This window comes from Lucilia cuprina, chromosome 5 (assembly GCF_022045245.1).
Source record: "Lucilia cuprina isolate Lc7/37 chromosome 5, ASM2204524v1, whole genome shotgun sequence".
In the NCBI taxonomy this organism is placed as follows: domain Eukaryota; kingdom Metazoa; phylum Arthropoda; class Insecta; order Diptera; family Calliphoridae; genus Lucilia; species Lucilia cuprina.
Genome location: NC_060953.1, coordinates 37,215,464 through 37,329,377, shown reverse-complemented (window position 1 = coordinate 37,329,377; position 113,914 = coordinate 37,215,464). Strand labels below are relative to the sequence as shown.

At 28.6% G+C, this 113,914-nt stretch overlaps 1 protein-coding gene across 1 annotated transcript; it reads left to right on the top strand.

The window, feature by feature from the left end:
- The first annotated feature begins 22,501 nt into the window (after positions 1 to 22,501).
- LOC111685496 lies at positions 22,502 to 96,177 on the top strand. The gene is made up of 7 exons (XM_046950993.1): positions 22,502 to 22,793; positions 38,342 to 40,514; positions 90,891 to 91,009; positions 91,083 to 91,220; positions 92,487 to 92,949; positions 93,021 to 93,916; positions 95,576 to 96,177. The coding sequence occupies exons 2-7, from the start codon at positions 38,711 to 38,713 to the stop codon at positions 96,158 to 96,160; spliced, it is 4,005 nt and encodes a 1,334-aa protein (XP_046806949.1). The 5' UTR covers positions 22,502 to 22,793; positions 38,342 to 38,710; the 3' UTR covers positions 96,161 to 96,177.
- The last annotated feature ends 17,737 nt before the right edge of the window (positions 96,178 to 113,914 follow it).

Sequence of the window (113,914 nt, the reverse complement as noted above, 5' to 3'; positions counted from 1 at the left end):
ATTCTAGCCTCGATGTTAGTAAAGCAATAACAACAAAAACAAATAAGAAGTTATAGTCGGGCGAGGCTGACCATATAATACCCTACACCTGTATATGAATAAAATGTAATTTCGTTTTCATAATAAAGCATTTAAGTTGGATTGTACCTTGCCTCAGATGAACTAAAGCCATTTACTGTTTAATAAAACTAAATTTCATCAGGGTCATCAAGACTAGTATAGAACTTGGTTTTGCAGCTTTTTAATTATGAACTTATTTGTTGGGTTCGGTTCTATGGGGCCTAGGTGAAATAATGAACCGATGATAATTATTTTCAATAGGCTTCATCCACAGTACCATAAAAGATCATGTGCTAAATTTTATTAAATTATCTCCAAAAATGCGAGCTGTAGGTCGATTACAATGTTTACAAGTCCTATTCGGGGGTACAGTTGTATGGGGGCTAGGTGAAATAATGGACCGATCTTAAGGCTTCATCCACAGTACCATAAAATATCATGTGCTAAATTTCATTAAATTATCTCCAAAAATGCGAGCTGTAGGTCGATTACAATGTTTACAAGTCCTATTCGGGGGTACAGTTGTATGGGGGCTAGGTGAAATAATGGACTGATCTTAACCATTTTCAACAAGGTTCGCCCCTGGGACAGTAGAAGATCATGCACCAAATTTCATCGAATTCTTTTCAAAATTCCGACCTGCAGTTTGATTACAAGATTTACATGGACGGACTGACGAACGGACAGACGGACGGACATAGCTAAACCGACTTTGAAAATGATTTTGAGCCAGTTGGTATACTTTAAGGTGGATATAGGAACAATATTATTGTGCGTTACAAACATCAGCACAAACCCAATATACCCTCTCCACTAAAGTGGTGTTGGGTATAAATAGATGGTCGAACACTAGCTTTATTTACATTAGATTAATCACTATGGAAGTTAGTTTTCCGTACGACTTAATGGATCTTTCATAAAAATATCAGCAATTTGATCTCAAAATGAATATCAAATGGATTTAGCGCAAAACTCAAATCTCTTATACCTTATAATGAAATTGCGGATGAACTTGCTAAAAACATGTTATAGCTTCGGTAATAGGGACACAAGTAAACTAGAAGACCAAATATTCCCAATAATGCCTTGTGTATACGTTTAAACAATGAAGACGAAGAGAAAACATTTGAACACATTCTTTGCCTTATATTAGATTGGTCACAATGGTCATTTTATTCCTGTATTATCTCAAAATGAATACCGAAAATCATTTTGGGAAATGGCGCAAAATTCGAATATAAATAACGGGTATCTGGTTCTAACAACCGGTTCTTGATAATAGGGATAGACTCAACTAAGGGACCAACTATTTCCTGTAAAGACTTGTGTACACAGAGGGAAAAATAAATAAACACTTCTGTTACCAAATTAATACCAAATTTTTCAATAACATCCATTGCCAATTATATACATACATACATACATACATACATACATACATACATACATACATACATACATACATACATACATACATACATACATACATACATACATACATACAGAAACAACATGTAATGTAGACCACGCAACGTTGTCAACATTGCAACAATTCGTTGTCACAATCTAAACTTTATGTACATCCTTTGTCTAGAAGTTAATAAACGCGGTAGTCTCAAAATGCGTTGCCAATAGTGAGCTAACCAAGTTTGTTAACATTTTGAGAACGGATGTGCATAAAGCTTAGATTGCGGCAACGAATCGTTGCAATGTTGACAACGTTGTGTGGTCTACATTACATGTTGTTGTTGTATGTATATAATTGACAATGGATGTAGATGTTAAAAACAATGAAGACGAAGATTAGAAGATTAAAAACATTCTTTGTCGTATATTTAATTGGTTAAAATGTGCGTTTGGTTCCTATATGACTTAACGCATTTCTTCCGAATTTATAATCGTCAGATTGATTTATTTATATGTGACATAATAACTGTGTTAGATGTGATCTGCTTCGGGTATCACAACTGCTTCAATGATGAACTCAAGTGAGATGGGTTTATTTTTATACATTCTAACTTAAAGTATAGTGTAAATTAATCTGAAAGATGATGATTTGAACTTATTCGCAAAAGTGAATTACTGGTTTTAAATATTTTTTAATGTTGGAACAATCTGAAATTTGGGTCTAATGATAGTCCCATGCAAGTGGGCTTTCTTTCTGACTGATAACGTAAATAACTTTATGGTAGAAATATTTTGAATCCAATTACATATTTTGAACGATGGTGTTAACGTTTCGTTCTATAAGATTTCTAGTAGATCGTATCCAATTTATTCATTATTTATTGAAAGCTGACATGAGACTCCTTTCTTTGTCCTAACCTTAAGTGTTCTAGGCATGAGGAATACATGATCAAACACATTTTCAATTGTCAATGAAGCTCTGATTATATTTGATTATGTAACTAAATATTTACTGCCTTATTCATAACAGTTCATCAAAGGTTTATTGAAAAAATTTTGTATAAAAATTGTCTTATAAACCTGTGATAAATTGTTATGAATAAGTCCCTTAAGCTCATATATGAAGGGCTGTTCTATTTTAGAGCTTTCTGAATCATAATAAAAGTTATGTTTAAGTAATTTTCTATTAACAAACTAACAACTAATTAAAACACAAAAAACTTGATCTCATGATTAAAACCACAATTACACCAAAAACCCAACTAAAACCGAAAACAAAACGATAAAAAAATAGAAATATTCATAAAATTGAAAGTAAATCCCCAAAATGAAAAAAATTTACAACGAACTACATTTATTTAGAAATAAAAAAAATGAAATAATTTCTGCTTTTCCCAACAAAAAACTTGAAATAAAACACTGCTAAATAAAAAACAAAAATAAAATTTAAATAAAAAAATAGACCACCTAAATAGAATGAAAAGAAAAATAAAAAAAAAAAACTTAAAACAATAGAGTCTGTCAATGTTTGAGCTTTGGTTGTTAATAAAAAAAATCACAAAAATTACATATAAAAAAATGATAAATATTAACAACAATTATTTAAAACTAATAAAACAACTTATGTTTTACAATTACAAGCAATTGTAGTAAAATATCAATATTTTTAAGAAAAAAAATATTTAAAAAAACAACAATAAATAAAACCAAACATTATAGAAATGTATAATATTTATAGTATTTATAGTTAATTGTTATTAGTGTTTACAACAACAAAAATAAAGAACTAAGTAAAAGTAGAATTTAAAAAAAATAATAAAATTTAGTTTTAATTTAATTTTGAATTTTAACGTTTTTCTTTCGGTTTTTGTTATAACGACTTTTTGTTTTCTTTTTATAGCAATTTTATGTTAAGTTTAAGAAACTGTTGCATATTTTTAGGCTGTCGAAAATATTGTTCATTATTGTTTTGTTAGTTACATATTTGCTGCGTTCAGCAGACAAACATTTAAGTTTTATTTAATCTCTACAAAAATTTACTATACAATTTTGCAGCCTGAGCAAGTTTTGCTGCTTTCAACACACAAACACATACATTTCTTACGGGAGAGTTTTGCTCACGAAAGAAAAAAAGTAAATTTTTGCTCAAGAAAAACTTGTTGAAATGGCAGAGATTTTTTGAAAGATGGTATTAATAACCAAAATACCCTACCCTACAATAATGCAAAGGGTATTATGCATTTGTGCTGATGTTTGTAACATACAAAAATATTGGTCCTACATAACCTTAAAGTATACAAACCGGCTCAGAATCACATTCTCAGTCGAGTTTTGTGCGATCAAGATGATGATTTTCAAAGAATAAATAAATTTTCAAAGAACTCTATTGAAAATGGCTAAAATCGGTCCATTATTAAAGATTAAATGACACTGCTGAACTTTTTAATGATTGGTCCAACCAACGATTCTAAACTCAAATCTTTGACAAAATAATATAGGTTTAGGTGTCGAGTAATAAAAGGAATAAAATTGTTTTATTGCCCTTCAAAACCTCCAGGCTCAAATCTCTTAGAGAAGCTCTTAGGCGTATTGAAGAGTAGGAACACAACTCTCATTAATAAAACATAGCAGGTGGTGAATGTTTAAAAATCCGAATGGGAATCATTACCCACTATAAAGAGTGTTTAGAGCGCTCTAGTCAGATATAGTCAAATATATGGACAGTTCGATATCAAGTGACCCAACTTAAAAAATCGATTTTGATGAAATTTGCATCAAGTTAAGTACTATTAAATAGAAGGCCAGAAACAAACATTCAAGATTTATCGGTCAAGAACTGCTGGACTTAGAGAGGTTGAAAGATAGGCAAATTGGTCATACAGGGTTTTATTTAAATGAGTGTAACCTTTCACCTATCGATCCTTGTACAAAGGAGTTCAGATAGCTATTTTTTCATTATAATATAAGTATTAATGTTTATATGAAAGTTACAGTCAAGTCAAATATGAGCCGATCCTTAGTAATGCTAAATTTCATTGCGATACTAATGGCTATAAGTCCATTTTGGACGTTCAAGGCGTTTTTTAAAAGGAGGTTTCTATGGGTACATAAAGGGAGGTCCACTTCCCAAATTTCCAATTTTTATATATTTTAAGATTTTATGTGGCATCACTGGATTCCTTAAACTTATAAAGATATTTAAAAATACTCTCCTCTCTTCTTTCTAAAAGATGTCCCAGCAGTTCGACAAAGAGTCAATGTATACGAAAAAGACAGTAATTTCCACTAATAATTTACCACCTGGATGATCGTAATTCGTATGTTTTGGGTCATTCGTCACGAATGTACCCTTTGTAATAGAGAATGAAGACAGTCGTCACTTTAGTGTCCTCTTTGTAAGCGGGAGCGAAGACAGTCGTCTTTTTACTGTCCTCAAGTAACCTAGAGATTATACTCTTAAAAGTTGTTTTTTTTTTTGTACTTCCGAAAGACAGTCGAACTGCTGGGTTGTTGTTTACTTTTAATGTTTTGCTTTGTTGTTTGTTATTTAGTTGAACGTACGTGTGACTTTTTTCTATGTATTAGTAATAAATTTTAATGCTTATAGCTCCAAAACTTCTGAACCGATCTCAATAATATATATATTGTGAACATCTGCGAACAAATACCTTTAAAATGCTATACCTTTGGCAAATATCGGATGTATACTTTAAGAGTAAAAAGGGTCACAAAAAATCGCCTTGCCTATTAATTATATATAGATATAAAATGTAGATGTGCCGATTATTAGAGAAATAATAGTATATTTGGGGCATTTATGACGTAATAAGCTTCGTCCCTGTGCTGGACATGGACAGCCAGCCGGACAGACGAACATGTCTTAATCGACTCTGAAAATTAATTATGAGTCGATCGGTATACTTATGGTAGGACTAATATATTTGTCGTTATAAACATCAGCATTAACACATAATACCCTCCGTACTATAGAGGTATGATATTAAAAACTAACGGCTAATGGTAGTTTAAATTGATTTTTAATAAAATGTATAGTATTTTAAAGAAATATTCTGAAAGATTTTTAAATTTTGACAGTTTAAAAGAAAAGTTGTAAGTTTAAAGATTAACAATTTTCATACAAAATATGTTCTACAAACCCTCGACAAATTGCTACAAATAAATATGAAATTTAATTTTTCTAAAATTTTTTTGTAAATCATTAGTCAGCTTTTGCGTGAAGATATAGAAGTTTTATAAGCATTTTTCATACGATTTGCATTCACTGATTTTCTAATTACTTGTAAGCGATTGTGGTAAGGACTTACCTCTAATGACGTCAAAATGTTAAAATAGTGACTTAGGGTCTTTTTTAACTTTTATAAGTAATTTTTTCGTACAAATTTTGTTCTATAAACCTTTAATAAATGTTTATGATTAAGGCAGTTAAAATATTATTTTGCAAGTAAATTATAACACTTTACCTGGCAGTGTAAGTTTTTGCTGGGTATATAGTAAATTATGAAAACGTTTCTTATTTTTTTTAATTTAATATTAGTTTATCTGAAATTAATTTCCTAATTAAAAAGAATGTTTTGTTATTTGTTAAAATGCATTCTTTTAATTCAAATACTTTTGTTTAATACGTTAACAATCGAAGAGATTTAAAATAAAAATAAAATGTTCCATAAAATAGACTATAGCATTAAATAAAAATGTATTAAACAACAAATTAATATTAAACAAAACAATTTAAATTAAATTATACTAAGCAAAAAAAAAACAAGAAAACACCTAAAAAATTACTACATAAACAAACAAATACATAATTTTAAAACACAAAAACCTATAAAATATAAATAAAAAACTCAATAAAAATTGCATGCATTAATTTTTAGTTAAATAAAAATATTTGAAAAACCAACAACAACAAAAAATACTTTCATTATTAAAAAAATGTAGTTAATGGAAATTAAAAATTGTAGTTGTTTTTTTTTTTTTCTTAGTTTCTTTTAATTTCAATTATTTTAAATCAATACCACAAAACAAATTACATATTGTAGATGATGGCAAAAAAAACACAACAAATTTAAAGAAAACTTAAAATTAGTATTTAAATTAAAGCAGGTATGAAACCAAACATAAAAAGTCTTTAAAGTTTAAATTAAAAAAATAAAATAAATAATATTTTTAGTAAGCAAACAAATATTGTAGTTGTTGAATATTTAAATTTAAATATAACTCAATTAAAAGAAAATACTAAATCATATTAAAATTGTAGAAAAATCAGTCAGTCCTGCACTACTCGACTTAGTTATTCGGTTTTGTCAGAAACTCTTATAAATATTTAACCAATTTTCATATTGGACCAATTTAGCAACATTTTTACTACAATAAAAGCAAACAGGTATGATGGCTCATTCAAACTTCACACGAACAGTTAAATTACTTAATTCAACCTCAGCATTACAATGCCGAATTAAGACATTGATTTCCAATCTTTGGCTCTAATTCGTCTTTTGTTACTAATGTACTCCTTATAAACGAGGGTGAAGATAATCGTCACTTTAATGTCCCCTTTGTAATCGAGAGAGTAGACACACGCAGAGAAAAAAACATAGTTGTGCGAACCACATTCTTTTGAAGTTCATCGCCATGTTGTTTTTTGATTATTATTTATTTATTTTTTCGAATGCATGTGTATGTATGTCTAATACTAAAATCCCTACAGTTCGACAAAGAGTCAATGCATCCATAAAGGCAGTGATTTCCAATAACGTCTCTGTGGCTCTAATTCGTCTTTCGTTACTAATGTACTCATTATAAACAAAGGCAAAGATAACCGTAGCCACACGCAAAGAAAAAACATAATTGTGTAAACCACATTCTAAGAGCAAACATATTATGGTTAAAATTATTATTGTAGTTTAAACATATTATGGTTATTGATTAATTTTTCCTCACGGATTACGGGGTGCATACAATCGTCACTTTAGTATCTCCTTTGTAAACCGTACATTGGATACTTAAAAAAAAACAAACTAAAGCTTTTTTTCTGTCTATTCCTAATTTATGGGGTGACGATTGACTTCCTTAAAGGACAAGCACATGGTAAAATAGCTAGTCTCCGAGACATTTGGTGGTGGTTCGACCGAACTACGGGAATACGCATAAAACAGGTCCGATAGATGTATTACCTCGGATTTAATGTTGTATACATCCTCCTATCAACCTAACCTAATCCTATTTTCACAGTGCCTAGTTATTTTTGACCTTTAAGATATATTGACAGTTCTCATGTCAAAAATTGTCTTAACGGGAAGAATACCTACCAGTTAAACGACAACTGGAACTGATGAAAATGGGTATTAGTAAAATATTTATATAGTTTTCGTTATTTTATATTACTCTACACCACTATAATGTGCTGACGTTTGGAACAACCAAAAATATTGCTCACACTCCCACCTTAAAGTATACCAATAAGCTTACAGTAACTTTCTGTGCTATATCCGTCCGTCTGGGTATCAATAGCACAGGCTAAAGGTAGCATTTTTCCAGATAATTTGACAAAATACCTGAACATGATCTTCTTCTCAACACAAGTACAAAGCTTCGGTCCATTGTTTCGTATAGCTCCCATACCACTATTCCCCCAAGTAGGGCTTTGAGCATATAAATATGTTAAATGCTCTTGAATCTCTCCAAAAAGCAGCTAAACTTAGTTTTATATAAGTCTTAATGAAACTTTTTTCACGATTGGACTTCTTTGACTCTATTCCTAATACAAAGTCCTCTTCATATCCATTAAACAATTTATCCATGCGTCCGAATTAGTCTAATTATGGCTTTTGAATTTGATTTTGGTTTGATTTATATGTTTTTCGGTCTCTAACTTTATATGTCGACTCTATTGTGATCTATTGATGTCCTATTAAGACTAAGAAGCCATTATATAGAGCGTTAAAATCCCACCTTGAGGAATACTTTGGTAGCCATGGCCTAATGTAATTGTAGCAGTGTAATAAGATGAATTGCTATAGTATTTATGGCGATTTAAATGGTTCAAATCGTTACCAACGTCATCTAAATTGTTATTTTATTATTACCCACCTAATGATATTTCCGATTATCTTAAAATGTTTATAGATATACTTTGCTCTCCACCTATTAAGTCCAGAAGTCTGCCAAAAGTGTACAAATTTATTTTTTTTTGTTTGTTTATTATCAACGTTCTTTTTAAAATTTTAAAAATACTTATGTATGTATTTATTTAATTCTAAAATGATCTGATTTTATCTTCTTAAAAAATTCTTTAATTTTAAACTTTCAGTCATTCATTCATAAGATCTTTCAAATGTTACATTAAAAAACATATTTAACATCTATATCTGTCTTTACTAAACTTGTCACATAAAAATTTCAATAATTTTCAATGCAAAAACTACTTTATTACAACTCGTGTCAGTATTGAGCCATAGATAAGAAAACCTTGATAATTACCTTAAATATGAGGTTAAGTTAGGTGCGGATCCACGGGAGAAAAGGGAAATTTCTCCCCCCAGAACCAAAAAATTTTCATAAAAAAACATGAAAATGGGAAAAAAGAAATAATTAATAAAAAACAAATTTGAACAACGTCCCCCCCCCCAAACTCTTGATCGGGATCCGCGGCTGGATTAAGTGATGCCCAAGAAATTTAGTGTCCTGAAAGTCATAATAATTGGAGAAAATTTAATTTAATCAGTAGATACTTTTTCATTCGGAAGTACAGCCATAAAGTAAACGTCAGTTTTGAAACTTAATATCAGTTAGATTTAAAAATGGGTCTCAAAACTTTTATACATTTTGTACTGAGATAAATATTCTTAATCGCTTATAGGAAGTGATATAACATGTCAAATTAGAAGCAATACACCTATGCCACTATAGTACACAGTTTCCTGGATGTAATTTATATGAATTTCCCAATCAATGTTACTGAGGCATGTTATCTCCGGACTCTCACTCCCAAGATACTTGACCTAATTCTGTATTTCCACTCAGAATACGTACCATCATACCACCTCGGACTTACTAATTTTAGGAGATTTCTCATATTGCTATCATCACGGATACTCCATAGGATCTCAGTAGTTCTACCCACCGTTTCATTACTCCAAGAGATCTTATGGCATTCTATCACCCATATTTTAAATACAGCTTAAGTTGCGTTCGTAAGGTTAACTACCTCGAGCTATATTTCCTGTCTAAGACAGAGATCGTTTTTAAATAATATGTGTAAAAAGCGTAAAGCTACGTATACACGGTATACACAAATCTTACAACATTGACAGTTCTGGCTATGTGTTGGTAATGCACTAAAGAATTGGTAAGAACAGATAGATCGTCAGTTCAGACGATTGTATGAAAACTTACCAATTTCATTGCCAGACAATAGGGTATCTGCTAACAAATATTGTCAGTTCACACTGTTTGTATGATATAAGTTGTCAGATCTTATTTTAGGTGCATATGTTCTTTTAACGCACCGTATTGCAAAGAGAAAACAAAATTCGCATTTCTGACAATAAAAATTGTCAGACAATTAAATGGCAATGACAACGTAATATGTTTACTTGGTTGATAGATGTTGACAGTTGACTGACAACACTTTTTCTAGCAACGTTACAAGACAAAAATTGTAAGTTCACACGGTTGTTAGACATTTTCTGAACATGCGTAGCTTAAGTTTACATATCGAATACGATAAGTATTCGATGGTTCATTGTACAATTTTTGAATGGAAAATGTGCGAATTAAACCTAAAATTAGATATTAATATCTTTATGAATACGTGGGAATATGGGTAGAAAATTTGAGTTAACTTCAGTTTTGATTCGTCAATGTAAAATAAAATTTTGTGAGTACCGGATTAAATGTTAATTCACTTCAATACAGAAATTTTGACCGTTTGAGTCCTTTTAGAATCAATAGATTTAATAGTTGTGTCTAATATTTCTATAGACTGTCCAATCTAATAGGCTAAAAACCAAAATTGGATCGAATAGATCTTTTTAGATCTGATCATCAGATGCCATCATAACCTCAATAAATTGTTGTCTCTCATTTATTTCTCCTTTAGGGAAACTTACACTTAAACAAATAGTAGTTGAGTAGTGTTCGAATCTAATGAAAAGGCACTTAAAAACTGCATAAATATATAAGTAAAATAAAAGTAAATGACAAAAAAAATCATAAATATTTTGGAGTTTTTATTTTTAAAGAATTTTGAACAAAAGCGTAAACAATTTATTTTAATTTGTTTTGCTAAAAATAAATAAAATAAAAAAATTGATAATAAAAATTATACGAAATAAATTATACAATAAAAATTAAAAAAAAAAAATAAAATACAACCCTGAAATGCATGCCTAATACAGCTGAAAATATATAGTACGAAAATAAATTTATATGATTTATTACAAAATAAAAACAAACTCAATATTATACAAAATGCAAATGAGCAAGAACGAGACGTTGTCTATACATTTTGTTTAAATGGCTTAAACAAAAAATTTAAAATAAAAATGTGTTAATAAAAGACAAGTTTAATTATACAACAAAAAACAAAAACAACAAAATAAAAATAAAGTATGTACCTAGAAAACAAAGACCGAGTTGTCATAAATTATTAAATTTATTAATAAAGTTTAAAAAACAAAAACTGAAAAGACAGAGATGTAAAGACGATTTGAAAAATATTTGATGCGTAATATATTGTGTGTAAAAAAAAGTAAAATAAAAACAAAAAAATGCTGCTACAAATTGCTGCGAAAAATTCAATAATTTTTGATATGAATAAATGAACAAAAATGATAATATTATTTATAAAAGAAATATAACAATAAGAAATTTAGCCTAATAATATTTTATAATTTCTTTATTTAAAACAAAAAAATGCCCCTTTTGGCTTGTTCCTGTTTCTGTTAAAAAAAAAAAAAAACAAAATCCAAATTATGGCATTCATCTATTATTTTTCAATAAATTTTTAATAATTTTTGTAAAATTTAAATAAAAATGATTTTAAATCATTTGATTTATACTTGTTCAAAAGTATTTTAAGTATATATTGTTTAAATCATTAACAATTATGTTTAATATTAAATTATTATTATAAAATACTGTGTCATCAAATTTAATTTAATTTATTATTAAATCCATAATAAGAAACAATAAAAAAATAAAATAATAATAAATAGTATATTCTATTGTAAATTATGCATAATTATTGTATTAAACAAAAAGAAATGGTAAAATAAAAACAGAATTAAGAACACAATAATAAACAATAAATAATGAAAAATTATTAAATAAACTAACAAACAAAATTATTGAATTAAATAATAATAAAGGTTTAGATACAAATTTTAAAAATGAAAGTTAAAATAAGTGGATATATGTGTTTCATTTCGTATAATTAGTATATTGATCCTTTTGTAATACTACGAGAATCAAGCAATAATTCTAATAATTGGGCTAGATTTCGAGTCATCCTATATAATAAAAATTGTGTTCTCTTGTGGAATAGGACAATTACATAAAACATCTTATAATCAGGGTCTGTAACGCATTTAATCATACAATATTTGGTAAGTATGTTCTTAAAAAATATTTATATATTTATACCAAAGGCCAAGAGTTTCAAGGTTACGTTTGGGGTGGTAATAAGAGAAGACAATTATTCTACTCTAACTGTACTCTTACTCACTCTAACTCTACTCTTATTCTACTCTATCTCTACTCTAACTCTACTCTACTCTACTCTAACTCTACTCTAACTCTACCCTAACTCTACTCTAACTCTACTCTAACTCTACTCTAACTCTACTCTACTTCTACTCTAGTCCAACTCTACTCTAACTCTACTCTAACTCCACTCTAACTCTACTCTACTTCTACTCTAGTCCAACTCTACTCTAACTCTACTCTAACTCTACTCTAACTCTACTCTAACTCTACTCTAACTCTACTCTAACTCTACTCTAACTATAAGCTAACTCTACTCTAACTCTATTCTAACTCTACTCTAACTTTACTCTAACTCTACTCTAACTCTACTCTAACTCTACTCTAACTTAACTCTAATTCTACTCTAATCTAATCTAACTCCAACACTACTTTAACTCTACGCTTATTGTTATCCTACCCCAACTAATATTTACCTAAATTAAAGAAGAAATAAAGACACAGTCAAAGTGTGAGTTCATCTTCAGTGCAAATACATAATAGACTCATAAGTAAACTGGGCTATAGACTCATCTACAGACTGAAGTAGAGACTTACACATATTCTAAACTAAAGACTCTGTTATATTTTGGACAATTTAATTGTATGGCTTATAAATGCATCAATAATCTGTATTATAGACCACAATAGTCTGTATATGTAATACACAAATATGTAGCCAAGACTATAGACTCATCCAAAGTCTGAACTAAAAACTCATCTATCTGGACTATAGATTCGTTTATGTGGATTTTAAACTAATGTATCTGTAGTCAGGAATATAAGAAATCCGAATTATAGACTAATCTATAGTCCAGACTAGAGTCTATATTTTGGCCTATAGACTCATCTATAGTCTAGACTTTAGACTCATCTATAGTCTGGACTGTAGACTCATACACTACAGATTTATCTATAGTGTGGACAATAGACTCATCTATAGTCTGGACTATAGACTTATCTATAGTCTGGACTATAGACTTATCTATAGTCTGGACTATAGACTTATCTATAGTCTGGACTATAGACTTATCTATAGTCTGGACTATAGACTTATCTATAGTCTGGACTATAGACTCATATATAGTCTGGACTACAGACTCATCTATAGTCTGGACTACAGACTCATCTATAGTCTGGACTACAGACTCATCTATAGTCTGGACTACAGACTCATCTATAGTCTGGACTACAGACTCATCTATAGTCTGGACTATAGACTACTCTATAGTCTGGACTATAGACTCATCTATAGTCTGGACTATAGACTCATCTATAGTCTGGACTATAGACTCATCTATAGTCTGAACTATAGACTCATATATTGTGTCGACTATATACTTATCTCTATCTCATCTATAGTCCAAACTATGCATTCTCATCGGTATTGTTAAATTTTATGTTGCTATGAGCAATATTTGATGAGCAAAATTTACCAAACATTTCCTTCTTATAAATTAGTTGGTCAACCAGATCCATGCAGATTAAATGTTGTTTCTACATTAATTTTATTAAAATTCAAAAATAAATTTTATCAAAAATAATTGGAATGATTAATGAATGAAATATAACCCAAATGATTCAAATCTACGTTCATTTGTTTCTTAAAAAAGTACCAAACAATTTACACGAATTTAATCCTATAGCGGCCTTAGTACCGTAAGTCCAATTCAAAATACCAATTGCTTATTTTGTGTAAGTAAATAAACTATTTTTTTAAATTTAAAAAAAAATTGAATGATGTGTCCAAAATATTTACAAATCTTCTATTATGCATATAAGTTAAAATGTTGAAAGGAACAAAAATCATTAGAACTTTAAAATTTAAAAGTACTTCAGCATTTAGAAGGAAGAAATCTTTAAAAATACATTCATCATATTTGAAATTTTTATAAAAAAAGTATGACGATTTTGGAATTATGTTAAAGGATTTTGGTCAAATAATATTTTCTTCATAATTCTTATTTCTAAAAGGGGAATGTAATACCGAAATCGATGTTAAGCATTGTCTTTTAAAATATGTATGTTGCGTATATTTTATGTTGACCCAATTTTTACACATAAAAACTGTAAAATATGTACAATAATATGACAAGCAATTAAGTTATGACATAATTTTACTCAGACACTGCTATGAAAATACATACAAATATATATACATGTATATGTATTTAAGTGTGGGTTAAGTACCCTGCAGTTTAAATGCCGAGTTACCTCTAACCTTTATTTAAACCATATATATATATTATAAAATTAGTCAGATATAAACTATATAAATAGTAAAACATATTATTGACTTTTACTTATTCGAATTTTTAATACCAACTGCTAAACGTAGGTGGTCAACGATCTATGTACTTACATTACTTCCTACTTGTAAGCAATTGGGTAAGTACATGACTTCTATAATTTCATAAAAGTAGAGCTGAAGAGAATCGAGTGCTCATCTTAATTTAAGTTTTCTGTTCAAAGGATATACATTGATTTCTAATAAAACTGCTGGGTGCGTATGTGTATTATTTATTTACATAGTAAATATGCAAATTTAAAAACAAAAATTAACCTCTTATTTTACACACGATAAACATAACTGAACTTTTACCAACAGTTTTAGATGTAAATATGTCAGACAAACTGAATAAGTTTATACGAGTGCGTTTGTATTGTCTTTAGTGTCACACTTTGAGATACGCATTAATTCTCTAACATTTCATTTACATACTCGTTCGTATCTGATTTCCGGATATTATTCCATTTCTTACTCTTGCTTTATAGAAAATGCAAAAAAAAAAAAAAATACAAAAAGCACTTTAAGATGCTCTTTTAGTATTCACAAGATACATTTCAAAAACATAACAACAATAGCAACAACAAAGCCAAATAAACACAACAATAATAACAACAAAAGTATACTACGTAAAAAAAAAGCTATAAAAAACATGTAAACATTGTTGTTATATCAGTGGTAATGAGTTCGTTGTTAGTTTTTTTTTCTAGCTTTTTTGTAGTTGTTAACTCTTACGTATGTAACTTGACATGAGTGTGTATGTAACAACAACTTGAGAAAGAAAGCATGAAAGCTTTTCTCTTTTACGTTTTTCAATTGTACACAAACATAAATAATAAATGCGTATGTATGTAAATATGTTCATTTGTATATGTGTACTTGCACCATTTTTTCCTGTCTGTCTCTGGGTCTACTCGTTTTTATATTTGAATGTTAATGTTTATTCGTAGAGTAGTTTTAAAAGATGTGTGCGAGTATTTCTTGTTTTTTTTTTCATAGTTACGAGTCTACCTCAAGTAATTTCCCGTTAAGTTTCAAGCTCAAGTTCAACATATCCAGTTTGACAGCAAGAAATCAACAACCATGATGATCATCATCATGATGATGATGATTTTGATTCATAAATTCATTATTTATAATGATGATGTTTGGTTTTGATTTTCGTTTGTTATGTGAGTCTGATGTGTGTGCCTGCAATGTTTATGTGTAAGATTGTATCTATGACTATTTACATTTTTATGTAAGAGTTTACTTTTTTTATTTTATTGTTGTAAAAATTTTTATACATTTTCTTATGTACATACAAGGAGAGAGTAAACATCATTTATGTACAATTTGAAAATTGTTAGTTACTCGCTTAAAATAAAGTTGTTAAAATTTTTAAGTGAAATAATTGCATCAGGTTAATGTTATCTAAGGAGACATGGAAATATATAACATGAAATAATAAGAAAACACATATTTTAAAATTAAATCGGCGCCCGAATATAACTGCGTATTTCCTGATGGAAATTATGTTGAAACTTTTTGGACCTAAGAGATCTAGATGATATGTTACGCCTTCGAAGCGGAAAACCTTTTCCGCTTGTTATTGTACTATAAATTAAATCCAGCGAACTTAACTGAATCCAATATCATCTGTTAATGAATCGAAATTAGTAAATAGATCATTTATCGATAGCAACCGAATATAAGTAATAATTTACTCATTTCCCGAATTATGTTACTGTAATGCAACTTTTTAGTTAATTAGCTAGTTAGTTACTTAGTTAGTTAGTTAGTTAGTTAGTTAGTTAGTTAGTTAGTTAGTTAGTTAGTTAGTTAGTTAGTTAGTTAGTTAGTTAAATACTAACTAACTAACTTTGCCATTTAAGGATTAGTTAGTTAGTTAGTTAGTTAGTTAGTTAGTTAGTTAGTTAGGTAGTTACTTAGTTAGTTAGTTAGTGTGTTAGTTAGTCAGTTAGTTAGTTAGTTAGTTAGTTAGTTAGTTAGTTAGTTAGTTAGTTAGCTAGTTAGCTAGTTAGCTAGTAAGTTAGTTAGCTAGTTAGTTAGTTATTTGTCACTTAGTGACTCAGGTGGGAACCTACAAATGTTAAGTTAAAATCACCTACAAACTAGGGTTCATTTAAAACGATCTTTGTGTGATCGATCGTCTCCAATTTCACATAAATATAACATTTATTAAAAACCTAATTCTAAAACATTTCACTTCATCTGATCAAATCCGATTTTTATGTGAGATAATGATAACGCTTTGTGCTTTAGTCGTTCTAGTTTGTCAGAGGGATAAATGTGCAGATTTACTTCTACGGTGAGTTATCTTTGATTGTCAGCAAACCTATATTAAATCAATTCTAAGCAATGCTTAAATATGTATTTGTATTGTGTCTCTTTTAAATGGCTTTCATTCATATCTACATAGGTAAATAGCTATTACCAATAGATACTTGTGCTTACAACATTTTTATCCTACAAATAAAATTTCCAAATGTTTTATAACTTGATTTACCACTTACATACATACATATAAACATACTCCTGCTCTTGTAACTATTTACCATGATTGTACGCATCATATACAACTTGAATTGATGTGACTCGCATGGGTTTTACTAAATAAATATGTACACATACATACATCCATACATATGTATGTACAATGAACATTTATCCAAAGTATTAAAAAGTAAAATCTTTATTACATTTTCTTTATAAACGAGAGTATTATATTATTTCATGATGTTCATAATGATTATATTGTTGATGACGATGTGATATTACGATACTACTGATTGTGATGATGATGGGATTGTTAACATTTTGTACTGTTTGCAACTGTCAGACGGGCAACAACAAATTGACGCAATTATTTTACTTGAAGATGTAAGACAAGTATTAAGTATTTGAATGTTTTATTCATCTAATGTTTGTTACTTACATCCGATTTATTTGAGTATTTATTTGCCATTTAAGAGTTTTGTAAATATTAATATATACATATAAATATTTTATTTCATTTTCTGTTAATTTTACATTGATAAGATTTATGTTTGTTTTATTAATTAATTGCTATTTGGATTTGAATGATTAATGTTTTATACTTGATTTGTAATGTAATATTAGTATTTTTTTCTTTCAAACAATAGACTTTTCCACTTCCTTTTGATTATGAGAACAGAATATTGATTATAGATATTAAGAATGAAACACGTAAGTGGGTCATTAAAGTTTTAATACTCAAAGTCTAAATACCTTAGAGGAGTAAGCTCCTTCACTATCCTGATTACAGTGCAAAGAAATATGTTTAAAATTTGTTTAATTCAGTTCTATTAGAGTTTAAGATTAGTTCTAGTTCAGTACTAGTTTAATAATAGTTTAGTTCTAGTTCAGTACTAGTTTAATAATAGTTTAGTTCTAGTTAAGTTTATGTTCAGTTCTAGTTTAGTTCCTGCTCAGTTCTAGTTCAGTTCTAGTTCAGTTCTAGTTCAGTTCTAGTTCAGTTCTAGTTCAGTTCTAGTTCAGTTCTAGTTCAGTTCTAGTTCAGTTCTAGTTCAGTTCTAGTTCAGTTCTAGTTCAGTTCTAGTTCAGTTCTAGTTCAGTTCTAGTTCAGTTCTAGTTCAGTTCTAGTTCAGGTCTAATTCATTTTTGATTCAAAATTTAATACCTCTGAAGTCAAAGTACAGGCGTTATTATGTTTAACTCGGGAACAAAAAATTAAAAGTTATATTTTTAGATTAAACATATCTTAATATTATTCTTACTATCTACTTATTTCAATTATATATTTACAAAAGTATTAAAGTATTTTTAATAATGCATCGAAATGACAATTTAATCTAGTTATTAATTACGACACAATTGAGTGACTCTTATGTATGAATTGCAAATTTAAATTTTAAATTTAAAATATTTAACAAGTTTATGCATGGGTGGGTGGTACAACGGAATATCTATGTATGTATGTATGTATGTATGTATGTATGTATGTATGTATGTATGTATGTATGTATCTCTATTCGTATTTGATCAATCATTTTTCAAAACAAACAGAAAATGCAAGACAAAGACACCAAGTGGGTGATGAGTAAAAGTAAATTAAAATAAATAAAACGATGACTATGACAAGCAATTGCCGATAATTCTTAAAGATTTGCAAACTCACTAATTTTGTCATTGGGACCACAGAAAACGTGTCGACATGATAATCTCCCACTGACACCATCATTTTCCTCACCCAAATGGTACAAAAATGAACTGTAAGATTTCTTCCCACCACGTTATAATCATCATAATCAAACTCAAAGTTTGTTTGCTTGGTTAAAATGAACAAAAAAATTTCAAATAAATTGAATAAACTACAACAGAAATGTCTCACCCAAACAAATTCGTTTATTTTTTTTATAAGTATTTTTTGTTTATAAAGCCGACCGAAAATTTAGCCGGTAATTTAACAAACAGTTAATGGGAAGCTAAATAAGTGAAAGAGCTAAAATGTTAAGTAAACACTAAATGTATCTAACAGATTTACAGAGAGCCCATAGACGGAATATTTCAAAGAGAATTTCGTTAACACAGATTTTTGTTATGGAACTGCTTTGAATTAGAGTACTTTCATAGTTGAACGAAATTAATACGATTTTTGTTGTGGCTGTGAGTGTATGTTTTCTTTGAATTTCACAATACTCTTTACACAACAAATATTAAAATTTAAATACAGCAACAACATTGTACAATAACAACAGCAACAACATCGAAAAAACATCAAGCGGTTTATGTGTGACGTAACATACAACCAACAAATAAAACACAACTTAAATAGAGAGAGTGATGCCATATGGTGGCAATTTTAAAGCTTTTATTGGTCGATGGCTCGAATAGAGGCTATGAGTCCCCAGAAGAGATCTTCTATTCAATTACTTCTTCTAAGCCACCGAGAAAAAGATAAAAAAATAAATTGAAAAAAAAAAAATATTTTTGATCTTGTCATTCTGATGAGATGGGCAAATGAATGACTCCTTTTGTATATCCTAAAACTGCAATTTTATGAACAAACTTTTTTGGGAGACTATAAATTTAATTTAATCTGGTCAAAACATTAGAATAGTCGAAGATCAGAAAGAATAACATTTAACTGCAATTATTTCCTACAGATCTGGACAGTGATATATTATTTGATTTGTTTCTTCACCTATATATAATTTTTAAAATGTTGTTATTTAAAATAAAGTCTCATTCATATCATGATTTGATTGCAAATCGGGAGAAAAGTGGTGCTAATATTGCCTCCAGTCTGTGGGCCAATTTTAGGGTAGTCTTTTTCAATCGCTGAGTGAGCTTCTTTGACGCAGGTGGCAATTTTTGTACATGGCTGTACCGATCCATGTACCAACACTTTGCTTAGGTAATCATGCTATCTAATCTCTGACCATAAAATATAACTTCCATTTACAACCACGCAGATGGGATGAACTCTGTTGAATCGGCAACATCAACTAGAAACGTTATTCGGTAGACCGAAACACGAATCCATCATATAAGCCGAGAGCTTTGTTCTTGCCACACACTCTAGTAAGTTTTATATGAACAGAGTTTTCCCTGAGCATTCACCATATACCTACTCATTTCCAACGTCTAGTCCCACAGTTACTTCTTTTTGGGATATCTGATATTTCGGCAACTGCACCGAACTATCCCGAATTATAGACACCACAGTGCATCGGTTCTATGACTGACAATTTATTTTCCAGCTACTTTGTGGATCACGAAGGAACCTCAACCAAATGACCACTTAGAACAAAGTCCTGCGGACAATTAGCCACCTGTTGTTCCAGATTATGCGATTCTATAGTTCGACCCCAAATCATTCCAATGGAAAAGCGGTATTATTGTGCTACATGCAATTATGACTAAAACCAAATTTCGGACACTTCAGACTGTTTTATTTATGAAATAAAATAAATCCAGGAATTTATTTTATTTAAGACAATGTTTCATTTATCCCCAAAATTTCATTCAATGGAAAGCTCTGTTAATTACAGAGCTATGTTATGTTGACAGGAAGATCTATACTATATCAAATCCGATGAAATACAGCCTGTCTACTATCGGGCCTTTTGTGAGCTCCTTTTCATGAAAGAAAAATATTTCCCTTTAAATAAAATGTTCACTAAATGTTCGATCATTCAATGTTGCAAAACTTTGTTTCCCGGACGTAATTCCTAGGAATTTTCCAATTAATGTTCTTTAGAAATATTATTTACTGAATAAATAATTTTTCGATCTAACTTCGACGAAGGCATGACAGCGGCAAAGAAAGCGCTACAGAATTTAATTATCCTTGCCACATTCTCTACATTCGTCTGAATCCGCATGTCCTATTTTGCATTGCTATTCCCGTGATACAGTGTGTCCACTTAGAATAGCTTCATACAAACTTCAGACATGCTCATTTGAGAAGATTTCTCTCTCGTTATGCCATCATTAGGATCTTTGTGGTTCTTTTATATCAGCTTTCGTTGCGTCGAATAGTTTACCGTTCGTCAAATTTACTACATCGAGCTCTATTCCCTTTAAAGCTAAATATATTAGCCATGTCGTTGCCGACTACTGCCGAGTGACCTGGCATCCATATGGACCTCACGTCTGCTATTCAGCTAATGATTTTATAAAGCTAGTTCACATGAAATGATCAAAAATTGTAATTTCGAATGCTGAAATGACCTTCAAGGAAAAGGACAGTTTTAGGAAATTGGAAAGCTCTGTATCTTTTCGAGTCAACCAGAGCTCCCTTCCTTTTAAAGCTAAATATATTCGCCATGTCGTTACCCACTACTGCCAAGTGACAGTAGCGTCTGGCAGAGTATTCAGATAAAGTTTTTTCAATATCAGAGTACACTTCTTCGTTAAAGGTATTCACACATTAACAAAAAATGCATGCATTGTACGATTTAGGTGAAGATTTTTTTAATAACACAAAAGATAAATATGGCGTATGTTTATCAATAAGTTTGTCTGAGAATTGAGCTGAGTTCATCATTTTGACGATAACACTGTTCTTAAAATAACATTTGGAGAGTTTAATCATTGTAGGAGCATTGACCTCTTATCTATTGCATTTCAATTAGCAAATTTATAGATAATTCAAAAACTAGTTGAATTTCGAATATTACTGTGAATTTTTTGGACTAAAGTTTCCTAATGACTCTGGCAAATGTAAGCTATGGTAATTTACAACATATATTAAAAACTTAGTTACGTCAAACCCGATATCTTCTGGCAACACTTTCCTTGTCTCAAACGATACAAAAAGCCAAGAAAGCAACAAAATAAGTAAAAATGTGTTATAAGCAGCACTCTCTACTGTTTAACACACACTGAGCTGTTTCGAAACTCAATTTGTGTTGTAGTGACATAATCGGCAATCAACAGTCACTGTACAAATGTAAACACACAACAAACGACTCTGGGTGAGCAGAGATAGACATACACATATACTCACTTACACATACATTAAATCGGTAGCAAATAAGAGACAATTTATTGTTGGGAACCAAACAAAAAAACAAAATAAAAAGAGAATTGGAGCAACCACGCTATCCAAGCGAATACATTGTATAAATTTATACTCAGACAATTTTCAAATTGAACGTTCAAATTCATTCGCTTTTTAACAGCGGCGGTGACTTGAAGCTAAAAACTTATTGTATATTTCGCTTCGCGCGCTAAACTTTTGAACACATTGAAAATAAAAGAAAAAAAATTTAAAAAGAAAAACACGTCTGTCTCGCCGTTGATTTTATAATAATTGTGGAGATACAAGAAAAAAAATCTCGTACGCGTTGTGTTTTAGTGCTAAAAAAGAAGAAAAGAAATAAAATCTGAGAAAAAAAAAACACAAAATCTATTGTATTTTGTACGTTAAATATAAAAAAGCAAATAAATAATATTGCAAAAAATCCATGTTTTTGTAAATTTTCTAATAAATTAAAATATTTCCTTGAAATAAAAGTGCAAAAAAAATAAAACGTCAACAATCTGCAATGAATTGTTAAATAAATGTCGCAAAAATTTTAAACAACAAGAAAAAATTTCAAAGTAGTTACGTAAAAAAGTATCTTACAAAACAAGTTACGCCCAAAAGTGTTTCAATTAGAATCGCTACAATATAAGGCCTGTTTATATAAAAAAGTCATCATTTGCAAATAACAAAATCATAAAAACAAAATTGTAGCTAAAAACAGATATTTTAACCAGCGAAAATCAAACGAAATACAAGGTAATTTCCCATCAAGAAAAATAGTTTGTTTTATTTAACTCATCAGTAGAAATATCTTTAAACTGAAAGAAACACGAAACAAAAAAATTATGCAAGTGTTTTGGTGGTACAAAAAAAATTCTGATTGGATTGCGTGAAACAAAAAAAACAGTTACAAAATCACTACGCGCTCACACAACACATAACACACAGATACAAACACGCTCATACACACTCATATTTGTACTCACTCACACTTATGCATAGACAGTGTAAACTGTTGATTTTTTAGGTAAGAGGTGAAGTGACATGGAATGAAAAGAGTTCATACCAGTGTTGCCAGTAAACAGAATTACGGAAAACATACAAGATAATGAGAGAGGAAGTTAGGTTTATTCTAGTGAACTCATTTATAGATTATAAGCTAATAGGAAATTGAGGCCAAAATAATGTATGTTTATAGGAGTATATATACTACATCAAATCCGAAGAAATACACCTAGATCACAATGGGCCTGTTATACGTTCCTTTTCATAGAATGTTTTATGGACTGATGTTCAGAAACTCAATTTCCTGGAATTTTCCAATCATTTTTGGGGAAGGATAATATCACTAATTAGATATTTCGATGTAATATCTAAAAAAGCTTAACAATCGCAAATAATGTGCTTCAGAGTTCACTTTACATTCTCTTTATTCATCTGAATACTCAAGTCCAATTTTGTATATCTGTGCCCCTTATTCTGTGCAACATCTTACTTACATCAGTCTTTCTCATTTTGTGCTCGAAAAGGTCATTTCATGAGATTCATTTCCCCATAATTTAATTTGTTGCGTCCAGCTAGGGTTAACTACTTCGAGCTCCCTTCGGTCTTTCGTTGGAGGCTACTCTCGAGATGCCTGGCGCGTATATTTCAGTCTTGAACCGTATGGCAAACATATTACAACGGGTGTGCGATTCACTATCTGATTTCTGAGATTTCAATGTATGTAGATCCCCATATCTGTTCACATTTCAGTTAAAAGCAGTCCATGTGGCAACATATTCAGACGGGTGTTAGATGTAATGTTTCTTTTGAAAGCGATTTACTATCTGATTTATGAGATTTCAATATATGTAGAATCCCATATCTGTTCATATTTCAGTTTAAAGCCGTCCAAGTGGCAACATATTCCAATGGGTGTTAGATGTAATATTTCATTTGAAAGTGATTCATTATCTGCGATCAATGTATCAAATATTTCCGATAATTTATACCTCTGTTATTTGATCGAGGATATTCTGATCTGCCATTTATTTGTCGAATAATCATTTTTAAATCCTCATGACTGATCTATTTCCCAGCTAAATAGCCATGCATATGACAATAATTCCGAAAAAGTATATACTTTTCATTGAAATTGTTGGTGGTAATACCAATGTAGCGAACTTTATCCAATGTTTAGAAACATCTTCAGGGAAATTCCATCTTCAGAACGTATGCAGATCATCAGAAGTGTCTAATGAAAGTTCCCAAAGCATGTAATATCTAGAATAACATCGCTTTCAAAACATTTGAATTTAACTTCGTTCAAATCCTAGAAATGACGGATAACTCATTTTTTAAATGATATATGGATATCGAAAGAATGTCAGTACATCAGATTCGAAAAACTACAGTTTTCCTATTGAATATAAAATCTAAAATAACATCAATTTCAAAAGATTTGAATCTAATTTCGTCAAAATCATCTCTGCAGGCTACACATTCCTTTTTTCCAGCTTTGAACGTAAACCTGTGTGTCCACTAAGAATATCCTGGCATCATACTTCTACATATTCTTTCTTATTAGGATTATCGTCCTATTATCGTAGGGATCACTTTTTTGATTTAAGTTTTTTAGTTGATATTATCCCATTTGCCATCTGGCAATAGGAAAATCAATTTTACACATTCCTTGATAGCGTAGACTTTCATCTGAAAAATAGTGTTGTAATAAGTAAGTGAAATAGTGTAATCACCTCTGTCGCAGTATTCCATTCAGATCGAATGTGGAATTATCTTTCATAATTTTTTTCTTCAAAAAAGAAAAGTAACAACTTTTTCAGAATGAAATCTCTTCACATTTTCAAAGTGAAATTGGCAATAGTTTAAAGATATTATTTCTACAAGTCTATAAATTATTTATCGGAATAGAATTCTGTAGCTGGCCTGAATATGTCCGCAAGATTCCCGCTTTTCGATTTGCTCTAATGCCCGAATTCAGAATGAAGAAATGGCAACAATTTTTAAAATTTTGTATGAAAACTACTCAGTTTTTGTTGGTGTTTTTAATACAAAATTTTAAATATCGTTTAACATTCTTCTTTTTGAATACGGGCCTAATACACCACTTGATCGCGATCTATTATCTCGATCTAATTTCTCTCTCTTCTTGCCAATCCCTGCACAAATTAATAATAATTTAATAATTTTAAGATTTTGCTTATAATACTTTATGTATGACCTAAAATATTAAGACTTGGCAGCCCTAAAGACTACATAACATTGTCGTTTTATTGTAGTGTTTTTTCTGTTTCTCAAAACGTTACCAAATCAAATACAAACGACTACAAAAAGAAAAGAGTACATTTTCAAAAAAAAAGAGTACTATCACAATTACAATAGTATTAGTGATTATGAAACAAATAAGAGAATTTAATTTAGCATTGCGCAAAAAACAAAAACCAAAGAGAAACAGACAAAATCGAAAAAAAAAAACCTTCCAACATCGTGGGAGCTGTAAATTTCATTATTGTGCAGTTCAAATGTAATATCTATAAGATACGAGTACGTTATTTACAAAAGAAAACATTAAACAATTATTCATATTTAGTTGTGATTGTTGTTATTGCTGTTGCTGTTGTATTATTGGTTGTATTGTGTTATTTTTTACGTTTTCATTCAGAAATTCCCAAAAGTGTTGATTACGATGATTAACATGATTATGACGATGTTGATAATGATTGTGTGAAAAAATAAATAAATAAATAAGAAAACAAATCAGACCCCAAAAACAACCCACCACTAGACAGCCAATGAAAATAGTCTCCTCTCCCTTCCTCAATCATTCTTAGACTTACGTGTTGCTGTATTTTTAAACATATTACTAACAACAATCGCAATAGCAGCAACAATTGCAGCAAACAACAACAATAACAGTTTAGTGTCATGTAAATTTTCGTATATATTATAGTTTGTTGTTATTTGTGCATTTATTGGTTGTATAAGTTTTTTTTTGCAAAATAGTATTTACAATGAAAATTTAAGAATTCTTAGAAAATACTTGACGTTCTAATAGAAATAAGAGCATTCTTGAATTTATTTATTAAATAAAATAAATTATGACTGTATGAGAATTATTTGGAAATGATTTTAATTAGTGAGGTGAATAATAAGTATTTTGATTTCTCAAATATTTTTGTTATAAATATTTCAAAGAACCAAGTTAAAGTCCAATTACCTTGAAGGGGATGTTATTCCAGATATTTGACCTATATACATAGGCCACTATCAGATTAATTGTGCACTCATTTACCAGAGTCTCTGCAGTTTAACAAATCCTCTATCGAAAACAATACCTATCATAACTTACATTGATATCGGGTCTTTTTGTTGGTGCGGTGATCAGAAACTATCTATCGATAGATCATAGTTAAAATAATGACTAATCTCTTACTCAACTAAGAGCCATCTATGTGGTAATAGTAATGGAAAAATTACACCTTAACTGATCCTTTTCATGGAAATTGTAGATGTTAATACCAATATGGCGTTCAATGTTAAGAAACTCGGGTTATAGAACTAGATTTTCTGAAAATTCTAATCAGAGTTCTTTAAAGAAATAATATCTAGAATAATATCTTAACATCTGGTTCTAACTAAAATTATTTTTTTTAATTTTTCTTAATATAAACCTTCCCAGCAAAAACTTTCATTACCATGAGTTTAAATTCCCAATTTTGCTTACCTATAGCATTTTAAGTCATTATTACATTAAAAGAATCACTTACAAGTAATTGGAGAATTCAGTGAATGTAAATCATGAGGAAAAACGTATACAGCTTCTATATATTCACAGAGAAGTTGACTAATGCATTAGAAAGTATATATATAGCACATTATTAATAAGACGTTACTAGACTACTATGTACTCATCGCGATATGTAAAAATCATTGTAAAGTACATATGTATGTACAATTTTAAGTTACTACCAAGTTTTTGCAGGGTTGATCCTTTGTAAAAACAAAAACCTTATACAGTATTCACTGAAAGTATTATCGTCCGATATTTAGAAACTAACTTTCCTGGACTTAATTGCTAAGAATTTTCCAATCAATGTTTGTGAGGGATGTTAAATTCAGAATACAATCAAAACTGACAATGATAATTAAAGTGCTCCAGAGTTTCACTATACTCTCTACATTCATCTGAATCTGATCGTTCAGATTTGTATAAATGTACCCATAATCTTGTGCGTCCACTCAGAATACGTAAAATCATCAGACATGCTCATTTTACCCCATACGATCTTTTTGGTTATAACAAACCAAGATCTCTTATAGGATTCTCTCAATCATATTCTTCATGCAGAACTTGTTGCACCGATGCTACCTTCTCTTTAAAACTAGTATATTCTTTGTACTAGTTTTAAAGAGAACTTAGTGCTTTTTGTTGCGGACATCTCTGGGAGAGTTTTCCTTTATAGCATTCTGACAATCCATTACACCCGTAGCTTTAACTTTATCATCTGATATCTTCTAATCTAATTGTCTTCTGTCTATCGATAAATATGTTGGTGCCATGTTTATTCTAATCCAATCCCGATTTGTTTAAATTCTATATAAAAAATATATATTTGGAGAAGAGATCTGGCCCCTTTAAAGCTGTACTTGAAGATCAGATTTCATATATATTATTTTTTGAAATTGCAAAATGAATGAAATATAATGGTTTTAAACATTGTTCATAACAGACGTCTCCAACTTTGACGAGCTCTGTCTGCGCCCTCGGTGGAACTATAAGTTTCAAATTCAAAACTTATTCGCGAACCGGACTAACCATTTAGAATGTGCATCATTATTTCCTTTTTATTTTAATCCATACTCCTGGGACTAATATCAGCACATTGGACGATACTATTTTCTATAATTTTCAAGAAATAACAAACCAATAATGCATAACTTAAGGGGATTTAAAAATATAAATAATAAGCTTCTACTTTCAATTTCCTTTCTCACTCAACATGCGTAACATGCACGACTTTACCCAAGCAAATAAATATGTACATATCAGGAATCAACAATATAATTTTAAATATTGTCTATATTTTCCTATATACTAAATAAATATTAACATACATAAGTAGATTGAAATCTAACTATAAAAGTACAAATATAAAAATAATAATCATAATATGCATCTATAGTATGTAAAGAAATAAATGTATAATAATATCTGTGAATAAAGAATAGATAGCTATTTGTCTGAATTACAATTTTGCATTGACATAACTTAAAGATACTGCGAAAATATCTTAGAGATTGAGAAGAAGAAAAACAATCTACATAAAATAAGTGTGTATGTATGCATGTAATATGTGTTATTGTTATTTGAAAATTACGTATATATTTGTATATAAGAGTGTGTGTTTTATGAACATATCCAATATCTATTATTTCTACTTGTAACAAGGTTATTTTTGTAATATAGAACATTATACAACAAATGCCAACTATAATATTATCATTGCTATTATAACAACAATAACAACAACAACTGCAATAACAATATCTAGAATAAATAAATAAATAAAAACAACAACAACAATAATAATGACAAGATGTAATAGTACTTATAAATGCCTGTGTCAAAATGTGTAAATTTTGTATTTAAATTAAATTAAAAAAATATATTTTAAACAGTTTTTTAAAGTATTAATTGTATTTACAAAGAAATTGTATTAATCTTAAATAAAATAACTTGCAGCGAATTACCATTAAGGCGACTATTCTTTACATAAATAAGCAAATTTAATCATAATAATTGATTATCTTTTTGCATTACTTCTCTTTAAGATTGCATTCCTTAATAACGCTGTAAGCCCCAAGTCTCAACATGTTTTAGGTATTTATTTCATAGACATCTAAATTGTTTTTATATAAATAGTGTTTATTAATTTATTTTTATTTTTTGCATTGAAAAGTGTTGATTTTCTATTTCAATTCTAATGCACATAAGATTGCACAAGCATTATCTAGTAAAGTAGTCCACAGTTAATTAAAATGCAATAAGCAACATCATTAATTTAAGTTCTTAAAGGATAATTTTTCATCTTATGTTACAACTGAAGTAGAACTAGAACTGAACTAGAACTGAACTAGAACTGAACTAGAACTGAACTAGAACTGAACTAGAACTGAACTAGAACTGAACTAGAACTGAACTAGAACTGAACTAGAACTGAACTAGAACTGAACTAGAGCTGAACTAGAACTGAACTAGATCTGAACTAGATCTGAACTAGAACTGAACTAGAACTGAACTAGAACTGAACTAGAACTGAACTAGAACTGAACTAGAACTGAACTAGAACTGAACTAGAACTGAACTAGAACTGAACTAGAACTGAACTAGAACTTAACTAGAACTGAACTAGAACTTAACTAGAACTGAACTAGAACTGAACTAGAACTGAACTAGAACTGAACTAGAACTGAACTAGAACTGAACTAGAACTGAACTAGAACTGAACTAGAACTGAACTAGAACTGAACTAGAACTGAACTAGAACTGAACTAGAACTGAACTAGAACTGAACTAGAACTGAACTAGAACTGAACTAGAACTGAACTAGAACTGAACTAGAACTGAACTAGAACTGAACTAGAACTGAACTAGAACTGAACTAGAACTGAACTAGAACTGAACTAGAACTGAACTAGAACTGAACTAGAACTGAACTAGAACTGAACTAGAACTGAACTAGAACTGAACTAGAACTGAACTAGAACTGAACTAGAACTGAACTAGAACTGAACTAGAACTGAACTAGAACTGAACTAGAACTGAACTAGAACTTAAGTAGAACTGAACTAGAACTGAACTAGAACTGAACTAGAACTGAACTAGAACTGAACTAGAACTGAACTAGAACTGAACTAGAACTGAACTAGAACTGAACTAGAATTGAACTGGAACTGAACTAGAACTTAACTAGAACTGAACTATAAGTGAACTAGAACTGAACTAGAACTGAACTAGAACTGAACTAGAACTGAACTAGAACTGAACTAGAACTGAACTAGAACTGAACTAGAACTGAACTAGAACTGAACTAGATCTGAACTAGAACTGAACTAGATCTGAACTAGAACTGAACTAGAACTGAACTAGAACTGAACTAGAACTGAACTAGAACTGAACTAGAACTGAACTAGAACTGAAGTAGAACTGAACTAGAACTGAACTAGAACTGAACTAGAACTGAACTAGAACTGAACTAGAACTGAACTAGAACTGAACTAGAACTGAACTAGAACTGAACTAGAACTGAACTAGAACTGAACTAGAACTGAACTAGAACTGAACTAGAACTGAACTAGAACTGAACTAGAACTGAACTAGAACTGAACTAGAACTGAACTAGAACTGAACTAGAACTGAACTAGAACTGAACTAGAACTGAACTAGAACTGAACTAGAACTGAACTAGAACTAAACTAGAGCTGAAATAGAACTGAACTAGAATTGAACTAGAACTGAACTAGAACAGAACTGAACTAGAACTACAACTAAACTAAACTAGAACTACAACTGAGCTAGAACTAATCTGAACTACAACTGAACCATATCAAAAATAGAACTGAACTATAACGGAGCTAGAAATAAGATAAAATTAAATTAGAGCAAAAATCAAAGCTCATTTTCTAAATATTTGAAAAAATAAGCACAATTTCCTATCTATTGATATAAAACACGACCATACAACAAAAAACCGCAAATTTGTTACAGTGTTTCGCCTGCTTGCTGTAACCATAATAATAATGCTCATAATCACACACACACAGCAAATACGAATCAAATCAAATTGAAATTAAAAAAATGTTTGTATTTTATAAAGTATTTTTTGTTTGTGTTTTTTTTCAGTTTCTATTTTGCATTAGAAGAAACAGAACAGAAAAAAATCCAACACATAATCATTATGGCATTCATTAGGTTGAGTTGAGAAATTGATTTGAATTTTATTGAGAATTTTTATAATTTTGTTGCTTGTCGCAGCACAACACATACGTAATTGGAAGTGTTATGAAATCATAATCAAAAAACTGTATATGATTATAATAAAAAGTAAAAACAAAAACCAAACACTTAAATATTATTTAATTAAATTAAATCTATAAAAAATAAAATAAACTGTTACTTTCCAAAAGTTTTTTTATCAGCAAAAATCTAATGTATTACTAAATTGTTACTTTTTGTGTTTTTAATAAAATAAATTATGCAATAATTATTTGTTGTTTGACTGCATGATATAATCAAATTTAAGTTTTTTTTTAAATTTATTATTCTTGGTTTTTTATTCCAACACACTAACTACTACATTTAAATAGAGGTTCTATCTACACGTCTGTTAGTAATTTACCGGAAAAATCTTTATATATTTGTTTGCCATTGCTGTAGTTGTTGCAAAAAAATCTATTTCTCCGTCATCTATTATACAAGATATAACAAAAACAACAGAAAACAAAAAAAATATACAGAATTGAATAATGCACTTATAAAAACTCATACGTACACACACTTCAAGAAATTCTCGTAAGTTTTTATTATTATTTAATTGTTGTGTTATCGTTAAATTTCTAACAAACTGGGGATACAGTGGGAGGTACAAGTGGTGAAACATTTTAAGAGAACTAGAACAGAACTAGAAAAGAATAAGAACAGAGCTAGAAAAGTACTAGAACAGAACTAGAACAGAACTAGAACAGAAAAAGAACAGAGTTAGAACAGAACTAGAACAGAACTAGAACAGAACTATAACAGAACTAGAACAGTACTAGAACAGAACTAGAATAGAACTAGAACAGAACTAGAACAAGAACAGAACTAGAACAGAACTTGAACAGAACTAGAGCAGAACTAGAGCAGAACTAGAACAGAACTAGAACAGAACTAGAACAGAACTAGAACAGAACTAGAACAGAACTAGAACAGAACTAGAACAGAACTAGAACAGAACTAGAACAGAACTAGAACAGAACTAGAACAGAACTAGAACAGAACTATAACAGAACTAGAACAGAACTAGAACAGAACTAGAACAGAACTAGAACAGAACTAGAACAGAACTAGAACAGAACTAGAACAGAACTAGAACAGAACTAGAACAGAACTAGAACAGAACTAGAACAGAACTAGAACAGAACTAGAACAGAACTAGAACAGAACTAGAACAGAACTAGAACAGAACTAGAACAGAACTAGAACAGAACTAGAACAGAACTAGAACAGAACTAGAACAGAACTAGAACAGAACTAGAACAGAACTAGAACAGAACTAGAATAGAACTAGAGCAGAACTAGAATAGAACTAAAACAGAACTAGAATAGAACTAGAATAGATCTAGAACAGAACTAGAACAGAACTAGAATAGAACTAGAACAGAACTAGAATAGAACTAGAACAGAACTAGAACAGAACTAGAGCAGAACTAGAACAGAACTAGAACAATAACAGAAAAAAACTTGAAAGAATTTCTTTCTTGAGTTATATACATACATATGTATGCGTGTGCATGTATTTATATGAAACTAACATTTTTACTTATAGGTTCCACTGTTTGCATTTGCACATACCTCAACTCACTTAAAATTTGTTTTCTCAACCACCATCTAAGTAATTTAACAATTAAAATAAGTGAATAATTTGTTGCAGGTTTGTTGGCGGGTCAACATTTCCAAGAAAATTAAATACATAAACTTTATATTTAAAAGAACAAAAGTAATGTAAATTTGTTAAAGACCTTAATCAGTATCTGCATGTCGTTTAGGATTACGTTATGTCCACAAAATCATTTAATGCGATTTGTTTACACATGTTCTTTATATGTACATGCATATGTATGGATGTATGTCTCCGAGACTGCCTTGTCTCCCTGAACTAATTTGGCAAAATTTTGTTGTAAACAAATATTTGGGTCAATGCTAAATTGTCAAACGTACTTGAACATACAAGCAATATAAACAACACAAACAATTTTCAATATGACGCAAATTTGTAAATCTATTGGTAATTTGGAATAGAATTCGCAAATACTAAATGTTATATTGGCAAAAACAAATAAACTTTATTGAGTTTTGTTGTCGGTTGATTAATTTTCTAAGAATATCGGTTTTCCTATTGTATGAGTGTAAATTATATTCTTAATTCTTAAGATATGAACAAAAAATATTTGTTTTTGTTCTAAATATTTGAATTTAAATGAAAAAGAATCAAATGTTTACATAACAAACATTGGCAAAATGCTTAAAGAAAAAAAAAATCGCCTGTTCAAGAGTTGGTGGCATGGGCATGGTTGTTGATGTGGTTGATGGCCTGCTTGCCATCATAATTATACACGTATTTTTATCTGTTTCTAATGCCGGCAAAATAATACACAATAAATTTTTTTGCTGTTTTCAGTTTTTCTTTTATCTTTTTTAGCAAAAAAACGTGCGCATTGTGTCAAAACAATAATTTGTTTTTATTTGTATTTTCCACTATTTCTTCTTCTATTATTCAGTTTACACAAACAGAGAGCGTTCTTTTGAAATGAAATTGAAAATTCCCCCTCCTTGAGATAAATATCTCGTATAGAGCGTATTATTTAAGAGTAACGGATTGTTATTTGTTTGTATTTTGCAGATACGCAATTGAAAAAGTTGAAATTTTCTTAGAAAGAGCATTTTGTATCTAATCAGAATGTTAAAGAAAATAACAAATCCTCTCACACACAAACATGTTTTCTGGCACGTACACAATATCTCTATGATTTTAACAGTCAAACAAATAATATTCATTGACTAGCAATGTGGGACAGGTCAGTAACTTAAAGGTATTTAGACTTTTTCGCCTTTTAATGATTTTAAACGACATATGTTATTGGAGTATCGATGTGTGCAGGACAATATCAATGTTTTTTGGAATTGAGCACCATCATATCATATGCAAATACACGACGACCTTCTTTAATCTTAATGTTTGACTTATAAAGATCTAAGTTTCGAATTCATTTCGGTTTGGTATGCCATCAGTTGAAAAAATAATCATGATCTTTTTTGTGCAAGATATTTGGATATTCCACTTTATATTGCAGGATGTAGGACATGTCCCTTGAGATTTCTACCTTAAGAAATGGTAAAGGTTGATGCAAGATTTAAAATCTTTACTATGGAAATATGGTGCCCCTTAGTTTCATGAAGGGTAGAAATCTTGTCGCGATGTGAAGGCTTAAGTGCAATGAATCCTATGGGCCATGCTGACGGAGTCAGCTCTGCCTACGACGGGTGACCTATGACGGGTCATAGGACGAGCACGATACTAAGAACTACCCCTCCCATATTTTGTTTTCCATATTTTGCGGTCTGTCAGTACTCTCTATCGATTGATACTCTTATTACTGAGTTAGGGCAATCGATAGAGCAGTCCCACTAAATCCCTAGTGGATTCCAGTACTTAAATGTACATGACCGAAACCCATCAAGCATCTATTCCAATATAGGGCGGCTTGATGGTCTGTTTGATCCCAGAGGGACGGCAGCTTTGTGTCCTGGCAGTAGGCGAAAAATACGCAAAACAACCCCCAATGATGTCACAAGAAGAAGAATGCCCTTCGTATCCGGATCGGGGCTTAACAAACTCCGGAGATTATATTTCCACGGCTGCGACACCGGGCTGTGGTGAATCGAATGTTACCGGAACCCGAGTTAGTAAGGTGGTAGCACCGGGCATGTCTAATTCGCAAGCTTCTGGAGCAACAACAAAACCCGTCCCAAACTGGCTGCTTGTAAACCAATTTCCCTCACTAAACCTTCAGTTGTGAGTAGGGACCTTACAGCGGCGACGTATCTCTGTCTGTCGTGGCAACTACCTACGCAGCTGCGAGAGTAGCCCTAGCTGATCAAAAGTCAGCCAACGGCACAAAACTCCTTCACGTAGGGCATTTCCACACCGGCGTGCCGCCGAGCGCAGTGTTTAGCGTCATGGCGCCAACAATGCATTGCCCAAGGACGAGAAATCGTCTCTTGAACAATTATGGCGAGATAAAAGGATCTGAGTCCTTTCCAGCCAACGCAGAAGTGACTAAGTCTGCTGCGGAGGCGCCTAAACGGCAGAGATCCGAGGAAGGCGACTAAACGTCCCACAAAGGCGAAAACTGCCTTCGTTAATAGGCCTTCCAGTGAGGTTGCAAAAACACAGCCTATTATCGACAGAAGCTTTTATTTTCCGCTTCACCATGACATTCTATGTATTTGGGATCGGTGTTTAAAAGTTTCTTTTATATTCTGTGTCTGTTCAGGTTCAGTTTTGTCCAAAGAAGTCCGAAAGGTTATTGACGCATGAGTAAGCCCTATTCTAGTACGACTTAAGCCCTATTTCATGCTTGTGATGTTCATACACAGTTTTAGCACAGATGGTCCTTGTTGTGGCAGACAAGGTAAACATTTTAAACTCAATATTCATCCATTCTTTTAATTACTCTTCTTTAATTAGTGTACTCCTTTACATTCTGTTATTCTTAGTTCATGTACTCTCTCTTTCAGTTTATTTTATTTCACAATTTAATTGAGATTTGTTTTTGTTTGATATTAAACCAAACACAATCAAACTTAAGGCAGCCCAACCTCAAACAACGGCCACAAAAGCAAATGTGTTCGAGATAGTAGAACCAACAGCAATGAATAAAGTATCTGTTGGTTTTCTTGATTTCATTTTATTCAATACACTTTTGATGTGATATTTTTGTTGTTGTTAGAATTTGATTTAAATTGTATTTGCTTTTTCATTTTTTTTGCGTTTATTGTCTCGTCTACGTGATTCAGTGTTAATTTTCATATTAATATTATGCAATACTATATGGGAACGATGGTTGTTAGATAGATGTGATTATATGAAATATTTATATGACAGGTCCGCCGCATAGTTTGCTGTCTGTGAATCTCTACTGTGAACAGTTCTCTGTCATTAAGAGAATATTTAATGACCAGATTCCAGATTTATATGATTTTGTTTTTGTTTGTTAGTTTTAGTTGGGGTATTCTAGGGGTTGTTAATGTTAACTTTGTTGATGATATGAGTTCTTTTTTAAATACTTTTGCTGGAATATATTACGAAACATTTGAATGAAATACTTTTTTGCCAACATTGTTTAAATATTTTACGTAACGTTTTTTTTTTTTTTTTTTATTTAAATTTATTTTGGTAGAGACAGCAATTATTAACTTTTGTGTTTTTATTTTTAATGAGTTGCTGTCTAATATTTTATGATTGTAGTTGTATTTTTTTAAGCTTAAATAGAACTAAGTTTAAGTTTTGTTAAATTAACACTTTAAATGCTCAATAAAAAAATTTAATGGAAAATAATGTTTCGTTTTCCAAAAGTAAGTTCAGCAAAGTTCGCAAACTCGAGATGTCGATCAATTTATCAGTTCCATTCACCACACTACACATAATTTCTGGATCAAAAAGGAAACCCAGGACATTTTACATAAAACCATAATAAACAGAATTTTTGACAATATAGAATTCCTTAATCACCAATACCCACCTGGCCACCCCATTTATACCATAATATTTTTTATTACCTACTTTATTAGTCATTGAAAAAAAAAATTAAATTAATAATAAAAAAAGAACAACAAAAATATTATAATAAAAAAATAAATATAAACAGTAACAAATTTCTAATAAAGTGTTAAATAACCCCGACCGATAATCAAAGTTTTTTGGCGCACGCATCCGATATTTTTATCATTTATTTACTCTAGCAAACAACTACAATTTTTTTAACAATTTAACAGCATCGCGTCAATCTAAAAATGTGCGAGTATCTAATAGAACGCGCCAAAATACCAACAACAATATAATACATATTAACGCAAAAACTACAGAAAACTCATGTCAGAAACATGTCAAAAAAAAAATCAGATATAAACACTATAATACATATAACAGCAGGAACAAGAAAAAATAGGAACTACCAAAGAAAAAACCCCGACTAAAAAATAAAAACAACAAAAAGTGTGTTTGTTTACATAAAAATATTTCTCAGTAATTATAGAAGAGAAAAAATTTGAACAAAAGAGAGATATTGTGAAAAAGTAAACAAAAAGTTTTTTAAGAGAATTTGCTGGCATTGAGAATTATTCTCGATGAAAAGAGTATAAGTATCACCAGAAGGGGCTTATTTAACGCTAATTAGTGTTGCCATAATGTGTATGAAATTGGTAAAAAAAATCAGCTGAGGGTGATAACCGAATCGGTGCTTTAACTAATCGGAACAAAAATAGAAATGAACTGGAACAGAACGAGAACTGGAACTGAACTGGAACTTAACTGGAACTGAACTGGAACTGAACTGGAACTGAACTGGAACTGAACTAGAACTGAACTGGAACTGAACTAGATCTGAACTAGAACTGAACTAGAACTGAACTAGAACTGAACTAGAACTGAACTAGAACTGAACTAGAACTGAACTAGAACTGAACTAGAACTGAACTAGAACTAGAACTGAACTAGAACTAGAACTGAACTAGAACTGAACTAGAACTGAACTAGAACTAGAAATGAACTAGAACTGATCTATAACTGAACTAGAACTGATCTAGAACTGAACTATGACTGAACCAAAATTGAACTGAAACTTAACAAAAACTAGACTTGAAATGAACCTGAACTGGAATTGAACCAAAACTGTAGTAGAACAGAACTTAAATCGAACTAGTACTGAACTGAACTAGAATATTGTTTACTACTGGCAACTCTTCATTTTCACCAAATAGAATCTCAATAAGGTTGTAATTGTTAAACAAATTATCAAATATAACATGATGTAACTTAGAATTGTAATGTTGTTGATGTAATCAGACTCTTACATGTTAATGTTATGATTTTTTGTTCAGAATAAATCAGAAAACGACTCCAAAATGTTACTCGTAATAAAATCACTTACACAAGCAAATGCAAGCTCCACTCTTAAAACTCTATTTTGGGGAACAAATATTACTCTTGTTTTTTTAGTTTATTGATAAATAAATACACATATAGACGTATATATTTGTATTTATGAATGTATGTTTGTGTGCATGAATTTCCGTACGAACTCTCATATAATTTTATTCAATCTAATGTTACGTAAAGTGTGTTTTGTATATATTTGTTGTTGATATAAAATTTTTGTTTTTGTGTTTTTTCCAAACAAAAAATACATTGTTTTTCTGTGTTTTATTTTTCGAATTTATTCTTTATTTTTTTCTCATTATTTTGTTGTGTTTTATTTTTCAGATAATCAACAACATATAACACCTAAACGGAACAAAGACGGTTTCAAAGTGAATGCAGTCTGTCGTGAATGTACAACGGATATAAAGCGTAAGGGAGCAAACAAGTTTTAGTATTTTTTCAAATTAAACGGATCAAAAATTTAATCTAAAAATACAAGTGATAAACAAAATAATTTAAAATCAAAAGTGCATCAACAGAAAAATCATTCTATCAATAAAAAGGTTATATAATTATTGTAACAAAAAAGAAAAAAATGTGTTTGTAAAAAAGAAAATAATTGCAATTAATTTAAAAATTTTATTTTTTAAATTATTGGTGGAAAAAATTGTAAGAAAAAATAATTAAAAATTTCTTGGAAATTTGTGTATAATGTCTAAAAGTGCTACTGAGCAATTTCAAATAAAAAAGAAAAGAAAACATCCGTTAAGTGTTACTACCAGCTCTGTCACTGGTACACTCCTAAATAAGTCCAACAAACGTTACGTACTCTCAGTGTCACCGACGTCGGACTTGTTAATTAAAGAAAATTATTCGGAATTTCAAATTGATGATAAAGAATCAAAATTCAATTCTTCTCTGCTACAAATCAAATCTATAGCCGGAACAGCAGCAGCAACGGTAAACGCAGCTGCTGGCTACAATTATACAGATTCAAGAAACAACAGCAACAACTTAACAACAACGGCAGTTGTACTAACGCCAGCAGCAACATTAGGCGCAACAAGAACCAACAACTGCTTACGTGATCAAACACAGGTATTGGGCCACGACACTATGCCACTTTCTCACGGATTCTATGTTAAGGGGGCTTTGGCCAGCAAACGAGGCCTCAAATCTTTAAAAACGAATGCAGCCTCGGGTTCCTCTGCATCAACAGCACCTACCCATGAAGAGGCGAAAAGACCACGACGCAGTAATGAAAATATAAAATTGAGAACGCCCTCTTTAATGGCCGGTCAAACGGCTAATAACTTACAACTTTCCTATTTATTGGGAGAGTCTTTGGCGCGACATGGTCGTTTGCAGGAGGCCTTCGATATTTATGCTCTCATTGCCAGTGAGCAACCTGAGGGTTTTATACCCCTGGAAAAGTTGAATATATTAGCCACTGCTCTCTTAGAGCACATACGCATTTTGAGCTCAAATTCCAAAAATAAAACAGATTTAGTGGATGCTGAAATGGATGCCATAAAGGCTACCACCATAACCTCCAAGTCAGGGAATAGTGAACAACATAAACTAATAACGCCGCTTAGAAATAAATACGCTTCCTCGTCAGCCTCTAATGTTTTTAACTGGCAATTGGCGGCGTCCGGTTTAAGCAAACATTCATCAAAATTAAAGGATTTAGGTACAGATTTTCTAGCTGCAGCTGTGGGTGGTAATTTGGATTTACACTCACCCTCACGAGAACTAGCTGCAGCCAATAATAATCAAATGCCTGAGGAATTTGACCCTTTACTGTGTCCCCTGTGTCGTGATGTATTGCGTTGTCCAGTGACCGCCAATTGTGGTCACACGTTTTGTCGTCAGTGTTGTGAAACCATAACCATGTGCAACATTTGTCATGTTAAATTTCCACGCTGGCAAAAGGATGACTTTGGCGGCAGCATCAATGACAATGGCAACTTTAACAGTAGTGGCTTTCAAAGTCAAAACAAACAAGCCTTACAATTTACTACATCCCTTGCAACTCTGTCAACAGCCACTACCACTACTACCAGTATGGATATAAATATCAATAGCTTGGTTAACAATAACCACAATCAACAACCGTTATATGCTTCAACAATTTCTTCCTATACTACCTCATTGTCTGCCACCAGCTCTTCTTCATCCTCCTCTACCACTCTCCATGATTTGCCACGCCTACAAATCATTGCCACACCTTTGGCCTCACCCACCACCGTTACTACCACTACTATAGCCTGTACCACAGATACGGCCACTACTACCATGGCTTCTACCGCCTCTACCAGTGGTGTGGCCTTACGTTCTAACAGTTCCAATGATAATATGAAATTTATGCCCGATGTTTTGGTACGACGTTTAGTGGAGAAATGGTGGGGTGCCGATTTGCAGGCGAAAAAAATCAATGAGACTGCTACCAGTTATATGCATTTAAATCTACTCGATGATGCTTTGAAATTTTGTAATGCCAGTTTGGAAAAATGTAAGTAGAAATCTAGTATTTATTTGAAATTAAAAAAAAAAACAACCAAAGAAATTTCTAAATGCAAAAACCTTGACATTTTTCTGTTCATATAGTTGCAACACACACACACATTTTTTTATATTACCACGGTCAAACGCTATACTTGTGTTTTAAATATTGAATATCCTTGATAACAGCAAAACATTTAAATAATATAGATTTCCATCATCATCAGCCTCTTGTTTTAGATTAAAATATATTTTGTTTAATTGTTGTCTGGGTTCGTGTGGTAACAAGAATTTGTCGTCTATGCGTTGTAATTACTCATGTTCAGCTTTTTATCATATAAGATTAATTAGAGTCAATTAAATGTTTAAGGATTTCGTTGGGTTGGGTTTCGTAAAAGTTTTGAGAAAAGTAAAAAAATAAAAAAAACTTGTCTAGACATGTTTTGACATTAATTAAAAGAATATTGAATGTAATGTTTTTTTTTTTTTTGAAATCTACAAATGATACAGTTTATATAGGCAAAAATTTTGTTCAAACTTAAAACATAGTCAGTATATAGACTAAACACACTACAGATCAGACTATAGGCTTAACTTTATTGCAGACTGGACTATAATCTAGCGTATACTAAGATCTATGTATGGTCTCAATGAAGTCTAGCCCATAATTTAATAATTGTCTGAACTATAGTCGAAATCTAAAGTCTGAATAATAATATAGTCTACAGTCTGGATCAGACTTTATTTCAAACTATTTTTTGGACTATATGCAAGGCTATAAGCAAGACTATTGTCTAGATTCAAATTATTGGCAAGACTTTAGTCCATGCTATAGGTTGGCTTATAGCTCAGTTTGGAATATTGTTTTGAAAAATGCAGACAAGTTTTATATTATTATTATTTTATATGTGCTTAAAAGAACTTTAATTTAAATTTCTCTTAATTTTGTATTTATAAAAATTTACCATTTTAAAGTCCCCTCTGGACATTTAGTGCAAAATAGGTATATTTTTATTTTAAGCCCTAAGCTTATTACAAATTCTATAAACATACTCCTTCACACAACTACAAGTCTTTTTCTTGATATATTTTCTTTTTAAACATTATTCCTTTTTTTTGATTATAAAACACGAACAAATTTATTTAAATATTCTCTGAAAAAAAAGCACAATAAACTTTTCCACAGACATTCAATGGAAATTTTAAGAATTTTTTCCTGCCTCGCAGCAAACTCTGTTAAATACATTTTACTTTTACTGCTTTTCAATAAATCAATAAACAAGAACTTATAAATTGTTAGGAAGTAGAATTAAAGGCAAATAATATTTGCATGAAATTATCTCCTCTATATCATACTAAAATGACAAAAACTCCCCATGAACCCCCTGCCGTAGAGGCGCAACAATTTACACAGGAACACGTATAAATACTTTTTCATGTCATAGTGTTATACAAGGATTTTTGTTTTATTTTTCATTCGTTTTCTTCTTTTAAATATTTGTAATAGGATATCTAATATTATTATTATTATTATTAATATGTAACAGCAGCAACACTATCGTTGACATACATACATATACATATAAATACAATTATATACATTTGTCTGAAAATCTAATAAGGATATGAAATGTTGTAATGGTTGTCGTCTTAAATCCTTATTACAAAAACTATTTATAAAGTTGTTACTCGTAAGCGTTGTTGTTGTTAGAGGCAACATCAACCACAACATTATTATATGTATATGTACATATATACATATGTATGAATGTTTATATGTTTGTATGTATGTAAGTATTATGTTCATGTGTACATGCAACAAGTTAAAATAAGAAATAAATCTAAATAAAAAACTATATACTTGTTTGAGATATTTATAAATATCCTTTAACTACACCACAGCATACCCAACAGTTTTGCACGGTATCAATGTATCACTTTTCCCTAAACATACGTATGCATGCTTGTGTTTAGGATTATTACAGTCCAGACTATAGATTAGTCTATAGTTCAAACTATAGACTTGATTTTAGTCCAAACTATAGACTAGACTATAAACTAGACGAAAGACTAGACAATATACTAGACTGTAGAATAAACTATATAATAGACTGTAGACGTGACTATAGACTATTCTTTAGTTTAGTCTATAGCCTAGTATATAGTCTTGGCTATAGTCTAGATAATACTATAGACTAGACTATCGACTAGTGTTGGTGTCAGCTACTCCAAACTGCTGGGACTTCATTACAGACATACATGACATGTATGTTTCTTATAAGTTGTTATTTATTTAGTTAACATACAGTCTAGAATATAAACTACACTATAGACTCCACTATGGACTAGGCTATAGACTTACCTATAGATTAGACTATAGAATTGAATGTAGACTGGAATAAAGGCTAGACTATAGATCACTATAGATTAGACTATAGACTAGACTATAGAATAGACTATATACTAGACTGGACTATAATCAAGACTTAAAAATAGACTATAGGTCTGGGAACCTTGGATGAAGACACTTTAACCTTTGTTGAATACTAAAAATAAAACAAATGTGTTAGTGACATCTATTCCAAACTGCTGGAACTCCATTGCAGACATACATGACATGTATGTTTCGTATAGTTGTTATTTATTTAGTTTACATATATACATATATACATGTATAAATGTATGTAAGTATGTATCTTGTATCTGGGCAAATACAACGCCTTTTGACATTCTTCAATGTCCTTTCATCTAGTTTTATGTGTTCGCTTTCATATACATGAAACAACTTTTTTTTGGTATGTATGTCGATAAATTTTCTTGGATCTGCTGTTGCTGTTGTTCGAATTCTGTATCTGGTTACTAAGGGCAACTTACAAGAAAAGAAAAATAAAGTATGAATTTTAACGAACTTCCCTCTCTCTCTCACTCTGCATTAATATAAAATTATACAGCATAATAAAAGCAAGTATTAAAAGTACTAAATATAAAAGTAAAAGGAGAAAAAAATATTGTGTAAAATCCCAAATGGAAAATTTCAGAAAGAAATATATTTCAACATTCAAAGCATATATTTGGTGTTCTTTAAAAGTGTCCTAAAAAAATTAAAAAGGTGAAATACAAATACTTTAATCTACAAATTTGTAAAGAGTTATTCAAGAGCTTTCATATCAAAATGGAAACAAAAATATGAAATTTTTTATATAATCACTATCCAAATCTTTCATAGACAGTGGTTAACAATTAGACAAATATCGAGTTTGTTGAAAGTTTTCTATAACACGTATATCCGAAAAGACTAACATGTTGTCGAAAGCTTTCTGTAGAAAGCGTAATTTATAAAAAGCTTTCAATAAATAGAAATGCTGAGAAACAACTGATTTTTTAAAGCTTTAAAGTTTTTCATAAGTCTTCACTAAGCAATAAGCTAAAAGTTCTAAAAATTCTAAAGAGTTATTGGTTCTATTAAAAATATTAAATTCCATGAATCGTTCATGGATTATCTTCTTATATCGTTTTATATATCTTAACATTCTTTCTATCAAAGACCACATACATAATGAAATTTTTGCAGCAATATAAATAAATTGAAATGAGTATGAACTTTGAATATAGATACCCAACAAGCAATAATCTTTAGATTTAAAAAATAAAAAATATAAACCAATCTCTGGCAGGAAACGCGCATAAGACCCTCAGATGACAGAACTAGAAACATTTTATTGCATTTAAGTAAATCTAAAATGCTTGTTGGGTTAATTTGGTGATGGTCGTTTAGCCTTTTTAGTGTTTATTTGAATTTTATACGCATAGTTTCATTTATAACTTTGTAAAATTCAAACAAATCTTTATACGCTCTCTTCATTTTTCATGCGCTATTATGGTTGCTGTGCTCATAGTTCAAGGATAAATATTTACATAAGTTTCCTTCTACGTAGAATAAATGTGATTTATCTTATTTGAAATTAAGCAAGCAGCAAAAACAGAGAGGATGTTCAAGAAAATGTAAAATTGCAAATTAGTTGGAAGTAGGAAAATCAAAGAGTTTAAATAAACTAGACTTTAGACTAAACTATACATTAGAATTTATTCTGGATTATAGATTATACCACAGAATAGACTATAGACTACACTATAGAATACACTATAGACTAGACTATAGATTACACTATAGAATACACTATAGACTAGACTATAGACTAGACTATAGACTATACTATAGGCTATACTATAGACTATACTATAGACTAGACTATAGACTATACTATATACTAGACTATAGACTAGACTATAGACTAGACTATAGACTAGACTATAGACTGGACTATAGACTAGACTATAGACTAGACTATAGACTAGACTATAGACTAGACTATAGACTAGACTATAGACTAGACTATAGACTAGACTATAGACTAGACTATAGACTAGACTATAGACTAGACTATAGACTAGACTATAGACTAGACTATAGACTAGACTATAGACTAGACTATAGACTAGACTATAGACTAGACTATAGACTAGACTATAGACTAGACTATAGACTAGACTATAGACTAGACTATAGACTAGACTATAGACTAGACTATAGACTAGACTATAGACTAGACTATAGACTAGACTATAGACTAGACTATAGACTAGACTATAGACTAGACATAGACTATAGACTAGACTATAGACTAGACTATAGACTAGACTATAGACTAGACTATAGACTAGACTATAGACTAGACTATAGACTAGACTATAGACTAGACTATAGACTAGACTATAGACTAGACTATAGACTAGACTATAGACTAGACTATAGACTAGACTATAGACTAGACTATAGACTATAGACTAGACTATACTATAGACTAGACTATAGACTAGACTAGACTATAGACTAGACTATAGACTAGACTATAGACTAGACTATAGACTAGACTATAGACTAGACTATAGACTAGACTATAGACTAGACTATAGACTAGACTATAGACTAGACTATAGACTAGACTATAGACTAGACTATAGACTAGACTATAGACTAGACTATAGACTAGACTATAGACTAGACTATAGACTAGACTATAGACTAGACTATAGACTAGACTATAGACTAGACTATAGACTAGACTATAGACTAGACTATAGACTAGACTATAGACTAGACTATAGACTAGACTATAGACTAGACTATAGACTAGACTATAGACTAGACTATAGACTAGACTATAGACTATAGACTAGACTATAGACTAGACTATAGAATAGACTATAGACTAGACTGTAGACTAGACTATAGACTAGACTATAGACTGCACTATAGACTATACTATAGACTAGACTATAGACTAGACTATAGACTAGACTATAGACTAGACTATAAACTAGACTATAGACTAGACTATAGACTATAGACTAGACTATACTATAGACTAGAGTATAGACTAGACTACAGACTAGACTACAGACTAGACTAGAGTGTAGACTAGACTATAGACTAGACCAAAGAATAGACTGGACTAGACTATAGACTAGTCCAGTCTATATATAGAATAGACTATAGACTAGACTATAGACTAGACTTCAGACTATACTATAGACTAGACTACAGACTAGACTATAGACTAGACTACAGACTAGACTATAGACTAGACTACAAACTAAACTATAGACTAGACTACAGACTAGACTATAGACTAGACTACAGACTAGATTATAGACTAGACTAGGCTACAGACTGGACTAGACTAGAATATACACTAGACTATAGACTAGACTATAGACCAGACTATAGACTAGACTATATACTAGACTATTGACTAGACTATATACTAGACTATTGACTAGACTATATACTAGACTATGGACTAGACTATAGACTAGACTATAGAATACACTATAAACTAGACTATAGACTAGACTATAGACTACACTATAGACTATAGACTAGACTATAGACTATACTATAGACTAGAATATACACTAGACTATACTATAGACTAGAATATACACTAGACTATAGACTATACTATAGACTAGAATATACATTAGACTATAGACTAGACTACAGATTAGATTATAGACTAGACTATAGACTGGACTGTAGACTAGACTACAGATTATACTAGACTATAGACTAGAATATACACTAGACTATATACTAGACTACAGACTAGACTATAAATTAGACTACACTATAGACTAGACTACAGACTAGACCAGACTACAGACTAGACTATAGACTAGACTTTAGACGAGACTATAGAATATAATATACTACATACTAGACTAGAGTAGAGTATTGTTTACATAAGTTCATTATATAACATTCAGAAAAAGTAATCTTCTAATTTTAATTAATGTCATGAAAACTTTTATGCCACTTTTATTTAAAAGCCTTAAAATTATTGCCCTACAAATTGTTTTAATTTGTCTAATTTTAAACTGATTAGTTAATAATTTGTGACAGACATAAATATATGTACATATGAAAAAAAAACAAATACGCCTTAATCTTTTCATACTGATTATAATGGCTCATATTTTTGTCATCTGGTTGTCATAAATTTTGACAGTTTTAAACATTTCAGATTTTCTTTCTTTTTTGATGCTATAGTTTAAAATTTTATGCTACGTTTAAAAACATTATTTATTAAACATTTTAAAATGTTAAAAATATCAAGAATTTTATGATTTCTTGACTAAAAACATAAAAAGGAAAATTAGAAATTAAAGATAATAAATGAAAAACATAGAAATAGATAATAAAACAAATTGTTTAAAAAAAATGAGAAATCTAAAAGATTTTTAATTAGAGTAAATTATTTGACCAGCCCTGTCATGTTACAATTAGATAAATAATAATTTTTTGTAGATTACAAGACATTGTAAAATGTTGTAAATAAAACAATTGTCTAGTTTACTTTAGACAACCTTAATTTGACAGATTGTTGTGGAAACATTTCAAAATGTTTCTTTTTAAATAAATGCCTATTCTAAATTTTCCATTCCCCAGCTGATGTTTTTAAAACATCTGCTTGCTGTAGCTACAGGTTGATTGACTTCATTTTGTTGAATATATATATTTAACCACATGTTCTTCCTACCCTCCCTATTTTATTTATATATTTAAAATGAAAATTGTTCCCTTTTGTCTTATGTTCAGCTCCAAAATAAACATACTTTTTTTCCTAAATTGCCGTTAATGTTCTTAATACCCGTGATTGTGTAATTAAGTTATTTTTACTCACTTAAAAAAAGATTTTCTTAAATCACACAAGTACTTTTGTACAAAAACAATTTTGTGTCTAAAAACATCTTAATGGTAGCACCGAAGCTTTTTATGAAATGACTTACATAATCATCAATCAATTTATCAAAAGTTTGTAGGAAATGCTAAAAGAAAGATATGGAATGAAAAGGGATTAACTGACATTTTTGTGGGAAGTGAAAATGATCGTTATAAAAACGTAATATTTGAGTACCTAGAGTACATTTGCAAACCAATAAAAAAGTTTGTAAAATAATGTCATTTAAGTACAAAGGAAGAAAAGGGTATTAAAATTTAATAATTAAATAGATAAGACTATTAAATAAATTTTGGTACTTTTTTTTAAAAAAAGTACTATATACTGAAAATGAAAGAATTTTGTAGAAAATTCCAAAAATAATATTACTAAACTTAACAAACATATTTATACAAATGTATATGGTAGCCACAAAAAAGTACTATTTAGAAACATAAGGTACTTTTGAAAAAAAGTACCTAAATATTGAAAAGAATGAAATATGTTAAAACGTTTATAAATTACAAAAAACTACATATTTCTACATTGAGAAGTATTAGAAAAATATATCAAAAATCTAGAAAAAATTATATTGAAAAATTCAAAAACATTACAAAACTCAAAATTTTTTCACAAATGGAATGGCTAGCAATGAAAAAGTACTACTTAGAAACTTAATGTACTTTTGAAAGTCATAAAAATATAACAAAAATCAACATGTTACCAAAAATTAAATTGATTACCATGAAAAGTACAGTTTAGAAACTTAAAGGTACTTTTTGAAAAAAAGTACAAAATTACTTATATTTTGATAAACTCACAAGACACCTTATAACCCAAAGTAGGCAAACATGCAAGTATGCTTGGGCTCTTCTTCAATGAGTACTATCACAGTTGCAAAGATAAGGGAAAACAATAAAGGGTCTTTCATCTTCTTTATGAAAAATATCCGCTTTTATTTACTCCTTTACTAGTATTGACATTGGAGGCAAGTACCATGCTCGCTTAAAAATCACTACTTAAATAAGTACTTGAAAATAACGAGAAAATAAGCACAGAATACAAACCTTTGCTTCTTGTTCGTTAGTTCGCTGTCCAATAAGAGTTTTTACACAGAAAATTAAATTTATTATTGTGTGTGTAAACACACCACATTTACATTACTTATGTATCTCATTATATGTAAGTCATTATAAGAGTGCTTAAAAGTAATGCACATGGTAAATAGTAGTCCTTGAAAACTAAGTGGTTAAGTACAAGCCATTACCGAGTTTTTGCTGGGTTGTTTAGAGAATTTACTTGAACAAATTTTACTAATTAAATTTTATACTTTAAGAACTTTAATCTGCCCCCTTTCTTAACAATAATATATTTCATATGAATATGTATGTATGTGACTACAAACATTAACGCATAATTAAATTTAAAATGGTTAGGGAACCATACAAATGTATATAGACACAACATATAACTTGATCTCCCAGTCAATACCCCATACATAACTGAAAACAAATAAAAAGAAAGGAACCACACGCGTGCTATTTGGTAAACATACAGATGTGGTTTTTTACTTATACTTGTTCATCTTTTATGCGGGCTAAATCTTTTTAAATGGAGCCTAAATGTATGTATATTTAGGTGTATGTGTGTATGTGTTTGTTCATATTTGCCTACGTGTGTAGATATTGAATAAGGGTGTTTAAACATGTGTAGGATTTTATTCATAAAGCACTTCTAATTACCGAAACAATTTGTATGTTTTTTTTTATTACTCAGTAACATATGGCACGTTTTTATTTGCCATTATTATTCTTTAGTTAAATAAAAGAGGCTTTACATAACCTTAAACAATATGTAGAACCAAAATCTTATGACTTAATTTAAAACTGGGTCATTATAAAACGGCTTTTATTTAAAGAAAACTGTTTAATTAATAAATTTCTTATAATGTTTTTTTTCCTTGCTTAATATCTGCAATCTTGTAAAATTTTATTATTGAAAAAAAGAAAAAAGAAATCATTATTGCTACTTTATCTTTGTCATTATTAGAAATGACTGTTGACCATAAGTAATTTAGATTAAATAGTTTGTTTAGCACAATTTATATACAAATAACAAATTCACAGATAAACTATGGTATTAAATGAGATTCTATGGTATTTGAACTTCAAAGCCAAAATAATTTATCTAAATATCCCAAAGATGCTTTACGTTTAGGGTTTCTCTTTTCTTCGCACTTGTTTTAAGGGATTTTGATTTTTTGAGAAATTTTTTTTTCGAGAACACATACAAATTCTACTAAAAATTCTTTTTCTGAAATAGATGTAAGAGTACTTTATTCTATCTGTTTAGAATCTTATATACCCTTCACCATAAGGTTTTTAATAAATACTAAATTTAAAAAAATATATATTTTTTTCGACTATACCCAGCAAAAAAAAGAACTTCCAAAGAATCGAAAAATAAGTAGAATTTACTGCATAGAAGTACTGAAAAAGACCTGAAGAAGTGATAATTTTAACGCAGACTTGTCATTGGAGGGGTGTTCTTTTTATTTGACTTCAAATTCATTACATCTGAAGTCACTCTCACTTTTGAAGTGGTGAAAATGTAATTCTTTTGGAAGTACTTCGTTTTATTTTTACTAGGTATCATTATTAGATCAATAGTAAAACAAAAGACACAACAACAATGCTAAACGAAATAAGGCACACAAAAGAAATACACAACGCAATGAAACGAGTAGACATTCAAACATACGAACAAAATACACAAAAATGAAAACAAAATACAGAACACAATGAAACCATCATGCATCCAAATATACGAACAGAATCCACAAAAAAAAAAACAAAATGCACGACGCAACGAATCCAACAGACACCCAAACATATGAAACATAGTACACAGCGCAATGCAACCAAATGCATACAATAAATTGTCTCTTTTGGATGACAATTTTCAGAAGTTTTCTCGGAATTTTGCTCATATATCCATCATTTATGGACCGATTTTTCTGATTTCGATCTTCTCGAAAGCATGTCTAACAGAGTTATTAAATAATCGAATCACGCAGATGTCTGGAGTCTTCTACCCCTACCTATAAGGATCCAAAAAATTATATTGTAGAAATTACGAACGTAATGACAAACTTAAGCATACCCTTCTCACCTAGGTGAAATGTTTAAAAGAAAAATTTGTTAAAATTTTTAATTTCCATAAATAAACTTCTACACAAAGCGAAAAAGTAGCGAAATTTATATAATCAATGGTTGATCATCCAACGTTTTTTTTTTAACATTTATACAACGGATGTGCATAAAATTTAGAATTCGACAACGAATTGTTGACAACGTTAACAACAGAGTATTGTCATTCTCTGATAAGGTATATTGTTGAAAAATTATGTACACTTTGGTGTCAATTTAGTACCAGGCGTGTATAATAAATACTTCAATGTTATTTTGCATAATTTAATGATGTTATTAGTGTTTATAAGTGAATTTTAACCTTAAGTAATTTTCTGAAGGGGATTTTGTATGGGGCTAGAATTAAATTAGGCGTCATTTAAATTTCTTTAAAACTATCTTCAGATGCTACAGGGTCCTTGGGTCAAAAGAAGATTATGTACCTAATATCATCATATTATGCTAACAAGCTTTATATGGACATACAGACAGGCAGATATACAAAGAAAATATTTTCCAAAAAAATTCCTTTTCAGTAAATTTTATCCCAAAAAGTCTTCCAAAATAAAAACCCTATTTCCTAATTCCCTTTCATATAAAAATTATTCTGCTTTTATTTCACGTAGTAAATATGTAAGTAAATCTTCCTTCCAATTGACTTAATAAATATCCTGGTATTATTAAGAAAACATTTTATGTCCTTTTCCGTTTTTCTCATTCATTTAACCACAACACTATTCTTTTAGATTAGATCTTTTTTTAGTTTTCCCTTAAACAAACTGCTAGTTGATGATGAAAATGTCAAATAAAGTTCTTTTTAATATTATTCTACTGTGTGTGCGTGTGTATGTGTGTGTGTTGTATATATTTTTCATGTTATTTTACTCTGCTAAACACTTCCGTTTCCGTTTTCCGTTTTCTTATGGTTGCAGTAACTAAATAACAAATAAACACATTTATATTCACTCCTTGGAAATAAATATTTTTAGTTTTACTTGTTTTATTTTAACTAACTGTCGTCGTCATTCGTATTATTTTGTGGAACAATTGAGAAGACAACAGTAAATAATAACAAAAGTTACGACTATAGTTTTACAAAACTCAACAGAAGGAAGGAACAACTGCGGGCCACATTAAGTGTGTGTGTGTGTTTGTGTATACAAGTCTATCATTACACCCCAAACAATGACAGCAGTAAATGCCACAGCCCCAAACCCTGCTATAATAGCAGCAAGCAACACAACGACTAAATTACTAGTGGCATAAAGATTCATAATGTTTTTACTACTGCTGCTGCTGTTGATGATGTTGATATTTTGTTCTACTAAAGTTGCTGTTGAGTTGGGGTTTTCAAAAAAAAAAAAAAAAAACAAAAGAATATGAACAGGAGAACAAGTAACATTAAAATGCCATTGGCTTTTATATGCATAAATTTTTTTAACCACAAAGATACTAAAAGACAGATAGACAGAGAGACACACTCAACAACATATTTAGTGCTGCATATTAAAAATATTTTCTTTTTTTTTGTTTAAAATAGCAAAAAATATGAAAATAATTTATGCCAAAAAGGAGAGAAAAAAAGGACAATTTATATTTTTCATTCAACATCCAAAAGGCAAAAGTGTAAATTGTAGCACTTATGATTGAAAAAGTTTTACAAACTATTGGGGCGAAAAAGAAATATATTGCCAGCATATGGCCAATATAAGAGAGATATATGAAAAAAATATATGTGTATTTGTGATATGAGATTATGACCCAATAGGAAATTGAGTTATGTACAAAGTCTCATACTTGTTCAAGTTCAGTTCTATTTCAGTTCTAGTTCAGTTCTATTTCAGTTCTAGTTCAGTTCTAGTTCAGTTCTAGTTCAGTTCTAGTTCAGTTCTAGTTCAGTTCTAGTTCAGTTCTAGTTCAGTTCTAGTTCAGTTCTAGTTCAGTTCTAGTTCAGTTCTAGTTCAGTTCTAGTTCAGTTCTAGTTCAGTTCTAGTTCAGTTCTAGTTCAGTACTAGTTCAGTTCTAGTTCAGTTCTAGTTCTGTTCTAGGTTAGTTCTAGTTCTGTTCTAGGTTAGTCCTAGATTAGTTCAAGTTGTTCTCTCTTTTCGGTGACATTGGTTAATTAATATTAGTTGGAGATATTAATTTCCTATTGTGGTATTACGACAGATACTTAAATAACATTTATCCATTTAATTTCTTGCTGTACCTTAATATTGCAGTTATTTCGTTTATTCTATAGATTTATGATAATCTAGAGATTTACTTATACATGTGTTGGCTAAAGTTCAATTTGCTCTAAGTGATGGTACGATAATTTTCTTAATTTTATATTTATTTATTTACTTATTTTTGTTGTGTATAAAAGCACTTTAAATAAAATGTTGATCAAATTATGTGAACATAATCTGTTTAAATGCCTGACAATGAAATTCAATATTTTTTCTTGTCTTTGCTAATACACTCATTGTTAAAAGTCAATAATAATATGTATAGGGAATAAAGAAAATAAAATTTTTTGATTGATGCGAATAAATGTTATAAGTAGAAATTGATATTTTGTGGGATTTATATATTGGTTTAACATAGTTTTGAAAAAAAATCTCTATTATTAATCTGGATTATTATTAAATCCAATATCCTTATGAAAGTTCATATTCTGTTTGAGATATTTTTTCATTGTACGTATTGATGATCTTTATTCGAATAAGACTCGATTTGTTCTGTAGCGTATATTGAATGTTTGTGATGATCTGTAGTTTGTTCTTTTGATTTTTTCATTAATAATACGAACAAAATAAATTAACAATTAATTTATTGCTATGAGTGTCCATTGTTTTATTTAAAAAAGCGTTTTCTGTTTGGAAACCATCATCTCTTCAAACAAAACATTAATAATCCATTAAAAACAGAAAAAAACACTTGAAATTTTATTGCTGTTTAAACTTTTCAAAATGTTCTCGTTAAAGCTTCATTAATTTTTATTTTATTTGCAGTAAATAAAATTCTGAAAAAAAAACATTATGCTCTTTGCTTTTTTTAATTTTGCGGACAAAAACCTCTTGACACAATTTGAGTGAAATTAAATATTTGTTGCTTTAAGGGGGGTTTTTTTCTTTAATATCAGACATTTAGTCTTAATTTACTTTCATTTTAAATCACAAAATTCTCCAAAGAAATTTTTTGCCTTATCATCGAATATGAAATTTTGGTCATAAAAATAGAAACAATTAAAAATAAAATATTAAATTGTTTACGTGACTCAAAAGATAATAAATAATAAACAAAGAAAAAAATGAAAACAAATCATAAATTTTTGAAATATTTATACTAAGTAGATTTTGGGGGAAATAAAAGAAAATACATACATTTGATAGTTAAATAAAATTAGGAATTTGTAGATATTAAAAAAACTTCTATATGATTTAATTTAGAATTAAGCAATTAACTTGAAGACCAGTTCATCAAAATCAATGACAATTCCGCCAATAATTCAAAATTCTAAATTTGTAAATTTATTTTTTTTAAATATTCTTTTTTTGTTCCTCACTGTTTCCCAAGTATTATGCATTCAAGATTATCTGTAAAAAAGTTTCTTTGTATTATAAAATGATAATGGAAATTAAATGCAATGAACTTTTTCAATATCAAACATTTCTAATTAATGTTCATTTCCAGCTATTAACATTTATTGCCACAAAATGTTGCTGCTATTGCTGCTGCAGCAGTTCAATGACAAGAAAAAACACAATCTAGTAAAATGCTAAAAGAAGAAATTTTAAACGAGATAATAAAAGTTTATCTTGTAGTTAGTTGAACAAGAACAAGTATGAAATAATTAATTCTCAAAAGAGATGGAACATTTTTTAAAACAACAAAAAGTACCAAAACTAATGTTTGTACTATTTAAGGTACTTTTTAATATATTATGGATAATTTAGTTTCTATTACATTTTTCTAGAAATCACTGAAAAAGTACTTTAGTACAAATGGTACTTTTCTTAAATATAAATAATCTGGTAATAAAGATCCTTTTAATTAAACTTCTTTTTTGAGAAAAATTAAACAATATTAAACCAATAAAAAAGAGCAAGCTTTTTACAAAGTGCAAAGAGGAGGAAAAATTATACACTCCTGGTACCAAATTGACACCAGAGTTTTTACAAATTTTCAATAACTTCCGTTGTCAAAGTATAAACATACCTATGATAACACTTTGTAATGTTTACAATGCAACGTTGTCAACGTTGCAACAATTCTTTACCGAAATCTATATTTTATACACATCCTTTGTTTAAATGTTAACAAACGTAGTAAGCTTATGCATTGTTGTTGTATTGTCGTACGTATTAAAAGCCTACACGGATTGTTGTCAACTTTGTAACGTTGCGTTGTCAACACTACAAAGTGTTGTCGTACGTATTAAAAGCCTGCACAAGACAACAATAATGCGACAATTAGCCAAACACATTTTGTGTACTTATGATGTAGCAAACTGTAGCGTTATTGTTGTTTTGTCCGATCATTAGTACGTATGTATATACTTTGACAACGGATTTTGTTGATTTGTATCTATTTCCCTCTGTGTACAAAACTAACAACATTTTTTTTTGTATGAAATATGTTTGTAGGGAGATCTTGGTAAACTCTTATCGATGAAAATAATTATAGGATATTTGAATCATATTTCCATGCTATAGGAGGCCACGTACCATCAAACTAACTTTAGTCTTATTCGTACCGAGGGGAAATTTTTCTGTGGTTATACCATAAGATTTCAGTATTAATCCTCAGACCTCAAAGTTTTAGACAATTTCTTGTTTTTGTATGCTTTTTGCCGGGATCATCGGGGTCATACTATAGGATTGAGTGGTCCTTCTGAAAACCGTTTAGTCTCACAGTTTAGAGCCATCGCTGTTGTAGGGTTTTGTTTTATATCCCAAAGTTTTCAACAACTTATTTCTTCGGTATGCGATCGGGTATTTCATTCTATAGGTTACTAGTTTGATTGACGCAGGACTCTTCTAGTTTTGTCAAGCCATATTTAGCACTTTCGCAAAATTTCTCTTTGCACAAAATGTTACGACATTACACGTAGAGTTTTATTTTTGGAAATAATTCTGTATATCGGGTACTATTGGAATCTTTGATATAGTGTTCCTAAGGTATATATTATATAAAATAACTTTGTAGCCAAGATATTTGGATTAAATTCGACGTTCAAGTAATCCTATATGTGGTAAGGTGCCATCCAATTAAACTCTGACTTATTCGTGCTGAAGGTACTCTTTGTCGGTATAATAAATACTCTAGTCTTTTAGTGGTTCTACTAAGAGCCATTTAGTCTTACAGTCCAGAGCTATCCAATATCATAAAGTTCTGACAATTTATTTTTTTTTGGCTTCCGGCGATTGGCTTTAATGCCAGACGTATTTAATGCCATATCCACCATATTTAATTTGGATCTTTGCCAGACGTTTAACGATATCGCTCAATGGTCTAGAAACGTTTATTTTTGAAAATAATTTGGTATTTCCGAAATTATTAAAGATATTGTAATGAAATTTTATGTGGTTGGAGCTAAGGCGCTTTCAAGTTGTTAAATAGTCGTAGGTGCTGGTAGATGGAATGCAGACAGTGGGTAGCCTCTTAAAGATGGACAACTCGTAGTACCTGAGTTGGTTAATTTTAAAGTTTTACAACAAAAACAAAACTTTTATAACATACAACTGTGAATATGAACTGGACTATTTATTTTCTAATAAATTTTAAAATTAAACTTATAAAATGCAACAATTTTTTTAATTTAATAATTATTTTTTAATTTTTAATTTTTTAATAAAACAATTTAATATAAAATCTTCAAAAACTGTTCCAAATTTATGTGCATATATTTATGCAAATATTTACATGTAAAAATTCGTTTAATTTAACATACCATTTTATGATTTACAAATACACATATACACGCCGACATGCATGCTTCTTTTTTTAACATATTCAAACAAATTGAATTGAAAACAATAAAATGCAAATTTAAAATATGTAATAAAAAAAGTTTTTCTTTTTGTAAATATTTATCTTCTACCCAACAAGATAAATTTGCATTTTACTATTTGCTCTCGTAACGAGTAATTTACACGACCAACTTGCAAATACATGGTCTCTCGATTGGTATTTCAAATATTTTAGGTATTTTTACAGTAAAAAGTAGAAGAAAATAAATTTCAAGAAAATATATATATTGCTTGTAAGAAAACCGCCAGCCAGCCCAACAAGAAAGCTGCTAAGAAATTGACATGCAAATAGATATTTAACGAAGTTGAATAAAGAAAAAATTTACACCGACCATGAAGACAAAAGTAGAAGAATAAAAAAAGTAATGAAAATTCTATATATTCTATATTTATATGAATGTCTTTTAAACCCAGCTAAGTTTTTATTAAATACTTAAAATTTCTAAAAATACTGTATTTCATTAACATCTAATTAAATCGAATTTATTATTTGTTAATTTATCACATGCACTGTCCCCAAGTAATCTAGCTAATGTCACTAAAACTTCAATAAAATAAAAACCATTTTATTACAAATTTATTTCTTTGTAAATGTGTAAAATTTATTTCAACATTTCCAATTAAATTCATGTTAAAATGTTATTTAATCTAAATGTGGCTTAATCATCATTAATTGGTCTGTTTATTTAAACGCCTACCAAGAAAACATGAAAAAAATTTTTTGAATTTAAATGGAAAAAATTTTAACGAACAATATTAAGAGTCCTTGTTGTTAACCCGGCAACTTCTCCTTTATATGTGTTTATTTTTTTTATTATTCATATTTATAAGTATTTGGTTTAAATGTTTTTTCCTTACTTTGGTAAATTTGGTTTCGTAAATAATAATGAAGGCTTTATATTTTTTTGCTATACCGCCTGATGCTTTTGTAGGTTTTTTCTTACATACTTAATGGCCTGAATAATAGACTTTTATACGCCTGCAGAAGTTTTCTGTGCTAAAGTATATAATAAATATTAATTTTTTAGCAAAGTTAGTTTTTGCAAAAATTAAAGCTAAAATGTACGGTGGGCAAGAGACTTATCGAGCTTGTCTGGATTATTGAATAGTAGATTGACTAGGCAAAAGGCTAGCCTATGGACCAGTACACAAGCTGGTCTATTGATTAGTCCATAGACTAAAATAGGAAAATCCTTTGAGTAATCAAAAGACTTGATCACTGCTTAATTATTAACAATTCAAAAGTCTGAATGACAGACTAATCTCTATAAATCAGTCAAAAACTAGTTTATAGACTACTATAACGACTAGCAGTAAGTTTAGCAGTCTATAGACATATAGTAGACCATTTAGTCGTTTATAGACTTGTCAATGGATCAGCCTGTACACTATTCAGTGGAATAGTTCATAGACCAGTGGGTATTTCAAAGACTAGTCAAGTGGACTTATTCACAAACTAGTCAGATGGAATAGGTAATAGTCTAGTTATTGCAATAACACGTAGTCTGTATACTGCTCCATAGACTAGTCTATAGATTAGTAAGTTAGCTAGTTAGTTAGTTAGATAGATAGATAGATAGATAGATAGATAGATAGATAGATAGATAGATAGATAGATAGATAGATAGGTAGATATATAGGTAGATAGATAAATAGATAGATAGATAGATAGATAGATAGATAGATAGATAGATAGATAGATAGATAGATTGATAGATAGATAGATAGATAGATAGATAGATAGATAGATAGATAGATAGATAGATAGATAGATAGATAGATAGATAGATAGATAGATGGATAGATAGATAGATAGATATTTGGTTAGTTATTTAGTTAGTTGGTTAGTTAGTTAGTTAGTTATTTAGTTAGTTAGTTAGTTAGTTAGTTAGTTAGTTAGTTAGTTAGTTAGTTATTTAGTTAGTTAGTTAGTTAGGTAGGTAGTTAGTTAGTCAGTTAGTTAGTTAGTTAGTTAGTTAGATAGTTAGATAGTTAGATAGTTAGATAGTTAGATAGTTAGATAGTTAGATAGTTAGATAGTTAGATAGTTAGATAGTTAGATAGTTAGATAGTTAGATAGTTAGATAGTTAGATAGTTAGTTAGTTAGTTAGTTAGTTAGTTAGTTAGTTAGTTAAATATTCGATAAATTTCCCTTACTTTGAGATTCCCCAACACTTTCACCCCACTGTTTTGAAACATTACTCTTGTTTACAGGATTCTGGTAATTTTTCTTTTCTTTTATTAGTTTTTTTATTCGCTCTTCTACTCGTTCGCCTTTTAGGTCTACTTTTTATGATGTTTCTTCTTTTGTTGTACATTTTTTTGTACTTGTTTGGTTCGGTGTGGTAGACATTTTGAATATTTCATGGGAAATTTTTATGTTGTTGAAAATTAAGAAGGGCCAATTCAATTCAACAACAACAACTGAACAAAAAGGGAACATATTTAAAGGAATAAATTACAAATATAAAAACAACAAATAAAGCAACAATAAAATGTGCATTTAATATGAAGTACTATGAAGAGTAACTGAAGAGAGGTAGAAAATAACCGTTAATCATAAAAATTGCGCTTAAAAAGGAAACCTCTATCAACTATAAATAATTTGTAGATTTAGTAGGGTTCTAAAAGAGGGATAATGTATAGTCTTAAGATAAACCTGTAGTTAGTTTAGACAGTAAGGAAGATAGACTACTTTACGCATTACCAGTAATCTAGAGTAAAGTGAATCACTACCGTACCGTTACTTAATAGGAGAAATATTATTTTTTTATATATGTATAATTGAAATGTTTCACATATCTACGGAAAACTTAACCATATCTTCAGTATGTTAACCTCTCTGTTTTGTTGTTTTATTCTTGTGATTTTAATTATATTTTTATTATTGTAGTGAAATATCACAACAACATAATAATGAAGGACCATAAATAAAAACACATAATTATTCTTATAACTATATTTTCTTTAGTGTTTTCCATTTATAATTAAGTGTTGTATAACAGTTTGCGACTTTTAAAGACAAAATTATAATAATTAAATGATATGACACATGATTATAGGGAATTTAAGACAATATTTTAGGAAAATTTATTAATAGCAAAGGAAATTAACAATTATCAACACTCTTTAATGGTATAAACGTGTCTTTTTAAAAATTTTCATTTATCTTTTTTAAAGAATATGTTTCAATGCATTTTATTTCTAATTAAAACTCAAAGTTATGTGTGTCAATGCTATATAGCAAAAGTTTGAAATTTTTTTTACAATTATCTCTTTTTTTAAATGTTGTAGTTTTTTCCTTTTCATGGCACAAAGAAACCCTTTTTTATGTTGAGTTTTCAGCTTCTTGTGTTTTTTCTTTTTCTAAAAGCCAAAAGGGTTTGTACGAATAAAACGGCAAATAAAAAGAGTTCTTTGACTTTGATGTAATAACCTAACAGTTTTGTAATTCGTTAGTATATACACTATATAAAAGTATATAACCAAAAATAAAGGACCACTCCTACCAGACCATATTTTAATCGGCTCAACACATCTTCTAAATCGACTTAACGATGTATTCTATAGTAAAGCAAACATAACTGACTTTCAGATCATATACAATATATGAATAAAGTTGTCTTCGAGCAGTTTAAACATCTCATATTTAGTAAAAGTCTGTAATCATTTTTTAACATTTTAACACTTTAAATACATCTATTCCTCAAATAAACTTTAAATTTCAAAGTATTTTCTTCGTTTTTTATGATAAACAAATGACCCAATATTTGTTTGCAAATAAGCAAAACAAGAAAATTATTTTTACCTCATTTGCCAAGCAATTGCAAAATTTGTATTTTGCAACAGTTGCTGCAATAGCTTTGTAACTTAAAAAAAAAAAGCTCAGCTAAGCTTAGCTTTGTAACAGCCAACGCTTTAGTTGTTTCTGTAGCTGGCCCACTTTTATTCAATATTTTTATTTTTCTGTGTGTGAATAAAACTTAGCTGTAAACTTTTGTCCTCATTTTGTTTTTATTTTTTTTACGTTTTTGCCTCATTATGAATGAGTATAACTGTAATAAAGATAAAATAACTGTAAATGCAACTGTAATAAAAGCTGATTTTTTTTTAATAAAAATAAATAAGTATTGCAACAGCATGCTACTGCATGTGGCTTAAATTTAGAAATCAGAAATTTAGCAATATTTAAATGCAAAATTTGTGTAACTTTTTTACAGATTTTAAAATTTATTTCATTTCAACAGCATTTAATTTATTCATAAATTATGTTGCAATAAGAAATTGTATAATGAAATTAGAAAGCAATTTGTAATTAAAACTTAGATCCATGATTAATTTATAAGATTTCTAGTAGCGACCTAAATATTATATTTATTAGTTTTTGGGTTTTGACTCATATTGATTGCATGTTAAATTGTGTCACTTTGATTCGTAAAAGTATTATTACTATTATTTCTGTATCAAACAACTCAAAACTTTTTGGATAATAATTTTAATAAAATTGTATTTCTTTTTTTTTTAGGTAAGTGTGCGTTTTTAGATAAATTCTTATAAAGTAAGTAAGAAATGTAAATATCATAGTCTCTATATTTTAAAAAGAAATTTTTAGGAAAATAATAAAAAATTATTAAACAAAAAAAAAAATTATTAAACATTTTGTACTAAAAATTGTTTTTCTACAAAAAAATTCATCTGTTTTCTTGAAAAAGAAAATTTATCAGTTTAACAGCTTTAGTCAACTTCTAGTTCAGCTCTTGTTTAGTTCTAGTTCAGTTCCAGTTCAGCTCTAGTTCAGTTCCAGTTCAGCTTTAGTTCAGTTCTAGTTCAGTTCTAGTTCAGTTCTAGTTCAGTTCTAGTTCAGTTCTAGTTCAGTTCTAGTTCAGTTCTAGTTCAGTTCTAGTTCAGTTCTAGTTCTAGTTCAGTTCTAGTTCAGTTCTAGTTCAGTTCTAGTTCAGTTCTAGTTCAGTTCTATTTCAGTTCTAGTTCAGTTCTAGTTCAGCTCTAGTTCAGTACTAGTTCAGTTCTAGTTCATTTCTAGTTCAGTTCTAGTTCAGTTCTAGTTCAGTTCTAATTCAGTTCTAGTTCAGTTCTAGTTCAATTCGAGTACAGTTTTAGTTTTTAATAAAAACAAATTTACAAAAATAAATTTTTTTTAGTAAATTTGTTATAATTCGAAATCTGTTAAAAATTTTCTTAAAATTTATCAATTTGAATTTATCCTATAAATTATATATTTATAGACATATTCGTATAAACAAAGAATTATCGCACAGTTTTTAAATCGATTTCCCCTTTAACAATTGAATGTGTTTTTGTTACTCAAAGTTTAAAAAAAAAATTATTATGAAATATTAGATGTACGATTAAACTAACACTTATAAACATGATATTGCAATTTAATATTTATTACATTTTTTTCACAAATAAATAAATTTTGTAATAAATATGCAAGTAGTAGTTGTTATAAGTATTTACTACGGCACACCTTTAGCAAGTTAAGTTAGTTGCATTTTAACTTAAGCCGGCACTTGCACTCAAATTAACAGATAGACTTGTATTCAGAGATGTGGACAGACATTCAGAGTCCCAGACACTTTCTGTCAGTAAGACAATCAATGACGTTTAAGCTTATTGTGTGTAGTTTGTTTGTTTGTTTGTTTTTTATTTCTCTTTTGATTTCTTGTTTTTTTTTTTCTCAATATTACAACACAGTATTTGATATTTCATAATACCACTTATTTATTGAAAAAAATAAAATAGATTAGAAAAAGCGAGAACTATATAATAAAAACATTTAAATACTTTTATGCTTAAATGTCAATAACTGATCTTTAAAGACGCCTTACAAAGATAAAAACGCTTTATTATATAATTAATGAGGATTTCTTTGCTTAAATGTCATCTGTTAACAATTGTATTAAAAAAGGGGATTTTATAGTTTAAAAGTATTAAAAAGATTTAGAAGAGATTAAAATACTAATGGATGATATAAGATATTTATTCTATTAAACTGTTGTAATACTATTCGACAGTTAAAAACATTGCAAATGGTTTAATGGGTTACTAGTGTAAGCATTTTCAACTAATTCTATGAACTGCAGGGTGTCTGGAATAAATAGTTTTTGGTTTTTGTTAGAACGTGAGTTAGTGTTATTATAAGACCCCCTTATATAATGTTATTAATATTTTACTGATAAAATTCTCAATGGCATTATTAACAATATAAATACTAATAGATTTTTCAATAAAATCCCCTATTGTTATTTGTTTTTATTCGTGATATTTATAATTTTGTTTTAGTGCTAATATTAATTGTTGATCTATATTATTAAATAATTTACGTTACGTTTTATAATTAGCAGTGAAAAAAATATATTATATACTATGAAATTAATTTATTCGTATTAATGACATAATGTTGTAAATAATATGATGAAATTATTAACAAATTAAATTATTTAAATTGCAGCTTTAGTAAAAAATATAATTATGAAATAGAATTAGGAATAAATATAAACTGAAAAAAATTATTATACTTTGAATGAATTCATTTTATAGAAAATTTAAAGCATTTTTTTTCTACATGTTCTTGTTCAGTTTTAGTTCAGTTCTAGTTCAGTTCTAGTTCAGTTCTAGTTCAGTTCTAGTTCAGTTCTAGTTCAGTTCTAGTTCAGTTCTAGTTCAGTTCTAGTTCAGTTCTAGTTCAGTTCTAGTACAGTTCTAGTTCAGTTCTAGTTCAGTTCTAGTTCAGTTCTAGTTCAGTTCTAGTTCAGTTCTAGTTCAGCTCTAGTTCAGTTCAATTGTAGTTCAGTTTTACTTCAGTTCTAGTTTAACGCTCTTCTCGACACTACTTAATTTTAGTTTCCTTCTATCTCATATTATAAGAGAAGATGCCTAAGATATACTTCAATGCTCATGATTTAAACAATATTTTTTCTAATTTTTAACATTTAAAAATAATGGAGAAATAAATTTTTTAATAAATTTTAATATTAAAATAGCGGTTTAAAATGAGATATTTCGTTAAACGTGAATTTTATTGTACAATTTATAATAACAATTCATACCTTCTCACCCCTGTTTTAATGTGTAGACTTATAAATATACAATATGATTCAATAATATAGAAACAAACAAAAAAACGCGTCATCGTCATACAAACCAACAACAACAACAAATAGTATAAAATAATGCTTTTTGCCCGAGTTGAGAGGGCTTGAATATGTTTCAAGCGAACTCTCAACGTAAGTAGTTGTTACATAATTTTTTTCAGTTAGTTAAAAGCATAAAACATTTAGCTGAGATATACAAACATTTTTATAGATGGTTTGACAGACAGATATAAAAACACACACACATACAGACACACAACCAGACGAAGCTAACCAAACCAAAGCAAACATACATAATTGTATCTATAAAATACATATTTTGTAATACTTTTCGTACAACATTTTGTATGTTTGGAAATAATCTTTATAAAATTTGTGTTGAATTTTTTTTCTTTCTTTACCATTATTGTTGTTGTACGTTACACATAATCAAAGCGTGGGTTACAGCAGATTTATTTAAAAAGCCAAATTTAGCCCAAATCATTACGAAAAAAAAACAAAAACAAAAACAAATGACTATTACTTTTTTTCCTTGCAAACGTTCCAATTCAAATTGTGTTTTAAGCAAATGTCTTTTATTAAATTTATTATATTTTCATTTTAGTTGTTTTGTTGTTGCTGTTGTGGTTTTATTGCTTAATTTATTAAAAGCGTTTTAAGTTAAATTTTCTTTTTTTGCTTTTGTTGTTTAGAAAAAAATTACAAAAAAAAAAAAAATAAAATAAATTAAATTGTAATTTGTAATTTCATATATTTGTTACAATTTTGTTGTTATTTTTTTGTGGGTTTTTGTTTCGTTTTAACGTAAGCAAAATTTTCTCGTTATTGTTGTGAAATGTTTGGGTTTTTTAATTTAATTGTTTTTTTTTGTTATTACTTTAATTTGTTGCCTTATGTAGACCCCATTACGATTTTTGTTATTTAATCAATAAGTATTTTTAGTGTAAATTGTAAACGATGAAATAACAACAATAGCAAAGCTATAAACAAAATTTTTAATTTATATTTAAATAATAAAATAAAAGTAAATTTTTATATGATTTAAGGCACGTAGAAAATAAGTTTTTATTTTTAGTACACGCCAATTACAAATGAGGTAATCTGAAATAAACAATAATAAATAAAAAATATAATTGAATAAAAAAAAAAAACTTCTCAAATATCTAATGCTTACGTAGGTAGTGAATGGCGGACTGATTAATTAAATAACATTTTAAATGTTTCTTATTTTTAATGACTCGGAAATGACAAACACAAATTAGCAATAATTAATATCAAGATATAGAACAACTTGTCTGAAATTCTTTTTAATTGTTTTTTTTTTTTAAGAAAAGAAATTAATTTTACCTTTAGTAAGCTTAATGGTGAGCTTAGTTTTTTTAATACGATTTTGTTTTAGGATTTTCTTTAAACTTTTTGTTTATAACAGTTTTTTAAGGAAATTTTTTGCAGAACAGTTTTTCTATAGAACATTTAGTGTACGATAGTTTTTTGCATAATATTTGTCCAATTCACTATCGGTGTTGTATGCTTGTATTGTAGTATGTTCTAATTTTTTTTATAATTGATTTAGTTTTGTTAAAAAAAAAAATATTTGAAAATTTTTATGACATACAACAATATGACACCAATTATGAATTGCATAATTTTTTATGTAAAAGTTTTTCTGTAGTAGATAGTGTTGTATAAAAGCTTTTTTATATAACATTAAATTCTTAACATTTTCTCATAGAAAAGTTTATGTATAATAGTTTCATCTATAGAAATTTTTCTTTATAACAGTTCTTTTAATATATATTTATTGTATAACAGTTTTTTCTGCAAAAAGCTTTGCAAATAATACCATATTCTATTGCAAATTATGTGTATAACAGTTTTTTTTTTTTTTTAAAAAAAATATTCAATAAGAGCTTATCTATAGAAATCTTTGTGTGTATAATAGATTTTTCTACATATGTATAACAATTTCTCTATAGCAAATTTTGTATATAACTGTTTTTTTTTCAAACAATTGTTTGTATAACAGTTTTTATGATATAAAATCTATGGAATATGCTGTGTATTATATATTGTCTATACCAGTTTTATTTTTCTATAGGATATTAAGCATATAACAGTTAGCTTAAGTCACATGGGTTGCTCGCTAGTTAGCGAGTTTACTTATAGGCCTTGTGGCTTATTCTGATAACCTTTTTCTCCTACTTGGATTTTGAAATCTGCGTGAAAACCAGCCGATATTTTTAATAAAACCGATCATGTTAACTAATGACGCATCTCTGAGACTGACCAGATCATAGAAAAGAGCTCTACCAAGATTTAGTAGTCTGTGCTCTTGAAGGGCTGGGCAGTCATATAGAACGAATTGTACCTTTTTCACTTTTTTCATCCAAACAATTACTACATTAGCTATAACGTGAGTAGCCCATACGTTTCAACAAATGTCCAATCATATAACACTTTATTCTGTCAAAAATTATGTGTATAACAGTTTTCTATAGACAACTTTTTGTATATAATAGATTTTAGTGTTTATGTACAATAGTTTTTCTATATTAAATTTTTTGTAGACAATTTTTTCTGTAGACAATTGTATATATAACAATTTAACTTAGGAACATTCTATGTATAACAGTTTTTTAATAGAAAATTTTGTTCATAAAAGTTTTTTTAAAGAAAATTTTGTGTTTTTAATAGTTTTGACTAAAGAACATTTTATGTATAATAATTTTTCTCTATGAGGTTGTGTGTATAAAAGTTTTAAAACTGTTCTGTGCGTTCTGTGTTCTGTGTTTTTTAGACAACATTGTGTATAGAAATTTTTGTCTGTAAAAATTTTTGGGTATTTATCATTCTATAAAATAATTTATAACACTTTTTTAAAGATAGTTTGGTGTGTATATTAGTTTTTTCTTTTGTGTATAACAATTCTTGCAAAGAAAATTTTGTTTATAAAAGTTTTTGAAAACTGATTTTTCTATAAATAAATTGTGTTTATAACAGTGGGTGATAGTTTTCTTTAGAACATTGTGTGTATAACACTTTAATTCATAGATAATGGTTTTATCTATAGTCTATTTTGTGTATAACAGTTGTTGTTTAAAACGTTTTGTGTTTTACACTTTTCTATAGAAATTTTTGTAAACGTTTTTTTAATTAGTATGACATTAATTTTGCAGAACACATCTTGTATAACAGTTGTTCAAAAAAAGATAGTTGATCTTTATATTTGGTATAACAGTAACAGTGGGTGATAATTTTCTATAGAACATTTTGTGTATAACACTTTAAATCAGAAAAAATTGTGTGTATAACCGTTTTTTATAGAAAATTTTGTGAATAACGCTTTTATCTATAGAATATTTTGTGTATAACAGTTTTTATGTAAAACATTTTGTGTTTAACACTTTTCTATAGAAATTTCTGTACAAGTTTATTTATTTAGAAAATGTTTTCTATGGCATCCATTTTGCAGAACACAGTTTTTCAAAAAATGAAATTTGATTTTTATATATTGGTATAACATTATTTCCACGTCTATATTTTTTTTTCTAAATATGTATAATTTTTTTTATAAATATTTAGTTTCATTTAAAATCTACTTAGCAAATGTTTAATAATATTTCTTTTATTATATAATAAATTATTTAATACATTCTCTTAAAAACTGCCTGCTAGCTGCCTAAGCATTTAAAAAGCCAGTCAACCAGCCATGCTTTGGTTAAGTAATGCTTTAAGCAGCAGCAACAGCTTTTGTTTTATTATAATTTTTTGTTTTTTTTTTTTTTTTGTAGTTGTTGATATTTGAGATATTTTTGGACAACTTGTATGTAGTTCAAACCAAAAACAGCAAAAGACAATAAACAAAAAAAAGCAACAACAACAACAACTATTACCACTAATAACGTCATCGTTTTTTTATTTGACTTTGACATACTTTTTAAAGCTTCACAAAAAAAGATACAAAAGCAGCAACAAGATACAAACCTAAAAAAATTACTAAAACTTATAAAAGAGCTTAAATTCACTCTTTTACATTTAAAATAAAATTAACATTTTGTTTAAAACATTAAAAGAGAGGTTTATAGTTAAAAACAAAGAGAGTTTTAAACGCAAGCGCAGTTTAAAAAAACAATTGTATAATAAATTTGTTTTTAAAAGAGAAATAAACTTTTTAAAATTAATTTTTTTTTTAAAGAGTTTTCTTGAAAGCCGGTTTGTTTGAGGTTTCTTTTGTTGTTGTGTTTTTGTTTTGTTTTTATAATGTTTTTGGAACAATTACATAAGTACCAGGCAAAAAATACTTTGTGTAGAGTATACAACTTACTGGTGCTCTGAGGCTATAAGAGTGTATAGTAGAGTATACGACACCAATGAGACGACTCTGTATGTATGTATTTATATACAAAAAAATATTTGTATTATGTTGTCGTTGATGTTTTTGTTGTCGTATGAATTTCTGTTATACATGGTTAGATAATAGAATCATTGAATTTTATTCATATGGAAGTAATTTATACAAAAGATACAAAAAAAAAAAATAGCATAAACTAAATTTAGTTTATGTTTGTTTTTCCTTTTTGTTTGTTTGTGTTTTGTCAAACAAAGTTTCAAATTTATTTATAAACGCTGCTAATACATACCTACGTTTTGTACATATACATATGTAGTAGTTGTTGTGGTATTTAGAAATATTTGTAATTTACAATGTTTTTAGATATTAGAAAAAGCTTTGAGTTGGATTTGTTATACAAACTAGTAAGAAAATTATAGTCAAGCAAGGCTGAACATATAGTACTCTACACCTATTACAAAAATACAATGTGATTTTGTTTAAGTTGAATTGTATCTTGTCTCAGATATACTAAATCTATTTATTATTGAATAAAATTGTTGCCATTTAAGTCAAATTTTGAAGGAAGCTGGATCTGGGTGAAATGAGGGCCTTTAATTATAAAATTCATTAGGGTCATCGAGGTCAGTATAGAGCTTGGTTTTGCAGCTTTTTGTCTAGATATGAGTATATTACACATAATTATGAATTTAAAAATCTTATTCGGCGGGTTAAGTTGTATGGGGTCTAGGTAAAATAACGGCCCGATGTTATCGACTTTTAATAGGCTTCGTCTTCGGTACCATAAAAGACAATGTTCCAAATTTTACTGAATTGCGACCTGTAGTTCAATTACAAGGTTTACAAGCACTGTTCGGGGGTTTAGTTGTATGGTGGCTTGATGAAGACCGATCTTATCTCTTCTTATTATATTCAAAATTGCGACCTTTAGTTTGATTACATGATTACACATGGACATAGCTAAATCGACTCAGATTAATTGTTATACTTAAAGGTATTGGTATAGGACCAGAAAAAACTATCCGAATAAACTTAATATAGCTTTCCCACTAAAGTGATGTATGGTATAAAAATTACATGAATGTATGTAGAACTAAAGTTATGTATACACAGTTGTTTGATCTTACAAAGATGGGGGAAAAACTTTCAGAAAATGTCTTACAAGTGTGTCAACGTAAAATGTTTGCAAGCTTTTTTAGACAACATTTCAAAACCAAAATTGTAACTTCATATGATTCCTAGACATTTTTTGAACATTTTTTTTGCCATCATTGTAAGATCTGACAACCTGTCTATTACAGCTTTTAAAGTTTCCTATGGAAAAGAAATGCATAATGTTCATTTATAGACTTGTTCTTATATAACAGTTTATTTTTAGTAAATTTTTTGTATTACAATTATTTTCAAAGAGAATTTTACTAATAACCGATTATTTGTGTGTATAACAGATTTTAAATAGAAAATTATATTTATATGACGGGTTTATATACCGAGAACTATCTGTTCTATTTCCTTTTTTTAGGTTTTTCTTAGTATAACAGTTTTCCTTACTCTAGTTTTATTTATAAAAGATATTTGTATGAACATTAATTGTATAACAGTTTTCTCTTTATAACTATGTTGTGTGTAAAAGTTTTCCTATAGAAACTTGTGTAATTAATAGACTTTTTTAAAAACATTTTTGTTTATAACTGTGCTTTCTATAGAAATATGATTAACATTTGAATATAACAGTTTATTCTTTACTTTCTCTTTATTTATAAGGGATATATTTATGAACATTGTTTATTTAACAGTTTTGTTTCCATAAAAATGTTGTGTATAACAGTTTTCCCTTATGTACATAATAGTATTTTTGAAAGATATGTTTGTGTCTAACAGTGTTTTCTATAATTTTGTGAATATAACAGTTTTTATTTTAATTTATTACTTTTGTGTAAAATTTTGTGTATAACACTTTTTCTATAGACATATTTTTGTATATAACAGTTTTTAAGTAAATTTTGGTTTTAATTATTATATCATAAAATGTTGTTTAGTATGACAGTTTTTTCTTAAAATTTTTTTTATATAACAGTTATAACTATTTAAATTAATTGTCTTTTGCTACAAAAATTTTATGTGTAACAATTTCATAAGCTTTTTTTTAGAGAATTGTTCGGAGATAACTAAAGACATTTTTTTGTATAACAGATAATTGTTTAACAGTTTTTCTAAAGACAATTTGATTATTTTTTGGTCTAAATGTTTGTGTATGATACTTTTTCTCTATAGAAATTACACGTATGTTAGTTTTATTGTTAAAAAATCTGTATAAAGGTTTTTCCCATAGAAAATTGTTTAAGAAAAAAAATAGTATAACAGTTTTTTGTTAACAAAATTTTATTTGTAACGAATATTTTTATTATTATAATTTTTCTTTCTTCATTTTTTTAACAGTTTTTCCAATAGAAACTAATGAAAAAGCGGTGTTTTCAAAGAAATAACTAATAACCACACACATTTTTGGGTATAACAGTTTCTTTTTAAAAAATTTTGTTCATAACAGGGTATTTTTGATTAAACATTTTATGAATAGCACTTCTTTCTATCGAAATTTTGTGTGTATCCACTTTTTTCTATAGAAAATTATTTTCTTTTTTTTATGACATTTTTATGTATGTATAACTTGTTTTATAAGAAAAGTTCTATGTATAACAGTTGGTTTTTCTAAGGAAAAGAAAATAATATTAAAAAGTAGAATGTGTAAACAAAATGTTTAACTTAATTAAATGCAATTTTCTATAAAATTATTTTGCAAAAATTTTCTATATAACAATTTTTTCTTAAGAAAATTTAGTTTATAACAGTATTTATAAACAAATTTTATTCTTTTAAATATTCTATTTAATGTGCTTTCTTTCGAAAATATTTCAACTAATAAATTGAATTAAACATCAAAAGGAACTTTTACCCTCATATCTTTCTTCTTCTTCGAATTCAAACCCTTAACATTTGGTCACGTTACGTATGAGTGATATTTAATTTAGCAATACATGTTTGTAATATCTTAAATAATTTCGTTTTTTTTTTGTTTTTTTTTTTTGTAAGGTCTCTATTTCTCGAACAACAACAAACACAAAGTGTTATTGCAATTTGTAGCGATAAATAATTTATACTATAGTATTTCAAATATTTTTTCTACTGAAATGAAGAAAAGCCTTTGAGGTATAGTTTTTAACAGCAGCACGTATACGTTATATATAAAGTATTCGACATGAGTATGTGTCGGCATTTATAAATAAAAGAAACAAATCAAAGGGAATTTTTTAAAGCAGCTACATAAAAAGAAAGTTGAACTTTGGACAGTGTGTTATAGAAAATTTAATGAAAAGTATGAAAATGTTAAAAAGAAAATAAAATCTGACTTTTAGTAAACTCCTAAAGGCTCAGTCAGATTCCAGGTTCCATTTCAAAACGGATCAACCGATGCTTTTTATACAAAAAGTCAACAACAACTTCATGAACAAAGTAACGAATTACACAGTCTTCCGTAAGCTAAAAAGGAATCAGATGATTATTCATAGAGTGGAACGTAGAAACTAACAGAGCTTTAAAACTAGTCTCTTTTATATTAAGGCTTAATTTCGCTTCTAAGCAACTGTTTTTTCTTCTTTTTTAACAGCTCTTTGTTGCCTTAAATACGACATTTTATTTTCTAATAAAAACCCATTGAGTTTATTTAAATTTTTACTTTGTTCTAGTTTTGTATCTTTGTTTTTAAAATATAAAAAAAAATTTAAATAAATAACAAATAAATAAAGAATAAAATCAACAAATTCAATGTTTGAGCAAAACCAAATGAAAAAGCTGGGCTACTCTCTATATATTTTTCTTAATCTCACATACTTTGTTATCATACGAATATAAACAAAATAAAATAAACGAAAAAAAAAAACATGCACTCAATAACAATAACAACAAGTAGCAAATTTCTGAGAGGGAGGAAGAAGTGTCTGAGCAATTTAATAATAAGGTGATCGACCTAAACTTACAAATACATTTGTACATATACACAAAAACAAACAAACAATCAACCATTAAAGAAAAAACATGCATTTGTGTGAATGCTTATGGCTGATACAATGTTTTTTTTTCGCTCTCTTTGTTGTTTTTACTGTTAACTGCGTGTATTTGTTAAAGAATGGAAAATAAATAATGAAAGAGTGTGTGTGTGTGTTTGTGCGTGTTCATTTTGTATGCAGTTTGTTTTTTTGTTCTGCCATTGAGTTTGTTTTTCTTTTTTTAATTTTTCTAGCTGGGTTGGCTTAGTCTTTTGTTAGTTTTTTTTCTCATTTTGCTAAATAAAGATATAAAATGCTAAATAAAAATGCTTATACAAACATGACAGGCTTGTTTGTTTTTTTTTCTCTCATTTGCTTTTTCTTTTATAATTCTTTGTTATTGTTGCTTTATTTCTTGTTATTTTTTTATTTTATGACGCACAACACAAAATTTATCTACTGGAAAAAAGTGATATTATTTCGTAGAATTATTATTATTATTATTTTTTTCGCTTTTATGTTTGCTAAAAATCGTTCTATTTACTTTTTTTTTCTTGTGTAAATATGTGTTTTTATTTGTGTTTAACAATGTGAAAGTGTAGTGAAGAATAACAAAACAAATGACTGTTAGATAAAATGCATGCATAAATTCATGAATATTTTATTTATTTGAGTTTGTAATCCATTATGAAAATTAGATATCGATGTGTTTAGGTGTTGTAAGCAGTTATTGATTTAATGTTAGATTAAACACATTCAAGGGAATTGTTATAAATATAAAATGATTTTTTTCTGTTATATTTAAAGAAATATATTAAAAAGGACATATGTAGTTATATATTAATTTAAGTAAATGGAGGATAACCAACTGCTAAAAACAAGATTAAAGTTGGAAAAACGAATACGTGTTATTTAATTAAAATATCACTCATACGTTATGTAAGCAATATTTAAGTTATTTGCAAAATACTATATATCTGTTTTATGTTTGTTTGAAGTTTCTAGAAAATAAAAAGCTTACAATTTGAATTTCAACTTTTTTTTCAAGAAGTACTAAATTAAAAATAGTATCTTTAAAAAATGTCTAAACAAAAGTTCAAACTAATGTATAATTAAGTTATTTAGTTTATTACCTCAGACAGTTTTAAGAATTTGTTCTAATCTTTGAACCAGTGATGTCGCCATTATCACTTCATGGGAACATTATTTTCTTTTTCAAATATTTCAAAATAATTCTTAAGGAACTACACACATATACATTTATACTACACTTTTGCTTTGCATAGCAGTTCCGAAAGCACTTCTTGGAATCAGTTTAACAAAATGCCATTATAATAAAATCTGTACAATATTTGTCATTCCTTAGTAAATCCAGTGAATAATTCCTAACAGTAGCTACGAAATTTTAAAATTAATCGTATACGTTCCTTAGAACTACTTCCGAGGTTGACAAATATTAACAAAACTCAACGCCAAAGTAGAACGAGTATGGGCTTAAAGCATGAGTTCTAGAAGTAGTTAAGGAATAGATGAAATTTAAACTGGTCATATTGTTACATGTCCCTTGGGAGTAATTGGATAAATCCTGACCAACTAAATTCACACATGAAACCATCAAGGGTGGTATATCCCTTCAACCTGGACTCAGAAGAGTACCAATAAAGGAAGAATGAAGAAACATGTGAGAAACTAATAAAATTGCAACAAAGACAACAGGAGATAATATCCCGCCGCCAATTACAATCATGGTTACTATTAGATAAGAAGTTAGTTAGTTAGTTAGTTAGGTAGTTATTCAGTTAGTTAATTAGTTAGTTAGTTAGTTAGTTAGTTAGTTAGTTAGTTAGTTAGTTAGTTAGTAAGTTAGTTAGTAAGTTAGTTAGTTAGTTAGTTAGTTAGTTAGTTAGTTAGTTAGTTAGTTAGTTAGTTAGTTAGTTAGTTAGTTAGTTAGTTAGTTAGTTAGTTAGGTAGTTAGTTAGTTATTTAGTTAGTTAGTTGGTTAGTTAGTTAGTTAGTTAGTTAGTTTGTTAGTTATTTAGTTAGTTAGTTAGTTAGTCAGTTAGTTAGTTAGTTAGTTAGTTAGTTAGTTAGTTAGTTAGTTAGTTAGTTAGTTAGTTTGTTTGTTAGTTTGTTAGTTTGTTAGTTTGTTAGTTTGTTAGTTTGTTAGTTTGTTAGTTTGTTAGTTTGTTAGTTTGTTAGTTCGTTAGTTTGTTAGTTTGTTAGTTTGTTAGTTTGTTAGTTTGTTAGTTTGTTAGTTTGTTAGTTTGTTAGTTTGTCAGCTTGTTAGTTTGTTAGTTTGTTAGTTTGTTAGTTTGTTAGTTTGTTAGTTTGTTAGTTTGTTAGTTTGTTAGTTTGTTAGTTTGTTAGTTTGTTAGTTTGTTAGTTTGTTAGTTAGTTAGTTAGTTAGTTAGTTAGTTAGTTAGTTAGTTAGTTAGTTAGGTAGGTAGGTAGGTAGGTAGTTAGTTAGTTCGTTAGTTCATTGGTTAGTTCGTTAGTTAGTTAGTTAGTTAGTTAGTTAGTTCGTTAGTTAGTTCATTGGTTAGTTCGTTAGTTCGTTACTTAGTTAGTTAGTTAGTTAGTTTGTTTGTTTCTTTGTTTGTTAGTTAGGACCAAAAGGACCTAAATTGCTTAAACAAATACAACAAAAGTACTAAACCTTTTTATAAACTTATACTCAGTTTTAACTAAGTTACAGCAAAAATTATGATTTATTTTCATGTTAGGATTTATAAAAGTACCAGAAATACTTTTAAAATTCCCGCTTTTTTTTAATTTTTACTTCTCTATATTATCAAAGAAAGATTTTAAACACATTCATTATGTGACTCCAACGTTTCTTAAACTAAAATTAACAACTTTTCGATAACAAATTATAAAACACCAAATACCGCAATTAAATATTTTCTAGTACCTTTAGTTTTATAATTAAATTTCATGGTATTTAACAACAATAACAAACAACCACAGAAAAATAAAAACAAACAACAAATTTAAGTAACTTAGTACAACAAAAATAGAAACAATTTTTGTTGTTTATTTATTATAATTTAGTCATTTAGTTACGTTTGAATGAACTAATGTATGTATTTTGTGAAATAAATACAATCTACCCAACGATATGTAACCAAATACATTTAAATAGGCTTAGCTCACTGATACATAAGAACTGAACAATATTGATTAGTAATTGTTGACGGTTTTTTCCTTTTGTTTCTTTCTTTTGTAGACTAAAGTACTTTTAGACGAGTCATCAATAATAACCGTGACATTATTGTGAATAAATAATTGAAAATACAAATAATTTGTATATGTGTATCTAAATACTTGAATGATTAGTTGGACAGGGTATAAAAAGTAAAGAAAATATGTTCACATTTAAACTATTTGTGAAAATATTTGAAGTATTTTTGTTTTTCCAACTTTTGATTCTATAGGAAAATGATTTTATTATTATATTTTCAATTTATGCAAGTCAGGTCAGATCTTATGCATTTTATATACCTGTCATTTTTTAAGTTTTGAATGACCTCTAAAGACTCTAAAATTTCAACTGAAATTTTCCCTTGGAAGTATTACATTAAAATGTTTTTCTTTTTATGGACAAATAAATAAATAAATACGTTTTTTTATTGCTCCTGTTTATATTTCCCACACTTTCAGGGTCAATAATACATAATAATAAAAATTTAGTAGTCTCGCATAAATATTTGCACCACAAAGAATAATTGTTTTCACACGAACACCAACAACCACAAAGAGTAACAATATATCACCAAAATATAACCCTGCAGTTCGTAGTGGCTGTGATTTAACTTCCTCTTTATCGAACAAAGAATAAGCGTAAAACAGCTCTTCTTACAGATTTAATAAGACTTTATTGTAATTTATTAAATAGATTACTTCTGGTGGCATATATTACACTCTAGTTTACTAAGGGACACTAAAGTGGCGTTTGACATTTCCACCATATTCTTCAGATCCAAAGGACGCTTAATAATATAGATTAGTGTAAATAACGTACATAGCCATACATTTAGAAATACGCAAAAAATACATGTGTCCCTTCTCTAGATTACTTAGGGGCACTAAAGTGGCGATCGTATTAGAGAGAGTATAGGGCAAATGAGTTCTTTACAGTAATTTACATTTATTTTAATTGATTAAATAATAACTTTTCCTTGTTGGTAGAGACATCTTTTGTGTCGTTCTTTCTTCCCAGCTAGATTTGGTCAACGTTCTCGCCTTTATAATAAGTTGTTTGGCTATGTCATTCAATTCTGACAGAAGACATCACTGGGAAAGTTATAAGACGACTTTGTCAATATATTTAAATGTTAGAAGACCACTTTTTTCTTTTTGGTTTTGCTCTCAACCTTTAAATTTACTTCCTACCACTTATATCCTTATTTGTTAGTCGATAGCATACTCCTCACTTCCACTTTGAGCTTTCTTTGAAATTAGGTCAAATGATCCTAAAATATATAATATTCTGTCAGCCAGTAGTAGGTCATAGAAAAATGTAATCTTAAAGATAAACATTGACTCCTTATAAAACTGATGGGCAATGACACACGTAAACCCGAAAAAAAATAAAAGAAATAAGTGCTCAAAAGAAGTCAAGGCCGTCAACAACAAAATGTTGGATGTTGTATGTCTCTACAATACACTCATACTTGTTGTGTACACTTTACCATATATGTATATATTTTTAAACGATTTGGATCTTTTGCAAAAAAAAAAATACAAATACATTGCATTCCTTTATTGGAAATGAGAGAGTGAAGCCAAAACAAAAAAAAAGTTAAACAACCTTTTTGTTGTAAAGCAAAAAGAGTCATAAATTTAATTCAAATTGTTGGTTTTTTTATTTCATGTTCATGTTTATTATGACTAAATTCAAAAACCTTGATTCTGTTGGGGACTGCGTGAATACAAGCAACATAAAAAAAACAAAGAAATTTAATACAAAATTTAATTTATTTCTCATCCTGTGTAGACATACTTACATACACATACATATGTAGGTATGTATGTGTGTGCGTTTGTTAAAATGAAAACAACAACAACAAAAAAATGTATACACTTTTCAAATATATTTTATGAGATTGTTATCATTTCATTAAAAAATAATGAATGTATATGAAATGTTAACAAAGGTATACAAAAACGTCATGTTATTTAAGTAGGTACTTTTACAGTGGTAACATGGGAAAAGGTACTAAACTGAAAATTGTTAAATTTGGTTTTATTACAGCTTTAAGAAGAACTATTGATTGACCACATCTTCTACCGAAATTTATACGAACATTTCAACCATAAATGGTCACCTTAACCATTTAAAAAAGTACTTTTATGGTTAAATAAGCAAAAAGTACCAGAAAGCCCAACAACAAATATGCTCTGCTGTAGCTTTGGAATATTTAAATAAATTAAAGGTCTGAACCAAATTTCTAGCTTTTGCCATAAGCAGACCATAAAATTTTATTATAACGAAACTCTAAAAAGTACCAGACTTAAATTTGTTTTCTATAAAGTTTTTCCTGCTTTTAACAAACATGATTTTCCCGATTAAACCAAAACGTGCTCCCCGAAGGAATCTCTACGATAACCGGAACAGGACTAAGTCCAAAACTCTGCTTTTCTGGCTAATGGATCCCGGAGTATCAGATAATGTAGGTTTTCTGGTTCAACCCCAGGTCAAACATATAGTCTAAACAGAGTCGAGGTACCGGTGGCATCTCTTTATTCCTGGATTGCAATCAGATTAAAATGAAGGATGTTCAACAAGGTAATGTGCCCCAGGGGGTGGGGGTTCATTTAACTTTTTATAAACAGGAAGGAACGGAAAGGATAAAAACAACAACATAAGCAAAATTTAAAAAATTTTACTATAACGAAACTCTAAAAAGTACCAGACTTAAATTTCTTTTCTATAAAGTTTTTCTACTTAATTCACTATAGTATTCAGCCTTAAATGGTTATTTTTTTTAATTTTACCAAAATGTTATTGTTTTTTTTTTTTGCTGTTCATGGGTATGAATGAACCACAAAAACATTTATGAATATTTAAATATTTGTTGCCTGTTTTGTTGTTGTTAAATAAGTGTGTATGTTTAAGAATTCAAGGTCACTGTGTGCATTCACCATTTACTCACTCATACAATTAATATATTTAACCAAAATAATCAACAACAAAAAATAAAGCAAACAAAAACAAAATAAAACTTTATATACAATACAAAAACAATTATATAACAATAAATTTATTTATGCAGATTATATGCAAGTACCCTGTAGTTCTGGGTGATCAATTAGAGATTTGTTTTCTTTTACTTAAAGTAATTACAAGTGATTCAAGGACTCTGTTAAAAATCACTTTGATTAGGCTGGGTTTTACCTAAGAGTAGTAATATAATACCTAGCAGTGCATCGATTAAATCAATGGTTACTTGAGCGTTCCTAAGTAATCTAAAGAGAAAACAGTTTAAAGCAGTAATTAAAATCAAACCAGTAAAAGTTAGAAACTTATTGCGTAAAAATTATACTTTGACTTCTCGTAAAACAGCTGGATACTTTCGTAGTATGTATGTACTTGTACATACAAATTAAGCCTTTGCTTAATTTCCGAGATCCAAAAACATCTCTTCCCTGTTACAACCTTGAATATGGGATGGTTTGCCATCCCAACCTCTCCAAAAATCGGAACAAGACAAAGTTCGAAACTTTGCCTTTCAGATTACTGATACTTTTACCCAACATTATCCAAGCCACGACTTGGTTTCCGAAAGAATCTTTTCATTAACTGGAACATGACGGAAATAATGCCCTTCAGTCTATACCTTACATTCTCCGATATTTTCGGTTTAAACCACTGCCACCACGTAGTTCCAGAAGGAACCTCTCTGAAAATCAGAACAGGACTATGTCCAACACTTTGTCCTGCTTTTGACCAACATGATTTTTCCGATTAAACCACAATGTGTTCCCCGAAGGAACCTTTAAGATAACAGGAACAGGACTAAGTCTAAAACTCTGCCCCTCTGGCTAATGGTTTCCGTAGTGTCAGATAGTGTAGAATCTCTGGTTCGATTCAAGGTCAAATCATTCCAAACATATGTTAATAGTCCAAACAACCTCGAGGTATTAGTGGCAGCTCTTTATTCCTGGATTACAATCAGATTAGAATGAAGGATGTTCAACAAGGTAATGTGCCCCGGGGGTGGGGGGTTCGTTTAACTTTTTATAAAGAGGAAGGAACGGAAAGGATAAAAACAACAACATATCCTTCTATTGTTTTAGTTCCATTTATACACAGGATTTTAGACGATTTTTTAAAGGCTTAAATCAAAATAGAAAAAATATGAATAAAATTAAAATGTATATTAATTAAAAAAAAAATAATTAAAAAAAAACTAAAACTTCTACTGCCTTATTCATAACAATTAATCAAAGGTTTATAAAATATTTAAAATTTAAGAAAAAATATTTAATTTTATGTTATTTTTTAATAAAATTAATATATTTAAAATACACTACACGGTATTTTTTGTTTAATTTTTTTAAATACTAAAATTTAATTTTATAAATTAACTAGGAGCCAAAATTCCTTTTCTATTGTTAATCTTAAATTTTCTCAATATTTTACTATGTAGTTCAATGTTTTAATTTAAAATAATTTTATTATTTTTTATTTCTTGAATTTCAATGAAATTATTTTTATATATTCATTTTATTGTATTTTCTTATTGCTTGTTTATTTATTTAGGTAATTTTTTTTAAATTACATTAAATTTATTTGAGCATAAAAATCATTTTATTAAAATATATTAAATATATATTAAAAACATTAAATTTCCTATTGGGCTTTTTGGCAAATTGACAATATGTGCGATCAAAAAAAAAAAATATATATTTTTTTTAAATTGGCAAATATATACATAGTTGTTGCAAAAATTCAAAAAGAGAAAAAAAACTAAAATAAAAGAAATTAAATTTTTGAAAAGAATATTTAAATGAATTGTAAAATTTATTGTAATTTTCATTTGTCAAATATACGTTTTTCTAATGTCATAATTGTGCAAATAAATCATATTGAATGTTAACAACTAGATTTTCGTTTTTTTTTCAAAATATTAATAACCCAGTGAAATATTTTAGAAAAATTACAAAAATTTTCTTTTTCCAAAAAAAAAAATCTTTAAATATTTAAATTATATTAACATAATTTATTAACAAACTTATATAAAATTATATAATCTGACCTTTGTTCTGTCTACTGTTATTTTCCCTTGAAATTTTCTTTTACTTAGTAATTATTAATTTATTAAATTTCCAAAGCAACAAATTTCTCTCCTATTATTTTATCTTGTATTTTCCCTTTGCACTTAGTCAAACAGCAATAATTAATTTATGGTTTTCCCTTAGAAAATTTTGCTACAATTTCCAATGAGTCATTAAACAAAATTACCATCAAATATTACGCCCATAGAATAAGGCTCTTTATAAATTTAAGATATCATTACTAAAACAATGATTTAATTTAAAGCTCTGTATTATTTTAACATGGTAAATTAAAAACAGAAATTCCTAGATTATATGTAAGAATATTTCACTTAAATTTATTATTTAAATGGCTTTACAGAATTGTAATATTGTATAGAAATTTATGATGTCCCATAAATAATAAATTAATTTTTATGTAGGTGAATTTTATGTATTTGACAGCACTTAACATTAATGTAGTTTAAAATTCATTAAAGAATTTGTATGTTTGCTAAATATTTAATGGTAAAAATCTTAATGTTGATTCTTTAATAAATTTTGTTGTAAAAAGAAAAGTTGTATTAACAATAAGTTATTTATTAAGTGACATCCTAAGGGTATGCTTTTGAAATTGAAATTATTGTTTTAAAATTGTTTAAAGAGAGTTATTTAATAGTAAGGGCATTCACATTTCTTTGGCTAAATTCTAGTTCAGTTCTAGTATAATTCTAGTTCAGTTCTAGTACAGATCTAGTTCAGTTCTAGTTCAGTTCTAGTTTAGTTCTAGTTCAGTTCTAGTTCAGTTCTAGTTCAGTTCTAGTTCAGTTCTAGTTCAGTTCTAGTTCAGTTCTAGTCTAGTTCAGTTCTAGTTCAGTTCTAGTTCAGTTCTAGTTCAGTTCTAGTTCAGTTCTAGTTCAGTTCTAGTTCAGTTCTAGTTCAGTTCTAGTTCAGTTCTAGTTCAGTTCTAGTTCAGTTCAAGTTCAGTTCTAGTTCAGTTCTAGTTCAGTTCTAGTTCAGTTCTAGTTCAGTTCTAGTTCAGTTCTAGTTCAGTTCTAGTTCAGTTCTAGTTCAGTTCTAGTTCAGTTCTAGTTCAGTTCTAGTTCAGTTCTAGTTCAGTTCTAGTTCAGTTTTAGTTCAGTTCTAGTTCAGTTCTAGTTCAGTTCTAGTTCAGTTCTAGTTCAGTTCTAGTTCAGTTCTAGTTCAGTTCTAGTTCAGTTCTAGTTCAGTTCTAGTTCAGTTCTAGTTCAGTTCTAGTTCAGTTTCTAGTTCAGTTCTAGTTCAGTTCTAGTTCAGTTCTAGTTCAGTTCTAGTTCAGTTCTAGTTCAGTTCTAGTTCAGTTCTAGTTCAGTTCTAGTTCAGTTCTAGTTCAGTTCTAGAACTGTTCAGTTCTAGTTCAGTTCTAGTATAATTCTAGTTCAGTTCTAGTACAGATCTAGTTCAGTTCTAGTTCAGTTCTAGTTCCAGTTCTAGTTCTAGTTCAGTTCTAGTTCAGTTCTAGTTCAGTTCTAGTTCAGTTCTAGTTCAGTTCTAGTTCAGTTCTAGTTCAGTTCTAGTTCAGTTCTAGTTCAGTTCTAGTTCAGTTCTAGTTCAGTTCTAGTTCAGTTCTAGTTCAGTTTCTAGTTCAGTTCTAGTTTCAGTTTCTAGTTCAGTTCTAGTTCAGTTCTAGTTCAGTTCTAGTTCAGTTCTAGTTCAGTTCTAGTTCAGTTCTAGTTCAGTTCTAGTTCAGTTTCAAGTTCAGTTCTAGTTCAGTTCTAGTTCAGTTCTAGTTCAGTTCTAGTTCATTTCTAGTTCAGTTCTAGTTCAGTTCTAGTTCAGTTCTAGTTCAGTTCTAGTTCAGTTCTAGTTCAGTTCTAGTTCAGTTCTAGTTCAGTTCTAGTTCAGTTCTAGTTCAGTTCTAGTTCAGTTCTAGTTCAGTTCTAGTTCAGTTCTAGTTCAGTTTCTAGTTCAGTTCTAGTTCAGTTCTAGCTCAGTTCTAGTTTAGTTCTAGTTCAGTTCTAGTTCAGTTCTAGTTCAGTTCTAGTTCAGTTCTAGTACAGTTCTAGTTCAGTTCTAGTTCAGTTCTAGTTCAGTTCTAGTACATTATAGTTCAGTTCTAGTTCAGTTCTAGTTCAGTTCTAGTTCAGTTCTAGTTCAGTTCTAGTTCAGTTCTAGTTCAGTTTCAGTTAAGTTATAGTTCAGTTCTAGTTCAGTTCTAGTTCAGTTCTAGTTCAGTTCTAGTTCAGTTCTAGTTCAGTTCTAGTTCAGTTCTAGTTCAGTCTAGTTCAGTTCTAGTTCAGTTCTAGTTCAGTTCTAGTTCAGTTCTAGTTCAGTTCTAGTTCAGTTCTAGTTACAGTTCTAGTTCAGTTCTAGTTCAGTTCTAGTTCAGTTCTAGTTCAGTTCTAGTTCAGTTCTAGTTCAGTTCTAGTTCAGTTTCTAGTTCAGTTCTAGTTCAGTTCTAGTTCAGTTCTAGTTCAGTTCTAGTATCAGTTCTAGTTCAGTTCTAGTTCAGTTCTAGTTCAGTTCTAGTTCAGTTCTAGTTCAGTTCTAGTTCAGTTCTAGTTCAGTTCTAGTTCAGTTCTAGTTCAGTTCTAGTTCAGTTCTAGTTCAGTTCTAGTTCAGTTCTAGTTCAGTTCTAGTTCAGTTCTAGTTCAGTTCTAGTTCAGTTCTAGTTCAGTTCTAGTTCAGTTCTAGTTCAGTTCTAGTTCAGTTTTAGTTCAGTTCTAGTTCAGTTCTAGTTCTAGTTCAGTTCTAGTTCAGTTCTAGTTCAGTTCTAGTTCAGTTCTAGTTCAGTTCTAGTTTAGTTCTAGTTCAGTTCTAGTTCTAGTTCTAGTTCTAGTTCTAGTTCTGTTCTGTTCTGTTCTAGTTCTGTTCTAGTTCTGTTCTAGTTCTGTTCTAGTTCTGTTCTAGTTCTGTTCTAGTTCAGTTCTAGTTGAGTTCTAGTTCTGTTCTAGTTCTGTTCTAGTGCAGTTCTAGTTCTGTTCTAGTTCAGTTCTAGTTCAGTTCTAGTTTAGTTCTAGTTCAGTTCTGTTTCTGAAAAAGAAAAATCATAAATTTGTCAGCTACAAATTAATGCTATTTTAAATAATTTCAACAACAAACCACAAAATATTAAATGAATGTTTCATAGCATTATATGCTTAACAATAATAAACATTATGTTTTTTTTTTAATATTTTATGAAAATTTTCTTTATAAACAATAATAATAAATACAAAAAATAAATTACAGGCAAAACAAAATGCCAATTTTTTTTCCATTTACTTATGTTTCATTTTCATTAATTGCATAAACATTAAATTGAAATAAAAAAGTTGTCTTTTTGTTTTCATCACTGGCTATGAATATTTATTAGTTTGATGTATTTGTATATTTAAAATTTAATTTTGTAAATTTTTTTAAATTCAATTTAAAAATTTGTCATATTCTCAAATTGTATTCAGACCATAAAACATGACAATCATCACATTGTAAAAGTGTGTAATTCTTTTATTTGTATATAGTTTTTTGGGTTGTAGTTTTTTTTTGCACTGAATACAAGTGTAATTTCTTGTTGCATGATGTTATGATTTCATATAAAATTTATTACCTGTCATATAGTTTTACAATTATGACATGTTATGCTCAGGCTAATAAATATTACATACATATGTACTATATCTATAAAGTGTACATAAAATGTCAACAGTGTTGATTAGCTAATTAGCACTGTATTTAAAAATACATTTCAAATTTTTCAAAGAAATTTTTTTTAATTTTTATTAAATTTTCTGATTTAAACATTTAAGGATTTAAAACTTACACTAATTCTTTTGTTAAATAATTAATATTGTTATCTTCTTAAAATTCAAAATAAAATTTTTAAAATAAAGCTCATGCATTTTAAGTGCCTACTTGACAGCCCCCATATTTTTATTTTTCAAAAAAAAAATAAAAATGTAAGACATTGTTTTCAGAAGAAAAACACAAATAATTGTCGTGCAGAAACTGATAATTTTTGATTTATTTCAAAGTAATTCTTTTATTCTGCAACAAATGTCTATTTGTTGAAATTCTTTTGTATTTTCTAATTTTATTTATAAACCTTTAAAGTATTTAAAAAATATAAGTAAATAAATGTTTAAATATATATAATTTAACATTTATTTATACGATCACACATTTATTATGCACGTTAGCGACAATCAAATGTCAAAGCATATAAATTAAAAACAATTTTATTTAATATTATTTATATCTAGATATAAAAAGAAATATTTTCTAAGTGACTTTTGTTTATAATAAATAAATTTCTTTAATGTTTTATTATGTAATAAACAAACAATAACAATAAAATGCTTGAGTGTTTATTAAGAACATTGAAGAAAAAAAAACTAAAAATTAAATAAATTAATAAATATATTAAGATTTTTTTTAGGAAAAACAAGATTTTTTGTTTGCAAATATAATAAATAGACTTGTTGATTGTGGTTTCAGGAATAAATTGTGCAAAATTAAATGTACAAGGAAATGTTTATTGTAAGAAAAATATATTTTATTAAATATTAAAAAATATTTCTTTAATGTACAAAATATTGTCGTTTAAATTAACAAAAAAATAATAATAATAATTCCGTTCTAGTTTAGTTCTAGTTCAGTTCTAGTTCAGTTCTAGTTCAGTTCTAGTTCAGTTCTAGTTCAGTTCTAGTTCAGTTCTAGTTCAGTTCTAGTTCAGTTCTAGTTCAGTTCTAGTTCAGTTCTAGTTCAGTTCTAGTTCAGTTCTAGTTCAGTTCTAGTTCAGTTCTAGTTCAGTTCTAGTTCAGTTCTAGTTCAGTTCTAGTTCAGTTCTAGTTCAGTTCTAGTTCAGTTCTAGTTCAGTTCTAGTTCAGTTCTAGTTCAGTTCTAGTTCAGTTCTAGTTCAGTTCTAGTTGAGTTCAGTTCTAGCTTAATTCTAGTTCAGTTCTAGTTCTAGTTCAGTTCTAGTTCTAGTTCTAGTTCAGTTCTAGTTCAGTTCTAGTTCAGTTTAAGTTCAGTTCTAGTTCAGTTCTAGTTCAGTTCTAGTTCAGTTCTAGTTCAGTTCTAGTTCAGTTCGAGTTCAGTTCTAGTTCAGTTCTAGTTCAGTTCTAGTCCAGTCTAGTTCAGTTCTAGTTCAGTTCTAGTTCAGTTCTAGTTCAGTTCTAGTTCAGTTCTAGTTCAGTTCAGTTCTAGTTCAGTTCTAGTTCAGTTCTAGTTCAGTTCTAGTTCAGTTCTAGTTCAGTTCTAGTTCAGTTCTAGTTCAGTTCTAGTTCAGTTCTAGTTCAGTTCTAGTTCAGTTTTCTTTCAGTTCTAGTTCAGTTCTAGTTCAGTTCTAGTTCAGTTCTAGTTCAGTTCTAGTTCAGTTCTAGTTCAGTTCTAGTTCAGTTCTAGTTCAGTTCTAGTTCAGTTCTAGTTCAGTTCTAGTTCAGTTCTAGTTCAGTTCTAGTTCAGTTCTAGTTCAGTTCTAGTTCAGTTCTAGTTCAGTTCTAGTTCAGTTCTAGTTCAGTTCTAGTTCAGTTCTAGTTCAGTTCTAGTTCAGTTCTAGTTCAGTTCTAGTTCAGTTCTAGTTCAGTTCTAGTTCAGTTCTAGTTCAGTTCTAGTTCAGTTCTAGTTCAGTTCTAGTTCAGTTCTAGTTCAGTTCTAGTTCAGTTCTAGTTCAGTTCTAGTTCAGTTCTAGTTCAGTTCTAGTTCAGTTCTAGTTCAGTTCTAGTTCAGTTCTAGTTCAGTTCTAGTTCAGTTCTAGTTCAGTTCTAGTTCAGTTCTAGTTCAGTTCTAGTTCAGTTCTAGTTCAGTTCTAGTTCAGTTCTAGTTCAGTTCTAGTTCAGTTCTAGTTCAGTTCTAGTTCAGTTCTAGTTAAGTTGTAGTCAAGTTTTAGTTCAGTTCTAGTTCGGTTTCAGTATAGTTCTACTTCAGTTCTACTTAAGTTGTAGTTTAGTTCCATTAAAATTCCATTGTATATAAAAATTGCTTAACATTTAATTATTTCGTAATCCAAAACGCCATCTTTTTTTAAATACCTTTTGTCTAATGACACAAGTGGCCAGACATTTTTTTCATTCTAATTTTCCTTCAACTTTCAATAGTTTAACTAAAAGAAAAACCAAACAAATATGTCATTGAAGTGTCATCCGTTTGACATTAACTCGTTTTGGGTTATTTGTTTTGTATGTGACGGAAAGGGAGAATAGTCTAGGAAAATAAATTATATGTTAGGCTCATTAACAATAATTATTTTTGAGTTTTATTCTAAAAAAAACGAAACAATACCAACTAATTATATAAATGTTTTAGTCATTATTACTTGTTTTCAATGTTAATTCCTATTTGGTAGGAAATAAATCAACAAACTTAACCGCACAATTGTCATACCAAACGTTTGAATGACCGAGCAAGCAACCAACATAAGCGGTCATATCAAGGTTTTCAACATGTGTGTTCGTACAAACTGTAGAATTAATTCATTTTTTATTGAAAAAAATCATTTTTAATGGTTTTTTTTATACAAGCAGACATAACACATTTAAATTTTTTGCGCAATGAAAGATTTTGTTTTTGTGTGTGAAAAACTATTTTCTTTTTTTTTGACATTCATACTGGCGAAAATTTTCAAATTTAGGCCTCTTTTATATAAAATAAAAAAAACATGTTGCGTAATGTTATTTTTTCTTTGCAGTTCATGTTTTTGTTATATATTGTATATTAAACAAACAAAAAACTAAATAATTCTTAAGTAATTATGATTTCTTTTTAAATTCTAACATTTAAAGAGAAACAATAAAAACTAAAAAGAGATGCAAATAAATATATAATAAAAAATGCTCTTGTTTTATAAAGAGTTTTTAAAAGTTTTTGAAAGAGAATCAAACATTAAAGGAGAATATTGGGTAATATTTCCAAAGCTCTCTCTCTCTTTCTCTTAATATGTTGTGTAAGAAGAGGATAACATTGTGAAATAACCCCTTGAGGTATAGTCCATAATATTAGGGGTTTCCCCATTGTTAATACCGCGTTTACTTATAATCAGAACAAAAAATGCTCTTAGTCAAATTAAATAAAGTTTCGAAAGAATATCTTAAAAATATATAAAAACTGTAATCAAATGCCTCAATTTTGCTTTAATTATGATTTATCTGCGTTAACAACTAAACTATCTGCATTTTAATTTTTTCATAGATTAATATATTTTCCATCAGCATATAAAGTTTCATAAAAAAGGAAACATTTATTAAAAAGTTATTATACACTTATTAACATAAACACTTCTTGTGGCCTGCTTAGCGTATGATTAATATTAATTATTTTAAAACTAAAGTAATTATAAAGTATACGCCTGATATAACCAATAATAAAAAGCACAAAAATTTCATTTGCAGCCAACCCCTTTTCATACATCAAGTGATTTTTCTTTTTTTTTCATTATTTGCTCTTGGTTAAGCCTCTTTAAGTACTTTTTAAGCACTTGAGACCCACCACAACTACTCTGCATTTATAATTTGTCTTTGTGCCTTTTAAATACTGTTGATCATGACGCTTGAAGCGTAAAAAATATTATGTACAAGTGCTATTCGTAGTATGAATTATGTTGCGTATGTGTTAACACTGTAAAATTAATGTTAAAATAATATGGTACATTGAACTTTTATATGCACTGCTAAATCTAAGAAGAAATTATACAAATATTTATATAAAAAGCTAAATAATAAAAACAACTTTTCAGATTCATACTATTAGTTAGTAGAAAACACTACTTTAAAATGTTTTATTTTTACTTGTTTGGGAGAAAAAAAATTAAATAAATATTTTTGAAACAAAGATACATAAAGAAATATTGGCACATTATCAAAAGAAATGAGCATGAAATTTGCAAATTTTAAATTAAAACAAAAATTTAATTTGGAAACATAAATTGGCATAATTATTGAGGAAAATAAATTGAAAGTAAATTGTGTGAAATACAATGGGTAGTGATGGCAATAAAAGTGCACTAAGATTTAATAAAAAAATTAAAATTTTATGGTTAAGATCGCTTCATTATTTCACCTTTCAACCATACAACTAAACCTCCCGAGTACATGTTTTGAGTTTGAAATAATGTTAATATAAGTACAAATTAAAACGTAGATCCATTCTCCAAATATTATGTTGATGGTAAAAAGCTATATAAAACTTTTAATTAGTTATTAAAGATTGCTAGACCTATTCTTCCTAAAAACTGTTTCGTGAAAACCACGTAATATACTGCAATCAAATGTTGCATTGAACAATAAGCTTTTACATAAAGTTTCTCATATTAGGTATTTAAAGCTTTTTCTACAGGAGCATCTGGATAAGTTTTACAAGTTTTAGAAGGCATTTTTTTTTAATTTCATTTCTGGGTTGTCGTATTACTTAATACCTCCGGTAGGTTAGTGGTTAGTGTTTTAGTCTGGTAGACCGGAGGTGGTGGGTTAGAGTGAGGCCTAGGTACAGATTTGATGTGTATACATCCTCCTTTCAAACTAACTAACTAACTAATACATATTTTTGAAACAAAAGCTTTTATTAAGTTGTCAAAGCTCGTAATAGGGAACTTTTTTAAAATCTTGTAAAAATGCATCTTTGAAAATTATTATGTTAAATATGTAATTTGTTTTATTAATAAAATTCTTACTCTTTTTTTATACAAAATATAAGCCCAAATGCTTTTATTAAGTTGTTAAAGCTTTCAGATGGAGCTTTTTCAAATCTTGTAAAATATTGTGTTAATGATTTTTTAGTTATAAAGAATTTTTGTATATAATCACATTATTTGAAAGCTTTTCTAAAGTTTTAAATAAAAATTATGTAAAGAATGGTCAGTTATAAAAGCTTTTTTAAGATCTTTTAAATTTATATAAAAAATTAATGCTATTACAGAGTTGATTAAAAAGTTTTAATTGAAATCATTTTAGAAAATATCAAAAAACTTAAATTTTTGAAAGCTTTAATTGTCCTTTTCATTATAAATTAATCTTTTAAGAGCTTTTAAGTTTTTACTACAAGTTTTTTCAAAGGTTACATCAAGTTTTTTCAAAAACGGTCGTAAATATCACAACGTTCTTTTTAGAATTTTTGGAGAGCTTTCTTACATTTTTAAAGCTTTTATTGAAATTTTCTTTATAAATAAAACTTTTAAGAGCTTTTTTTAAAGTTTTAAGTACATCCTTTTTAAAAGTTAATAACGTTTGTAAATATCTTGTCTATTTTGACTTTAGTTTATTTTTCTTAGAGATTTTTAAGATCTATTATACAGCAATTAGGAGTTTTTAATTACAAATAAATCTTTTAAGCGATTTAGTATAACTATCAAGAGCTTTTATATAAGTAACATTAAGAGAGCTTTTTTAATAAATATAGTTTGGAAAACTAAAAACACTGTAGGATTATGAAATAACAATTAGATGTTTTTTTAAGTTTAAAAGAAGGTAAGAACTTTTTTGAAGTATTTTTAGAGTCTTTTGTTAGATTTTTTAGTTCTGAAAAGTTTTATAAACAGCTTTTTAGCTTCGGTGTTTAAAAATGAGTTTTCAAAAGCAAATAAGAAAATTTAGAAAATAAATCTATTGATTATGTAAAAATCTCAAATTAAAAAAAAATGAGCAAAACTAATATTTATCATTAAAATTATTTTCTGCTTAAAAACACACACACACACACTCAGGTGATGTTGGCTAATGACGATGACATTGGTGTGTATTGCAGTCACTTCAAAACAAAAACATTACTCATTCAAAATATTAAAATTTTTTATTTTTTCAAAATACACACATACATATACACACAATAATGCTTAGCAACATACTGTCAAATATGAAAATTAAATGAAAATAAATGGAAATTTAAGTTTTCTAATCATTTAATTTAATAATCGTAAAAGAAAAGCGAGATGATATAAAGTGAATACACAAACAAAATAAGTGTGTGGCTGTCAATCATTATTAAAAATTTTGACAGTTTATGTGACAACGACAATAAAAACAAATACTGGTTGTTTTAAGTAGCAAAAGAAAATAGACGCACACACACAACATTTGTATAAATAATTTTAGAAAATAATTTCAAAATAAGATTTATGTAGTGTTAAGTATTTTAAAAATGTTTTTGCTTTAATTTTTAACGCCACATTTTTTTTCTTCTTCAGCTCCCACAAATTTCAAAAGTCTTTTATTGCGTGCCGAAGTTTTAAGGAAAATGAATCATTATCAAAGCTCATTGGCTGATGTGGATAATGCATTGAAAGCTCGTTATACTTCAGCTAAGGTGAGTATTTAGATGGTATTTAGATGAATTTTTCTAACTGAATAAATATAAAATGTTTTTTCTTTTATTAAAGGCCCACTATTTGCGTGCCTTGGCATTAAGCGATTTAAGCCGTTATGAGGAAGCTTTATATGAAATATGTTTGGCTGTTGGTATGGATAAATCTTCAAATCTCAGCAATACCGAATTATTTCAACATGATCTCACTAAGGTAATTATTAACACTTTTTAAGCTTTTTCAAAACTTTTGCAAAGCTTTTTTTAATTTTTATAAAATTGATTTAAATAAGAAATTTATAAAGTTTTTTTTTAATTGATTGATCATTACCAAAATAAAACAAATTTATTTAAAATATAATAGAGAACATATAGCTTTTTAAAAGCTTCTGTCCAAACTAAATAACTTAGCAATTGGGATAATGAAAGCTTTAATAACTCAACGATGTATACAAACTAAAGCTTGGAAATGTTATTCAAATGTTTTTGTACCAAAAAGTTTTCATTTTTTTTAACTTTTAAAGGTTTTACAATCAATGTTTAAAATTTGTAAAGACTGCCGAAAAGCTTGTGAATGTATATAAGTAAATTGGTACTATTTTTAAAAAGCTGTAGAAAATATTGTTCACTTTAGTTTAAGGGTTATCTTATAAACTCAGCTATCGAGAAGCTTTTCTATAAGAATTTTTATCTAAAAATATGAAAGCTTTTGTCCAAACTAAATAACTTAGCAATTGTAATAGTAAAAGCTTTAATAACTCAACGTTGTATACAAACAAAAGCTTGAACATTTCATTAAAATATTTGTGTACAAAAAAGTTTTAATTTTTTTTAACTTTTAAAGCTTTTACAATTAATGTTATAAAATTATAAAGATAGCCGAAAAGCTTGTGAATGTATATAAGTAAATAGATATTTTTAAAAAGCTTTAGAAACTTTTGTTTAGCTTTAGTTAATAACTCAACGATTTATATAAACAAAAGCTTGAAAATTTCATTATAATGTTTTCTTCCCAAAAAGTTTTAAATTTTTTTAACTTTTAAAGCTTTAACAATTAATCTTAAAAAAATTAATATTGTAAATGTATATAATTAAATTGGTATTTTTAACGCTTTGGTTTACATTTTTATCAAAAGCTCAAGTTAATATCTTAAAAGCTTTGAAATAAGAAACCATAGAATACAAAAAACTTTTTGGTCAAGTAATTTCGAAGAATTCTTATAAAAAACAAAAAAAGCTTTCTAACTAAAGACTGAATCAATTGCTAAATTAACATATAACTTTAAAGCTTTTCACATTTTTTTTTGTTTCACAAAAAACAAAAAAAGCTTTCTAACTAAAGACTGAATCAATTGCTAAATTAACATAAAACTTTAAAGCTTTTCACATTACAATTAAAAAACACAAGAAAGTTCACAAGAAAAGCTTTTAATCGAAGTAAAAATATTTCTATATTTTTGACACAATGTTTATCTTACAGATTCTCCAAAAACTCCTTTCCCAAACACCCAAATGTCTCAAGGTTGACCTCTCATCATTGCGTGCTAAAGCACCCTACAGCGTATACTCAGAACACAGATTGAGGCGTAAGAATATTACGCTACTCAACAATGCAGTACAGGATGAAGAATCTATAAATCTGTATGAAGATGATGATTTTCTTTCGGCTAATTATGGCAAAGAGTGTGATATATTGGCCGATGAAGATGTTTTAGCTTGTACGGATTTTTTAAATTGTGTTGATAAACGTTCAACTTATGCAAGTATTGCCAAGAAATATGAATTGGAATTGAAAAGACAAACAACTAGAAAACATATTAGACGAAAATGGATGCAAAAGGAAACAGAGCTGTTGCCCAGCATTGATGTGGAGAGTGCCAGATGCAGCAGTCAATTTCGTAATGTATTGGAGCGTATGCAACAGGAAATTGTGAGACTGAAAAGTGAGTTTCTTTTTTTTACATTTTTATGAAAAGAAATTAAGAAAAATATATTTTATATTTTTGCCTTACAGAAGTAGAATCTACTCCTGAATATTTCCAAAGACAACTAGTAGCTGTTAATCCCTCTCTAATAGATGCCAGTGATTTTGATTGTGTTTTGTGTTGTCGCACTTTCTGGAAACCGGTGGTCACACCCTGTGGCCATACTTATTGTTTAGTGTGCTTGGATCGTTGCATGGATTACACTTCCTCATGTCCGTTGTGCATGTCGCCTCTAGTGGAGCCCAGTCTGAATATGTATCAGGGTGCCTCATCGCCTGTTCCCTTAATGCTAACCAAAAGACCGGTTACCAAATTTCTAGAAGCCGCCATGAAACGTTTCATTCCAGACAGTTACCACAAACGTTTTCGCCAAGAAATGGTTATGGAACCCTCAGTGCCCATCTTTATTTGCACCACTGCTTTTCCCTATGTTCCATGTCCGCTTTTTGTTTATGAGCCACGCTATCGTCTAATGGTGCGACGCGCTGTTGAATCGGGTGAAAAACAATTTGGCATTGTCCAGCCACACAGTGGGAAATCTCGTTATTATGATTATGGCTGTATTTTGGATATAAGAGATTGTGTTCTATTGGGTGATGGTTGTTCGATTTTAAGCACTATCGGCTGTAAACGTTTTAAGATTTTGGCACGCAACGAAAAAGATGGCTATGAGACGGCTAAAGTGGAATACATACACGATGAGACTATACCAGATGAGCATTTATCGTATGTTAGTAAAATGCATGATGTTGTTTTATCGAAGGCCATTCAATGGTACAAAAGTTTAGGAGAGGATTTAAAGCATGAGATTCTTCAGAGTTATGGTGAAATGCCCATGGTGGAGGAGAATTGGGAAACAATAGCCGATGGTCCGGCTTGGGCCTGGTGGATAATTGCTCTGTTGCCATTGAGGCCTCAGTTAAAGGTAAGTGATTTCGTTCAGTATATATGCTGATTATGATTTTTCAAAAGAAAAGGCATTATGTAGACCGAAAGCTTTCAAAAATTACAAAAAAAGTATAAACTTTGTATAAATTAATATACGTATGCTGATAATACTCAAAGCTTTTGACATTTCTTCAACAAATATAGATCATATTAAAATGTTAATCAGATGTTTTAAGTATGTTCTGTTTCACAAACAAAAGCTTAGAGAACTAAAAGCTTTAAAAACAACTTATAAATAGATTATAGTTTGGAATAAACCTTAATCAAAGCAAAACAATGCTTTGATAAGCTTTTAATATAAAACGTTGTAAACTTATCATCATCAAAGATCCTGTAAGTCTTCTGTTGTATTTGAAAGTTCATTCCGATATGAAAATTTAGTTGCCATGAAAGTCCTATTCAATTTTTGTAGTAAACCCCAAGTTTTAGCAACATGTTGCCACAATTAAAACACTTTTCTATTTTCCATAAGTAAAACTATGCTTTGATAAGCTTTTAATATAAACAGTTGTAAACTTCTCTTCATCAAAGATCCTGTAAGTCTTATGTTGTATTTGAAAGTTCATTCCAATATGAAAATTTAGTTGCCATTAAACCCATATTCTATTTTTGTAAGAAACCCCAAGTTTTAGCAACATGTTGCCACAACTAAAACACGTTTCTATTTTCCATTGGAATAAAACTTCAATCATATGTCTTATGTTCGGTTTCACAATCAAAGCTCTGAGAAAAAAACTATGCTTAGAAAAGCTTTTAATACACTCTTATAAATAGTTTATAGATTAGAATGAAACCATAAAAAAATATTATATGTTCTGTGTCAAAAACAAAGCTTAAATAAAACTAATATTAGGCTTTGAAAAGCTTTTAATATAAACAGTTCTACACTTCTTTTTATTAAAGATTTCATTCAGAAATAAAAATTTATTTGCCATGAAACCCCTGTAGTAAAATTTAAATTTAACCAACATGTTGCCACAATAAAATAGTTTTTCTATTTCTTGTCGTACCACCAAAGTTGCTGTTGCAAATTTTGAAAGATTTACAAAAACCCTGTTACTTTAGTAAAGCCCAAGTTTTAGCAACATGTTGGCTCAATTAAAAAGCTTTTCTATGTGCTGTAATACAATCACAGTAGCTGTTGCAACTTTTTAAAGTTTCACAAAACCCTGTTACTTTAAAGATTTTTAGCGATTTTAAGGCTTTTCCATTACTTAAATTTTATATTGTTGAGGTAAAAGCTTTGGGTATATTATCTATAGAAATTTATAGTTGCAACATTTATGTTGTCATTGTAAGTTCATACATGTAAAATACGTAAATAAGTTGGGACATTTCAGAACAAAATCTATTTTGTTTAGTAAAGTTGTTATTACACGATTTTAGTTACAGTTACAGCATTTAACTTTAAATTACTACAATTAAGTGATATATAAAAAAACAAAACCCATTTGAAGCCAATTAATGATAACAGTTATTTAGTTACCAATTAATTGTTAACTATTTGCATTTTAAACAAATTACTCACTTTTAACTGCGAATGATTAATGGTCTTATTTTGCTAATTGCTACAATTTTATGCATTTATACAAACAACTACTAATACAAAGTATTTTTCCCCTCTTTTTCTAAACAGGTTGATATCTTGGCAACAACATCTTTAGAGAAACGTTTACGTGCCATAGAAAAAACCATACACTCTATGCCGGGCAATAGTCACTATCAACGTGTATCGCAAAATTGTGATGTTGCAGTGGTGGTACACAATCAGCAACATCATTCGCATCATGATGAAGACGATGTTGATGAGATTGACGGCGATGAGGGAGATGATGTGGTGCATCGTGTTCATGTAGACGATGAAGATGATCTAACACATGATGGTATTGATGAAGAAGTAGAAGTTGATGATCAGCAACAGGCCTCTTTGCAGCATCATAGAGAAAATGTTGCACATGATCAGCAACAACATACAGCTCATACACCCCTAGAGCAACAGCAACAAATGCATCAGCAACAGTGTGACAGTGTTACTACTGTTGATGAATGTTGTCAGCGCACAACTACAGCTGCTTTAGTTCATGGTCAACTAGAGCCGGCGGATGAAGCTCTAGAATCTACAAATGATCATCCACATCATCATCATCACCACCACCATCATCACCATCATTCTCATCATCGACATCATCGTTCCGGTCATGCCCATTCTTTACTTTTATAAAATTTCTTTATAATTATTAAAAAAAAAACAGTCAACACACACCTTTTGTTAAAAAAATTTAAACAAATTATTAAAATAACTTTTCTCATTCTTATTATTATTACAACATTTGTATAACGCTGACTGTTGGGAATTTTTCTACATATTTCTATTTTTTTTAGAATTAATTTAGTCTGTATGTATGAATGTTTAGTAGGTTTTTTTTTTGTATGTTCGTATGTATGTGTAGTTGGTAATTATTTATTTATATATATGTATGTGTAGTTGTACATATATTTAAACTTTTTACTAAAAACTAATATATTTAATTAAATAAAAATGGTAATAAAATATATATGTCTATTATGTGATAATACAAAAAATAGCTTAAAATATATATATTTTTTAAATTTAACTAAAATAAATTGAAAATTATGGAAAAAGTTTATTAATTAAAGAAAAAACATCTAAGTAAAATCATGAAAAATATATTTAAAGCCTGCAACATGTTGCCATTTATAACATCGTGCTCTTTTTTAAGTAAAATTTGTAAACAACATGTTGCTGGCAACATTTGGTAACTAGTTTTCTTATGATATATGTAACGTATTATTTAGCTAAAGTAATAAAAACATTTGGCAACATGTTGCTGGCTTTAGAGTTTTTTTATTATTTTCTTAATTACTTTGTTTTTTTTTTCAAAATTTTTTCCAACAATTCCTTTTAATATGGTTTATTTCAAAAAGAAAAACTAATGTGAATGTTAAATTTATTATACTAGAAAGAAATATTATTATCTAGGGGCCAATATACCGTAGCTGAACCAGTAGTTTAACTTTGTCAAATCATAAAACAAAACAACTAAATTTAACCTTAACTTAAACTTTATAAGAAATATTAAATTGTATAGAAATTGGAGTAATTTAAATAAAAATCAATGTCTATGTTAGAATTTTAGCAAAAATTGTATACAAAATTAATGTTAATTTAGTTTAAAAAACTAATTTATTTAATAATGCAAAATTTTGCAGATTAAGGCAATTCAAAATTATTCTAAGGGTCTAAAGGAAACAAATAAACACGAGAGTTCTCATATGTTATTATAAAGTTAAAATAATCAACTGAAGCAACATGTTGCTAAAATTATATGTATATTGCAACATTAAGAACTTACTTTATGAATGAATCAACTGAAGTCTTACAAAAACTAGGATTTCAAAACCTTTTAATAGAAATTGTTTTTGTACTTCTCTTTGTAAAGATTCTGAGAGTCTTCAAATGACTTCTTGCATCTTACAAGGAAGCTTTTATAATCGACTTAAAACCTTATAGTAATTTATTGTTATTTTAAGGTTTTGAACATGATTACGTTTGGCAACATGTAGATAAGTTCTTCAATCAATTGTACATTTTAAAAGTTTATTTTTAACAAATATAGTAAATCAGGTTCTCATTTAAAATAAATATTTAATTTTTTTAAATTAATTTATCTTTATTCAAATTTCCATAATTTTATAAGCAACATGTTGATAAGGCTAGAACTGTAAATAATTTTCCATTTAAAAAAAATCTTAACAAAAAAGTAAAATTATATACAGAGTTTAACAAAAGAGAAAAAAATTAAAAAAATTAGCAACATGTTGCTTAGATCCTTATTCTAAAGTAAAATATATTTTATATTTCTAAGCATTTAAATTGCTTGTTTTACTATTCCCCTTATTAACAGAGAACATATTGCTGATGCTATTTTCTTATTTTCAATTTTCTTTTAATTCGTTAACCAGAAAAGTTTAAACATAAGAGTAAAATTCATAAGTTTTCCTTAACTTTTTTAGCAACATGTTTCTAAACAATAACAATTTGAAAAAGCTTACCGAAATTTGTTTCAAAAGCTTATTTATATTCTATAATCTGTTTTTTTAATGAAGCAACATGTTGCTAAGCTAATCCATTTAACTGGAAAGTTGTTGAAAACTATTTTTAACTGAAGTTCAGTGTTTCTTCGAAACATGTTTGCAAAAATGTTTTCGTTACCTTGTAACTATGAAAACTCTAGACAAAATTATAGATTTTTACGTTTATGTATCCTAAATAAACAGGTTTTCATAAAGCAACATGTTGCTAAGACATAAATTCTAAGAACATATTCATTTTCTTCATTTGCTTTTTAGAAAGAAACATGATGTCAAATCTTTAAGTGACAAATGTTTCAAATCTAAAAAAATATGTTTTACTAGTATTACGCCGATTGGCAACATGTTGCTGATAATAGTTTAAACCTTGCAAAAACTCTAACTGAAAAGTAAAAAATTGTTTATCTTCATTTCTAAAAAATATAAATTTCTAGGTTATTAAAAACAATTTAGAAACATGTGTAACAAAGGCGACAATAATGTTGCTTATGTCTTGAAGAACACATGTTGCTAACATCATAACGCTGTGTGAAAAAGATTAATTGTAAAAGAAATTATTTATTATTATTATTTTTAAATTAATTAATATTTATTATTCAGAGAAATGACAAAAACTGTAATGTTGCCAATAACATGTAGCTGGAGGAAAGAGTTTATAAACATGTTTTTCAATTCTAAGCTTTTGTCTTTAAAACCACGAATAATTTTGAATTGCTTAAAACCAAACAAATATTTGGTAAACTCTTAAAAACAATTTATTAAAACATAAAAATATTTTTAACAAGTTTTAAACATTCCACACTTGTTTTTCACATTACAAAAATACTTAAAAAAATGTTTTTAAAATAAACAAAATTTTTCTTAATTAAATAATTTTAACAAAACAATAAAATATGCCAAAATTTTTAAGCTTACATTTTTTCAATATTCAACATTTTTAAAGAATAAAATTTTTCAAAACTAAATTATTTAAATAAAAATTTTACTTAATTTAATTAAAAACAATTAAACACATCATTATTACAATATTAACAGCAAAAAAGGTTTCTTCAATTAAAATACAAAATAATAAAAAAAACATTTTTAATTAATAAATAAAAAAAAAGAAAACAAAATTCAAAAATTACAAAAAAAAAACACAAAATTTCAAAATCAAAACAAGTGTGTATATTACAAAATAAAACTAATGAATTATAAATTAATTCAAATTTAAATAACTTAATAAAAATAATAATATTCAATTAATAACAAGTACATAAAATGCTGAAACAAAATGACAATCTGCATAATTTATATAAAAAAGAAAAACAAATTAAAATTTAACACAATAATAAATTAATAAAACAAATAAAAAATCCCCTTACAAAAAAAAAAAAAAAACAGAAAAATAATATGTAAATGAAATAAAAAAAGAAACATTTCTTAGAAATTATTTTTTTATAACTAAACTAAAACTTAACTACAAATATATATAAAAAATAAAACTTATTATAATAATTTTCTAATTAATTCCCCTCTAACTATCTATCTCTATCTAAAAAAAAACCTTAAACAACTGTGTAAAAAATCTAAAACCTTAAACAAATTTATTATCATAGCAAAATATTTAAACTTTCCTCAAATCCCTTAATCTATTTTAAACTTAATTGTTTCTCAATTACAAAATATTTTTATAAAATCATCTTTTTATTTAAAACCAACTAAAAGCTGTGATACACGTTTGTCAGATCTTACAACGTTGTCAGAATGTGTCTTACAATCGTGTGAATTTATAACTATTGTTTTTAAACCGTGTTATAAAAAACATTATTAACAATATTGCAAGAGAATAAATTGTAAGTTGACATAGTTGTAAAACATTTTTTGACAACATTTTAACATCTTACAACTGCGTATACAAAGCACTAGAACTTTTATTGTTGATCTAACTACAAAAAAAACAACAACTTACTACTCTTAAAATCTATTACTTTCATTCCTATTTTTTTTCTATACAAATTTATTTCTCTTAAAAAATAAAACTTAATTTTCTTTCTTAAACTCGAAATTTTCTTTTTTAATTAAATTTAGTTTTCTACTTTAAGTTTTAAGAATTTCATACTAAATAATATAAATGCTGTGAATATTTTAAGTACGTTTTTATTTTAGTTTTTTTCATTTATAATTTTTGCATTAAGCTTATTTTTATAATTTTACTAAGAATTTGTTAAGAGTTTATTATCTTAATGTTATAAGAAATATGTTTTATTTTCTAAATATCTTACTAGTATTTTTTCTATTTAATTATAAACAAATCAAATAAAACAAATTTAATGTTTCCTCAATACATTTTTTTTTTACTTTATTTTTAAAAATAAAATTTAATATAATAAAAATCTCTTAAAAATAAATGTGTTTTAAAAATGTTTGTTTTTATTTAAAACTAGCTATAACCAGTGTGATTCAAAAGACAAATGTTTTAATTCAGGTGAAATGTACCACACTAGATATTCATATTAGATAATATTAAAGTAGTTCGAAATTCGAACACTCCAAATTATATAGTTTGCCAGATATAGGAATTTTGTCACTTAATTTCTTATCCACCCATTATAAGACATATGACACAAAAGTATATCGTACAAATTTTGGAAACTTTAGCTGTTGTATTTGACAGTTTCCCAAAATATACTACTTTTAACAGTTTTTCAGTAAGCAGGCGTGGACATACAGGAACACACTGTGAATATTTGAAGAAAATTGGCTTTACTGTTTAGCGGCAACGTAATCTATAATGTAGAGTAATATATAGTATTATCTATGGAGTATTCTATAGTTTTATTTATGGAGTACACTATAGCCATTGACTATAGAGAAGTATACAGTCTTGACTATAGAGAAGACTGTAGTCTTTATAGCCTTGACAGTAGAGTACTATAATCTAGGCTATAGACTATAGAATAGCTCACAGACTCGACTATAGAATAGTATATTGTCCTTACTCTAGGTATACAGAAACACACTGTGAATAACTAAAAAAATTGGTTTTACCGTTTAGCGTGATCTATAGAGTAGAGTAATCTATAGTATTACCTTTGAAGTATTCTATAGTCTTATTTATAGAGTAGTCTATAGTAATGACTATAGAGAAGTCTATGGTCTTGGGTATAGGGAAGTCTATAGTCTTGAGTATAGAGAAGTCTATAACCTTGATTATATATAGCCTTGACTATAGAGAAGTCTATAGTCTTGACTATAGAGAAGTCTATAGTCTTGACTATAGAGAAGTCTATAGTGTTGACTATAGAGATGTCTACAGTCTTGACTATAGATATGTTTATAGTCTTGACTATAGAGAAGTCTATAGTCTTGACTATAGACAAGTCTATAGTATTGACTATACAGAAGTCTATAGTCTTGACTATAGACAAGTCTATAGTCTTGACTATAGAGAAGTCTATAGTCTTGACTACGGAGAAGTCTATAGTCTTGACTACGGAGAAGTCTATAGTCTTGACTATAGAGAAGTCTACAGTCTTGACTATAGAGAAGTCTATAGTCTTGACTATAGAGAAGTCTATAGTCTTGACTATAGAGAAGTCTATAGTCTTGACTATAGAGAAGTCTGTAGTCTTGACTATAGACAAGTCTATAGTCTTGACTATAGACAAGTCTATAGTCTTGACTATAGACAAGTCTATAGTCTTGACTATAGAGAAGTCTTTTTTTTTAATGGACGTAGTGATAGCGCGCTATCCACTAGTGGCCCTACGATAACTCCTCCAAGTCAACCCGGTACTACTGTGGCATTTCTTCAGGTTGATTGGTTTAGTGCGAATTTTCTTCTCCTTCTCTGTTTTAAAGTCCCTACGTCCCCCTTCTAGGAGGTTCGGGAATTTATATACTTTTCATTTTTAGGATTGTATTAATATACTTTTCACATTGTGTCCATGAGAGAAGTCTATAGTCTTGACTATAGACAAGTCTATAGTCAAGACTATAGAGAAGTCTATAGTCTTGACTATAGAGAAGTCTATAGTCTTGACTATAGAGAAGTCTATAGTCTTGACTATAGAGAAGTCTATAGTCTTGACTATAGAGAAGTCTATAGTCTTGACTATAGAGAAGTCTATAGTCTTGACTATAGACAAGTCTATAGTCTTGACTATAGACAAGTCTATAGTCTTGACTATAGACAAGTCTATAGTCTTGACTATAGACAAGTCTATAGTCTTGACTATAGACAAGTCTATAGTCTTGACTATAGACAAGTCTATAGTCTTGACTATAGACAAGTCTATAGTCTTGACTATAGACAAGTCTATAGTCTTGACTATAGACAAGTCTATAGTCTTGACTATAGACAAGTCTATAGTCTTGACTATAGACAAGTCTATAGTCTTGACTATAGACAAGTCTATAGTCTTGACTATAGACAAGTCTATAGTCTTGACTATAGACAAGTCTATAGTCTTGACTATAGACAAGTCTATAGTCTTGACTATAGACAAGTCTATAGTCTTGACTATAGACAAGTCTATAGTCTTGACTATAGACAAGTCTATAGTCTTGACTATAGACAAGTCTATAGTCTTGACTATAGACAAGTCTATAGTCTTGACTATAGACAAGTCTATAGTCTTGACTATAGACAAGTCTATAGTCTTGACTATAGACAAGTCTATAGTCTTGACTATAGACAAGTCTATAGTCTTGACTATAGACAAGTCTATAGTCTTGAATATAGAGAAGTCTATAGTCTTGACTATAGACAAGTCTATAGTCTTGACTATAGACAAGTCTATAGTCTTGACTATAAAGAAGTCTATAGTTTTGACTATATTGATATTGAAAATAGACTATAGGATAATCCACAATTGAATAGTCTGTTGTTCTTACTATAGAATAGCCTTGAGATAAGATTAGTCTTGACTATGAAGTAGTCCTTATCATGACTATAGATAGTCGATAGTCTTAACTATAGAGAAGTATAAATTCTTGATTATAGTGAAGTCTATAGTCTTGGCTATAGAGTATAGAATAGTCTGTAGTCTGAGTATAGATTTTTCTTAACTATGCAGTAGTCTTAGTCTTAACTATATGTGGTATTGACTACTGAGTGGTCTTTAGTCTTGACTATGGAGTAGTCCAAAGTCTTGATTACAGAGTAGTCTATCATGTATCCCCCGTATTTATAAAGATATTAGTCGCTTATTTTAGGTTTATTACTCACATTTTCCATAAGAAATACCTACCATAAACCATTAATAACTATATTAAGCATTTATGAATATGGGGGTATGACTGTAGAGTAGTATTCTAAAAATTAAGCCTTAAATGTGGCTTAGTTGAAATATAAACCGATCCTTTCTTGTGTAGTCGAATTGCTGCTATTTTAAAACTGAAGGAAGAAGCTCTTAATACTCATGTCTGATGCTGGGTGTTGTTTTTTATTATTTATTCTCTTTTTGCTAGGTATGTAAATAAAATCAAAATTTTTGATGGATTTTTAAGTGGTTGTTTCGGAGTTTTGATCATATCTCCGAAAGTTTTGAATCCATTTTAAATAGGAAACTTCTCGCAATCATAATTGAGAGAATTGTTGAAGATTTTGATCCCGAAGATTTCTGTGGTCTTCACAATATTGATTTCAACAAACTTTCAGACATGCGAACATATTTTAATCGACTTCGCTATATTTAAGGTCTGATACACTGTGTCAACGTCAATAGTTCGGAATAAGTTCGGTGTTGGTACCGATGACATTAGATACCCAACAGAATATTGACTAAATATTAAACGTTGGAAATGAGTTGGTGTAAAGTGTATATGATACAATATGAATGAAGGTGTATACAGGACTTCAATGAAGGTCGGCTGCTGAATGATTGATTGGGTGAAACCATTAAATTTTCCTTCTTTGTCCAGGTATGTGCAGATAGAGAGTGTTTTCTGTGAGTAAGAACAAAGTTTTCAGAAGTTTGTGATGTTTGTGCATCTAAGCAACGGGACAGCAATGGTTCTGAGATTAGATAGCTCAATTACTTGAGCAAAGTGCTAACTTCAGAAAAAGTTGTCTTATATGTGATCATAGCTAAGTATTTTGAAGATCGAAACGGATTCTTAACTTTAATTTCAAACTTAAGCTTTTTTTCTGAATTTTTCTGTAGGTTTTGATCGCACAGATCAATAATTAGATATTTTGTCTACTTAAGGAAACGTTTGAACAAATCCAAATGCAGTATAAGTTTTACTTCTTCTTATGACAGTTATTTGAATGAATATTAATATGATAATCGTTGGTTAAAGTATTCATTAGATGAGAGCCTTTATGGACCGATTAATATAACATTTGATATAAATGCTGTGTTAAAGCGTTTCAGGGTCGCCTTAGGTCAATTACTTTGAATATCCTAGAGTAATTTGAGCAAAACATCAAATATGTATTTTCTAATTGAAAATTCAAATTCTACTACATATCTAAAAGTCTCTTAAATATTCTACATTCTACTCCAAAGGATCATTGATCTGTATTTAGAGCTTCGGTAGAATATTTTCCAAACAATTTACATGTTTTTGTCTATTTTGCAATTATAAAAAGCAACTATTTTTATATTATTCGCTTTGAACAAAACAAATCTTTTATTTATGCATTTTGTTTAGATAATATTGAAGTGAAAAAAAAGCGTCATGACGCGTCATCGGCAAAAGTCAGTGTAGTTGCTCAAGCAACCGAACGAAGTCAGTTACTAAAGAAATCATTTGTTATAGGTTATTTCGAATTTTATTTTCGAATATTCTTCTTTGTATTGTTTTGATCCTAATATTGCACAACGAACGCATTCATTGGTAGTTCTATATTTTGACTATCTTATCTTTAAATGTTTTATTTTTGGTTCAATTGTACTACATTTACTTGAGGTAATTAAAATTAGTTGTAATACTTATATTAGAGATGATGTTTGTAATATACATATATCTATGTCAATATTTGTTTATAAAGCAGATCCACACTTATATTGTTATATAATCGAATACTTGGAATCGGTTAACTCCTTTATTCTTAGTTTATTACATCTAAAAAATTGTTTATAAGTGTTTTAATGCGAATTTATTTGCAAAGTGTGCTTTACATTCGACTTAGTTATTTTTATTTCTAAATCGCATTTAAATTATTTTATATTTTTACTGCATCTGTTTATTTGTTTCCATTCATTTGCTTAACAAATTTATACGGGGCATTGCATTTCAAAAGAAACCAAAATATCTCGAATTTTGTTTACATTTATTATACCCTACATCACTATAGTGGGGAGGGTATTATGCGTTTGTGCTGATGTTTGTGACACCTACAAATATTGGTCCTAAACCTTAAGTATTCCAGTCGGCTCAGAATCACTTTCTGTGTCGATTTAGCTATGCCCGTCCGTCTGTCTGTGTGTCCATAAAACATTGTGAGCACTCTACAGATCGCAATTTTAAAGATAATTTAATAATAATTTTCAATTTTGAGATAAGGACGAACACCGGTTCATTATTTTGGCTAGCCCCCATACAACCGTGTCCCCGAATTAGGTTAAATGTTCTATTATGTCGCAAATTAATAAATACACAACTGATTTTTGTAGTGACCTCATTTGACCCTAGCCTTCACACAAACTCCCCTTCAGAAAATTTCTTCAGGGTCAAAATTAATATATAAACAATAATATCACTAATAAATTGGACATAAATAACTTTGAATTCATTTTCTCTACCAAAACTTATAAGGATAGGCCCACATTTACCACATCTACTCCCCTCTAAAAGTTAAAATATATTCTGCGATTCCTTTTTGGACAACAATAAGTACAAATATTGCGGAATTATGGTAAAAACCCAATTAAATGCTTATTATTTAAAAAAATCAATAATTTAAACATACTGACTAATGTAGGGTATCATATGGTCGGCTATACATTCATACTTGAATTTTTATGTAATCGTTATACATTTTGCATAGATTATTTTAGAATATTAAATAATTCTTTGAACTAAAATGATGTTCTATATAATCCTTAAACATGAATACATTCAGCAAGAATCAAAATCACGATAATTATATTTATACTTTTAGAAAGATACCAAATCGATTACGATTTCTTTATAAGGAATTTAAAAATTTAAAGAACACACAAGTTTAATGAGTACTTACTTAACAACTTACTTTTCAAAGACTACTACATAACGTCTGCATTACTTTTAAGTACTCTTATAATGACTTACATATAATCAGATATGTTGTACTCTATTTCAAGCTTAGCCGTTTTAATTGCACATTTTACTTTATTACGTGCACAGAAAGAAAATTTATAGTTATTCTGTGTATTGGCGTACAATAAAAGTGGAGCTCAGGTTCATATCCCAGCAAAAATAAAACGAAGTATTTCCAAAAGAATAACATTTATCACCACTTCAAAAGTAGCCTTCTGTGAAAGTGATGTTTATTATTGTAAGAATACAATTTTATTTTAAATAGAATTTATATTTTCTGTACTGGAATTTTTTGAATTAAATCAATTATATTTTGGAGTTAATTAATAAATATGTAATTTGTTTATTTATGTTTAAATTATTTAAGTCAAATTAATTGTATTCTACAATATTATAATAATACTACTAATAATTAAAAAAAAAAAACAAGTAGGAAAGTATAGTCGGGCATGGCCGACCACATTTTTAAAATTTTTATTTTTGATAAAGAAACTTTTATGTTGAATTTTACCTTAAATCCAAAGTATTTAAGCAATTTATTGATAAAAAACAAAATTTTCTAAATGATATAGGTCAAATATGGGCCGATCCTCGGTAAATTTGTGAAAACGATATATATTTAAATAATAAATAGTTAGTTTTGTTGAGTTTCATTACGATACAAATGGTTACAAGTCAATTTTAGTAGTTTAAGACATTTTTTGAAGGGGGGTTTGAATGGGGGCTAGGGTCAAATAAGGCCCGATCATTAGGAAAATCTGCAGTGTCATTTATACTTATATAAAACTTATTTGTGCCAATTTTTAGAGAGATAGCAGAATATTTGACGTAATTATAGCATAAAAAGTTCAAATCGGGAGGTACGGTTGTATGGGGGCTAGGTGAAATAATGGACCGATTTCAACCATTTTCAATAGGCTTCGTCCTTGTGCCAAAAAACATGCTTCATCAAATTATCTTGAAAATTGCGGCCTGTACCTTGCGCACAAGGTTTACATGGACATCCAGCGAGCCGGACAGACGGACGGACGAACATGTCTTAATCGACTCAAAAAATGATTCTGAATCGATCGGTATACTTTAAGGTGGGTATTGGACCAATATTTTTGTATGTTACAAACATCAGCACAAACGTATAATACCCTCCCCACTATAGTGGTGTAGGGTATAAAAATATATATTTAATAATCCGAAACAGCTAAACAACATTATGTGCCGCACAGTGGGACAGAATTAACATAGCAATGGTCTCAGATCAAATACGCTATAGCTACGCAAATGTATCCCGATAGAAATAGCCATTTGGTGATACCAGATTTATTGTCAGAAACATTAAAACGATGAGAAAGAACGTCATTATGGGAAATGCCCCTTTGCTTTACGCAAGGTTATAAATTGTGGGCCTTGGTTTTTTTATTGAAGACTAAGAAACAGAAATATGCCAACTACCACATCGGAACCAGGCCACTCGGTAGTAGTCGGCATCGAAATTGTTTAGCTTTAGGTTAGCTGAATTAAAAATATGGGAGAATCAGAGAAGGCCTCTTGGAATAATGAAACGATGTGTAAAACAACAAAGATCCTATGAGGTACCCCAGATGACAATAGAACAATCAAGAAATCTATTAAAATATAGCAAGTCAGGGGTAAGTATGATGAAACTTATTCTGAGTAGACGGACATGACTATATAAAATTGTATGTGCTGATTTGGACGAATGTATAGAACTCATGTGGAGATGATAGTGAAACTCTATAGCACATCCTTTGTCATTATCAGGTATTTGTCGAAGTTAGATCTAAGTATCTTATGAGTTATATTATTCTGGAAATAACAATTACTCACGAATATTGATTGTAAAATTCTCAGGTCACACATATAATACCAAACAAATTCATTTAATAACAGTATTAATTACGCCTAGGATTTTATATGTAAAACTAGTTTGTTGTTTTTACCGTAGTTAGTACTAAAATGTAATTTACAATTGAATCTGAAAGTGAGAATATTAAATAACTACAACAACAACAACAAAGAAACTAAAAGAAATAACTGAACCCATATTAAAACATTTATTAGATAAAAGCAGCAACAAAAACAAAACAACAATTATCTAATACAAAAATGTTTAGAAAAAAAATGTACTGCGAATATAAACAAACAACAATATTCAACCCCTTCATAGATGGGGATTGCAAGCGAGTACTCTTAAAGAAGAAGAATAACTAACTATTGGATAAAATGTCGTTTTAAGAATACGACATACATACACACTTATTCTTACAGGTATTCCTCCCGGTCAAAAGTTTGAATAAGCGTGTACAATTTGTTAACAGCTTTCTGGAAATTTATTTGTTTATTGTTTTTTTTTTTATTTATTTCATACAACAGCAAAATACCTAGATTGAGTAATTGTGAGAATAATGAGAATTTGTATTTAAAGTTTGAATCAGATCGCTTGTAAATGTTTATTATTATAAGATACTTGTAAAAGCTTTAGTGCTTTCTTACTTGATAGTTGACATGCATACTTGTGCATTGAAAACTTGTTGCATTTCATTTGTCATAGATTTAAAAATAATCAAATCGTTAGAATGTGAGTGAGTGTATTCACAAATACATTCATACGATTTCTCAACACCCTTAATGTGTTGTGTTGACAATCATAGATTAAAAGAAAACTTGAAAGAATTGATTGATTTATACGTAGTGTAGTTATTTCATACATTACTTGGTAATGAATGGAAGTTATCAATCTATAATGGAAGTTAACAATCTATATATATATATATATATATATATATATATATATATATATATATATATATATATATATATATATATATATATATATATATATATATATATATATATATATATATATAAAAGAGTAGCGTTACTGACTGACTGATTCATCATCGCACAGCCCAAATGGCTGAACCCAGAATCATGAAATTTTGACAGTAGATGTGTTTCCACTAAGGAGGGATTTTGTGATATTTGCATATTTACGGGTAAAAAGGGGGAAAACGGATAAAACAGGTTTTCTAAATTATATTATACAATATTAGTGATACAAGAAAAATTTTAAATGCACCTGTATCTACTCTTAAAATGAGCAGATGGGTATCTGGTACTTTTTTGAAATTCGTACTTTTAAGAGGCAAAAATGTGTAAAAAGGTGATTTTGGTACCTTTTTTGGACCTTTATAACTTTTAAACCAATTAACATAATAAAATTTTCTAAATATTTTGGATACATCTCTCAAAAATACTTTCGTACTTTTTTAAAATTTAGTCCATTTTGGGTGTAAAAAGGAGAAAACTGTATTTATGGTACTTTTTTTTAGCACATTAATAATTTTTTTCGATTTATTAAAGTATAAATTTTAAATTACGGACTAACTCTGTGATATTTGTAGAAACAAAATTTTAGCTATTTCACTGGGGATGAAGTACCAAAAAGGGGAAAAACCGGAAATTTAATTTTATTCAAACTCATGGAGTCAATTTTTATAAAATTTGAAAAAGTAGTTTGTTTACTCACACAAAATGGAACAAATGAATGTTGATTTCAATCGATTTAAATACGGAAATGGGAAAATTGTACTTTTTTTGTTCCTTTCACTAAGGTAGAATTTATTCGACTTTAGGCACTATTTCTTTCTTCAAATGATACTCTTTGTGTGTACTATAATATTAATTCAAAACTCATGATTATTAAACATACACGGTCCTCATTGAATAAGATTCTTTAAGACAGAACTTCTTAGTACTTTTTATGTTATAAATGGTACTTTTTGAATTTTCTGAAATATTCAACCTAGGAACATAAATTTTAACATACATAGTCTTGACTGAGTAATATTCTGTAAGTGGGACACTTTTTGGTACTTTTCCATTCTTCAAATGGTACCTTTTGGATTCTCTATAATGGTTAACCGGAACACATAACACACTGTCCTTATTAAATGAGAATTTATTAAGGGAGATTTTTGTACTTTTTTGTTTCTCCGATGGTACTTTTTGATATTTTTACCATATTGAACATAGGTTAGGTTTTTGATTAAATGAGAATCTATAAGAGGTATTTTATAGTACTTTTTCAAATAGTACTTTCGAAATTTTCTATAATGTAGAAGCTAAACGAATAAGACCAAAAATATAAGCTTCTTACTGAATGCGAATTTATTCACGAGATATTGGAAAAAAAATAAACTGAAACATTTAACAAACTTTTAATCAATTTTAATTTTCTATAAAAGTAAACCAAATTTTGTATGTATTTAATTTTGGTTAGGGTAGCGAAGCACCCAGGGTATGCTAGTATTATATAATATGTTGAATACGATTAATAGCCAATTTTCTAAAGGGTATGTGTAATAAGGAATTCTTTAAATCGTATGTCTAACAAGGTATTAGTTAGTGGTTTTAACTATAATCGATTGATTTCTTTCATTTGTGTAAAAAACATTCAAGGGAATATTTATTTTTTATGAGCTAACAAAACAGAAATAAATGTTGTATGTAATGTAATTGTTTAGCTAGTTAGTTAGCTTGTAAGTTAGTTAGTTAGTTAGTTAAATAGTTAGCTAGTTAGTTAGTAAGTTAGATAGTTAGTAAGTTAGTTAATTAGTTAGTTAATTAGTTAGTTAGTTAGTTAATTAGTTAGTTTGTTAGTAATTTAGTTAGTTAGTTAGTTAGTTAGTAAGTTAGTTAGTTCGAAAACAGATGTATATGTGGACATACATTTCATCTGACACTTGTTGCTATATCGTATGAGGTCTAAGGTCAAATGAGAAACACAAAAACATATTTTTGCGACTTTCGACCACCTACCACTAGCTTAGCACAGTGGTGACTATTAATACAAATTTCAAGAAAAACAAAATCATCTTTCCTAGCAGAGTAATACAAAAATTTAAGACAAATCCTAAGCGGAAAACAAATTTCTCTCCCAATTGTGCGCAAGTGCAATCTTTCCTCCTGGGGACTGCTGCCAAGAATAATATCATTATCTTAGTAAAAAGTAAAAAAGAAACTATATTCTATATTGGGATATATTTGGTGCTTCCGTGCAACAAGACTGGAGCAGTGACTGTCGAATGAGTTGATAACAGAAAACAATGGGATGTGAATCTCACTAAATCTGACTATTTCGGATGACATCATTGTGTGATGTTTTCTATTATAAAGCTTATGATGAAACTCCATTCTTTGAGCTCAGGATTTACTCTGTTAACACTAGATTTATGGAAGTGTGCACTCTGTAGGTAAACTACATTCTTGGTTTATTACTATATGATCGAAAAAGCATGTTTTTGCTGAATCAACTTAAGTTATTCCATTAGTATCCTGAGTTGCAAAAGTATGTGGTTTTTATTTACATATTCTTTTTAATGTACTTTCTTATTCATTACTTACATTATTTCTAATTATTTGTAAGCGTTGTGGTAAGTACTTGTCTCCAACACATCATATAGAAGATGGTCCTAAAATCAGATGTTGTGTCAAAAGCTACATTTAAGAAGATAAGAACTTTATTACATGTTATTTTAAAATGAATGGATTCCTTGAAAGTCCTGCATTTTCGCCGTGTTTTCATTTATCATTTACATGTAAAAGTGAGAACGAATAGAATAGATTTCAATAGTTTCAACGACCAACCACTGCAATTTATGGGAAATAAAATAATAACAACAACAAAAGCACAAGAATTGCAAAAAAAAGTTGCTTAAAGCTTAGAATGAAAAAAAATTTGCCTGACTGACTTAGTTCTCAGTTCAGTGTTATTTGATAATTTGGCGCGACTGACCGAAAAAGAATTTCATGAGCTTCTCCGGTTGGGAAGAATAGTCCAATACTTTTTTAGGAAGTAGATAATACTCGCCATAAAGTAATTGCTTTTTACGGTTACAAATAAAAGAAAAAATTTTAAAACGTCATAGAAAGAACGTCATGATAACTAATTAAAAAAAATGAAAAACATGTGTTTATTTAATTTTTAATATTTTTTAATTAAAAAAATAATACATATAAATATTTATTAATTATTTATGAAAATGAATAAAATAAATTTAAAATGTGGCAATTATAGGTAAATTAATTAATTAATTTAATTACAACAATACAATGCAGCTATAATAACAACTAATAGTGAAAAAAGTAAATAAAAATAATTAAAAAAAAGCTTTAATTACAGCTCGTGTCTTTATATATTTGTGTTTAAAATGTTTAAAGAAATCTAGGGAAATACAAAATATTATATAATTTTATAAAAAATAAAATAAATTATTAATAAAATATAAATATTAAAATTCAGAGAAAAATAAATGAAACAATTGTAATTCTAATAAAGCTTTTATATTACAACAACAACAAAAATATTGTTAATTAAAAACAACTACAACAAATTATTAAATAAAATAAAAGTGCAGCGCTTTGGCGTATCAAATGTCTACTTTGCTGAGAACAACAAAAACAAAATAATATTAATAATAATAAAATCTTAAATAAAATAAAACGAAACTAAACTAAAACAAGTGACATAATAATTGTCACAATTTTCATGCTTCATTGTCAAAGTCGTTTATTGCCGTCAAAGCTACTTTGAAAACGTCATCAAAATATTATTAAATAAGAAATAAAATATATTAAGAAAAAAAAAACTCTTATCAAATGTTTATTATGAAATAAAAGTGCAATAAATTATTGAATACTTACTATTTACTCATATTATTCATTTTAAGCTTTGTATACAAACAATTGAAAATAAATTAATAACATTTAATAATAACGAAATTAGTTAGTTTTCTCTTCCTTTTTTCTTTATAAATAATATTGAATTATTTAAGAATTAATTGTGAAAATTTTCCAATAATAATTTAAATAAAAGGTTTTATTTTATTTGTGGGCCGCATTATATAAGAAAATATAATAAATAATTACTAAATGTGGAAAAAGTAGAAAATAGGAATATGTTTTATATTTATACACTTCACCTTCGTTAGAAGGGTATATATACGTTTGTCATTCCGTTTGTAATTTCTATAATATAATTTTCCGACCCTATAAAGTATATATATTCTGGATCCTTATAGATAGCGGAGTCGATTAAGCCATGTCCGTCTGTAATTATGTTTGTTGAAATAAATTTTTAGAGGACCCCAGATATCGGCGAGAATATTCAATAATTCAGTTAGACATGCTTTCGGGAAGATCGGGAAAATCAGCATAATCGGTCTATAAATAACGGAGATATGAGCAAAAATCCGAGACAACCTCTGAAAATTTAACCTAGAAATATGAAATTAAGTATGTAGAGTCTAAATTAGGTGAGAATTTCAAAAGGTACTTTTGGAATATTCTATAATATTGAACCTAGGAAATTTAGTACGTAGATTCGGAATTAGATCAGAACACATAAAAGGGTACTTTTTTAATTTTCTATAATTTTAAACCTAGAAACATGAAATTTAGCATGTAGGGCCTTGACTAGGTAAAAACCTACAAAAAGGAACTTTTTGGTACTTTTTCGTTCTACAAAAGGTACTTTTTGAAATTTCTATAATATTGAATCTAGAAACGTGAAATTAAATATGTAGAGTCTCGATTAAGTGAAAACCCATAA

Excerpts from the sequence above, each read along its gene's own strand:
- LOC111685496 (XM_046950993.1), top strand. The coding sequence starts at position 38,711 with ATGTCTAAAAGTGCTACTGAGCAATTTCAAATAAAAAAGAAAAGAAAA. Across the intron at positions 40,515-90,890 it reads TAATGCCAGTTTGGAAAAAT|CTCCCACAAATTTCAAAAGT; the intron begins GTAAGTAGAAAT and ends TTTCTTCTTCAG. Across the intron at positions 91,010-91,082 it reads CTCGTTATACTTCAGCTAAG|GCCCACTATTTGCGTGCCTT; the intron begins GTGAGTATTTAG and ends CTTTTATTAAAG.